This window comes from Ilyonectria robusta (genome assembly GCF_021365365.1).
Source record: "Ilyonectria robusta strain PMI_751 chromosome Unknown BGZ61scaffold_52, whole genome shotgun sequence".
NCBI classification, from domain to species: Eukaryota; Fungi; Ascomycota; class Sordariomycetes; order Hypocreales; family Nectriaceae; genus Ilyonectria; species Ilyonectria robusta.
In genome coordinates, this window is record NW_025764486.1 from 1 (window position 1) to 116,973 (window position 116,973).

At 49.7% G+C, this 116,973-nt stretch overlaps 38 protein-coding genes across 38 annotated transcripts; 13 read left to right on the forward strand and 25 right to left on the reverse strand.

Moving 5' to 3' along the window:
- Nucleotides 1-1,080: 1,080 nt before the first annotated feature.
- On the reverse strand, nt 1,081-1,730 carry BGZ61DRAFT_190605 (uncharacterized protein). Its single transcript, XM_046237796.1, has one exon. The coding sequence runs from the start codon at nt 1,711-1,713 to the stop codon at nt 1,204-1,206; it is 510 nt and encodes a 169-aa protein (XP_046094767.1). The 5' UTR covers nt 1,714-1,730; the 3' UTR covers nt 1,081-1,203.
- Nucleotides 1,731-4,575: 2,845 nt separating this feature from the next.
- BGZ61DRAFT_466808 (uncharacterized protein) lies at nt 4,576-6,149 on the forward strand. The gene is made up of 4 exons (XM_046247708.1): nt 4,576-5,063; nt 5,116-5,138; nt 5,212-5,617; nt 5,677-6,149. The coding sequence occupies exons 1-4, from the start codon at nt 4,798-4,800 to the stop codon at nt 6,116-6,118; spliced, it is 1,137 nt and encodes a 378-aa protein (XP_046094768.1). The 5' UTR covers nt 4,576-4,797; the 3' UTR covers nt 6,119-6,149.
- Nucleotides 6,150-12,382: 6,233 nt separating this feature from the next.
- BGZ61DRAFT_372533 (kievitone hydratase) lies at nt 12,383-13,312 on the reverse strand (the record flags this gene model as incomplete). Its single annotated transcript, XM_046242180.1, has 1 exon — nt 12,383-13,312. A coding segment is annotated over one exon (930 nt), but the record flags the coding sequence as incomplete, so codon positions are not given.
- A 1,662-nt stretch (nt 13,313-14,974) lies between these two features.
- BGZ61DRAFT_466811 (uncharacterized protein) lies at nt 14,975-15,630 on the forward strand. Its single transcript, XM_046247709.1, has one exon. The coding sequence runs from the start codon at nt 15,038-15,040 to the stop codon at nt 15,359-15,361; it is 324 nt and encodes a 107-aa protein (XP_046094770.1). The 5' UTR covers nt 14,975-15,037; the 3' UTR covers nt 15,362-15,630.
- Nucleotides 15,631-21,041: 5,411 nt separating this feature from the next.
- BGZ61DRAFT_282297 (uncharacterized protein) lies at nt 21,042-21,305 on the reverse strand (the record flags this gene model as incomplete). The annotated part of the gene is made up of 1 exon (XM_046238474.1): nt 21,042-21,305. A coding segment is annotated over one exon (264 nt), but the record flags the coding sequence as incomplete, so codon positions are not given.
- Nucleotides 21,306-24,313: 3,008 nt separating this feature from the next.
- BGZ61DRAFT_372444 (uncharacterized protein) lies at nt 24,314-24,727 on the reverse strand (the record flags this gene model as incomplete). Its single annotated transcript, XM_046242174.1, has 1 exon — nt 24,314-24,727. A coding segment is annotated over one exon (414 nt), but the record flags the coding sequence as incomplete, so codon positions are not given.
- Nucleotides 24,728-25,382: 655 nt separating this feature from the next.
- Nucleotides 25,383-26,658, reverse strand: BGZ61DRAFT_466816 (uncharacterized protein). The gene is made up of 4 exons (XM_046247710.1): nt 26,603-26,658; nt 26,410-26,546; nt 25,914-26,361; nt 25,383-25,817 (listed from the first exon to the last, which is right to left on the reverse strand). Exons 2-4 carry the CDS (start codon nt 26,431-26,433, stop codon nt 25,606-25,608), a joined length of 684 nt encoding a protein of 227 aa, XP_046094773.1. The 5' UTR covers nt 26,434-26,546; nt 26,603-26,658; the 3' UTR covers nt 25,383-25,605.
- A 188-nt stretch (nt 26,659-26,846) lies between these two features.
- BGZ61DRAFT_315451 (uncharacterized protein) lies at nt 26,847-27,819 on the reverse strand (the record flags this gene model as incomplete). The annotated part of the gene is made up of 3 exons (XM_046238863.1): nt 26,847-27,185; nt 27,315-27,599; nt 27,694-27,819. Coding segments are annotated over 3 exons (750 nt in total), but the record flags the coding sequence as incomplete, so codon positions are not given.
- Nucleotides 27,820-28,897: 1,078 nt separating this feature from the next.
- Nucleotides 28,898-29,095, reverse strand: BGZ61DRAFT_306564 (uncharacterized protein; the record flags this gene model as incomplete). Its single annotated transcript, XM_046238742.1, has 1 exon — nt 28,898-29,095. A coding segment is annotated over one exon (198 nt), but the record flags the coding sequence as incomplete, so codon positions are not given.
- A 1,038-nt stretch (nt 29,096-30,133) lies between these two features.
- On the reverse strand, nt 30,134-30,915 carry BGZ61DRAFT_486647 (glutathione S-transferase; the record flags this gene model as incomplete). The annotated part of the gene is made up of 2 exons (XM_046249881.1): nt 30,134-30,649; nt 30,706-30,915. The coding sequence occupies 2 exons, from the start codon at nt 30,913-30,915 to the stop codon at nt 30,134-30,136; spliced, it is 726 nt and encodes a 241-aa protein (XP_046094776.1).
- Nucleotides 30,916-31,892: 977 nt separating this feature from the next.
- On the forward strand, nt 31,893-33,903 carry BGZ61DRAFT_372511 (putative phenol 2-monooxygenase; the record flags this gene model as incomplete). The annotated part of the gene is made up of 5 exons (XM_046242179.1): nt 31,893-32,075; nt 32,128-32,221; nt 32,271-32,684; nt 32,735-33,055; nt 33,104-33,903. 5 exons carry the CDS (start codon nt 31,893-31,895, stop codon nt 33,901-33,903), a joined length of 1,812 nt encoding a protein of 603 aa, XP_046094777.1.
- Nucleotides 33,904-34,688: 785 nt separating this feature from the next.
- On the reverse strand, nt 34,689-36,942 carry BGZ61DRAFT_500281 (uncharacterized protein; the record flags this gene model as incomplete). Its single annotated transcript, XM_046251532.1, has 5 exons — nt 34,689-34,968; nt 35,069-35,856; nt 35,916-36,618; nt 36,686-36,795; nt 36,901-36,942. The coding sequence occupies 5 exons, from the start codon at nt 36,940-36,942 to the stop codon at nt 34,689-34,691; spliced, it is 1,923 nt and encodes a 640-aa protein (XP_046094778.1).
- Nucleotides 36,943-38,735: 1,793 nt separating this feature from the next.
- On the reverse strand, nt 38,736-39,875 carry BGZ61DRAFT_486650 (uncharacterized protein; the record flags this gene model as incomplete). Its single annotated transcript, XM_046249882.1, has 1 exon — nt 38,736-39,875. The coding sequence occupies one exon, from the start codon at nt 39,873-39,875 to the stop codon at nt 38,736-38,738; it is 1,140 nt and encodes a 379-aa protein (XP_046094779.1).
- A 2,694-nt stretch (nt 39,876-42,569) lies between these two features.
- On the forward strand, nt 42,570-43,102 carry BGZ61DRAFT_190698 (uncharacterized protein). The gene has a single exon (XM_046237797.1). It carries the CDS (start codon nt 42,715-42,717, stop codon nt 43,066-43,068), a length of 354 nt encoding a protein of 117 aa, XP_046094780.1. The 5' UTR covers nt 42,570-42,714; the 3' UTR covers nt 43,069-43,102.
- Nucleotides 43,103-43,483: 381 nt separating this feature from the next.
- Nucleotides 43,484-43,843, reverse strand: BGZ61DRAFT_466827 (uncharacterized protein). The gene has a single exon (XM_046247711.1). The coding sequence runs from the start codon at nt 43,777-43,779 to the stop codon at nt 43,591-43,593; it is 189 nt and encodes a 62-aa protein (XP_046094781.1). The 5' UTR covers nt 43,780-43,843; the 3' UTR covers nt 43,484-43,590.
- Nucleotides 43,844-47,706: 3,863 nt separating this feature from the next.
- Nucleotides 47,707-48,733, reverse strand: BGZ61DRAFT_524002 (uncharacterized protein; the record flags this gene model as incomplete). The annotated part of the gene is made up of 3 exons (XM_046252617.1): nt 47,707-47,868; nt 47,932-48,338; nt 48,714-48,733. The coding sequence occupies 3 exons, from the start codon at nt 48,731-48,733 to the stop codon at nt 47,735-47,737; spliced, it is 561 nt and encodes a 186-aa protein (XP_046094782.1). The 3' UTR covers nt 47,707-47,734.
- Nucleotides 48,734-52,383: 3,650 nt separating this feature from the next.
- BGZ61DRAFT_541003 (carotenoid oxygenase) lies at nt 52,384-53,991 on the reverse strand (the record flags this gene model as incomplete). The annotated part of the gene is made up of 1 exon (XM_046254985.1): nt 52,384-53,991. The coding sequence occupies one exon, from the start codon at nt 53,989-53,991 to the stop codon at nt 52,384-52,386; it is 1,608 nt and encodes a 535-aa protein (XP_046094783.1).
- Nucleotides 53,992-56,836: 2,845 nt separating this feature from the next.
- On the reverse strand, nt 56,837-57,873 carry BGZ61DRAFT_594488 (uncharacterized protein; the record flags this gene model as incomplete). The annotated part of the gene is made up of 1 exon (XM_046256855.1): nt 56,837-57,873. The coding sequence occupies exon 1, from the start codon at nt 57,842-57,844 to the stop codon at nt 56,837-56,839; it is 1,008 nt and encodes a 335-aa protein (XP_046094784.1). The 5' UTR covers nt 57,845-57,873.
- Nucleotides 57,874-65,226: 7,353 nt separating this feature from the next.
- BGZ61DRAFT_313097 (uncharacterized protein) lies at nt 65,227-65,457 on the forward strand (the record flags this gene model as incomplete). Its single annotated transcript, XM_046238837.1, has 1 exon — nt 65,227-65,457. A coding segment is annotated over one exon (231 nt), but the record flags the coding sequence as incomplete, so codon positions are not given.
- Nucleotides 65,458-67,817: 2,360 nt separating this feature from the next.
- BGZ61DRAFT_466845 (uncharacterized protein) lies at nt 67,818-69,760 on the reverse strand. Its single transcript, XM_046247713.1, has one exon. It carries the CDS (start codon nt 69,520-69,522, stop codon nt 68,038-68,040), a length of 1,485 nt encoding a protein of 494 aa, XP_046094786.1. The 5' UTR covers nt 69,523-69,760; the 3' UTR covers nt 67,818-68,037.
- Nucleotides 69,761-70,854: 1,094 nt separating this feature from the next.
- On the reverse strand, nt 70,855-72,849 carry BGZ61DRAFT_500287 (uncharacterized protein; the record flags this gene model as incomplete). The annotated part of the gene is made up of 7 exons (XM_046251533.1): nt 70,855-71,037; nt 71,071-71,412; nt 71,449-71,519; nt 71,601-72,072; nt 72,115-72,155; nt 72,192-72,644; nt 72,684-72,849. 7 exons carry the CDS (start codon nt 72,847-72,849, stop codon nt 70,855-70,857), a joined length of 1,728 nt encoding a protein of 575 aa, XP_046094787.1.
- Nucleotides 72,850-74,824: 1,975 nt separating this feature from the next.
- Nucleotides 74,825-75,636, forward strand: BGZ61DRAFT_541009 (SGNH hydrolase-type esterase domain-containing protein; the record flags this gene model as incomplete). Its single annotated transcript, XM_046254986.1, has 3 exons — nt 74,825-74,942; nt 74,994-75,118; nt 75,169-75,636. The coding sequence occupies 3 exons, from the start codon at nt 74,825-74,827 to the stop codon at nt 75,634-75,636; spliced, it is 711 nt and encodes a 236-aa protein (XP_046094788.1).
- Nucleotides 75,637-76,386: 750 nt separating this feature from the next.
- BGZ61DRAFT_500289 (uncharacterized protein) lies at nt 76,387-77,313 on the reverse strand (the record flags this gene model as incomplete). The annotated part of the gene is made up of 2 exons (XM_046251534.1): nt 76,387-76,812; nt 76,942-77,313. The coding sequence occupies 2 exons, from the start codon at nt 77,311-77,313 to the stop codon at nt 76,387-76,389; spliced, it is 798 nt and encodes a 265-aa protein (XP_046094789.1).
- A 594-nt stretch (nt 77,314-77,907) lies between these two features.
- On the forward strand, nt 77,908-79,000 carry BGZ61DRAFT_541011 (uncharacterized protein; the record flags this gene model as incomplete). The annotated part of the gene is made up of 2 exons (XM_046254987.1): nt 77,908-77,949; nt 78,014-79,000. 2 exons carry the CDS (start codon nt 77,908-77,910, stop codon nt 78,998-79,000), a joined length of 1,029 nt encoding a protein of 342 aa, XP_046094790.1.
- A 3,748-nt stretch (nt 79,001-82,748) lies between these two features.
- BGZ61DRAFT_510826 (uncharacterized protein) lies at nt 82,749-84,292 on the forward strand. Its single transcript, XM_046252083.1, has 2 exons — nt 82,749-83,049; nt 83,195-84,292. The coding sequence occupies exons 1-2, from the start codon at nt 82,942-82,944 to the stop codon at nt 84,092-84,094; spliced, it is 1,008 nt and encodes a 335-aa protein (XP_046094791.1). The 5' UTR covers nt 82,749-82,941; the 3' UTR covers nt 84,095-84,292.
- Nucleotides 84,293-84,792: 500 nt separating this feature from the next.
- On the reverse strand, nt 84,793-86,427 carry BGZ61DRAFT_317155 (FAD binding domain-containing protein; the record flags this gene model as incomplete). Its single annotated transcript, XM_046238886.1, has 1 exon — nt 84,793-86,427. A coding segment is annotated over one exon (1,635 nt), but the record flags the coding sequence as incomplete, so codon positions are not given.
- An 899-nt stretch (nt 86,428-87,326) lies between these two features.
- BGZ61DRAFT_372580 (uncharacterized protein) lies at nt 87,327-88,302 on the reverse strand (the record flags this gene model as incomplete). The annotated part of the gene is made up of 4 exons (XM_046242184.1): nt 87,327-87,622; nt 87,682-87,784; nt 87,844-88,083; nt 88,150-88,302. 4 exons carry the CDS (start codon nt 88,300-88,302, stop codon nt 87,327-87,329), a joined length of 792 nt encoding a protein of 263 aa, XP_046094793.1.
- A 444-nt stretch (nt 88,303-88,746) lies between these two features.
- On the forward strand, nt 88,747-90,448 carry BGZ61DRAFT_541016 (uncharacterized protein; the record flags this gene model as incomplete). The annotated part of the gene is made up of 7 exons (XM_046254988.1): nt 88,747-88,804; nt 88,887-89,086; nt 89,160-89,242; nt 89,300-89,509; nt 89,595-89,730; nt 89,812-89,979; nt 90,044-90,448. The coding sequence occupies 7 exons, from the start codon at nt 88,747-88,749 to the stop codon at nt 90,446-90,448; spliced, it is 1,260 nt and encodes a 419-aa protein (XP_046094794.1).
- Nucleotides 90,449-91,091: 643 nt separating this feature from the next.
- On the forward strand, nt 91,092-93,903 carry BGZ61DRAFT_541017 (uncharacterized protein; the record flags this gene model as incomplete). Its single annotated transcript, XM_046254989.1, has 9 exons — nt 91,092-91,181; nt 91,268-92,099; nt 92,172-92,369; nt 92,435-92,718; nt 92,779-92,842; nt 92,904-92,977; nt 93,038-93,510; nt 93,589-93,630; nt 93,690-93,903. The coding sequence occupies 9 exons, from the start codon at nt 91,092-91,094 to the stop codon at nt 93,901-93,903; spliced, it is 2,271 nt and encodes a 756-aa protein (XP_046094795.1).
- Nucleotides 93,904-94,105: 202 nt separating this feature from the next.
- On the reverse strand, nt 94,106-95,237 carry BGZ61DRAFT_500293 (fumarylacetoacetate hydrolase family protein; the record flags this gene model as incomplete). The annotated part of the gene is made up of 5 exons (XM_046251535.1): nt 94,106-94,260; nt 94,347-94,671; nt 94,748-94,879; nt 94,926-95,006; nt 95,067-95,237. The coding sequence occupies 5 exons, from the start codon at nt 95,235-95,237 to the stop codon at nt 94,106-94,108; spliced, it is 864 nt and encodes a 287-aa protein (XP_046094796.1).
- Nucleotides 95,238-95,570: 333 nt separating this feature from the next.
- BGZ61DRAFT_372482 (oxidoreductase) lies at nt 95,571-96,678 on the reverse strand (the record flags this gene model as incomplete). The annotated part of the gene is made up of 3 exons (XM_046242177.1): nt 95,571-95,689; nt 95,785-96,555; nt 96,624-96,678. The coding sequence occupies 3 exons, from the start codon at nt 96,676-96,678 to the stop codon at nt 95,571-95,573; spliced, it is 945 nt and encodes a 314-aa protein (XP_046094797.1).
- A 418-nt stretch (nt 96,679-97,096) lies between these two features.
- On the forward strand, nt 97,097-98,125 carry BGZ61DRAFT_372510 (enoyl-CoA hydratase/isomerase family protein; the record flags this gene model as incomplete). The annotated part of the gene is made up of 2 exons (XM_046242178.1): nt 97,097-97,419; nt 97,504-98,125. 2 exons carry the CDS (start codon nt 97,097-97,099, stop codon nt 98,123-98,125), a joined length of 945 nt encoding a protein of 314 aa, XP_046094798.1.
- A 2,456-nt stretch (nt 98,126-100,581) lies between these two features.
- BGZ61DRAFT_541021 (major facilitator superfamily domain-containing protein) lies at nt 100,582-102,283 on the forward strand (the record flags this gene model as incomplete). Its single annotated transcript, XM_046254990.1, has 2 exons — nt 100,582-102,070; nt 102,129-102,283. 2 exons carry the CDS (start codon nt 100,582-100,584, stop codon nt 102,281-102,283), a joined length of 1,644 nt encoding a protein of 547 aa, XP_046094799.1.
- A 682-nt stretch (nt 102,284-102,965) lies between these two features.
- BGZ61DRAFT_372558 (thiamine pyrophosphate enzyme, N-terminal TPP binding domain-containing protein) lies at nt 102,966-105,055 on the reverse strand (the record flags this gene model as incomplete). The annotated part of the gene is made up of 5 exons (XM_046242183.1): nt 102,966-103,406; nt 103,504-104,054; nt 104,115-104,436; nt 104,506-104,799; nt 104,855-105,055. The coding sequence occupies 5 exons, from the start codon at nt 105,053-105,055 to the stop codon at nt 102,966-102,968; spliced, it is 1,809 nt and encodes a 602-aa protein (XP_046094800.1).
- An 880-nt stretch (nt 105,056-105,935) lies between these two features.
- Nucleotides 105,936-106,824, reverse strand: BGZ61DRAFT_372538 (Alpha/Beta hydrolase protein; the record flags this gene model as incomplete). Its single annotated transcript, XM_046242181.1, has 2 exons — nt 105,936-106,463; nt 106,525-106,824. Coding segments are annotated over 2 exons (828 nt in total), but the record flags the coding sequence as incomplete, so codon positions are not given.
- Nucleotides 106,825-107,726: 902 nt separating this feature from the next.
- Nucleotides 107,727-109,903, reverse strand: BGZ61DRAFT_510827 (carotenoid oxygenase; the record flags this gene model as incomplete). The annotated part of the gene is made up of 7 exons (XM_046252084.1): nt 107,727-107,818; nt 108,073-108,432; nt 108,497-108,857; nt 108,916-109,050; nt 109,102-109,478; nt 109,547-109,670; nt 109,775-109,903. The coding sequence occupies 7 exons, from the start codon at nt 109,901-109,903 to the stop codon at nt 107,727-107,729; spliced, it is 1,578 nt and encodes a 525-aa protein (XP_046094802.1).
- A 1,512-nt stretch (nt 109,904-111,415) lies between these two features.
- On the forward strand, nt 111,416-113,489 carry BGZ61DRAFT_541025 (Alpha/Beta hydrolase protein; the record flags this gene model as incomplete). Its single annotated transcript, XM_046254991.1, has 5 exons — nt 111,416-111,628; nt 111,703-111,866; nt 111,951-112,656; nt 112,719-113,090; nt 113,157-113,489. 5 exons carry the CDS (start codon nt 111,416-111,418, stop codon nt 113,487-113,489), a joined length of 1,788 nt encoding a protein of 595 aa, XP_046094803.1.
- Nucleotides 113,490-114,009: 520 nt separating this feature from the next.
- On the reverse strand, nt 114,010-115,644 carry BGZ61DRAFT_372471 (carotenoid oxygenase; the record flags this gene model as incomplete). Its single annotated transcript, XM_046242175.1, has 1 exon — nt 114,010-115,644. The coding sequence occupies one exon, from the start codon at nt 115,642-115,644 to the stop codon at nt 114,010-114,012; it is 1,635 nt and encodes a 544-aa protein (XP_046094804.1).
- Between the last annotated feature and the right edge of the window lie 1,329 nt (nt 115,645-116,973).

Below are 116,973 nucleotides of genomic sequence, written 5' to 3' on the forward strand. Positions count from 1 at the left end.
CCGAGCAAGTTGGATTTCATCAATTAGCCAATCCAACGATTGAAAATGATCCGCAAGAGTCCACTGCCTCCCTTCGTTCATGATTGTGGCTTCGTAGAATGTCTCGAGTTGGTCATGGAGGTGTCCGAGTTCATCCCATTGCCGCGGTGTAAGCCGGTTATCCAGGACGCCCATGTCACCCAGTGGAGGCTCATATTGATCGCAGAAGAGCTGGATGCGTTCTTTGACGTTAAGGGCGCGTCCAATCTATAGAAAATAAGAATTCCAGCGCGTCGACTGGCTTTGAACAAGCTGCATGACACTCGAACATCAGTCTCTGAAGTGGGAATATACGGTGCTGTTGCATTAAAATGCGGCGCGGAATAAGGGCCTTACCTCTAATCCATCGAATGCAGCCAGTTCACCGCCTAGTTCTATTGATCTGAAGAATTGGCGGCGTTGAGGACTCGCTCTAATATACCGTACGATATTGTGGAGCCTTCCAATTGCACCACGTCGCTTCCACAGCTCGCCAATCCGTGTTAAGTCTCCTTCTCGATACGCCGATTCCAGATCCTTGCAGGTCTTCTCAGCATCCTTTCCCATAATAAAGGCCTGGGCGCAAAGGTTGACGATATGGCCGAAACACCGGAGGCGTCGTCGTAGGCGATGTTTCTTGCTCATGTTCGGATAAAGCGCTTGGAGGACCAGGTCAATACAGGCATCATTCGAAGTCGCGTTGTCAGCCATGAAATAACCGATTCTGCCGCTGATCCCGTAGTCGCCAAATATGTGTAGGAGGACATCTGCCATGTTTTCTCCCGAATGTTCGCCAACCAGTTCGCGAAGAGCCAGCACCGCCGTTCGTCTCTTACCATTTCTGCTGACAAAGTGCGCGACACATCCCAGAGTGGCCTGGTAGTTCGGCGATGTCCATAAATCGAACGATATCGATATATTGCTGTGTGCCGTTTGCATTTCTTGACGCAGCCTCTCCTTGCGCGCCTCAAATGCCTCTATGATCCATTTGCGAATCACAAGGCTCGCTTTTGGAAGGAGCGTTGTTAGGCCTGGAAATACATAGAAGAGGAGGTCGCGGAAGTAGAGGTTCTCGATTTGGAAGAAGGCGATGTGACAGTAGACGATCCATCGAATAAGAAGCTCCTTGAAGTCGTCAAATCGGCGTTTGAATACAATGGTTGATATACTGTTGAAGTCGACAATTTACGGCTGTGACGGGTCGTTCTTTGCAGGTCTATGCTCACCAGTCTCCCTGTCAATTTGGTGTTTCGATTCGAGGTGGTCTAAGGCAGTGCAGTTGTCCTTGCCGGAAATTGGAAGCCCCTGCTGGCGCTGCTGCTGCTCACATAGATAACAGTACCAGAACTTCTTCGTTGCGTCCTGCTTCAGTTGTATATCTTCACCATACTGCCAGACAACTGATGTCCTCTTCTTAGTGTGCTTTTGGGACTTTGCTACGACACAGTAGCGAACATACTGCTTCCCATTCAGCTTGAATTCGTCAGGTTCGATCAGGATTCCGGCGGGGTCATTTGGACGAGGACTAATATATGCGGGAGAAAGAATAACTCTGTCAGAATCCGGACGCCGAGCGCTGGTAGCGCCGAAATAGCTGGAGATAGTGGCCATGGTGTAGCTGGTGAGTGGACTGTTTAGACACGTCTGCCATAGTAAAAGGACTGTTGTAGACGCGAGCGACGCGGTTTCCTGCATGTTTTTGCTCGACCTATCTGTTGCGCGTTGGGTGTTACAGAAGGTGCGCGTGTCGTGGTGGTGTGCGACGGGAGACTACGTCACAACCACCAAATTAGGCTTAGATCTGGCCATATCGGGTTAGACCATTGGAGCTCCAGGATCCTGTTGCCAATCAATCCAATCCAATCCAAATTTTGGGAAACATGAAATCCAATCCAGCCATTTTCTGTCCACTCCAGTCCAATCCAAATTGCCTCCAATCCAATAAGATCACTGGGCTGCCTCAGCACTATGGTGGGCCATTGTGGTCACTTTCCTTGCCACCTTGATACTGATTTTCACTAAAAGTCGGCCAATAAACTTGTATATATTGATACTCTCCTCCTTTCCCCGAGGACATCCGCTAAGTACCATGCAGTACCCACCTACCGGTAATACCCACCTACCGGTAAGCAAAAAGACTTTTTCCCCATACAAAATTCACATTTTCAACCTCATGGGAAAAACTTAACAAAAACTGTACAAATAAATTTATTTCCAGAATTCGGGTTAGAACTGAATGAATTTTAATATTTTCTCGGTCTTTTTACTTCGCGGCCGCTGCGGGTGCGTACGACGGGTAACTCTTCCGCCTCCGAATTTGAACTTCCATCCTCTTGCATCCCTCCCACCTCAATCACATTCTCAACAGCCCCTGTCTCTTCAATTGCCTGGATTGGCTCGGAAGTAGTTTCACCAGCCACTAGAGCCTCGGCTAATGTCATAAATTTCTTGTTGGGATTGGGTATCGCCTTCCTCTTCTTGCCTCTACTCAACCGGCTGACTTCCTCCTCCAGACTGGTGACTCTTGCGCTCAGCGAGGCTATCTGTGACTCCTGGGCTTCAAACCCTTTCGATATCACAGAATACCGTCTTCTGGTAGAAGGGCTCTTGTTTTTTCCCAGATCTCTGATATGACGGCTGGTCTTTGGCGTATTATCAGAGTCGCGTTGTCTGTCACTGAGGCCCTCTGATGCAGGCGTAGTTTCCTTCTTGTCTGGCTGAATCTCTGGATGTATGAGCGCTTTCCGTCGTGAAATTGGCCAATTCCCAGTCACTCTCCAGCCTGAGAGTATGTTTTTCTTAGTCATACCCGCTTCCCTGGCTTTGGCATAGGCCTTAATGAAGTTGACCTTATCCACCGGCGCAGAATCTGTCAGGCTTGCCAATTTTTGGAGTTCTTTGCGATATGCAGCTTTGGAGGCATTAAAAACGCCATTATCTAGCGGTTGTAGGCCATGAGAGCAATGAGCCGGCAGGTAACAGCAATATACGTTGTTCAAGAAGCAGGTAGCCATCCACTCATCCTGAGTTTTAGGTCAGCGGCATTTATGATTCAGACCAGGTAGATACTCGCAGATACATGACTTCCATGGCCATCTAATATAATAAGTCTGGCATCAGAATCATCTGCCGGCTGGGTTTGAGGTAGATAGACCTCTTTGAGCCACTCAACTGCGATGTGGTTGTCTGTCCAGCCATTTTCAGAAGTGATATAATACCAGTCGGCTATCTTCTTGAACTCGTTGATAAACCACTGCTGCTGAAGTTCCTTGCCTTTGAAAATAATCCCTGGTTTCAGAAGACGGCCATCTGCAGTGACGGCTTCGATAAAGCTAGTCCAAGCGCGGGACTGAGAGCCTTTAAGGAAGGCCTTCCTCTTGGGATTGCTACTGCCAATAACCAAGGAATCCAAGCCTGTATTGGGAACGTATTAGTGAGTTTTATGATAAAAACAATAAATACTCACCAAATCCAGCCATGATACCGCCCTCATCAACATTAACTGTGTTCTCAGGCTTGATCCAGCCATACTCGCTTTCCCGGATATCAAAGTACCAATTGACGGCCATTGGAGTAAAAGAATTGAATCTCGAGGCCTCCTGACGTTTCCCTATCTTCGTCTTTATGGTCGAATGTCGTTTCATGAACCTGGCTACCCAGTGTACACCGATAGGCCTTTCCCAGCCTTGTTGTCTCAAGAGGGCCGCGACGGTGGCGCGAACATGACTGTGGGAAGGAGCATAGCCCAAGGCCTCTTGTCGAAGTATCCAGGTAACTAATCTGGACTCCTGAGACTTGGATAACAGCTGGGCAGGCTGGGTGACCTCAGACTTTGACGGCAGGCCTCTTAATCGGTCTGAGAGAGTCGTCTGGGGGATGTCATGCTTCTGGGCGGCTTGGTTCTGGGAGAGGCCGTTATCTGTGACATCCAGTAAGGCTTCAACAACGCCATTCTCTGTATAAGACATTCGGGGCATTTTCGAGGTGATTACGGAAGGTTAGTACAGATAAAAATTCGATGAAACTTGGCGGAAGCCGATTCTTGAACGAGGCGTTTTTAGAAATTATACATTAGGCCCGTGCGGCCAAACCGCTTCTGTAACGTAAAAAGTAATATCATAATATGAAACAGCATAAAACTCTTAATAAGACACAGCTTGTTTCATGTAAATAACTTCAATTTTGGCCAAGCACTGTGCAAGTGAAGTTGGGCATTTTGTATGAGGAAATTTTATTTTGCTTACCGGTAAGTGGGTATTACCGGTAGGTGGGTACTGCATGGTAGTAATTAGTAGTGGCAGTACTATGTAACACTTAGCAGTAGTAATAGAGAACTAGGAGTCCAAATGGCAGTCATACCAAAGCGCTCGGCTCTCTAACACATCTGCGGGGACGGTCCGCCGCCGTCTAGTAACTGGTCTTAGAGTTTACCTGTGCTCACGCTACAGATTTGGACAAGGGGAGACAAATGAGAGATCAACCATTTGGTTTGGTAGTTTCTGTCTTCGCATGCAGAGTACCTGCGGAGCACGTCTTCGCGAGGCTCGGGCCAAGAGGGTCCGACCGTTCTGCTAGTGCGTCAGTTGTGTACATGATACGTGCGAGACGAAAAAGCAGGCTTCTCATCACCCCTGACTCCTCGAGATCTGGTTCTTACCTATTATAACACTGCTTGTTCTTTACTTTTTTCGTTTCTTGCGCCAGGTTCCATGTCCGTCCGCAGCGCCAACTTGCCCTCATTCCTTTCATTGTTCGTGATACCCCGCTGGCCATTCCAGCATGCTCACCTTGCTCCCTGACAACTTTGTGCTGGAGGAAGTGACAACAAATGACTTGATCATTGCGTCTCTTGCCTGGGGCTTCACCCTGGGCATCGGCTGGCTGACGGCATGGTCGGCCATCCAGCAGACCGCCAGCGCCTATCGTCGACGCGGTTTTGCTCTGCTGCGCAACCCATACATCTGGATGATCTGGGGCGAGATTTCCGTTTGTCTTGGGTTTGGCATTATTTGCTTCATGTACATTTTGGGCGTCGTTATGCCTAGGTAAGTGTCTCGAGAATACATCCATCTGTTGTGTCTCTAACATCGCATGCAGCTTCGCCTTCTACTTTTGCATCCGTACGTCTATTAACCCACACATCTTGGTTGTATCCAGGTCTGTTCTTAAACTAACATCGCTTTTCCACTCAAGTTACTTTATGGGCCCTTCAGGTTCAGTTCCTCCTGCAAATTATTGTCAACCGATGTGCAATCCTTTTGCACGACCAGACTTTCGTCTGGCGAGTCAAATATGGCGTCGCAGCTTTCATCACCGCTATCAACATTTCCGTCTACTGTATCTGGATTCCCGCCCGGCTACAAATTTCCGAGTCGTATATACACATCAACGAGATATGGGATCGCTGTGAAAAGATCATCTACCTCCTTGTCGATGCTTGTCTCAACTTTCTCTTCATCCGCATCGTCCGATCGAATCTGGTGGAATTGGGACTAAGCAAATACGACAACCTGGTCAAGTTCAACATGTTCATCATCGTTTTCTCCCTGAGCATGGATGTTCTCATTGTCTCCATGATGAGCTTGAAAAACACGTTTGTGTATGTCCCCGTCAATCCTGCCGCTTGGGAGATTTTAACCGTGGCGTCTGCCGTCTCAGGTACATGCAGTTTCACCCGCTCGCTTACATTGTCAAACTCAACATCGAAATGTCCATGGCCAGCCTCATCGCCAAGATCGCTCGGCAATCAGGACATTCTCACGGATCTGACTACAATACCAATACCGGCACGAGATCTCGAGCAACCCGAGCTGGCGATAATACATTGGCGAATAAAACACAAGATGGAGGAGAACGCCCCAAATCGAAGGCTTGGCCAACGGTCACTACCACTGTGGAAATGCATGTCATGGACGCAAAAGGGGCTCCGGCAACAAAGGCAACACGTGGGTTTAGCCATGCAGACACCGACATGTTACTCGACGAAGCACCCTATTCCGTGCAGATTCAAGGCGCCTATGCCGAATCTTCCCAGGTGTCTAGGCTAGGTGCAGAGGGTTCTGTGAGCAGTCGTGGCTCTGGTCTGGATCCTGTGCCGTAAATTTATAAATATAGAAATAATAAATTATAACATAGAAATAATACAGTTCTCTTGTCGTAACCCAGATCGCTGTAAACTATGCGCTTCGAAATTCAACGCGTGTGTTATCATACTGGAGATAACGCATCCTCGAACAATACCTGCCTAGAAGCTTTATCCGAGAAGCTATTTCACGAGCGAGGAGTAAGTAAAGATGAATTTTCTATGGCTGTGCCAGCCAAGTTTCGTCAGATCATCTTCGATCCTGTCCGCCGCCGTATCCGCTGTTTCGGCTAGGGATGCCTTTTTGACGTCATAAACCCCAAGTTACCAATTGACGTCATAAACCCCAACTGACGGGTAATTTACCGTCATAAACCTCCTTCCTAACTGGGTTTAGTGAGTATCCCAAAAGGGGTTGGAGCAGGGGACGACCATGAGTTGTTGTGACCCCTGAGGAAACTTCGGCTGACGTGAAAAAGCTCTTAGAGCTCGAGGACGACTTCCAGGACTGCATTTTTGTAGCTGCAGGTCTGTTATTCATGTCGAAATGTAAATAGGTTGACTTTCGAGATATATGATACTATCATATTGAAGTAGCAAATCTGGGAGTTTTGGCGAAGAAACGAACACGGGGCTGTTGCAGTGGGTATGGACCAGGCTTTCTAACCATACGCGTATGGTTTAGTTAAACCATATATTGCCCATATATTGCCCATATACCTATACCATACAGCCTAAGGCGTATTATCATATATGATCATACGCGGGATAAAATTGCTCCGAAGTCAAATATAGTAAGGAATTCGGCGGCGGCATGACAGTAGACCAACTCCGAGTCCAGAATACAAGAACCTGCCAACCGTTCATACTACCCGTCGTTACCCTTCCATTGTTCCGACACTGGAACTAGTTAAGTATGGCTTGCTTGTGCAGGAGCTTGATGTCATCTCTACAGCGGCCAATATTGACGAATACGAGTCCTACACCTCCCACTCGCCCATTCAAATCGACTGTTCACCGGTTGCCTGTTGGCTCCGCGATGAGAAGTACGGGTTCTTTCCTCGATTATTCAACATGGCAATAGACATTCTCTCAATGCCTACCATGTCTGCTGGACCAGAGCGAACATTATCTCGAGCACGCCGCACAATTTCCTGGGACCAAATGCTCCTTGGAGAATCGACAATTGAAAAGGAGGAGTGCTTAAAGAGCTGGATTCGCAGCAGTATACGGCGGGACTACAGGTAGAGGAGGTTGAACAATACGAGATGGCATAAAGGGGGCCAACAGCGGCGCCCGTTCGTGAAGATATGGGCCAATGACGTCATTTGCTGTATGGGCAATATATGGTTTAGTTCACCATACGAAAATAAATCATACACCATAAACCATATAGGTCCGTATGGCGTATGGCGTATGGTTAGAAAGCCTGTTGCTGGGAACACCAAGAACTGCCTCGGCTGTCGTAGTCAGTGCAATTCTCATGTCAGCTCTGTCTCCCCACTCCGTAAGGCCATAAGAGCATTCAACACTAACTGAATGAAGAATTCCAGATCCAGAAGCGCGATCCAAACATTGAGGAATCTCGCCGTCCGTTCTTCCTCAGCTGAGAGACCTGCCCGGAAGCGAACTGACGGAGAAGCTGGCTTACCCCCTGCTAAGGACAGGTCTGGAACCCAGCCCACGTCGCCAGAGAAGCTACAACAACTTCATGCAGCTAGGAGGTTATTCAGAGTGTCAATCAGCCAGCCTCATGTAGTGCTACGGACGCCAATTCCACCAACCCAACAAAGGTCGCAGCTCTTCCGAAAACTGGCTCCCTCACCTCCCGCGCAGCCACGACCCATCCAACCGCCTCACATTCTGATCCATCTACTGTCCGAAGCAGCACAACTAGTGTAGATTACTCTTACTTGGCTGCTAGGTTCCACAGGGCCGGGAAGGACTCGCAAGATGAACCTTCCAAGGCCGGGGCGTGGTAGTGCTGGTACTTATTTTGTTCTATTTGTTTGGTGCTCTCCGAATGAATCCCCCTTGCTCTCAGTCTTTTTTCCCCTGCCTTAATTTAAATCAACCTCTGCTCCATCTTCATCCATCAAAATAAGTAGGCTGCTTTCCCGTTGGAGTGGGACTCGATCGTTCTATGCGGCAAAGAGCTTGATGTAGAACCGAACTTAGACAGCGTCTGTAATAATATATGGGAGGGCATTATGCATCTCATCTTAGGAGGATTGAGTCTCAAAATAGTATTATCCGTAGGAACCGGGTGGCCATATCCAAGTTGGTATCGGCCATAGAAAAGGACTGCCGTGAGAACGAGGTCAACCGGGCTTTTGCCCAGCACTTTCCCCACGCCGATCGTCAGGCCCATGATCTCTCCCAACGATGGCCGACCCCTAGATTCCCTGTTCCCCCGCCGAGTCAGAGTGATCGGCTCCAAACCCCGCCGGATGCGACATTCGAGTCAAACTTCCAGCCAATCACTATGGACAAGGCCTGGTCCTAGACGGCGCCACTCGCTCCCGAAGACATCGCCATCCAAGCTAGGCGCAGTGTATTGTCACAATATAAGGCTCATAGAATGGTCATATCCTCTCAGGAGTAGCCTCATTCGAACGAGCGGCTTCAATAGATACAAATGCTTTCTTCTTGACTTCTGGATTGCGTTGGATGAAGCGATGGACCCAGTGACGCCCGATGGTGTTGTCGTCACCGCCCGGGTCGATAATCTCGTGTGCTACGTCGCGTATCTCTGCCAGCGACAGCGCGCGTCCGAGGGATTCTTCTTCCATTATGTAGTCGGCTGAGAGCTTCTCTTGAAGTGGTGATAATTTCTGGGCTCCAACTTGAGCGGATAGTGCATTTTCCGCACCCTCTCTTCGACCACGGATTGTTGCGCGCTTGTTGTAGGTACTGGGTTGCGAGAGCGCGAATTCGGACACCGTCTTGAACCTTTTTGAGGAGATGATGTGATAATTATACTAAAATTTCTATATATCTAGAGGGAAGTTGCAGTATATAGAGCCCGGTAGGATCCCCTCGATAGAAGCCTTCCTCAGTAGCTCCATTTGTTAGATTGGATTATGTACATAGTGTCAAATACGTCAGAACTACATGTCATATCTATCAACAGTCCAGACTTGCGTATTGTGATATCACGCGCTAAAGTGATATTCATATTCAGATTCACATAATCGCACAGTGTGCTAGAATATCAACCTAGCACTTTAGCACAATTAATATCACTATAGCACTTTAGCACGATTGATATCACTATAATACTTTAGCACCTATAAGTTTGGCCTTCTCTGGATGAGCGTTGTGGAAAATGCCGTCGAAGCTAGATAATTCAAAAGGCAGATCATCGGGCGATACTCTAGCCTGTGGTCGAGTAAGGGAATCAGTGATAGTTTTTGAAGATGAGGTCATAAATAAATATTAAAAGTCGAGGCAGCCGACAGCGGAATTCGAAGATGTCGAGCAGGACGAAGGTTTGGTGCCAGCAACAAGTGCATTTGGTGTGGTGGATGCTAGCAACAGGCTTTCTAACCATACGCCATACGCCATACGGACCTATATGGTTTATGGTGTATGATTTATTTTCGTATGGTGAACTAAACCATATATTGCCCATACAGCAAATGACGTCATTGGCCCATATCTTCACGAACGGGCGCCGCTGTTGGCCCCCTTTATGCCATCTCGTATTGTTCAACCTCCTCTACCTGTAGTCCCGCCGTATACTGCTGCGAATCCAGCTCTTTAAGCACTCCTCCTTTTCAATTGTCGATTCTCCAAGGAGCATTTGGTCCCAGGAAATTGTGCGGCGTGCTCGAGATAATGTTCGCTCTGGTCCAGCAGACATGGTAGGCATTGAGAGAATGTCTATTGCCATGTTGAATAATCGAGGAAAGAACCCGTACTTCTCATCGCGGAGCCAACAGGCAACCGGTGAACAGTCGATTTGAATGGGCGAGTGGGAGGTGTAGGACTCGTATTCGTCAATATTGGCCGCTGTAGAGATGACATCAAGCTCCTGCACAAGCAAGCCATACTTAACTAGTTCCAGTGTCGGAACAATGGAAGGGTAACGACGGGTAGTATGAACGGTTGGCAGGTTCTTGTATTCTGGACTCGGAGTTGGTCTACTGTCATGCCGCCGCCGAATTCCTTACTATATTTGACTTCGGAGCAATTTTATCCCGCGTATGATCATATATGATAATACGCCTTAGGCTGTATGGTATAGGTATATGGGCAATATATGGGCAATATATGGTTTAACTAAACCATACGCGTATGGTTAGAAAGCCTGGCTAGCAACTTACATACCAAAGGTTGCACCATGACCTGCTGCCCATGCCGAGGTCTACAGCCTACATTTAGGGTTGTAGCATAAACTATAGAGCTGCAGCTTAAGCTATAGAAGTCAGATGTGGTTGACATCCTCTCGCCTCTCACAGAAAGGGCGTGTGCGTGAGTAGCAAGAAAGATTGAATCTAACAACTGTCACGGGCCAGGGCCCATATCCTTGCGGCTATGCCGCAAGACGTACTAAGCTCGTGCGCGCCAGGGATGAGAAATCGTTCCACAGCTCAGGGGCACTTGGAACTTCTTTCTTTTTCATCTTTGATGTAAATAGCATCCTGGACTAGATAGCTGGAATCCAGCTACTAGAATCCAGCTACTAGAGGCCGTTCACAACAACTTGTATTTAGATTATGGGGAATTCTGCGAATCTAAATACACTATGAAATCCTATACTGTGTTAAAGATGTGACGAGAACAAGGGGTGTTGAAAAAGTTCATTGAAGTAGGTCCAACCAAAGTACTGTAAATAAGATTATCTAACCTTATCAGATAAGGGAGTGTCACAACTATCATCAGACTCTAGGATCATGTTTGCTTTTTTGTGCCCTCACAACAGGCCACAGGCTCGAGCCCCTGAAGGCTCGGATCCCTGACTTAGGTCACGAGACCGTCTTTTCCTTTATGTATATAAGGGCTGATTTGGGCCCTTCAAATAGCTAGAAATCAAGAGCTTCTATTCACATCACAATGCACCCTTCCTATCCGATGCAACAGGGAGCTACATAGCCGATAGCATTTTAGCTATCGTGATATCTGTAACGGGCCAGGCCCTGCTGGACAAGGCAGTGCCTTGTCCTCTTGCTGGTCTGAGCACTGTTGCTCTAGTGACGACTTGGTCTATTTGTTGAAGGACTTTCGGTCCTTTTATCTTTCTTTCTTTCTTCCTTCCTCAGTTCGTATGTAAAACGCATGAGGACTATATAGCTGTAATTTACACTATTAGAACCCTTCACAATATCACATTTAGCTGAAAAAAAGTGTGATATATATTCACGGTGATATATATCACTTTAGCACTTTAGCACAGTGTGATATCTCTTTAGCATATCACAATACGCATGTCTGTATCAACTGATGAGACTATGGGCCGGTGTTAACTGCTGAGACTGCGGCCCGGTCTCAAAGGCCCGGACCCCTCAGATCCGGTTTTAAGAAAACCTTATTGTTGCTTCTATGATGATAAGGGCATCTCTGTATATAAAGGCCCTTGCGAGCCCTCTGTCAGACGGGGAGAGAGAAGAATAGAACACAGTTCACTCTCATATCTAATACATAGCATCGCCCGGGTAGTCGCATGGTCAGAGCCGAGGCTCTGCTAGGCATAGCCTAAATAGAAAGGCGTCAGGGAAGCCTATTACCCCTAAGAAACACAGCAATAGCCTAGTTGAGAACTCATACAATACACACACATCAACAGCTAAATTAAGTCATCCAGGTGCTACGCAAGCTCTCCGACACAATTAACCCAATCTCTTTTGACCACATCTTCTATTGCACCCGTAGGTCCCCTCTTTTAAGAAGGTTAATAAATAATTTTAAAAGATATTATTACTCAGCATAGGCGGAAATCGACCCATATACTTAATATAATACGATAGCGGGATCCTTTAACTACTTCTTTATACATATAACCAATGTGGTTCTTTTTAGCTTAGTTACTTCTTACAGGGGTCTTACCCCTATTCCAAATGTAATTAACAATAACATTAAGCCGCAGAACAGGGCGGCTGACAGGCATCTATAATATGCGGCAAGTGAAGTGCCCTTGTATCTTAGTTCCCCCCCGTGGCAGAAGATCCTCTGGTTATTGCAGTTACCCGGATAACTCTGGTACTTTCGACCGGCATATTCCATGCTGAAAGTCACCGCCGCAGCTACCTGCCTGCTACGTTGTTCCAGCTCTTGTAGCAACTATCCAAAAAATACCACTTCCGTAAGGCCGTATCCTTGGGAACGGACCCCAAAGAGGTTAAAGTCAAACTCGGAGAAGCCCTCATATGCAGGTGTAGCATTGCTACTAGTGTTGTATGTTTCCTGATCATCTCTCAGACTGGTCACACTGATTCGACCCTGTCCAGGAAATTCCAAGTCCCATTTGGTCGCATAGGTATTCACGGTAGCCTTGGAATGATACTGGCTTTCTGTGGACTCGCTGAATTCAAAGGGAAGTACTCGGTGGCTGCCATCCTCAAATCTGAAGGTCGCGATTCTGATATTCTTCTGGTTGGTGTTATCATCGATAGCCCAAATACTGGCTTTAATATCGGTGCCTGGCACGTGTAGCTGGAACCAGGTGTAGTTTCCTAGGAAAGCAGATCCTCCCCATTGACGATCATACCAAGTGAACGAGCGTTCAGGATCAACAGTCAGTTCCTTGCCACGGGCAACAAAGGTCCCCTCAGTTCTTCCCGCGGGGAAACTCCATTCCCCACAAGTTTTGTTGCCGAATGTGAATTCTCCGAGTCCGCCATTGAAGAGCACCGGAGAGGCTGTTAGGATCAGGCTGTACTCAATTTCGAAAGTGCTGTAGCTGTGAATTCGGGTGACATTATCGGCAGATAACGCTCGAATTCCAAGAGTTCCTATTGAAGCGTCTATATGTCCATTGTAGCTTGAGACAGTCGCATCTTCGTTCGTGTAGAGCAGAGTCTTGTAATAGCTTGGGTCTGTAACATCCAAGATGGATGCGCGGGCCTGAGCAATACCTCCCATCCACATGGTGTGACCGAGAACCACGTATTGGTGGTCGTCCGACGCGGTCAGAAATGAACAAGTCCAGTAAGAGGTTGTTCCGTCATTGGTGATCAGTTGGGAATCAGAAATATTATAAAGCCATGGCAATTTCTCCTGTTAGGTGTTAGGGTGGGATCGGTTTCCCTCGGGAAAGTCTTCAGCATACATTGACTGGCTCAGTGGTATTTTCAGGAGCAAAATGGTACGCATGAGAATACTTTTTGGCGTAGGCGATACCCGCTAGGGAGAAAAGCAGGGAAAGGTACTTCATGATCAAAAGAGTATGCAAAAGTATGTATTCAAGGGCTTCCTGGGATGTTTTCTCCATCTTGATGAAGACCTGTGGCAGGTATTTATATCCCTTAGCGGCTCTACTACATACATATTATCCACGCGTTCTGTTGACAGACGGAATTTCGATAGCCCTGTTTCCTCTAGTTTAAAGATCGATGTGTAAGCGGACGTATGGCTAATTTCAAACCCGATCGGGTAACCGCTCTACCGCTGGTTGAAGTTCTCGCCGATGCGTAAGCGGGTTCACGGATCTTTGCGAAGACCGACTGTAAAGCGGTTGCACGGGTCATGGCGCGACTGATACATGGGCAACTTAAGAGTGAAATTGTGGGGCTTTGGGTGATTGTAGGAGGACTAGCTGAATGGACAAGAGCTGCGCGCTCTAACTCTCAGTGACGACCGTGAGGTGCTCGGCGTTCCAGAGCTCAGGGATTGTGTCCCTTTCGTAGATTCTCAGTCAGAATATAAGAAATGCTGGATGCAGTGACTTTTGCATCAAGTTGTTAAAGCTAAATATGGCTTACACAAGGTCGGCAAATAGCGAGGACAATACAACCCCAGACTTCGCTGCTCTGCACTCTAGCTCTTGTGTCTTCTCCCAATACTTACCGTTGCTGTCTCGGTCTCGAGAAATCAACGCTCTTGTCAAAATGCTCTGCGACCCTGGTTATGGCGTCCAACCGGAGTCAATGAAAGCATCGTCAAGGTCCGAGCGCAATATGCTGGCATGTCACTCACACACGAAATTACCGGTACTAAGGGGGCCTCAAAAGCGGCGCCCCCGTGTGACTCGTTTTTTTGATTGGGAAAATCAAGATACATTACTCGCTTAGTAGATTGTATGGGAGAATAGGTCACTCGTTTATAATGATTTATGTCAGTACCCCGCGTAGAGGCCCTGTAATATTTATCTACACAGGCTGATGGATCCAATACGCCTTGGTCAATCAAGAGATAAGTAATTGATCAAATGATCTGATTTCAATTGATGATTGTATTGATGATCTTCTCTCTCCGACCCCCTCTTTTCTGAGAGGGGCTTTTTCTATCAACCTCGCCACCTATGATGTCAATCTCGCCACCTATGACTAAGATCAGGATATTGACATATCAGAGGATTGCGTCAGACGAGGGTCAATCCAACACAGGCCTATTGACCTAATAGAATTACCGGTACATTGGGGCGCATACTAATTAACGTGTAGGCTCATGTACCCTGGATTATTTTCCGAATCACACACTTTTCCTACTAGGGGGGTCTCGTCATTTCTTTTCAGCTCAACCCCCCATGAGGGACGAACGGGGGGTACGTTGACTAGCCAAAAGTTCGGCGACTCACCGAGCTAAGAAAGATACCTAGAAAATAGGTGTAGGCCCTAGTAAAGTTATGTACCAATGTTTAATCAAATAACTCCTTTACGTACAAGGCGTATGCACAGCCCCGCGCTGTGACACATCTGCAACACCAACCCCACATCACTACATCCTCAAATTGGTAGCATCCACCAAAACACTACAACTTCAAACCACTACAACATTATGAGTTCTTCGTCAATTCGTAATCAGAATAGCTCGTCTTGCAGCCCGGAGCCAGATTTATCTGCAGTGCAAAAATGGATCAACCCTCGCACCGGAAAGCCCGATTTCTCGCGATATAATAACGGTAACCTCGAGCTGCGTACTGTTGCTGCGGCAGAGCTCTTCCACGAGGGTTTTTATCGCTCCGTTGCTGCGGCATCGCGAGACCTGAGAGTCCCGTATGATAGACTCCTGAGCCGTACCAAAGGAGCAAAGCCTGCCACTCAAAATGGCGGTAATAACACTCTCTTGACCGACATGCAGGAGCAGGCAATACTGTGTTAGGCACATCGCCGGGTCACACAGGGCCACCACATTCAACTTCGAACTCTTCAACACAATGCAAATGCTATTCTAAGAGCCTCGGGCCATTCTCGCAAGGCTTCACATATCTGGGCTAAGCGCTTCATGAAGCGCTGGAAAAGCACGTTTTATGTGAAGAAGTCAATGACCCAAGATGTAAGGCGTAAGGCAATGCAAGACCGCGCCCACATCGAGGCTTTTTTCTGCGCCTTTGAGGACTTTGTGCGTGAGAATAGCATCAAGGTTGAGAATATATGGAACTTCGATGAGACAGGTTTTATGATCGGATATCTCCAGAAAGGCACTTTCGTGTGGACTTTTCGAGAAGTTGAACAGCCCATTCTAACTGATGCACACACTACTATCTCTGTGACCGCGGTTGAGTCAATTTCGGCTGCTGGTGACTCTATTCCCCCGTTTATCATCATGCCCGGTGTCAACATTCCCGTCAAATGGGTCCAAAATCGGCTTAGTGACGATACTATAATTACCACTAGCAGCAAGGGGTATATCAATGACATCCTAGCCCTCGAGTGGGCTAAGCACTTTGAGCGACTTACACGGCCTTCTAACCCGGAAGAGAAGCGGCTGCTTCTTATGGATGGGTGTGAGAGCCACTTTACGCATGAAATCTTCTATTTTTGCAGTCAACACAACATCGAGCTGTTCCCTATGCCTCCACATCTTACACATTATCTTCAGCCTCTAGATGTTGGTGTTTTCAACGCATATAAGAAGTGGCATCAGCATATCCTTTACAGAGAAATTGCTGACGGCGCCAATGACTTCAATAAGACCGACTTCCTGTACCACCTCCAAGAGATACGAGAACGCACCTTCCGGAAGAATACGATTATCTCTGCTTGGGGGAAATGCGGCCTGTTTCCTCATAACCCAGCTAAGGTCCTAGATAACCTCGCTGATCCGCTGTCATCGTTAACTGCAGATATCTCTGCTGAGAGTCTCCCAGGTCATGTGGAAGTTGGCTCTTCATCAGTAATCATAACACCACACCAGCATAGCCGTGATAGCTTCACAACACCTGTGACGCCTCAGAGGGTGCTGTTGACAGCGTATGACTGGGGAGAGGCAGCTACACCACCACTACTAATGAAGGTTATTGAGAAATATCAGGACTATGTGATGCTTCGTATGCACACATCAATTACATCAGGGGTGCCGTTGACCCCGTCAGTCATGCGTGTATTTGAATATGCAGTCAGTGCTAGTAACACACTGGCGCTGAATGGTATTACCGCAACTCAGGAGCTGCACCGTCTCAAAGATAAGGCTATGAGACGGTCAGCCCTCCAAACACAGACGTCAGTCATAGCAAAATACGGCCCAATCACTGTCGGTGATGCGAGGCTTCGAGTCTCGAAGGATGAATACAATCGACAAGCTGCACAGGCTGATGAGAAGAAGCGAATTTTACGAAGAGATAGCCAAGATGAAGGTCTCTTCTTACGCCGTTGGATGCGTGATGTCAGGTCACATGTGAGGCCTAGCATCACAGCTGTAAGGCTCGAAGTCATATATACTAACCCTAGAAGAGCCTGGAAGCCGCTATACCAGTTGCAGCTAAAACGCAGCAACTGGTGGTCCAAAACAGACCGGCGTTCTCACCTTGCTTCGAGTCAGTGGCTTGCGCAGAAATATGCTCTTCACCGCCAGCTTCAACAGCTAGGAATAGGTGACAATAGATGGCAAGGAACAGGATCTTGGCCGAGAGACTACGACTCCGAAGTGGTTCAAGAAGCGGTCAACTTTGCTATTTTCAACGCACAGGAACGGGCTCTTGGAAAGAAACAGTTGACTTTTGAGGTTGATGGAATTGAGGTTATCGCGGAAGATGTGATTGATAATAGTCAGGGCGAATTCCTGGTCCCAAAAGACGAAGAAGATGACTAGAAATGATAAAAATGGCACTTTGGTCAGTCACTTACACCAGACTGACTTTTCGTTTGGAACATACTGATGCAACTGACCCCATGTAATCGCTATAATGAAGGTACCTCATCTACACCAAGAATTTAGTGAGAATTGATGTACCTAAATTTGGCTAGTCGCCGAACTTTTGGCTAGTCAACGTACCCCCCGTGAGGGACGAACGGGGGGTTGAGCTGAAAAGAAATGACGAGACCCCCCTAGTACTCAAGAGCCCCCCCGTGTAGGAGGAACGAGTCACACGGGGGCGCCGCTTTTAAGGCCCCCCTAGTACTTCCCATCAAGGATGCAACCCACTCAACCAGAGACCTCCGTGGAGTAGATTTAGAGTTCAAAAGGGGACGTGCACGCTTGCACGGCTCACGAAGTAATCCTAAATCCGTTGGGGTGCGTGGCGTTGAATGGATTGCACCCTTGCTTCCCATCATATCGGTACTGTCATTGCGAGGCTTTGTGTCGGCTTCGCTTGGTAAGTTGTCCTGGCGTGAAAATTAAAGTTGCAAGTCTAGTCAGTGCATCTTGGGACAAAGGGCGGATGAGCCGGAACGAGTGGGATGGATGACGCGTTGGGGTGCTAAGTTGTGACCCATCATACAGGGTGTCTTGTGAGGTAACTCCTCGGAGTTCTAAGGTACCGAGTCTGCCACAGGTTCAGGTTCAGGTTCAATTCCTACTCGGTTTTAGCCGCCATTCCACAGCAGCCATGACAGCCGAAGCGCCCCGAATATTTGTCCGTGGCGCCCCACTTCGCCAACACCATCTGGCGTTTGGCCAGCTGCCCCAAACTTCCCGCTTTTTACTCCCAAACCTCTTCTCTGCATTGGCCAGCCGGCCTCTATAGATAGCGGTTCGAAATGCTAATATACACATCGTTTTGGCCTCCAATTAGGCGAACTATATGCCTCGTGTATGGGTCCTCCTACCTACAGTCTCCCCCCAGTGCTCGGCTTGGTCTGATTACCATGCGATACCCCTCCACCGATAAGACCCCTCTACCGATAAGCAAAAAAAAAGTTTCCCCATACAAAATGCCCAATTTCACTTGTACGGTGCTTGGCCAAAATTGAAGTTATTTACATGAAACAAGCTGTGTCTTATTGAGAGTTTTATGCTGTTTCGTATTATGCTATTCCTTTTTATATTATATCAGCGGTTTGGTTGCATAGCACTAATGTAAAATTTCTATTAATGCTTCCTCCACGAATAGTCCTCCCCAAAGCTTATAGGAGATTTATCTATACCAGCCTTCTATAATTGCCTTAAAAATGCCTCGAGCCTCTTATACAGAGGATGACATTATTGAAGCAATATTGGATGTTACAGATAACGGCCTCTTCCAGAACTAAGCCGCCCAGAAGTATGGCATCCCTCAGCCGACTCTTTGGGGCCGATTAAGAGGCGTACCGTCAAAGTCTGAGGTCACCCATCCTTCCCAGCTGTTATCCAAGTCTCAGGAGTCCAGATTAGTCACATGGATACTTCGACAAGAGGCTTTGGGCTATGCTCCTTCTCACAGTCAAGTTCGCGCCACCGTCGCTGCCCTCTTGAGATAATAAGGCCGGGAAAGGGTAATCGGTGCACACTGGATAGCCAGGTTTATGAAACGACATTCGACCATAAAGACGAAGATAGGGAAACGTCAGGAGGCCTCGAGATTCAATTCTTTTACTCCAATGGCCGTCAATTGGTACTTTGATATCCGGGAGAGAGAGTATGGTTGGATTAAGGCTGAGAATACAGTTAATGTTGACGAGGGCGGTATTATGGCTGGATTTGGTGAGTATTTATCGTTTTTGCCACAAAACTCACTAATCTATTGCGAATCTAGGCTTGGATTCCTTGGTTATCGGCAGTAGTGATTCTAAGAGGAAGGCTTTTCTTAAAGGCTCTCAGTCCCGCGTTTGGACTAGCTTTATCGAAGCCGTGACTGCAGATGGCCGTCTTCTGAAACCTGGGATTATTTTCAAAGGCAAAGAGCTTCAGCAGCAATAGTTTATTAATGAGTTTAAGAAGATAGCCGACTGGTATTTTATTACTTCTGAGAACGGCTGGACAGACAACCATATCGCAGTTGAGTGGCTTAGAGAGGTCTATCTGCCTCAAACCCGGCTAGAAGATGAGTCCGATGCCAGACTTATTATATTAGATGGCCATGGAAGCTATGTATCTGCAAGTACCTAACTGGTCTGGGTTATAAATGTCGCTGACTCAAAATCCAGGATGAGTGGATGGCTACGTGCTTTTTGAATAACGTATATTGTTGTTACCTGCCGGCACATTGCTCTCATGGTCTCCAGCCGCTGGACAATGGCGTTTTTAATGCCTCCAAAGCTGCATATTGCAAAGAACTCTAAAAACTGGCAAGCCTGACTGATTCTGCGCCGGTGGATAAGGCCAACTTCATCAAGGCTTATGCCAAAGCCAGGGAAGTGGGTATGACCCAGAAAAATATCCTCTCAGGCTGGAGAGTGACTGGAAATTGGCCAATTTCACGACGGAAAGCCCTTATATATCCAGAGATTCAGCCAGACAAGAAGGAAACTACGCCTGAATTAGAGGGTCTCAGGGACGGGCAACTCGACTCTGATAATACGCTAAAAACCAGCCGTTATATTAGAGATCTGGGGAAAAATAAGAGCCCTTCAACTAGAAGACGGTATTCTGTGATATCGAAAGGGTTTGAAGCCTAAGAATCAAAGATTGCCTCCCTAAGCTTAAGAATCGCCAGTCTGGAGGAGGAAGTCGGCCGGTTGAGTAGAGGCAAGAGGAGAAAAGCCATACCCAATCCCAACAAGAAGTTTATGATATTAGCCGAGGCTCTAGTGGCTGGTGAGACTATTCCCGAGCCAATCCAAGCAAATGAGGAGACGGGGGCTGTTGAGGATGTGATCGAGGTGGGAGGGATGCAGGAGGATGAAAGTTCAAACTCGGAGGCGGAAGAGTTACTTATTGTACGCACTCGCTCAGGCCGCGAGGTTAAAAGGCCAAGAAAATATTAAAATATATTGAATTCTAACCTGAATACTGGAAATGAGTTTATTTTTACTAATTTTGTTAAGTTTTTCTCATGAGGTTGAAAAAATGCATTTTGTATGGGGAAACTTTTTTTTTGCTTATCGGTAGAGGGGTCTTATTGGTGGAGGGGTATCGCATGGTATGGACTGATCCTGAACTGCCCAAGGATCTGGGTTTGCTCCATGAACTTGACGACCTTTGCTGCTACTCTGCGCTCGCTCATTAATGCCCGGAGGCTTCGATGCCCTGGGAATTGGCCCAACTCCTTGTTTCGAAGTGCGGTGTGCTTCCTGCATTGAAGCAGGATGTGGGCTACTGTTTGCCGTCCTTCGCCGCAGTCGCATCTAGGGTCTGTGATCCCTGGCACTCTTCGTTTGAAGAGAAAGTCGTTCATCCCAATCTTCTCCGTCCGGAGCTGGATGTAGATTGCGCTATTCCTCTTGCTGAAGTGCTTGTGTGGCTGTAGTACTTTTGGTGTTGGCTCCGGTGTGTGCCTGAAGGTTGACCGGCCCCTGGTTTCCTGTCGCCATTGCGTTTTCCATCTGTCGTTGACAACTCTGCGCGACCACATTTTCAATGTGGACTTCAATGAATACAGTACCGGGGGTTGCTGCGCCCTTGGCCCTGGTGGTCCTCTCTGTCTCCATCCCGTGGCTACTTTGGCCGCACGGTCGGCCGCTTCGTTACCGTATATCCCCTTGTGGGCTGGGAACCATCGGATCTCGACGGCCAAGCCTTGCGTTCGTAGTTCCTGTATTCGCTGCGTTATGTCTTGGAGAAGGTATGACCCCGATTTGCCCCTGGGCCTCGCCACCGACCTGATTGCTGCTTGGTTGTCTGTGTAGATCAAGATTTTCTTTCTGATATTGCCTTGGCCTCTGTCTCCCTGGGCGATCTGGAGAGCCAGGGAGATCCCTTGGAGTTCGCCGGCGTACACTGTCGATACAGTGTCGTCGCCCATGTAAGCGCTCCTGCTTTGGCTGGTCGTCGTGCACACAGCCGCAGCGCCCACGTGTCCGTTGATGCCACTTCCATCTGTATATATGTGTATGGCGCTTGGCTCATTGCTGATGCCGTACTGGTGTCTCGCTTGTGCCTTCTCGACGCTCTCTTCGATGAACGTTTTTGGGCCTATCCACCATGGTGGGACGACGTGCGGGGTGATTACTTCCATTTTCTCCATCTCGAACCCTTGTTCGTCCTGTATGGCTTTCTGTACTGCTCTGCGTGGGCTTATTTTTGTCTTTCCTCTTCCCAGACCATCTGCGCTGTGCTGGGATTCTTGTCCGCCAAAGCCGATTCTTCCCAGACAGTCAGCGTTGTGCTTTCAGATTTGATGTTCGATGGGCAGAAGATGTGTTTCGATATCCAGGGCGGGGGCTGACGTGGCTTTGTAGGCACCAGAAATCGCCCTGGCTGCCCGTGCCTGCAGACGTTGCAGTTGTACCAGTGTCTTGCTTGTGTATGGCATGTTTCGCGTTCTCCAGTTTGAGTTTGACCACGCAGAGCATGCATATATGATCTGTGGCACCACCACCCCTCGGTAGATCTTCCTCATGTCTTGAAGGGTAAGGCCCCAGGTTGAGCTACCCAGGCTGCTTAGGGCTGAGATTGTTTTCGTCGCCTTCCTCCGTATTTCGTCTACGTGGGGCTTCCACTGCAGCGCAGAGTCCATGATGAGTCCTAGATATTTGCAGGTCGGCTTTGCCGGGATCTCGCCCCATGCCGTTTGCAGTGGGTGTTGAGTGTCTATTCTCGTGCGTGCCCTGGTGAAGTGTATGAGTTGGAATTTGTTGGGTGAGAAGACTGACGCATGGGTTTTCGCCCACTGCTCGGCTGTTTGGAGTGCTCCTTGAAGCTTGTTGCAAGTTTCCGTCGTCGTATCTCCCCATGTGAGGATCGCCACGTCGTCAATGAACCCAGTAGAGGTGGTGTCCTCTGCTAGGTTGCAGCTCTCGATGAGATCTGCGTTGTAAAAAATGTAGAGGATTTGTGAGAGCGGCGAGCCTTGTACTGTCCCGGTCGAGATTCTGTGTCGCTCGGTTTTGAATCCATCGATCGAGATCCTGGTGTGTCGGACTTCAAGAAGACTCGATATCCACCGAACCGTCTTCTCATCAATTTTCCTCTTCCGTAGGTTGTGCAGGAGTCGCTTGTGTGATAAGTTATTGAAGGCGCCAGAGGCGTTAAGTAATAGCAGGCTGGCTATCTGCCCTCGGCCTCTGTTCCACGCTTCATAGATCTTGTCGATGATGTGATGCACGGCGTGCTCGGTGGATCTCATCTTCCTACCTCCCATGTGGGTTGAGGGGAGCAGGTTATGTGTCTCCGCCACGTAGCTCAGGCGGTGTGCTATTATAGCCTCCATGATCTTGCCTACGGTGTTCAACAACCCTATCGGCCGGTAAGACCCAGGAATGGTGTAGTTGTCCTTTCCCTGCTTCCTCAGTACAACTGTTGTCGATTCCCTGAAGTGTTGGGGACAGTAACCGAGATTGAGGCTCTGATTGAAAATCGCCGACAAGTGAGGCTTAATCCATGTCGCTGCTAGTTGCAATGCTTTGTTCGGGATGCCATCAGGGCCGGGGGCCTTGAGCGGCGAGGCTTCTTGTATGGCTCTCTCCACTTCTTGTTCTGTAATGGGCGGCATCGTTATCCGGTCCGGGTAAGTCGCGTCTTCGATGTCGCCAATCTCTGCTTCCGGTGGGGAGGGAAAGAATGTCTTCCTGAAGACCTCTGCCTTTTCCGCTGGGTCTGAGACCATTTGAGAGGTGTCTGGGTGCTCTAGTGTAGGTGTTACCTCTGGTGCCTGAGTGGTTCTGTTTCTAGCCCATTTTGCCATTCTCCAGAGAGCCTCTGGTGACTCTGAAGCTCTCTCAACATTCTCTCGATGCGCTCTTCTCAGTACCTTCTTGATTACCCTGCCTTTGTGATTTCTGGCCGCTCGGTATACCTCCCATGTTTCTTCCGTGTGGTAGAGATCGTGGAGTCGTCTGAGGCGCTTGGTCTCTGCCAGCACTCGCGTGCACTCATCATCCCAGCCGCGTCTGGATTTAGGTGACCATGTCCTTTGGGGCACTGCTGTCTCTATCGCACTCTTCAGCGCTTCAACTATTTCCCCCACGTACCGATCAAGCGCGCTTCGGGTTCTCGGTCTTCGCTGCGGCGGCAGCTTACCCAGGACCGCAGACCTGAATCTCTTCTCATCTATCGATTTCCAGTTTCTGTTGGGCTCTCTGCTGAGCTGCTTGACTGACACGTCGAGGGAAGTGACGATCGGCAAGTGGTCTGAGTCGTGATCGAGACTACGGTCTGCTTCGCATCTGATGACCCGATCAACCAGGCCGAGGGTGACCAGGCAGAGATCGATTGTTGTCTGCCTCCTGCCTTCTTCGTACGTGATAGTGCCCGGCGCCAGAGTGTTTGTGAGGTTATAGTCTTCCATAATCTCGACGAGATCCTCTGCCTCTGCCTCTGTTCTAGAGATATGGGAGCCCCCCCACAACTCATGGTGTAGATTGAAGTCTCCAATTAGTATTTGCTCTGCTTGCCGAGCCGAGTCGAGCACCCTTCGCAGTTGGGGTAGTACGCTTCGCCTGTTTTCTGCCGTTTGGTCGGGGTTGTAAATGTTGTGTACCTTGACCTCTCTCGTCTCGTCTCCTTGTCCTAGGGTTATCGTTACCGTGCAAAGATCCCGATTGTGCGCCTCGTATTGCCACTTTGAGTGATCGAGGCGTTTGTTTATATACAGGCACACCCTTGCTGGGCGTTCGCCTTCGTCTTGGGGGTAGCATAGATGAAACCGGTCTTTTGCCGGATGGTGTGTGGTGTGCATGAAAGAATTCGCCCATGGTTCTTGGATGGCTAGGATGTCGAACTCCATCACCTTTGGGTCCCGTAATAGGGTAGCCATAACGGTGTCTCTCGATTTTCTTACGTTGTACTGTAATATTGAGAATGATTTCATGTGTCTCATTCACGGTTGTCGACGTCCATGTTGTCCGCTTGGTAGGTGCTGTGTAGTCGTGCCGAGTTTGCATCAAGGGCTTCCAGTGCCCTTCTAGATGGCATTATAATTCTTTGGGGCCGTTGACTACCCGTGTTGACTGTGATCTCATTCTCCACGTCGTTCAGGGGAGTTACGTTGCTTCCAGGATTGGCTCTTTTTTGCCCTCTCTTTGTCGGTGACTTGCTTCTTCCTTGCCGATTCTGCTGACTGCGACTAGGTACGAGGGATGGTGCTCTCTCCCGGATGGTTCGTCCGATCGGTTCCTCCTGAGTTCTCGCAGTTGGGTTCGCCTGGCTGATTGCCATACTGCTCTGTGGCACTAGGTGGTACCTAGGGCGTGCGGCGTAGGCGGATTTAACCTTGGCCATTTCATCTTTCCTGGTTGCACATTGGTTGCTCCATGCCTCATGTTCGCCTTTGCAGTTGGCGCACTTTCTAGGCACGCTCTTGTTAGACTTGACAGGGCAGACTTGCGTATTGTGATATCAGGCGGATATCGCAGGGGCTTTTGGGTGCGTGATCGGCGGATGACCCCGCAGATGACAGCGCAGCCCGTAATATCCCGGATTTCCTGGTGATATCAGCAACGCGACGCCGGCGCCCGACGGCTGCGCGTCGCGGTGCGATAAAAGTTGTACCTACGTGAAGCCCTGCTTCTGGCGATTCATTTGATCTATGTTGCGTATCGGTAGCCTGCGTGGCTGTGAAGTTGTGTCCGGAAACGTAAATTGGGTCGGATTTTTAGGCGGTCTCCAGCGTATCGTTCAGCGTACTGCCGCTATATATCCACTGAAACTCCACTAAAACAGTCGACTATTTCTAATTCTTCTAGTTACTATAACTGCCTCTAGGAACGCTATTAATACAGACTCATCGTGGGCTTAATATTTTTATATTATGGATATAACGATACTATTATTTTTTACTCGTCAGAATGAGGCGAATAAGATAGTATCAGTTTGGTCACGATTAGATAGCTAAATCTAACTTAGATTGCTCAGGGGTAACCTAGGCCATAGAGACTCGGGGTGATCTGATCTAGGAGCTATTTATTTTAGCCTGTACGCTCTTTAAGCTGCTGTTGGATACGCAATTTGCTATATGCAATAGCATGAGTAATTGATCAAATGATCTTAATTGAGAAGGTTGTTCCCTTTTTTCTTAAGGGTTCAGAGCAAGCTTTTTATGCCTTTTCTGAGCTATGTGGAATCAACTAGAAGCTGCTTGCTAAGCCAGTGGCAATAGGTGGCAACTTTCATCTTTGATGGCGATATTTATGCCGCCACCCGAGGTCACAATCCAACAGCTGCTTAAAAAGCCAATCTAATGAGCGTTGCCCTCTCTCCTCGTCCAGCTGTCTCGCCGACTCATCTTCTGACCAGCCGTTTGCCTGTGACCGAGAGACCACCTCATCGACGATCCGTTTGCGAGTAGAAAAGAGTTGCCTCTCATTACGTAGCCGCCACTGTGAGCCCCATCGCTTCTCTAACCCGTCAACCGAGTCCATATAGCCTGCCAGACCATGTCTCCAGAGCCTCACGAGATCTCTGACTGTACGAATAGTTCGTGGGAATCCGATCTGTGGAGGTAACTCTGTTGTTGTCGTGATGGCCGTTGGAGCTCTAGTAGCTGCCGGGGCTCTGGTCTCTGGGGATGAAGACTGCCTTCGTTGTGAGGACGTTGGAATACCTTCTTGTTGTTCGCATCGAACAGTCTGACGATGTGTTCTGCCGAAAGGGCTGATAGTTGTGACTATAGTGATCTCAGCCTTGTTGCGTTCTTGGATCTCGTCTTTCAGCCTCGTGACTTCTGCTTTAAGAGATAAAACCTCCGTCTCTACAGTCTTCTTTAGACTATAGATTCCAGCCTCAACTCCACGGACTTTCTCTGCAATTGCAGGTATTGCCTTCTGGATTAACTCGGCAGAGGCTCTCATGAACGCGTAGGGTAGCGATGTGAGATAACAGCCTATCATTGAGTCTCCCATATTCCATCTGCCAGCACGTCTAATCTAATAATAAGTTAATAGTGTTACCAGAGTCAGAGGGAGGTTACCCACTTGTGCTTCAGGAACGCCAGCCATATCGGCATTTTGCGTAGCAGCAACACGAGGTGCATGACTAGCCTTAGAGGTCTTAATGCCGACATGGCTATATAGACGACGAGTCCACGCGTGGCTTGTTTGATATGAGAGTTCTGCTATATAATTATAAGCTACAAAGACTCGTAAATAAGAAGACAATCCAACTTACCTGTTGGTCTGTCTTTCCGTTGTCGTAATATCTTAATATTATACCATTTCTCGGGACGCGAGAAGTCTGGAAATGGCTCTCTTTCAACCTGCCAGCGAAAAAACAGCCAGAAAGCGAGTTGGCCAACCAAACAAGCATAAGGGTCACGATGTCTCAAGCAAGCCCCATACTCGATTCGGCCGTTCTGGTTAGTTTTGCCTTGATTCATAACCACAACAAAGGCGTAGGTTGGGTTGTTGTGAATCTGGACGCCCTCGTTAGGACACTCAAGACAGAAGCAGTCGGCTAACTCAATAGGCCTCCGGTTGCTTGATCGTAACAACATGTGGTTGCCGAAGAGAAAATCCACGGAAGTACGCAGTCCACACGCCTTCTCTTTCAATCCCCAGGCACAACGAGTATGCTCTGGTATTTTGGCAGGCGAGTAGGCATCTTTAATGGTGCCTACCATACGGTCTGCCCACTCTTCACGTCCTTTCTCGTGAGTCTGTCGCAGAAGATAGCGATAAATAGCCTTGTTTGCAAAGCCACGTGGATGTGACGATGGATTTAACATCTGGCCATTTATTCTCCTCGTTCGTTGCTCTGCCCAGAGTCTCGTAATGGCGTTGCCGTAGGTCCTCACGGTGTTGAATTTGAGCGTAAGTGCGGATTTGAATGGCTCCTCTTCATCTTCTGATGTCAGATCGATCTTATCCACGGCCGTTTTGACGGCAACAGTGATACAGCTGTCATCTGGAGCTGAAGGGCGAGCAGGGTCGTCAACAGAGGTCGTCTTGGCCTTCTTGGCATTGCGTTCAGCCACGCCTTCGGCCCAGCGTTTTCTCTCATTTTTCGCTCGAGATCCAGTCTTAGGTGCCCTGCTGACGACTTTCTCGTCGAGAAACCATACCAATTTGCCCTCATCCACCAGGTGAGCTGGCAGAACGCCTCCCTGGTTGTACGGCTTAGGCCAGTCTGGAGGGATAGACGGGAATGCTTTCTCTGCACACCATTCCTGGATATAAGTTAGCAATATGATTCGTCTTGCAGTTAAATTATAATAAATAAGCAGCTGTATATGTGGTGGTGTATGTAAGTTGCCTCCATACCTTCCACTCCTTCTGGGGACGCGTATACGTACAACGCGTATTCTGTGGCTGCGTCTTATCTTCATCAATTAAATAATAGTTGGTCGCGTTCTCAACTGCCTTAAGAAGCTCAAAATCTTCGCGTTGGGCCATTGTAAATGGGTTGGTCAACGAAAATGGTGATATTTTTGCTCAGTGTTGTATGACGTGGTTGGTGTTGGTGTTGGTGTTGGTTGCACGTAGAACACTCGAAAAAAATCGCGACCTGAAGGGCACCACCGGAGTCGGACCTTCAAAAACGCGTCGAAAAGTCGATTCACTATGGTCATCCCTGTCATCCAAAGCCGGAAACGAAGGTCCAGACCTTCTGTTTGCATGGATTTTTTGGTGCAGCCGTGTGGGGCCGGATGACAGACCCCCCTGCAGATGACAGTCATGCCCCGATTTGGCCTGCGATACCACTTTAGCATATCACAATACGCAAGTCTGTCCTGGGCCTCTTCATTTGGTATTTGCTGTCTTGCTTTGACGTAGATTTGCTCAGGTGTTAAGAGGGCGCCGTGACCGTCAGGCGCGCTAGCAGGACTAAAGGTTTCCCGAGACTCTTGAAGTGATGAGTAGGCTAAGATTGACCAGAACGTAGCGAAGCTCCCTGCTTCAGCAAGAGCGGCTCGTGAAGGTGAATAGAGGATCTCGTACATCTTGTGCTTTTGCACCATGGGCAACCAGCAATGAGTGTGAGCGAAGTAGAGATCAAGCAGGTGCCGAGCGTGTTGGGGAAAGGAGATCGATCCCACATCGTCTGCGGATGGGGCCTGCATCGTGAACAGTCGTTGATGAGATAATGCCTCACTGTTGTTGGTGTCTCCGGGCCACGTCATGGGATTTGAAAGAGGTCGGCCTCCGTCAGCCAACTCACCCCGGATAGCCTCGAATGACCTTACGGTGAATTGAGGGAGGTCAAGGGTAGATGCTTCTTTCTTTTCAAGGCTTGTGGGAGTTGCTGTATTGATATTGTCGTTGGCGTTTGATAAGAGGTGGTCCAATTCCGTCTGGAGCCACTATTTTCCCAAGCCTGCCTTAGAGTATCTGGGTCGCTAACCAGTCTGCTGGCCATCACAAGCTTCGCATGAGAATCGAGGGCGAATTGGATCTCCGGTATAAGCTCCCTCACGATACTCAGACTATTAGGAACGACGGTAAATATAAGCGCCCGTAGTAATTCTAGAGACCGTACATATCCAGTAGGTAGCCCGCGCTTCTTCATACCAGAATCGTAACTGCATGGGTGCTGGGTCATAGAGCACGCCGAGCAGCTCGGCCGTCGACCATCACACCGATGTTTCCGAGCACGGCACGGATCGCATGCTCTTGAGATTCGCTTTCTTTTGGTTACTCGTGGTCGACCAACATCTTTATCCATAGTTGATCGTGTTGTATGCCCGGGGGGTTCCTGGTTCTCATGCAAATGGATGTGGAGGGAATGCTTTAGACAATGACCTTAAAAGATGTTAGCAGGCTGCTTAGTTGATTGTCCTACTTGTAGGGATAATTCGGAGCGTAGCGTCAAGCTAGGCCTGTGGAAAAGCAACCGGGGCTGACAGCTGCGTGATGAGGGCCCCGTCTGTCGGGAAGCCACGGTGGGTATGAGTAATGCTGGAGCTTTCGGTTGTGGGGACCTCGGCACCGGTGATGCTTTGTCAGCGGCAATGAATGGAGACCATAGGAGTCCGACAGACACACAGTCGGGCCCACATGATTTTCGCCATCTGGTTTTATTTCATATCCGAATTGCCCATGATATGTAGACGGACTGCGGGAACGTCGCCGAGCACCCCCGAACGGCGGCGGACGGAAGCGAAGCATTACACCGCCTATGCTGGATGCCTTACGTGAATGCTTACAGGCAAAACCCGGATCGTACCAATACGAGATGGAGCACTTTCAGCATAGGAAGAGCACTGGCTTCCATGGGTTAGACCAAAAAAACATCCGCAGGGTTGCAAAGGGCCGGAATGCTGATCTGGGAGACTTATACTCCGTACCTGCATAATATTTTGGACTTCTCCCCGCAACACTTTATTTTTGTGGCTGAGTCCGGCTGCGACAGACGCGTTCGGTTCAGGCGGACTACCGACTCACCGCGCCTTACCGCCCAGCCGATCCAGCGCCTGACTTCCGGGTTTGTGCCCGGGTGGACTCGTGTAGATGGTGGATTGCGCCGGGGGTACATCGCATGTCAAGCGTTATTAATTCGTATCAAGGAATAGATTTCTTATTGTTAATATACTAGATCAAGCGGTAGTTACAGTTGTCATCCTTGTAGCATAGCCTCCACACAACCCATCACCATCTAGCATCATTTGCTGTCAGAATCTCCGCACTTGGCAATAATTATCTGCCCCTCTCACCACACCGCTATATGCCATAGTTATGACACATCAAGTTATATCAATTGATATTACCACTTGTGGTTTGGATCATTTCTCCAAACGTGGTCGTCGATGTGTTTCTGATCGACTACACCAAGTGGCTGACCAAGAGCTGCTCTATCGGCAGCTATCTTTTTAAATGAGGGCCTGTCAACCAAAGCAGAATTCCATTTTGCGTAATGGGGAAATTCCTTCGACGGGTCGTATCCAGGAAGCAATTGGGGAACCACCTCGTTGGTAACCACAAAGACAAGGTCGGCAAAAGTGACCTTGTCGCCGGCGAGATAGCTCTTGCCGGTCTTTTTGAGATACTCGTCGATCATCCCAATGGTGCGCTTGATCGTCCATTCATAGCGGTCGAGGACAGACTGGACATGCTCTGGGTGTTTGTACAAGAACCAGCCATGTTGACTATAGTACATGTGTTGTTCGGACGCCTGAAATTGCATCCACGCCAGTTCCAAGTACTTGTCTGGACCTGAGAGGGAGTGCAAGGTGCCAGATGTATCGTAAGTATCAAGAAGGTAGAAGATAATAGCGCCTGCCTATTTTTCGAGTTAGCCGTTTAGAGCCACATACACAGCGAAGACACACAGCCTACCTCGAACAGTTTTATCCCCGTGTTAGGATCCTCAATGGCAGGAGCCTTAGCGTTCGGATTGATAGACTTGTAGGATTCTGTATTCATTTCAGGGCTTTCAAGGTACTTGCTCTCATAAGGAACGTTTAATTCCTCGAGTATGATGGTGACTCTCCACGGCACAGGACCTCTGGCATGGGAGTAAAAAATAATGGGTTTAATGGCAGACATGATGGTGATGATGATTCTGACGACGATAGTTTCGATGGTAACCAACAGGGCAGAGATAATGTGGACGAGTCGTGGACGAGTAGTGGACAGACGCTTGAATATATATGCACTACTAGCACTTGAATTTATCGCTCACGTAGTGAGGGGTAGGTTACCTCCGTACGTGCCGATAGCTCCTTAAGGCCATTCTCGGCTATCCTTCTCGAAATCCGGGCACATAAATCATTCCGACGCCGACTGGCCCTGGGCGAGAATACTTGGATGGACAATATCACCCGGCAAATTTTAGGAGTTAGGTAATCATATCTAAGCAACGGGACAAGGCGTAGTTCCCGCTCAGACCGGTATTTCGGTAATTCATTATTGTATTAAAACCTCACACAAGCAGAACGTAGTTCTACCCTGCGCGTCATCGCTCTCATTCCCGATGACTAAGCGCAGAATCAACCTTGCCAGCTTCCACTAGGACTGGATTCGGATTCACACCACAGTCCGAAGCCGCCACGTCGAGATGGAGCTAGGTCGTCTCTCAGGGAAGCCCTTAGTGACTAAACTGTGACAAAGGATGACAAAGGGTGATTGGAGTTTCACACCTGGATCCTTGAACCCTTAGCTGCATTTCCGCTTCACAGGAGAGGCATGCTGCGCCTCGCGGCCAACTGTCATACAAGTGGGGCACCGGTGCGGAATATAGAGAATTTCGTATTAAAAAGTGTTATATAAGCCAAAGTAATTCCCTCCCAAAGAACACAACACCACATCACATTACATTCCACTTACTGCACTCACTACGTTGATATACTTCTAACTCTTTTACCAATTTCTCAGATCTATATTCTTTAGCGACATCATGATTGCACCATCTGAATCGACCACTGATGTGGTAATCATTGGTGCCGGGCCATCAGGGTAAATTCACTTCGAGCGAAACACCTTTATCTATTGGCTTATATTCTAATTAATTTGAACGCAGTCTTATGGCAGCCTTGTGGATGGCTCGGTGCGGTGTGAAAGCACGCATCATCGATGCCCGCGCCACAAAGGTTTTCAGAGGCCATGCTGATGGAATGCAGACTGGAACGCTGGATATCTTTGACTCGTTTGGCATTGTAGATGACCTCTACAAGAATGCTGCTCCTGCAATGGAGATGACATTCTGGGTTCGTGAGAGTTGCCTTCTGTCTAGTACCTCATCTAACTTCGCGCATATAGGCCGGTGGCAAGGACATCCCCATGAAACGCGTCGCTCGCTTTCCAAAATGGTATCCTGAACTCGGCCAGTACCATCTAATTCACACTAGCCAAGGTTTGATCCCTTCTCTTTAAATGCTAGGAAGATATCTAAATATGTGTAGGCAACACAGAGCGTGCTTTGCTGGATGGCATGAAAGCCTTTAACGGACTCGAAGTTGAACGGGGAGTCGTGGCGGCAGCTATTGACATTGACGAGTCGCTAATACATAATCCTCAAGCTCACGCGGTCAAATTGACGGTTCAACATCTCACGGACGAAGAATTGGCTGCGTCTTCGAAAAAAGATACTGTGCCACAGCCCGGGGATTTCAACTATAACCCGGCAGACGAGCCGTATTTGAAGCGCAAAGTTACCGGGAAAGAAGGGAGCACTGAAGTTATCAGGGCAAAGTTTGTGATCGGGACCGATGGAAGCCGAAGCTGGACTCGCAAAGCTTTGGGTTTCGACTTTCTCGGAGATGATGGGGATGAGAGTATTGGGGGGATTTTAGACTGCGTTGCGACTTCAAACTTTCGTACGTAATTCTTTTTCTAATCCCTTGGCTTATGCTGACAAATTTCAAAGCGGATATCCTTATTCAATCGGTTATTGTCAAGGACGGGCGTGGAGCGGGGTTCGTACCAAGGGAGAATGGGTTGTTACGCATTGCAGCCCCCGTGGCTAATAGGTCAGAAGCGACTCCAGAAGCCATCATCAAGTCATTGAAGGAGATTCTTTCTCCGTATGAGCTCAATGTCACTCACGTTGATTGGTGCGGAGTATTTGGTACCCGCCGTCGAGTCTCAAGCTCTGCTTCGAAGCACTCCCGTGTTTTTCTCGCTGGCGACGCACTGCACGTCCATTCACCTAGAGCGGGGATTGGTATGAACTTCAGTATACAAGATGGTAAATACTATACTCTTATACGATATAAAGCTTTGCTAACATTTCTAGCATATAACCTCGGGTGGAAAATTGCACATGTTGTAAAGGGAATTTCTCCACTTGCTCTTCTAAAGACATATGACGAAGAGCGCGGATTGACGACCAAACAGCTTATCGCTTTCGATAAAGCTCTGTCGGAGGAGTCGCCCTTGGGAGCAAACTTTTCGGTTAATGGGACCCGTCAAGGACTCCAGGACAATCTACCATTTTCAACCACTACGGCAATCGAATACGAGGCTGGATTGCTTGTCGCTAAGGAAGGTGGCTCGGTTGTTTCCAAACAACATTTGGCGCCTGGCATTCTTGTGGGCAGGCGCCTACCCTCACAGACCGTGGAAAAACACGCGAACGGAGAACCGGTTGACTTTGGAAAATGTTTTCCTAGTGATGGTCGGTACCGGATTGTTGTCTTCGCAGGCAATATATCGCAACCAGAGCAGCTACGCCGTGTGGAACATCTTAGCCAGGTGCTAGAGCTCCCTGAAGCTTTTCTCCAACGTCTCGACGGGCGTGCTGTCATGCCTCGAGATGTATTTGAAATCTTCATCTTGCACAGCGCGAGCAGGGATGATGTCGAGGTCGCTGACTTACCTCCGTTCCTCTTCAAGAATGGTGATCCCTTTAGTCAAGTGTTTGTCGATAACAATCAATCAAGGACCTGGGCTCTAAGCGAAGCATATAGCAACTATGGGATAAGTCAAAACAGAGGATGCCTGGTACTAGTCCGGCCTGATAGGCATGTTATGTATATTGGCGAGTTGGAAGATGTTACGGAGATGATCAAACTTATGTCCTCGGTTTTAGTTTAATGTGGAAGCTTATACATTATAGAGGAAATTTCAATATAGAAGCTATTATAGTTCCGTCGCTTCTCTGTCTTTACCTTTTGGTTCTCCTCAAGTTCTCCGTGTCTGTTGGTTGGAAGAAGAGCAAAAACATATGGAGCCTGTGTTTTCATTTCTTGGCCTACTGTACCAATTAGCACTGGTATTGGCACCCAATACCATTTTTTCTGGCCCGTGGACGCTCCTTAGATCTGGCTTGGGCTGGCCGGACGTCAACTCCGATTCCCGTAGCTTAGAAGCAATCTATGGCTTTGGCTTGCTCTCCTTCCATGCTCTGACCAGACTTGCCTATCCTGATATGCTACCCTGATATCCTCTCCGCTATCCTGCTATATCTGATTTCATATATATCGGATATCGAACTACATTCACTAGTTTGTATGCCGAATTGTGACAGAACCTCTAGTAAATATTACCTACTACTAGGGGCCGTAGCTGGCGTTAGTTCCGGTGAGACGAAAGATCTGGACATTCCGAAGTGGTTCCCCTCAACTATGCAAACTGTGGTGTAGCACTTGGACCTTCCGGAGTCAGTGGTGCCATCTAATAGCTCCATTCTGGTTGATAGATCATGTACATTGACAGCAGATCCTACCAATTGGAAGCTGACATTCTTCTTGACTTAACACAGGGACGTCATCAGGCAATCCCAGATGCTCGTTAACTTGGGTTAAGGTTCTTGTTTGGTATTGCTTTTGGTTATCAACAATGCTGACATGTGACTGTATAGGTGTGTCATATGTCGTACATTACGTACACTCCTCGATGCCAAATGCGTCTGTTCCCATTTCCATCTCAGCCTTAAAGATCGCGCAGTTACCAAGGCGGGTCAGCTCTGTGATAAAGTCGTTTACTAACCGAATGTGGCCAATCTCATGCGGCGTTAGTCTTTGTATTGGCATACTGCGAATGAGGTCTGCTGCTGAGCTCAATAGCTCTAGATCGGCCTTTGCTTGTGGAGCCAATGGTTCAGCTAGAACGTGAAGGAATAGCATCATCGTCGCTGCCGTGGGATAGAAGACAGTAACCCTAGTGCATGTGGTATTAGAAGATTCCTCGCCTATTCTACGCTACAAACAGGGCTCTGGGACTGAAGTGTAGTCATTCGAGTTATCAGAAGTAAACTTACCAGAATATTTCTCCTGCTAGATCATCGATGACCTCTCGAAGATAGAATAAAGTTGACCGACTGGCTTCAAGGCACAATGCTATGCTGGACTTGATTGCTGCGTGACTTTCGTTTGCATGAAGACTGGTGTCCGGATTGTTTGCAATACACCTAGCGCCTGCCCGGTGGATTGTCACTATAAGATGGTGGTATTCAAGGTGTAGAGCAACATGTTGCATTCGGTGTTGCATTTTGAGATCTGACACTGGTTGCTGGAGATCGGATATCGAGAGAGCAGGGCGAACAACCTTTGGGAGAGATAATCGCCAACTTTCAAGTTCATCATCCAGCTCCAGGATCGCACGGATGACTTCGGAATCTGACTTGGCAAGAGCTTGAACGGAGTATAATAGCTCGTATGTTTTATGCTTTAGCATACTCAGTCGTAACTCTCCAGGAAGGAAAGGAACTAGCGACTCATTCGCGAAGAAAGACGAGGAGATATCGTGACCTGGTAGAGGTAGTACGAAATGGGTTTCGATGTAGCCTTCAGGAAGGGTGAGGTCACAATACTTATCAGATATGAATGGTGGCTGTCCTGTCCGGAGTGCAATGTCCTTGTCGAAAATATAACAATGCCAGAAGAGTAGTCGGATGTGGCGGGTTTGTCGCTCCTGACGAGTGACCTCGTCGCTGAAGGATTTAGTGTTCCTGTTTGTATGTCCACCAAGCATGAATGCCATTCGGCATGCGATAGAGTGGTAAATAGCGCCCGACGCTGAGCGACCAAGATATCGTTGACGGAGGTACTGGTTGCCTTGAGTTCGTAACGTCCCGCTAAGCAAGATTAAGACCGGTAGAAGCTTACCAGCATCAAGATCGTTTGGAGATTTTCCATGGTGGCTTCATCAAGGATGTGTGGTAGGAAGGAGTGGGTCGCATTATAACATGCATCCCAGTCCATTGGGGGCAGGAATGATAGTTTGCCGTGGAACAAACCCACCATGGAAAGAAATGCTAATACGCATACTTTCGCGGTGGTGTGTTTCAGGGATGACAGCGTGTCGCTGGCTTCATAGGCCGCAGCAATAGTCTCCTGAAACAGAGTGTAGTCGATGACTGGGAATGCCAATCTAAAAGTGGATTGGTGAAAGGCATCTAAGAACGCCTTAACAATAGCTCGTGATGGAAGTACACAAAGAAGATCGGTTGCTCCCTGAATGGGCACGTGAGGCGGGGCTGGTCGCTGGATTCGTTGCCCCATGCGAAGGGTACTGAGGTTTCGAAAGTCGGCTTTTTCACCGGTTCGCGAATATATCCATTCCTCGTCTTCTTCGGTGAAGAGAGGAATGCCACTGTGGCAGCGATTCTGGCCTAGAAGAAGTCCGGCATAGAGACTGGTTGAGCCTTCTGGGGATGCCGAGTGGGCCCCATTCGAACGACATGTAATTGAAGTGTCTGACGTGGTAGAGACCGGTTGGACTTTTGACTTTTCAGTAAGGCCGTCGGATAAAGCTTTCTCGACACGTTCGAATTGACTTGTTAGGTCATCGTTAAACCCTGGATTTAGTCTTGGTATTGTTAGAAACGGGCGGATCTTGGAATCCTATCTGATCCCGAGGAACAGATTTGACCTACTTGCTCCTCACCTCTCTTGCCTTCACTCCATGGAATGTGCACGCCTTTCCGTGGCTACTGCACCAGTTGCACTGTCGTGTAGGGCTAGAAGCGTCGCCATCACATTGAATCTAGTATAGTCCAAGAGATCAGTTATGTTATCGAGGAAAGTAAGTACCCGCTCCTCATCCCACTGCAGAGATGTCGTTGTAAATCGCGCTTGGTGAGCAACCCACCTTTCTCTGGCGGCAAGCGTCGCACGCGCGTCGATTCCTCATGACGCGTTCGCTTGAACTGGGATTCCTTTTCTTCAGAGAGAGTATGCTAGAAGCGCTCAGAAAACTCATACGCGGCGGAAAACGAGAGAAGCTGGAGACGGACTTCTTGAGGAGTTTATGGGAGCCCATAGGCTCGCGGTACCCGCGAATGAATGAATGAATGATGTTCCATTACGCCCGTGATTAGAGAGGGGCAGCTACGTAAGATTCGCTAAGCCTATTCTAGAAGCGTCCAATACTCGGTTCCGAGCCCTAGTATTCTGTCTCGATCCAAATGCCTGAATTTCTCTTATACCCTTCAATCCGTCTCTTACTATTTGACCTGTCCTTTTCCAATTCTGGAGCCTGTCTGATGACATACAGATCACTCTCCTCCGCCGCCATTGGCGAAGAGTCCACCTGCCTTAAGACGTTCGGTGTAGCTAACCTACCAGCTGCGAGCAACCACAGGTATAGGTAGAGGGTTGGTGCTGAAAAGAAAAGGCGAAGACGAAGGATAATTTGCTCTCCGTTGTTTGGAGGGCCTTTGTGCGCCTTCCAATACCTCCGTTTGCCTTGGTTCTGAGGCAGTCGCGAGTCCGGCTGAGCGTCGTGACCAGCTTTGCAGAGGAAGATGAACTCTCCTAAGGTCTTCTCTGTGCCTGTTAAGGCCCCGATGGGGCGTTGAAGGCAAAAGCGTGGTCGGGTGGCCTGGAAAATGCCCCTCCACTAGCAAACCACTAACAGCTGCAGGAAGGGGAAAAAAATTTTCAGGGGAGACTTCACAGTTTGGGGATGTGAGCAGTGTGATGTAGCAATTTGTAACTCGAGAGATCGCTGGTACTTCTACCATAGGCTAAAATAGGTGGGGGCCTAGGTACCTTTGATCCGATGCATTTTTTTGGCTGGCCCCCCGGTCGTGACCCGACCGGAGCTCCTCGACATTTGAAGGGATATCCAGTTATTTTCACGGGACCCCGCGAGTTCTAAAGTCATGGGGCCCCGCGAACCTAGGCGCTCCTAGAGATTATTATGCGCTTATTAAGCGGATATATCTAAGTGATACTCGGGATTACCTGAAATTACGGTGATTATCTTGGTATGTTAAAACGCAGTTATGGTGACTGCCGCTGAGTCAGCGGGTTAAAAGTTCAGACAGGGCTTAGCGCGGCCGGATGAAGCAATGCCTTTCGGATAGATTCGACTCTGAAACTAAAATTACGCGCTAAAAGTCTAGATTAACACCCTATCCTCGATAGGGCATAAACATGACGTACTGTCAGCCGGGAAGGTGGCTATATCGGAGGATCGGGAAAGGCAAGATAGTAAGGGCGATATCGGTTACCATATTAAAGACCCCCATGGTAATAAGGTGTGCTAGCGCCTGGTGACAAGTATCTTCAGCATAGGTCGGTCTCAGGACGGTGGGATTCGGGTGCTTTGTCGCGTACGTTGACTGTCGGGATCTGGGTCCTGATACCGGGCAAGACAATACTTAGCGGATGTCCTCGGGGAAAGGAGGAGAGTATCAATATATACAAGTTTATTGGCCGACATTTAGTGAAAATCAGTATCAAGGTGGCAAGGAAAGTGACCACAATGGCCCACCATAGTGCTGAGGCAGCCCGTCCTCCACAAGGGGAAGGCCTAGATAAAGCGGCAGTAGAACTTCAGGAGGCAAAGCTTAAGGCACATAGACTATAGGGAACGATAGCGAGGTCAGCTACAAGCTCTGAATAGATACGAGACGGCGAGGCGCGGCCCACAAGTCTTAAAAGATATAACTTCTGCTCATTTATACCATCAGGAATTCCTCAATTCAGATTCGGGGTTATGACAGTATAATTCCTCCAACCTCCATGTTTAGCGGCATGTTCCACCGCTTCGTGGTGCTGGTCCAGAGTGAAGACTGCCAGTTCCGCACCGCTCTCCATCCCGACCTTCAGTTGCCCCTGCTCTATCATCCTAATTAACTGCTCCACCGTCTTGCGTTCGCACATCCATTGCCCCAAGACCTTGAGATTTTTGAGCACAACAAAGCTATAAGGGATGTTGACGTTACCAGAGGAGCCACCGCTTAGCACGACTCGACCATTTCTCCTCAGTGTTTTGACCGCAGGGAGAAGGTATGGGGACTTTTCCATTCCACCGGGCGTCCAATCATTGTAAACGTCGGCTCCGGCGCCGTTGGGCGTCGACTTAAGAATGGCTGCCGTATCTGCAACGTCGTCATCCGTCATGACCACATAGCTCAGTCGAGAGTTACTGCCCAGCTTCTGCTTCATGGCCGCGAGCTTTGCTTCGCTTCGACCAAGAGCAATAACATTTGCGCCGACACTAAGGGCCACCTCGACTGCCAGGCCACCGAAAGATCCGCCTGAAGGTCCGATGACGACGGTCTCGGCAACCTTGACACCGCCTACCTCCAGAAGGGCACCGGCAGCTACAGAGTAATGCGCGATGCAATGGAGTACGGCTGGAGAGTAACCCTGTTCTTTGAACAACCGTTGCTCGTCCAGTGCGTAGACGTTCTCTAGCGGCACCTTCTGAAACTGCTGAAGCGAGCCGTCGCGCCACTCGCCTTGCATGAGCTTACGCCCTTCTGGCCCCACACCGCCGAGATGACCTGCCATGATCACGACTTCAGAGTTGTCGCGCCCCCGAATGGTTGCGTCCACATACACGAGGTCTCCTGGCTTGACACGTACAGCATCGGAGCCGACAGCATGTACCCGGCCGATGGCATTGGGGTTGGGAACAAGAGGCAACGTCATGTTCAGGCCTGGCAACCCGCCAGAGTGCACCATTTTGGTGAAGGGTACGATGGGAGTCGCGAGGACGCGGACCACAACTGTACCAGTCGACGCTTGGGGTACAGGTAGGTCGACAAGTGAAGGAGGTGATGAGAAGCTGTCGAGCCATAAGGCCCTGTTGATGTTCTTTGACTGGCTCATGTTGGTAGCAATCGGGTCTTTGGTCTTGATAATCCTTTTGGTTTTGCTGTAATGCTTGGGGATGTGTTGCATCTTGGGTGCTAGGCTAGAGTTCCTAGCTTTTATATCACCACTAGTTTTGATACATCGTTGCATTTGACTAGTTAAAAGTTTTGGAAACTAACGATCTAAGCATCGGGAACCCGGGATGAATCAAGCTCCGGTGTTGAGCCGGTTGCGGTTGCATGACCCTAGACACCAAAGTGGACTCCAGGACTGTGGATCACACGACGTCACGATGGAGACCATCTTCCGACCAATGAGGGCTACGTGTATTGGGCCGTTCCGACGGACGTGCCTTTTGTTAGAGTCGAACCGCTCCCTGTAATTACCGAAGTGCTTAGGCACAAGACAAAGTTTGGCGGACCAGTGTAGATGCGCCCGCAAGCATTAGTGGCTGTATTTTATTTGATTGTGGGGTCTGCAGTTACTAAGCGGCGTTGCCGGAGCATAGATTCTATCCGGCCGGATCGTTGAGCTGTCCGCACGGCGACAGTCATTACTGGCTATATTATCTTGATTGTGGAAGAGTCTGCAGTTGCTAAGCGGCGTTGCCGGAGAATAGATACTATCCGGCCGGATCGTTGAGCTGTCCGCACGGCGACAGTGTGCAGCTGGCCTTATTAGGCTAGATCCTCCCGGGCGTAATAAATTTCATTCATTCATTCATTCATTCACAGTGTGCAGTGAAGCTGCAGGGTTTCAGTGTGACTATTAACCTAATAATACACTATATGCAATGTCTTCCAAACCATAGGTCTAGTCTGCTTCTTTCAGAAAGGGATATATATCCAATTCACCTTTAGTCTGCCATGCTAAATGATATATTCTTTTCAGTTCCATAATATCCCTTGACCTTTAAGCACAGTAATTTCACATTCACATCTTACCATTGACCAAGTCATTGTACATTTCCTATGGGGGCAAGGATGGAAACCAGTCAATTCAATCCACCGAATGCCCCAGTTGCGTTGAGTTGACCTGATCAACCATAATCTCCAGTGGAGTTGACCAATTGCGGCTCAAATTGAGTTGAATGTCCACTGGTTGAAGTCGTTGGCATCCAAGCCAAGCTATTTCCACCCTTGCTATTCCATCTCCTTATCCTCACATCCCATCGCTACCCACGATGTTTCATCCGCCTCATCACCACGACTCTCTTCAACAGGAAGAAGCAATACGCCCAGGTCGTCGATTACCCCAAATCGTAACCACGACCGCAACACCTGGCACATCCCTATAATATCAGCATCAAGCCGACTTCGTAGAGGCGTCACCATACGCCCTGCCGCTGCAAATAACCTCTCACACTCTGCTGGCATTGGCTGAATCGTAAGGAAGTCCAGCGCCATTCGTGAAAGACAAGGATACCGTCGTCTACGCTCATGCCAATACGATATTGGGTCTCTAACATCGTTGTCCTCATCCTCCCACAACGACTGCCATAATTCGAGCTCGTCCATGTCCTCATAGCTGCCGTCAGGCGAAGAAGTCTCCTCTTTCACCATACTACACCCGGAGACCGGTCGAGTGCGCTCACAATACGCCTGAAACGGGTTGTAGCCCGAGGGTCTGTGACCTGACCAACAAGACCTATGAATTGGCTGGTTCTGAAGCGCGGGGAGGTTTAGTAGATCAACACTTGGAAGAACCTGCCTGCGCCAATGGCTGGAACAAAGGTTAACTCCTTCGCTATGCTGGCGTCTTTACGCGCGACTTGCTTCGGATTGGACTCGCACACTAGTGCAGCGACGGATGGATATTACTTGACCCTCCGCACGCAGCTTCAGTGGCTTCTAATAACATCGTTCAGCTCGCTCGATCCGTATAGCCGATCTCCCACTGTGTCACGATGTGTTGAGATCCGTTGTTTGACGGATCAATGGCTATTCCGATCCATTGGTGGCTGGGATGTGAATGTCTTCTTGTCAATAGCTTCCGCTGGTTAGCGCTAGTTTTCTTCTCCTTCAATCAACACAACATGCTCATTTCAACAGGTTATGAGCCCGGAAACGCCACCATACAGCCGAGTATCCTCCTAATCATGATTTCCAATGTAACTCGAGGTCTAATCGCCTCCTTCCACTGCGACAAAGATACTCATCACACCTTACCCGAAAATTTAACCGAATACCGCTAGCCGCGTGATTTAGGAATCAAGCACTGGATTTTGCACACTTCTCGACCTCACGATGGCCTCACACAACTATAATTTGAGAGCTCGACCCCTCTAAAAACCGACCTTCCTTTGTTTCCTCCACAAGCAACATTTTCCTCATCGTGTCGCTGACCTTGACGGATGTTCTGTCGCTGAATCCTGCTGTTGAATTCTTGTTGAATATGTGGCAAAAGGAAGCTATTGGAAGCTGCTGGAAAGGAAGGAATTTGCCACAGGAATATCGCCACCTATCGCTACAGGCTGATAAAGCAGCTATTCTAGTTGATTCCACATCGCATAGAAAAGGACCTCTAAGGCCTTGTATCTTCGAGTGGTTCCTTCTAAGTTTTTGAGTCCTGGGCAACCCACTTCGACACCAACGACTCGCTTTCAGACGCAAGTTCAACCAACATTGCGGCCTTGAAGTTGCCTCAATTGCCTCATCAGGACCAGGAGAAACCCACGTTACATCCAGTGGGAGCTCCGACTCATCCGTTACTGATACCATCTACAACAACGAGGATTCCAGCCTCGCGCTCGCAAGAGACATCGCTAGGCTGAAGAGGGAAGATTCACCTGAACCTCCCCTACACTCGTCCCACGCCTTCTCTCGTCCAGCCATCAAGGAATCCATCCTCAAGCATGTCGGCCTCGAAGGAATCGACTGGAACACTTGGCAACCTAGCCAACATCCCGAAGCTAGAATCAACAGCCGGATGGATCAACTGGAGCCGAGAAATGAAGGACCATCTCACGATGTCGGGATACGGAGACTGCCGCGATGGAATGATTATACTCTCTCGACTGGGCACGAGAGTCTTTCAGACTTGGGTGAGGGCACGAGCAAAGTCCCGGAGACGAAGGCGGAGGGGAAGTATACGTCCATACATTTTGGGAGCGAAGCGACATCTCATCAACCGACCTGGAAGGGAGGTACAAGCAGTTCCCTTAGAAATCAGACCGAGGAACGAGGTCGCCTTTAAGTTTGGTTTCTAAGGGGACGTTGGGACTCGGGACCAGACCAGAGCACAACAAGGACTGCCGTACGAAGTGGCTGGACGCACCTACGCAGGTAAACGGTCGAGGATCTGACCGGGATAGTAAGCCGAGAAGGAAGGATGACTGAAGGCGCGGTGGTTTAATTGGTGCGAGGAACGAGGCACCCCACCCAATCGGACATTGTTGTCGGTCTGGATTACGACGGAGGAGTACAAGAAGAATTTCTTGGGGCAGCGCCGTGAAAGTGAGAACTTGAACCTACAAATATTTTTATTTGCTCGTATACACTCGACCGGAGGGAGCCAGGCGGGAGCATAATCCTTTAGGTCGCGCGGAGCGCTCCAGTACATTACCGCGTTCGCGGTAATAGGTGATCGAACGAGAGTGAGTCTTCGGCTTTTTCTTTGGTCATATTTGACCATACCGACCGGATGGGAGGCTACCAAGGCGCCGAAATTGAACTCGATTGATTGTTAGCCACACTGCTTCTCAGGAGGTGCCAGAAACGTCCATTTCTCTTCACTCTTGCCCCATTTGAAGTAGGTCATCTAGCTGACAAAGCCCTAATGTCCCCCAGTCGAACGCGCCTAGCCTGGCCCAGTTCTTCAGGCATTGACAACACCTGATTGTTGTGTGGTGTTGGCGGTGCCTTTGCGAAGAAACTTGAAGCTTTGCAAGGCTGAAGCACCTCTCACATTCTGAGGACATGGCTGGAATTGACTGTGAAAGGCCTCTAGCGAGTTGATTCAACTAACTAGTCCCTATGCTGTTTACTTTCAAGATGAAGAAGGGAAAGAATCTAAATACAAACTGGGTGCGTGAAGACGCGTTATATCTTCTTTAATATAGAAGATTCGAGAATCAACTCGATGGCGCTGTGGAGAAGAATTCGGGCTTGGCGGCAGAGCCGCCAGCCAAGTGGGCCTGACCCGTTACATTGACAAGAAGTCCATTGCCATTCGATAGAGCCTCGGAAACCTTGTCTTCCTCTCAATCCACCAGCTAAACAGACGGCTAGACTCTCCTTCGCTGTCTTCGTCGAAGGGCTGCGGGGGATCAGAAAGGTAGTCCTCGATTTCGTTTGTTGGTCGAGGTTGAAGCTGTTGATAATAATTAGGCTTATATAACCAAGGAGCTTTAGCCTTCTTGACTTGGCTCCTTTCCGGAGGATCGTGAATCCCTGCCACTGCTTTCTCAGGATAAAGCTCATTAAATAGAGCCCTGAAGTCTGCCAGAATTCCCTCTTTGCGGTCTGGGCAGTTCATCTCGATCCAACGAGCTTTGTGCTCCGGGTGCAATATCATGGCAGCCCAATAGACCCCAGTCTCTTCCATCAACCGCCTATACTTTTCGAGTTTCTTAGAGGCGTATTCAAGGGAGTATTGGATATACTTCAGGCTTGGATCGGTTAGCTCAAGCTTCTGAGGGGATCTTGTTGCCTCGGGAGTGCTTTGACGCGAATTGGCCTGTCGTTGAGGCAAGTCCACTTCATAATCTTGAAGATAGGTAGGCGGCCCAACATTGCGTTGGGAGCGTCTGGGCATTTCGGACTCGTCTCCTTCAACCACAATACAAGACTGAGCTGAATCTGTGGGTTCAAAGGAAGGCTCTTCCAGAGAGACCTCAGGGATAGGGAAAGGGACGCCAACAAGCCGTTCGCTATAGCGCAATTGCATTTCCTTGAGGTGGTCTTGCAAGCAGTGGGTCGTGGAAATAACCTCTGCGAACCTTGCCTCCCTACCTTCGAAGTGTTTGGTGTAGTCCAGATAGGGCTTCAGAATTTCGAGGATTTCAGAGAGGACAGCCCAGTCCTCACTAGTGAGGATATCTTCTTCAGGGATTCGTTTATCAGCCTTCTCATCGCCTCTGCTGATCATACAGAAGGTGGAAATGATGTCGCGAAGCTTGACAGCGCGAAGGATCATGAGGAATATCGAATTCCACCGGGTATCGTTATCCGCCATCACCATCAAGCCCACTACGTCCTTCTCGATTAGCCAAAGCCCCAGCTCTCTCAATATTTCGGAACTGATACGGCCACTGGTAATCCTTAGGAAGGTGTCCCTCCGTTGAGAAGACCTGCGGATGAAGTGGACAGTGTTATGGAGCTTGCCAACTGGCCCATACTTCCTCCACTCCTTGATGAGCCTGATCTCAGTTTCCACGTCAAGATTGTCCTTGTTGTAGGCTGCGTCGAACATGTCGGAAGATTCCCCCTCAAGAAACGCCTTCGCAGAGAGGTTGAGGATGTGGCCGAAGCAGCGGATTCGAACTTGCTTTTTGAAGCGGTCTTGTTGTTGATCTGTTAACTGGGGCTTCAGGGACTTGACAATGGCCCTGACGGCAGTATCGCAGGAGTCTGCGTTATCAGAAGTCAAGAAACCCAGACTTTGGGTGATGTCATAGTCCTCGAAGATTTGGAGCATGACCCGGGCCAGATTCTCACCACCGTGGCTGCCCTCAACTCGCTCCAACGATAATAGACGTACCTGGAGCTTCCCAAACGCGTCAACAAAGTGCGCCATAATGGAAAGCAAAGCCTGGATGTTTGGGGACGTCCAGAGGTCGAAGGTGACGTGGATCTTGCTTCTGGCAGCCTGGATCTCCTTTTTCAGAATTGTCTTGCGAATCTCGTACTCCGTGATGATCCAAGTCTTAATGGTATTAGAGCTCTGAGGGAGACATTGAGTAACAAAGTCCTTGTTGAGAAGCAGAAGCAGTTGGCGGAAAAGGGGGTGCTCAATGCCATAGAAAGGGATGTCTGCGTCAACTATCCAACCTAGTAGAAGATGCTTGAAGGTATCGGCTGCCGTACGAAGGATAGGAGGTTTAGAAGGCTTCGCGCGGCTCTTTGAGAAGTCCAGAGTTGCCTGTGTCTTTGCCGGGGAGGGAGATTCCTCAGAGTCCTCCCCATCTGGAAATATACGGTGGTGAGCCTTCAGATGCCTTCCCGCAGCACTGGTGGCATCTCCTTCGAAGAGGCGGGTTATTCCAGCTGAATCGCAGTGCCCGCAGACGAAGACATCAATTTGTTGGCCATCTGGAAGGACTCTGATGAGCTGGGTGCCATGCCCTTGGATCCAAGAGCTTCTGCATCGCTTCCTGTGTAGCCATTCCTCCAGAACATAGTCATGGGTCTTTTGCCGGAAGGTCAATCGTAGCTTAGGGAGGTCTTCGATCGATTTGGCTGCCTTGATATCATCCGAGTTGAGGCGCGCCCTCTGGTCTGCTAGGGAGCCTGCAATGGAACCAGCACGTCTCAGGATCGAAAAGGCATCGTGGCTCGAACCGCATTCGTTCGAAATTTCGGGGGTAGGTGAGGATAGGGCTGAAGAAAGTGTAGACATGGTTTCTTCAGAAAAGCTGAGCAATTGGTGGTGTTGTTGCTGAGTGACGAAGTAGCCAGGTTGTTCAGTTTGGAATCTGGTACCATGGAGTGGAATTTATTTCGTCCGGGGGAGGGCCAAGGGCCAATACGCTAAGCTATTTCCAGGTTCGGACGATTGGTCTTGATCACCCTAGAGCCCCGAAAGTTTCTGACTAAATGGTCCAACCTCATTTTAACATTGACTGGCCTGCTTGAAGGCTAAAATTCAGTTTGGTGGGTTGGAAGGCAGATGAGAAAAACTTGGAAGAATTGCAGGAAATTTGTGGCTGACAAAGGACCAAGGTCAGTAGGAACACCAGAAAACCACTATAATAGGGGTATCACGAGACTTCAACCCCTGCAAAGAACCCTATATGCGGGGAAAACCAGGCCTCAGAAAAAGCTCATGAGCCTCGCAAGCCGGGGTCGAGGAAGGCTTGCTTGGCTGGGCAACTATTTTGTTAGGCTTGGCTTGCAAGCTTGAGCTTGGTTGGCTTGGCTCATTGCGAACCTTGCCTCAGCCAGTCACAATGTCCAAGATCATTGGTTTGGCCGCCCGATTTGGCTCGATGACCTCACGGCTGATGCCCCGTGACCCCGCGAAGGGAATGACTACCGGCGTACCTGTGTCTCACACATGTCTGACCGCTTCTTATTCACATATTTGTTGAAAAAGATGGTCGTTCCGTCAGCCCCCTTGCAGCTTTCGTGTGGAGTTCTCTTCGTTCCACTCGTCACATGGCCCGCTCCGGGCAACAAGGGCTTCCAGTAGCCCCAAGCCACTGCGGGGGAAAACACGCAACTTCAGACTTAGTTATGTCGTTTTTCCTTTTGCTGCGCCTGAAGTGGCGAAAGATCTGCTATGCATCGGTGACCTGGAAAGAACGCCTTAGTATCAGATGCCCAAAGGAAGAGGTTTCCTGCCCTCAAAGTACATGATTAACAAATGAAGACTCCTGTTCCTGGCGTACGTTTCTGGGGAGTGACCTGGGCCGACGAAGGTACAACAAGAAAAAAGGAGCGAGTGATACTCTGGCTATATCAGGCACCAAACATCTAACCATCCCGACTGCCGGTGGGGTGACCGGTGGTAGAGGACGGAACAGGCCGGACGATGTCCTAGTGCAATGAATCGAGGGTTGATGCATTGAACCTCGCGGTGTCCCCCTGGTCCTAGTTCTCTCCCCAATCGACTACCTCGAGGCATCTCGTGAATATCGAACAAAGACCTTGAGACCATAGTAATACGAATGGACTATAGTTGATGGGTCAAATTCTTTTTTATTCCGCAATACATCACGCAAAGTCCAAATTGGACGACTCCTCAACTCTGATGCAGATGGACCTGGGTAACCCTAGCTTCTCCGGCAACTCCTCAACCCGCCTCCTCCAAGTTTTCAGACATGGCTCCTCGGCATTCATGTAACCCGCTCAAAATTCATTGCCCATGACACTCTAAGATATTAACCACTCCACGTCTTCCAGCGGCGTACCTAATGCAGCAGCGGTAATCTGCTCCTCAGACGCATCGTTAACAAATTCATGGATGACGACTGGGATGCTGTACGAGACAACGGGACTTCCACTGTCTGGGAGCTCCACTAGAAATGCTTCCACCACCGACTTCTCGCTCAGCGATTCCCACTCGCGAAGAATTGTGCGTATTGGTGATTGGAACGCTGGTAACCCTGGTACCGGGATGTCTTGTGCTAGTTGCTGCTCTAGGATGATGAGGAGGCGAGACGACGAAGCAGTGATGCCACCGGCTGAGGCTTCGAGGAGCAGGTTGACTGTGTACACGCGCTTCGTGCCTGAGATGTGGACTAGAAGGGCACCGGCGACGAGATGCCCAGGTCCATCCTCGTCATCGCCATCAAGCTCAACGAGCCAAAGGGGCCAGCTATATTACCCGGCCTCACGGGCGTCAAGAAGCTACTGGGTGGAAACTGGACCATCAACCCGGGGAGCGTCACTCTGACCCCTTGCTCCGTCACTTCAGCGTTCTGACCCAGGCGCTCGATGTGCTGCTTCGACAAGCAAAGTCAATCTCTCGGGAGAGCGGAGGTATGAGGATACGAGTCAAGGCGAACTTGCCATCCGTTCATCGCTGCTGATACTCCGTACTTCGGTTCCCATTGGTAGCTTCCTTCTCCAAGACGGGCAAACTACGCTTGGCATTTCGAATTTGCCGAGGTATGTCGCGGCTGCATCGCTTGTGAGCTCCGTGTTTCGATGCTAACAGCTCCTCTTAGCACCTTTTCAGGTTCTGGCACACGTCGTACGTAGTGTCGCCATTGCTTCTGCTGGACAGCTTCCTCTTGGGATATATGTGGTCGGCGCGGTCTCCAAGGCGCTTCAGGACGTTTTTGATGCCCGCGACACTCAGTATTTGTGTCAGTCGACATGTGAAAGGTATAGAAAGAACGACTGTGTGTCAGTTGATTGAAGCCATCCTGCGTAGGGCTGACAAATGCGTGTGTGAGAACATCACCTGATACAAACATCTGACATACTGAGACAAATGCCTGACACACCGCGTAACACGAAAAAACAAGTAACTACGTAGTTACCTTTTTTAAAATTGCGATTTAAGGTGTAAATCTGAGTGCGGCGCATACTTGGATGCGCCGCATGCTTATCGAGTACGTTACCGGTAAACCTCAGTACCGAATTCACCACAACAGGTCCCCTTAAAGTACGTTTTATGGATGGAGTCGATGAGAACGGGAAGCAGGAATATCAAAAAGTGTATTCATGGCTGATGCTAGGGAGTCCACGACAGCGAATGTTTATTGTGTATACTACCCGAGCAAAACGACCTACGGGTCTTGACAAAGCATATCCCCATCCAAGGCTCGAACCAACTACACTGCATATCCACGTGGACCACATATAAGTGGCCCATCTCTATTACATCCACTTTGCCGCGCTCAGCTTACGTAATGATCCACTACATTCGGACCTGAAAGTGGATGTAATGGAGTGGATTTAGGTGGATTTAGGTATAGTGGGATATTCCCTGAGCTTGCACGGCCCATAGTACTTATTTTTGTATATAATTGCCTAGTAAATCGAGGTACCGAGACCCAAGTTAGCCAAGGTCGATCACCCCCCCCCCCAGCTAATCTTATAAACGTCATACGAGAAACTGCCCCTATTGAGGCGTTTTCAACAGATTTCCTGCTGTTGTTTTTGCAAGAGATAATTTTTTGACGATGTCAGCCAACCAGCCTGGCCAACAGCACCACCTCGAAGACCGGCTTTTTCGCCATTTCAGAGGCTGGACTTGGTCAGAACGCGCTCGTGATACTAGCTCTTGGCTGTGGGACTTTGGCTATGATATTCAACGTCATGGCTTACGCAAATGGGCTTGCAAGGACTGTGTCCTCAGAAATCGTCCCATTATCGCGAGTTTTACCTCTTCAGGTCTCCAGAACGCGGCAAATCATCTATGGCGTGAGCACAAAACACCAGCACCAGAGGGAGAGAAAAAGAGCACAGCACAGCTGAAATCCCAAGGCGCACTGAAATCGAACCAGCCGACTATTGCCTCTGTTTTGAAACTGGACGTCAACAAGCCTACGGAACAGAATATCGCGAATAGCTTCATCTCACGCTTTGATAAGCAACACTTTCAGCGTATGCTAGTCGAATTAATCGTGAGTAGCAACCAGTCCTTTTCCTTCGCCGAGAACCCCATCCTCCGAGAAATCTTCGACTATTTGAATCCCTCCGTTTCGATCCAACGCGCCAACTTGAGTGCCACGGCTGTCCGATATAAGATCATTCAAGAGTATAACCGCCACAAGCAGACGGTTATCGAGGTGCTGAGGAACTCCCCTGGAGCGCTTCACATCTCATTTGATGGCTGGACGTCTCGAAATAAGCTTGCCCTCTACGGCATTGCTTGTTTTTTCAGAGATGAGAAGAATCGGCCATGCAAAATCATGATTGGGGTTCCAGAGCCTCATCGTCACTTCGGCTCAACGATCGGTGGGGAGGTTCTCGACGTCCTACACACTCTTGGCGTGAGTCCAGAGAAGATTGGCTATTTCACGCTCGACAATGCTGAAAACAACGATACTGCAATGGAGGTCATTGGTGCTGAACTTGGGTTCGATGGCCGACTACGCCGAGGACGCTGTATTGGCCACACAATTAACTTGTCAGCCAAGGCGCTCTTATTTGGCAAAAAAGCCGGCGCGTTCGAGCAGCAATTATCAGGCGCAGAAGCGTTATCTGATACCGAATACGCTCAATGGCGCAAAAAAGGACCAGTTGGCAAGTTAAATAACATCGTAGTTGATGTGCGTATTAGCCATCGGCTAATTTACTTATTCAAGGAGGTCCAGAGGGTAAGCGGTTTTCACTAAATCTTGTTCGTCTCATACTAATTTGGTATATCTAACAGGACGAAATTGATCGCGCCACCACCCTCAAACTCCGATCGAAGAAACCACTCAAGCTAATTGTCGATAACGACACGCGTTGGCTGTCACAACTCTACATGATCCGCAGGGCTCTACGGCTAAAAACCTCTATCGAACTCCTACTGATCAAGTACAAGGCGCAATGGGAGGACGAAAATCGGTCTAAAAAGACTGGCCGAGTGACACAAGCCAAATTGGCGAAAAAACCACGCATCCTCCGAGACGAGAATCAGCTAACGGATAAAGACTGGGAGGTTCTTTACCATTTAGAGGCTATTCTGACTGTTTTTGAGACCGTGGTAAAGACGCTTGAGGGTGATGGACACATCCGCAGGCGTAAGCAAGGCTGGACCGGCTCCTATGGCAATATCTGGGACGTGGTGCTTGGCTATGAGTTGCTGCTTAACACACTGGAAGAATATAAGCAGCTTGCTGCTAACTTTCCTGATCCCGAGCACTTCCGCATCGGAATCAACCTTGCTTGGGATAAGCTGGATGAATATTATCGGCGGCTAGACGAGACGCCCATCTACTATACGGCAATAGCGCTCCATCCAGCTTATCGTTGGGACTGGTTTGATGAAACCTGGGCTCATAAGCCTAGTTGGGTTGAAAAGGCAAAAGAGATGGTTGCCGACGTCTGGCTGTCTGATTACGCTCATTTCGAGGTTAGATCCAGCAGCAGCAGAGGCGATGACGAGCCACCAGCAAAAAGACCTCGGTTTTTCAACCCCTTCGGGAAGAACAGCCGTCTGCCAAGCTCAACACCAACCTCCGCAGCAGCTATTGTTGGTGATGAGTACCAAGCGTGGCAGACGGATCGTGAGGCCAGCGATGGCGACGTTCGTGATCCAATTGGTTACTGGATCACTAAGCAAAGTAGATATCCTCGGTTATCCAGGATGGCCTTGGACTTCCTGACAATCCAACCGATGTCAGCCGAGTGTGAGAGGTTATTTTCAGCTGCTGGCAAGATGATCTCGGGGTTGCGAACTGACCTAGATGCTGAGATTATCGCCATTTATCAGGTTTTATGCTCTTGGTACCGTGCTGGCCTTATCAAGGACCTGGATCCATTGCTTAAGTCACACGTTGAAAGTAAGCTGGATGCCGGTTGTGCGACTCTAAGCGACGACGAGCTGGCGCTTGCTGAGTCAAAATGTCTATTGGAGGGCGAGGACAGCGCCAGCGAGGTTGACGATTTATCACAGCAGCAACAGGCTGAAGAGTTAGTGTCAGCCTCTGAAAGTGAGGCTGAATAGGCACCGACGAGGTTGTGAATAGCCTCAAAAATCCACTTATAAATCCACTTATAAATCCACGTGTGTACGTCCATTCCACTCCGGCCGAATATGTATTACATCCACTAGGTAATTGCCTAAAAAATCGTACATCCACTCTACTTGGTCCAAATGTGAGTGGGTGTAGTGGTTCCGAGCCTTGTCCCCATCCCTTCCTGTCGACGAACACAATAATGAATGGTTAGCGATTCAGTCCTCCCAACTAACTAAGTAATCAACCCGAGCCCCACGTGCCGTGGAATCCGTAACCCATAACGATAGGCATCCGAGCTCGCCCAATCTCCTGCATGGTTGTCGCGTCAATAACCACCAGAGAACTAGCTCGCTGCGCAGAGTCCATGGCCACAGTCAGGATGACGCCGTCGTCCTCACGTTCGGCTCCTGGGGTCGGCACAAAAATCGGCTCAGACGCTACATGTTTTATAGATGGGGACCATGTCTTGACTTCCTTGGTTTCGGTGTCAATTTTGATAATCGAGTCGCTGAAATGACCAGGCGTTTGGACGTGGATTCCATAGGTGTATCTGTAAGGCCGTCCGTGGAACTTGCAGTTGATTCGCGGGAGTTCAATGTTTGCTTGGGCATAGGGCAGTGCGAAGTCTACCTCAGCAGTATGCTTGACGAGGGATCCATCAGCAGCACGTGCGCCTTCTCCCTTGAATGGAAGACGGAACCGAGTAAAAGTGGCAGGAATATCGTTCTTTGACGAGCCGTCGTGAGCCCCGATATTGGCTCTTAGATTGGCGACCTTGGCTGCGCTCAAGAAGGTTGTATCCTCCATGACTGGTATGTCGACGTAGATATCTCCAGCATCATTCTCAAAGGCGTTGATTTGATGAAATGCGAAAAAGGCTTCTTCTGACTCGTACTTTGACACCACTCCGCCCTTGACGCGGTCAACGACATAGAACAACGTTTTTCGCTCCGGCCGCCACGGACCAATGCTATCCAATACCGTCTTTCCAGGTTTGACATAGTCAGCCTGCGAGACAACGTGGATGAGATGATCCTCCGTCCCAAATAGTGCATGAATGTAGGCAGCTGGGGCGTCGGTGATGGTGGCAAGGATCTTGCATTCTCCACTTGGCGGCTGGATACCGAAGATGCTATAGACAGGAGGCTGGGCTGTCAAGTCGAGGTGATAATTGTAGAGGGCCCCGTCATGTGCGATGTAGGGGTGAGCCGCGCTTCGCCCACCATTGGTCAGTAGCGGATTGGAAGCTTGGTAGGTGAAGACTTCGATGGGCTCTAGCGTGACGGGATCGATCTGTTGAAGCTTGGTGGCATCCGTTGCAACGACCAATGTATCGAAAGGTGCCCCGGTATTAGTGGTCTTGCGATCGAGGCCAGCGAAGTTCGGCACGAAGACCACACCGATGTTGCAAGTGTCTGGGTCGCCGCGTGTATTGTTCCCATCCCTGAACGTGGTCTCCATCGCCCCATAGATGATTTTGCAAGGATCCGATCCAAACGAGCCATCAGGAATACGCCCCGTCTCCCGGGCAAAATTAATCATTTCGTCCGTGGAGTTACGGCTTCGATATTTCACGGTGCCGTTGGCAATTTCAAACCTGTGGTTGCGACTGAACCCGTCGAACCAGTGCTCGGCTGTATAGTTGCCGACATCCCAAGTACCTGCACCACCACGGTAGAGAGAACCAGTCAGCCAGGTCGGTATGTTTCCCTCCACTTGCAACGCTGTAGGCTCCTGAATCTCGCGTGTTGCGTAGAAACCCCATGATAAAGGGTTGGAGCCAGGCGGTGGCTCAAGAACACCGGGAATCTCGGACTGACGGTTCTCGGATTGATGGTTGACACCCATGATGCAACTATGTTGTATGTGAAGTAAGGGGGGAAGAAGACGTGAAAAGTATGGCTTTTGTGTGCTTGTTGTTCGATGTCTTACAATTAGAAACCCACTGCCATCGAATATGTAGTTCTCAAGGGACAAGATGAGGTCTTTATAATTTACAAATCAGCGCAATTAACATTGAGAGAGAGTGCGAGTGTGAGAGGATGCGACTATGCGAGTGCGAGTGCGACCAGCGCTCAACACACGCTGCGAGTCTGTCTCAGCCAAACCCTGCAAGAGAGTCCACTAAATGATCGACCCCTGCGATCTAATCCCGCAACTCCGACGGAGTTTAACAGTCCATGACCTTACCGAGGTCAATGAGGTCACTTGTTATGCGTGCTGACAGCGCGCTACCGTCGTTTCATCAATGCTTTCTTTGGCGTACCTGATTAAGGCGCCGGCAATGGTCGAATGCAAGTGAAGGGTTCGGCGATCAGCACATGCCCTTGAAAGTCGGTCTGGGGCGTGGGGTATCGCGGGGTAAAATCTGGGGATCAAAGAAGTACTTGTGGGGGCCTGTAGTTCGGCTACCCCCATGGTCGCGTCCGCTCCCACGGGGGGGCCACTGAGTGGGAAAAAGTACCCTTGACTTGGGAAATTCGGTACTTATTTATACTAACTGTTAGAATATAACTCAGATAGTCAAGCCCAATATGCAATAAGGCCTAAACTTTTGCAAAATGGCGTAATGGTTAATCTGACACTAACCTTAACTATTTTATTAAGAAGAGAAGTATCTTAACCCCAACCCTAACCCTGACCAATAACCCTAGAAGATAAAAAAGCTATTATTAACATAATAATAAAGAGTTTTTATATTTAAATTAATTTTTTATATAATAAAAGATGGTTTTTAGATTATAACCTGAATGGATTTTTTTTAACTTGCTATTTATATAGAAAATCTTATTTTTTTTTTCCGAATCAAGGGCCCCTTTTCCCAATCAGTGTCCCCCCCGTGGGAGCGGACGCGACCACGAGGGGAGCCGAACTACAGGCCCCAACAAGTAGTATGACGCTCACAACGACATGGGCATTGACAACCGCATCGTCACGATAGAATACTGCGTATGTAGTACGTCCCCCACACCCGCACCGGCTTTGCGCCTGGTTCGCTTTACCGTCGGCCTCGGCAGAATAAAGCAAGGCGAGCCGCCACTGCCGATGGCGCCGCGGGCCCTCGGATGAATGACGACGGCAGGCGACCGTGAAGAAGAAAAAGTAAAAAAGAGACAGAAAGCTTGTGCGATTACGCACTAGTTCAGCTCGGATGCGAGGCGAGGCTAAAGCTGAGGGTCAAAGCGAATCAGGGCCGGGCGCCCGCCCCACCGGCTGATAAATCAAGTTGTGTCATATTCTCCGTCGGGGATGCTGAGACGGGAGCGGTTGAGGAGCGCATTTCCCAACACAGGACGAAGGCCCGACGGACTTTTCTATCGAAAGGGAGGGCCCTCCTTTTTTCCTCTTCCCGTTCGTGGGGTTTCGAAGGCTACTGCGCAATGATCCCAGCAGAGCTGCAAAGCAACCACAACAGCGAGATGAAGAGCCGGACATCGTACACGGGCCCGCGTCTCCTAGCTGCATCCAGGGACATAAGTATCAGTCGTGGTGCCACCGTCTGTGAGGAGACGTCAGTGTGCCGTCACCTCCTTCGCCTGTTTGCTGCTTTCGCATCAACTGCTGTCCTGCCCGTCATTAGCCCCCAAGACGTCGTCGTCAACTCTGAGGGTCCTCGCGCCACTGTAGCTTGACCTCGAAATGAAACGTCCTACCAGGTACATGTGAATATACTCTCGGACCTCCAACCTCCATCATCGCCTTGGATGTCGTGAAGTCCGGTCTGTGTCGCCATGACGGAGGAACCATGTTCTTGCGAATCTCTGTCGAGATCCGAATGCTGATATACGAATTCCTACTAGACAATGGCGGCAGCAGGAATAAGTCAGACCACCCACTTACGGATCAGGGGTCTAATACGGCAGCCTATCTGCAAAATGGTAAACGACCTACTGACGTACTACTACTACTACTACTACTACTGTACTACTACTACTGTACTACTACTGTACAAAGGACAACTCGTTTTCTGTCGACAATCTGCTTTTCTCCACAGGAAACCACATTTTCGTTCGTGCAACCTCTATAAAAAGTAAGTTCATTCAACAACAACCGAACTTCTACCGACTACAATAACCATCAGTTGACACAGTTGTTATGAAGGACAGGCCGGGTCGTTATGTAGTAGTAGTAGTAGTAGTAGTAGTAAAAGAAGGTGATGGCACACAGCCAACCGCCAGCTCATCTCCCTCCCTCTTCAGCTGTCTCACTTTGATCGTACTTTCATCTACAACACCATCTACAATGCCAACTACGCCAGAAGCCCTCACCCGCCTCAGCTTGTGTATCGACCCTACAACCAACCTTCTCATCTGTACCCAGCCAAAGTGTAAATATGCACTCAGCACTGGGACGCGTTCGAAGAAGCCGTCGAGGCAGCCGTGAAAGACACGGAGGGGACGGGGAAGATCGAACGACTATGCTTGGATATGCTGGTGGGGTTCTTGGACCATCAGCTCAAGCGAGGCGACTATGACAACGTCGTACTCAGCGCATTGGCTGTGCTAGGGATCCGGGAAGACAACGGGTGGATCGATGCGATCGACTACACGCCCATCTACTCGGCCGTCGTCAAGTGTGCGCGGATGCTCGTGGTATATCAGTCATATCTGGAGTCCGAAGAGGAGATTGCCGGGCTGATGGCACGGCTACGGGCACAGCCCGTTACACTTAGCTGCAATAGAAGAATTAAATTCTATATCGCGACAGCAACCACCTTACCACCTTCTACATACGTTCCATTAACTGGAGCAGCCTGACCTCCTGCTGTTGTGACATAGAGGATGTTGCGGTCTTTCCGTGTACGTCCAAAGGCAGCCGAAGTGGCTCCAGGGATTACAGTTGAATTCAGTCCTCCTATAACCAACTCCTTCTTCCCATCCAGGTAAACTCTTTCCAACGAGTTTTGTCCATTCTCCGTAACATATGCAACACCCTTTTCAGAGATAACAAAATCGTCCCCGGGAACTTCGGTAGCAATGATTTCGTACTGACCAATCGCCTTCCCTGTGGATAAATCAATCTCGACTCTGCAGAACAGCCCTCTAGGAGCATTGACATAGTAGAGATAGTTCCCTAGGATTCGGATTCCATTGATGCCCAGAATGAGAGGTACCCCTTGGAGCGGTTTCATTGTCTCATCCTCCAGCACAATCTCATAGTCCGTAGTCGCTATATCCACGCGCCAAACCACACCCCTGGCTGAATCCGAGACCAAGACGCTATCAGTCCGGTGATTCAACGTGGTCATGCCATTCAAAAAATTTGCTTCTGGAATCCGTTCGATCTCTGAGATTTTCTCGCATTTCCCCCCTCGATTGAAGTCGATCCTCCATATGGAGTATGACTTTGGGTCCGACATTCTTCGACTAACCGAGAAGTTTCCGGCAATGACGATGAAGACGTCAGGCGCCATCTCTGTTATCCCTAACAAACTCAGAGCGTTTGCTTGCTGGAAATTCTCGACTAGTTTAACCCTGCTGTGGAGAGGATCGATCTGGTACAACTCCGGCCGGTCGATTAAGGTCACAAGCAGATCTCCATTGCGTCGAACCGCTATGTTCTCAACCCAGGTTCCGTTGGAAAATTGAAACACCGTACGGGCTTGATTTTGGGAAGGGATTTTTGTAACTGTCCTTGCCGAAACAATTGCTTGACAGAGACATAGAATGAGACCAATGAGGAGGGTTTTGGTAGGTGACATACCAGTATTGTATTGGCCTCAAGGAATTTAATAATGGCTTGATGAAATATTATTAACCTACCCACTTGGATGGATGGATGGATTTTATTTCGCCCGGGGGGACACACCCCAGAGGGCCTTTGCGCTAAGCTATTTTCGTTTCGTACGGTTCTTCCATAATCACCCGAAGCCCCACAATTTCACTTTACTGATTGGTCCAATCTGATGTATATGCAGTGACAGGCCTGCTTGAAGGCCAATTTCTCCAAGTGTTCAGCATCCTATCCTCAGCAGCTGAAGCACGGTCCGTCAAAATGAGACTGTATGATGTTAGTAGGATTTGATCTGAATAGTTAGCGTGCCTGAGGCTTCTGGTCCATGTCAAGCCTCCCTGTTGCAATGGCGAATTTGATTGTTGCCCGTACTGCCTGCATGTTTGGCGCCCATTTGTCCCCATCAGATGCTGCCTTTCCTCCCAAGAAGAACGAGAGGTTTCCCATCTTTGTCTGTGAGCATCGCAGCATGCCTTCTCGTTGCGCGGTCCATTTTGTGCAGCGGAATAGGAAGTGTTCCACTGTCTCTGATGCTTGCCCGCATTCGCAAGTGTCCGATTCCATTGCTCCTATCTTGCACAGAAAGCTGTTAAGTCTCGCCATTCCGGTGCGGAGCTGCGACAGTACGTCTGCTTCCTTCCTCTTCAGCGGGTCATATAGAGTACGAGTATGCTTGCCTGGCAGTGCCGTGTCTATCTGCTTCGAGAATTTCCCCACTCTTTCTGGTAGTGTTCCTGTTCGCCGCTGCTTGGTTATCGCTAGTCTTATCCTTGTGGATCTTGCTAGATGTGGTGGCACATCTGGTCTGCATTCTCTTTCTGTGGCCTTCCGGGCTGCTGCTTTGGCTTTTGGTCCCAGCGCGAAATCCTCTTCTCCTGCTGGAACCCACAACATCCGGAGAGAGTGGCCCTCGTCTTCGAGACGCTTGATATGGTCGTATATTCGCCGTATGATCTGTTGGCCGGATTGTTGTCGTGGCCGCCGTATGGCTTCTAGTGCGGAGCGGCTGCTCGTCATGGCAGTCATATCCCGCCGGGAGAGTCCAGACGGCATACATCTCAATACCATCTCTATAGCTCCCAGCTCGGCGATGTATAGGTTCAGCTCCTCCGTCAACCCGAGAGTGATGGAGTAGCTGGCCACTACCTCGTCATCGTTGTTGATCGCCGTATCTCGTACGACACCTCCCATGCCTACCATGCCCCTTCTCTGCGAGGAGCAGGTGGCAATGACTATGCCATCCACCCTCTTTGCTTCTTCCACCGCTCTCTCCCGGTCAGGGTCGCACCACACCGGGATACGGTCTCTCCATGGCGGTAACGCGTACTCCCGAATGATCTCCATTCGTTCAATGGCTGTTTCCCCTTGTACTTGAGCAATCCTCTGCATCGGCGATACGAATCGGCGACACACTTTCACTTTCAGTGTCGCCAACGGGTGTGTCCTGGGAAGGGTCCGGAGGTTGATCCAAAACCTTGTTGCCGCTTGCGCATGCCGTTCTTGCACCGGTTGAATGCTAGCTTCGGCCTCTGCCACCGCCGTTGCGACGGTCCGGAAAGCTCCCGTGATCGCCTGTGCTCCGACCATCTGTGCCTTGTCCAGCCAAGCAGCTTCTCTGATGCCACATGAGTGCGCCCACACGCTGGACGCATAATCCATGGTGGGAGCTACTGTTGCTACGAACAGTTGTCTCGCCGTCCGCGGTGACAGCATTTTCAGTCTTCTCAAACACATAGCAGCCGAGAGCCCCTTTGCGGCAGCTCTAGCTATGTGTTCCTTGTACCGCAGTTTCGCGTCCATGACCACTCCCAGGATCTTGGCGCTCGCTTTGGGTTTGACTACTTTTCCTTTGATCATGAACGGTTTGTCGCTGGTACGCGCGGCGTTTCGCGTGAAATGCACGATGGCCGTTTTGTCTCCGTTGAACGTCGCACCGCTCCGTCTTTCCCAGCCCAGTGCTTCGTCTATAATTGATTGGATGCCGGCTCGATTCTCCTCCGCTGTTGGTCCCACCACCCAGGCTGAGTAGTCGTCCACGAATGCCATCGAACCACCTCTTGCGTTGATTCTTCTCTGCACCAAATCTGCATTGAAGAAAAGGAACAACACCGGCGACAGCGGTGATCCTTGCGGGAGACCTGCCTGTGGCAACTCCCGTAGCTGTGACGTGTGCCCATTTACCACCACGGTGGCCATTCGTCCAGAGCAGAAGGCGTCAATCCATCTCACCAGTCCACCAGATATGCCTCTCGCCTTCAGCCTCTCCAGTAGTCGTTCTTTGAACACTCCGTTGTAAGCGCCTTTGACGTCGAAACTGATCAGACTGAGCACCCTGCCGGCCCTCCATGCCTTATAGATCTGCTCCTGCAGCAGTATCAGTGCTTGTTCGGCTGACCTTCGCTTCCTTGCCCCGAAGTGGTTTGCGGGCAGCAGTCCATAGCTCTCCACAACAAGCTCTGTCACGACCAACACCTGCAATGCAGCACCATGATTTTTCCTTTGAGGGCGAATAGATAATGCAGATCATCCTGTCGGCTCTATGCGATCTGCGCGGGGCGAGCCGGTCTGCCCTACTACGACCTGATCCTGACAGGGTGTGCGGGGCAAGCGACACACTTTCAGCCATCAAACTGAGGCAAGATACCACGGCCCATATTCTCAATCCGGTCGCCCTTGCTGCTGAGTCGACAGTTCCTCTCCTCACTGCCCCACCACAATTTCTCTTGCATCTTTTTTCAAGGCAACTCCGTCTTGCCCCTCTCGCACTGGTAAGTGACCCGCCAAGCTGAATAAACGCTTTCTTGGCTTTCGCGTTGCTCACGTCTACATTTGTCTGTTGATCAAGCGCCACCGAAGGTCTGATACCCATCTGTCCCCGCCACGACATGATCAGATGCCTGTAATTAGGCACCTGCCTGGCTTGTGCCCATATTCGCCCCGTCCGTAAGACTCGGGCCCTACGACGGCCTCTTGTGGCTGCAGCCGGTCAATCAAGCCGTTTAGAGGGTCTTCGACAGGGGTTTCCATCAAAACCAAAAACGGCAATAGATCGACGCAGTTTTCTCTTTCCCCGGCAAGGAGATAACGTACATCATTCCTAAAGGGACTTGAGCGATGGTACGAATGTGAGGCAATGACCTCCAAACCAAGGCCGTTTCTGACTTTTGGCTTTGGGTCGAAACAAGATGCGTGCGTGGATCCGTAGGCCGGGTTTAATTTGATCATCTCTCTGTAGGGTCATCATCCGGTAATTTCTCTTCCCATTTTAGAAATCGAGCCGATCAAGCTGCTTCCTATTTGAGGCGACAGGGAATCAGTACCGGGGGCATGGAAGCTGGGGAAGGTGCATGGGCCAAGTTTTCTTGTATTCAGACCCAATACCAGATCCGAGAAGCGTGCACGGACCAGAAAAATGGTATTGGGTGCCAATACCAGTGGTAATTGGTACAGTAAGCACGGGCCGTTTGGATGCTACACGGACGGGAAAAACATACTAATCAATCAGACAATACAACCAGTGCTCGCAATAGTCCAATCAGTCCGTCTAAACTCCCCAGACTGTCCATTTAGTCCATCCGACTTGGTCAGACTAGACCAGCAGTCTAGCCGAGAAGCCCAGACTGGACTATTAGTCCGTCTGTCGCCTTTAGACCAGACTACAATACAGACTACAGTCTAGACTAATAGGCTAGACCTCATAAACGACGTCTAGCTCTCCCTTCTACCTCTGGCCCCAAGCTACCCACCACATAACTAATACACTATTACCTGATCATGTCTCTTCCGCTAGCCTACCCACAAAGTTCCTAAACATCAGGCATAGCATCCGTAGCTGCCGGAGCAACGTAGCCATGCTAGAATTCATTACTTAGAAAATGGTATGTACACCTCACAGAATGCAAAACTTACTTCCGACTGGGCTATCAGAGCGCTCCTGTCCCAGGATCGTAGGCATTCCAAAAGATTCAAAGTTTCAATGTTCATAGATCCTCGCTGGTCGGTGACTGTCAGTCTAGCTTTGGAGAAGAGTCGCTCTGTCTCAGCAGACATAGGCGGAATCGATAGAATGTCGATGGCCATCAAGGACAGGTTAGGGAATCTTCTTCGCTGAGCCAGTTCGAGCCACCATTTCAAAGGATCCGATATCATCATCACAGGTTCGCGACAGTATACTTCGTACTCGTCATCATCCATGTTCAAAATCGTGGCCTTTTGCTCTTTCATCCAGATCTTGTATCCATTCAGCCGTCTCGTAGTGGGTTCTTGTGCACCGCTTTGACGGAGAATGGGACTGGGTGTGGTTGGCTTGTATGTCTTGCTCCACAGCTGCTCTACACGGGCTTTAGCCTTCTCGATCCATTCATTCTTATCTTCCCAAGTCTTCTCCATGTATGCCCACTTGAGCGAGGGATTTAAGACCGTTGCTGCTGAATACACTGGAGAATCCTCTGTCGCTTCATAATAGTCGGCTAGTTTGGCCCAGGCAGTCTCCATCATGGTCGCCAAGTGGGGGACCGCGGTGATCTCCCTGGACGTCTCAATGTGATGAAGAAGATAATCCATAGTTGGCAGAACGTCACATATGGAATTTCGATTGCCTTCGTTGGCCATTGTGGCATCTTGAAACGGCTCGAGAAATTTGCAAGTCTCGGTCAAAGTTGCCCAGTCGGAAGGAGTCAGGATATCCTGTTGCAGAGCCGGCTCTTGCGCACAAAAGATGGTGATAGATTGCCTGACCTTAGACCTCAGAGCCCATTCGACCATTTTGTACCACGAATTCCAACGAGTGTCATTATCACGCCGTAACCTAAGACCGTCGCTAAGGATAGTGAACGCTTGAAGCCGCTGGGGGCTCCAAGTAATGTAGACGACGCTATTATGAAGTTTGCCTATCGCCCCTCGCTTTCTCCATTGCTCAATTTCCTCGTCGGACGGTCCATGGTAGGAATCTGTTGTGGGTGGTCGCTTTCCTATGAGAAATTCCATTACGGCCAGATTAATGATATGGCCCAAACAGCGAAGTCGGTGAGGAAGAGGGTCGTAGAAAACATCGAACTCATGTTCCAAGTCATCGGAGACTTTGTCCATCATGGTGTTCATGTTGCTAGCATTATCCATCATGAAGTATCCAACTTTGGACGCTATTCCATATTCTCGTATGAACTCCATGATGGCTTCTGCCATGTTCTCGCCGCTGTGTTGTCCTTCCAGCTCCTTTATTCTCACCACGAGGGACTGCAGACCGTGATCTTCAGAAACGAACTGAACTGTAAAACCGATGACCCCTAAGCAGTTTGGAGATGTCCAATTATCGGGAACAATGTGGACAGAGGAAAGGGCATTTTGTAAGGCTCGCTTTACGAACTCCTTTTTGTTGTCATAGCCCCATTGTAAGTCGGCTTTGACCGTATTAGCAGACCTCGGGAGGAGGTCATCCGCAACCGGGCGAAGGTAGCGGATGAAGTCACGAAAGGCAGGCTGTTCAACATGAGCAAAGGGGAGGCTGCAAGCTACTGTATAGCGGCAGTATAACTCGCGCAAGGTGGCTTGATCCAACATATCTCCCTCTGCTGTCGCCTTGCGCTTCTTAGAGGGGACAAGGGTATCATTGGTCATGAAGGTAGTGATGTCTCCAAGGCGGCTTTGAGTCGTCGCTCGGCGGTCGTCTTGCCTCCCGAAGACCATGATTCTATGCTCCTTGCGCAAATGATCGATGATTGTGGATGATCCGCCAGAGTAATTGTATCTCTTCTCTCTCTTCTTGTTGAAGCAGGGCTGGCAATGCCACCATTTCCGTCCGTTGGAATCGACCCAGGCTGCAGGCAATGTCTTGCCCTCTTCTATTCGACAATACTTCCAGATGGGAGATGTCGTCTGGCGGGGAAAGCTATCAGTCGACGGCGACGAGGAAGGTGCTATAGAGGAAGTGGCCGCATTAAGGTCGGAATCATCCAGATGGTTGATAGCGTTATCAAGAGTGCTGACAGGATCACCAATAGAAGACATGATTCAGTTAGGCCGCAAGTAGACAAGAGATTTGCGTTCGTAATGGCAGTATTATAGTTGGAGGGAAATTGCTGGAGCAGAAGACTTGTAGTTGACGATTTTCTCCTTCGACATGTGGGAGTGGCAGACTTGAAGTGCGCGAACCCAACACTCCGATTAATCATACCAAATACAGAATGGATGGATGGATGGATTTTATTTCGCCCGGGGGGACACACCCCAGAGGGCCGTTGCGCTAAGCTATTTTCGTTTCGTACGGTTCTTCCATAATCACCCGAAGCCCCACAATTTCACTTTACTGACTGTTCCAATCTGATGTATATGCAAATACAGAATGAACGCGTTGATAAAAACATCAATTTTGGGGGACGCGTTCCTTAGTCATAATACATCTACAGGGCTTACGAGGTGCCAAGGTGGGGTAGGGTGAGGTGGCGTTACCAAATTAGTGAGAAGAATTAGGTTGATAGTGGCTGGTGATTGCACCTTCAGCCACGAAACTACCCTACAGTCAGACTAATAGTCTGACTATTAGTCTGGAATTCTCAGACAAGGACCACTGGTCAGTCTGGAATTCTCAGACTGGGACCACTGCTCAGTCTGGACGAGTCAGACTGGACTATCGGTCTGGCCCGAGACATACAGACTAGACTAATAGTCCGCGGACTATTGGTCTGGACTATGGTCTGGACTAATAGTCCGCTTAATGGTCTGGACTATTGCGAGCGCTGGTGGTGGTGCATGGTAAGTGGTGTGATTCTTTGAGTGGTGGGGGATGGTAACATCATCTCTGGGTTCACCAAGAGTGGTATTTGGCCCGTAGACCGCACTCCCGTTATCACGTACATGCAGCAGAAGAAAATGAAGGCTCGCCAAGCCATCAACCCGGCCTTTGCTTCACTTCTTCCCGACGATGCTCGATTTCAGCGTGCTTCCGATGTCACGAAGCATATGTCAGAGAAGTATTCTCACCTCCTTAGCTCACCGACCCGCGGCGAGCTTCGCCAAGTGAGAAAAGTCGTCACCGAAGCTCTGCTCTTGCACGAGACTGTTCAAGCATATATCGATGACCGCATCAGTCGCCTAGAGAAGGCATACCATCAGAAACGTAAGGGGAAGCGTGTCAAACCCCAAGGAGACTTTTCTCAGTCTGTCAGCCTTGCTGAAATTCGTCAACAACAGGACGACTACATCGCCGAGTGCGAGGAGAAAGAGATGAAGTCTCAGATACGCAATACTCGCAAATTCGTGATCCAGGAGATGGATAAGATCAAGGCCCAGTGGCGGTCGGATAAGCAGGGACTTCAGTTCAAGCAGTGGCTTCGGCATACCGGCAAAGATGTTGAGTATTGGTCTATGGACGAGAACCGAGCTCGGATGACGAAGTCTCTTAGCCAGAAGGATGATTTCTTCATGATTGATACTGAACTTACACCGGAAGTTAGGGAATCTATTCGCAAAGCCAACTACGCGCCAAACCCTCTTAACGCCGTCGACTGGGGCGCTCGCAGCGATAATGACGTCGAGATCACTGTTAACGCCGCTCACGCGAGCGATAGCGATGATGATGATGATGATGAAGAGGAGCCTCAGTTACTTCCGATGCCGCAAATCGATGAGAATGGAATGCTGCCACCGTGGGCACGTTCCTCGCCGCGCAGGGAGTCATCCTTGAGGGCACACACGCCGTGCCCACCCCAGTGGCCACCACAACACCTTCAACGCCTTGTTGGAAAAGTCGCGACCTTTCGAGATCCTCAAGATCAGATATCATTACACGAGGGACCCCCTCAGGAATCTCGGGAAGACGCTGGTCCGGCAGAATTGGGTGGCAGACCGTCTCGAAGGAAGGCGACTTTGGAGGAGCCCGTAGCCGATACTATAGTCATAAGCTAGCTACGATCAATCTCATATTCTAAAAGACCTCATGACTCGTCAAATTGACTAATTTTAATAGATGTGGACGGCTTGTGAACAGCCGAAGATGGGAAAAGCGTTATTTCAGGGCAAAAAACCAGCCCTTCCGATGTCTCAGGGTTTTGTGGCTCGCAATTTTGTGGCCAACTAAGCTTGCTTAGTTGGATCGCCTTGGGGCTTGCCCCACACATGATCCAACGGGTAAGCCACCATGACGAGTATATTTATGGATGGACCTCCTCTACTCTCTTTCTCTTCTTCTTCTTTCCTTAAGTTTGGTATACTCTGTAGAGTGGCCTAGCTAGTTGCAATACACTACCTTGAGACCGTTACAGCATGCAAATTGGAATAATGTTTCTGCCCTTACAGAACTGCTCAAACTCAGCGGATTGGTGACTCTCATGGCCGTCAACCACTAACATTCGATATTTGCCCTTTGTACGAGAGGCAGTATGTTTATCGAAATGCCGTATCCAGTCAAGGCCAGTCGTATTATTGGTCCATCCATTGTCGGTAGGCTTAAGAACCCAAGAGGGCGGGAGGTCGCATTCTGTATACCAATTGGCAAGGTGGTAGGTCCCTTTAACGACAATGAATGGCGGGATCGCCCAACCCTCCGCATTAACTCCTTGGATTACGGTAACCCATTCCCGGTTGCCAGGCTGCACTGATTTTGCTCGTCAGCGTCGTTCGGCACCTGTAACAACCATTGAGGATGAGATAATGCCCATCATAAAGCCGGTTTCATCAAAGTTATAGAAATCCGCATCAAGGATGCCATACTTGGCCCTCATGTTCCGCACAAGAGTAAACCACGCGTTAATTATAGCCGAATCTTCGCATAAGGCTCTTTGGTAATCGTATGCACGATTAAAACGCGTCCGAAGCTCTGGTTGTCGCTTGACGAAGTTGGAGGCCCTGTGCTTGCCGACGCGTCCTGCGTCGCCTTCCAAGAGCAGGAGATTGGCCATTTCTTCCACACCACTCAGCCGGGGAGGAAACCCTCGCGACCCTAGGTCCAAGATGAACTTAACTAGAGTCTCCTCTTCGAGGAGCGTCAATTTCGTAGAATTAGCGCGAGTATCGCGTCGAGCGCGCCGTCCGTTCATTCTGCTGCGCAGGGTTGTGTGTTGCATCTAGCAGATGGAAATGATCATATGTGCAAGAAGCTCTTGATATTCTTCCTATCTAATGAGGGTCTTTGGGTCAGTCTTATAGACGAAGAGACTGATGATGACCTCGGATGACCTCGGACAGCCGAGAGGCTCCGGATCCTTCGGAGTCTTTGGCTTCAACTAGCTATAGATGAAATCAAGGAAAAGCTAGGGCTAGGGCTTATCTGATGATGAGGCCGGTGACGAGGCAAGTGGCGATGGACGCCTATGATGACAGAAGGAAAGCTTCACTTCCGTTACAACCGCAGAAATCCGATATCCCGATACATGTGACATTGTGCGATCAACGTCGTAGAGTTTAGCAGCTTGTCGGATACTGAGTTTTTCATCTTGCCTCATAGCCTGAAGGGCTAGGAGTAACCTGGCCTCTTTTGATCCAGATTCCATTTGTTGTGGTGGAAGAAATAAGAATTAAAGACGAAGTGTAGGATAAGCTAAGGAAAGTGGTTCGCTCGCTTGGATGGTTCGCTCGCTTGTGAACCACGTTAATAGATTTCACCTAACTCAAGCAGAAGCAGGAATCTCACAAAATGCAAACGACAAGAGCAACGACATTATTATAAATTAAAAGCTCACGTGAATCCCACATGATTCTTAACAGAAAAATCCCAGCCAATGAAGACTTCTTTACACTTGATCTCGGGGGGGAGTGAATTCGAAGTTCATCCACATGTGCCAAATGAGAGTGGGAGGATTAGGACCATTAGAGGGACCCGGGTGTGGTATTAATCCGGGCCAACAAGAGGTGCAGTTGCGCTTCCGAATCGGGAAATGAGGGGGTGTGTGGGATTTTGGGGGTGAAAAATCCCAGAGCTTAAGAAGACCTTCGTACCGAAAGGCATGGATTAATGTAGAGACAGCCTTCGGCTGAATAATGATTTATTATTATCATTAGGTTGGAATGATTAATGATGCATCTTTGGGTTCTCCTCACGTACCAGTCCAAAATCGAGGTGATACCATGTCTTGTCTATAACCTCAAGTCTAAACCAGTGCCTTTGAAATACGGCAAACGCCAGATTAGTTGTCTCCATTACTCTTCTCTCTCCAGTCTCGAACGTTCTCATTGCCTCTGCTCCTTTGCAGCATCAACATCCTGTGATGGCGCTGGCGCGTCGACGACAGTCCGACTATCGCTGCCCTCGGGCTGACTTACACCAAGACGGTTCGCCTCGACGTCGTAGTTATCGGAAGTCCGATCGTTGTTTCCCTGGTTCGAGGCCCGCGATGAGACCGTCTCAAGCACATACTGCTGGCTCTGCTCGGTGTTGTATTGAGTGAACTTCTCGTCTTTGTTGGCTTGCTCGCTCTCAGCCTCGGCCATCAAGCACCTCTTGCGGACCGACCAAGCGCTGGTGAAGTGGCCGACGAACCACCAGGCAAACAGAATAGGGAGCGTCACGTCTAGTTGCACCCGGCAGCCGTTGGACCAGATGCTGACCAGCAGGAGCCAGACGCTGTGCGCGGGCAAGGCCCATCCCCAGTGGTAGAAGCCTGGTGTGAGATCAAAGGGGTAAACAACGGTGGCGATGTTTAAGATGACCCAGGTCAGGAAGAAGTAGGCAAAAAATGACATAGGAATAATGGTTCCGATCATTGTATCGACGACCATGTAGTTGATGTCCATGTAGAACCAGAGGCACATCCACGTCTCAAAGAACTGTCCGGCCGTGACGCCCCAGCTCTCGCGGAAGGCCCAGATGTAACCAGCCATGCATAAAGAAGAAATGCAGCCGTAGATCTTGCTGGCGCAGAGTCGGAAGATGTAAACATCACGTTTGGATTGCGTGTCGAGCACCTTGGCATTGGCGGTGATAGCGTTCACGCCCATGATGAAGAAGAATTGCATAAGGATCGGCATGACTAGGGAGACGGTATTGAGGAGGACTCGGACTCCCTGCGAGGTTGGCATGATATCCGAGACGGTCGCGTCGATGGGGCTAAGAAAGGTAGCAGCTGATGCCGGGTTGGTTATGTTGACTGCCGCCATGGCGTCCGACGATATAAGGGGGAAGACCTTGGATGTGACGGTGACAAGAGACTGCAGGCTTCCTCGAACTGATGCGACAATAGCCGGATAGTAAATACCGTTGTATATGTAGGTCATAGCGCCGCTGGCATCATAAGTTGTTGTGTTGTCGCCTTCGATAGCAGCCAGAACCTTGTCGGTCGCGCCGGAGTTCGTATAGACGGCGCCCCAGTAGCCATGCTTACAGACGGCCTCGCGCAGTGTATCGGAAGTCGGGTACTCTGATGAGGATGCAAACTCAACGGTAGGAAACTCATCAGACTTCAGGTTGCTGTAAGCTCCCGACAGCGCTCGGCCAACATCACCACCGTCATAGTCGACGGCTAGGATCTTGAGATTGTGCATCCGTGAGCCGGATTTGAACAGGGCGCCGTAGAGGTATGACATATTGCCGAGGAAGAGAATCTGCAGCAGGAAGCCGCTCATGATGATTGGGATGATGTAGAGCTTCCATTTTCCAGCCCAGACGGTGGACTGGGCGGGATATCGGTTGAGTGATCGTGGTGGTAGGGATGACATTTTCGTTTTTATTGATGGTTTTGTCTGGCTCGTATCGAGAGTCAAGGTCAGGGCGGTTGAGAGTTGGGATCGAGACACAGCTACAAGAGGTGGAATGAGATCATTATGTACTTGATGATATCGGAGTCCGGTCCTTCACCGTCGGACTGTGATGGGATCCGCCAAGCCGTCATCGTACAAGATGCAAATCTCGGTAGAGTCATGACGCCGTCGCCTTTCGCGCGCGGGAGAAGGCCCGGCTTCCGGATGAAGATCCTGGCTTCATGTTTAGGGCTTAGCTTCTCGGGCTTCTCCGTATCGACGAATGGAATGGATGGAGTACGTGACTAAGCGGCTCTTCGTCGGGACGGGGGCGATGGTCCGTACGCCGCATGAGGTTTTTCACGAAACATTGTGTCTTGCAATACCAAATGCCGTTAACGCGAGCTCGGATCTGGCCAATGGGCTGTATTTCTTTGGTTCGTTAGCGGAACGGATGCCGATGCCGACAACTCTAGGGTAATGTCATCTTCTGTTTCCTCGGTGACGCTTGATCGCATGAATCATTGGCCATGTGTAAGCCTAGGCCCTGTTAATCAGCAGAATAGACTAGCGTAGTATCCGTAAGCGGCATTCGCCATATCGGCGGGACTCGAGCATTTTTCCCCGATGTGGTTGTGCGTTTCTTCTAGCTGGCTTTTCTGACGTGGAAGGCTTGAATTGTTGAGATCCGTTGTTTGACGGATCAATGGTTATTCCGATCCATTGGTGGCTGGGATGTGGATGTCCTTTTATCAATAGCTTCCTGCTCATTTCAACATCCTCAATCAAATGCAAATGCCGGTGCCTCCAAGCAGGGTAGTGCGGCTAAACTTCGCTAGTTCAAATGGACTAACCATATTAGTAGATGTAACGCTCAACCCGTGAGTTGGACTATTCCACAATAGAACATGTAACGCCGCAACGGACTCTGTTGATGGTCGTCGAGATCGCCGACTTGCATAGTAAACTACTGTCGGAAAGCTCGCGTGGCACTTCAGATGACTTGATCGTGTGTATTCTCTGTCCTCTCCCCGTTGCCCCTATTGTCATCGCTTGAGTGTATGTCTGTCGACTAAAAGTGGGGTCCTGAGGTATCTGTCCCAATAGGCGGTCTCGACCCTGGAGGTCACCACGTGACCACCCGATCGGATGGACCGTCCATAATCGTCCCCGGGAAAAATTCGAGCACGTGAACTTTTGGCGGGTAAATATTTTTCCAGGCAACCCAAGTTCATTTTCGCGCCAAGTTCGTTTTTGCACCAAGTCAATCTTTGCGCCAAGTCAATCTATGCCTCTAACCCGCGTCTGTTGTCAATTATGATACATTGTTAAAGGGTGTTTCCAAGTATCCCAAGTCCGACGCATTGTGCGTCGGTTTTCAAGCGCCTTGACTTCCTCGACGAGAGTCTCAATCGATCCATACATCGCCATGAATTTTTGCACGAACTTCTCGTTCCCTTTCGCTTGTTGTTCTCGAAATACATCTAGAGCGAACTGCATATTTGAAGCAAACTTATTGCCATCTACTTCGACGTCCTCCCCTTCCTCTTCGAGCTCAACCAGTTGATCCTGCTCAACTATTGCAGGATCAAAATCTTCATCTGAGTCAATGCTAACAGCGCCGTCCATGTCAACATCGTTTGTTTCATCAGCCTTAGTATCAGCTTGCAATGGCTGATATTGAGGCTGTAAAACTAACTGTGCATGAGTCCAAAACGGGGGTTCTCGGCGTCTTTGAATAGATCGAAAGAAGTCAACGCGATCGGAAACCGGCTCATAACAAGAGAGAATATGTTTGCAGAGTAAAAAACGCGAGTCTAAGAAAGAAGGGCATGCACACGTCCATCGTGCAGGGTCGGTGTGATAGTGCTGAATGCGAGTTCGGTCGGTTAGGCGTCCATTTACCTTTTTCCATTCTCTTTTGAAGTCCTTCCTCCACGATGCTGTTGCTTGTCGATGATCGTGTTGAAGGAGAGCTCGCATCCGTATCATGGCACTGGGGATCAATCATGAAAGAAGTACCCAGACGACAAGGTCGATTCGAGGCCGATTAAAACGATGGAGGTAATCGTGTTTAATTTTTCGCCAATGCGATTCAACAATCATTGTCGTTTTGAGGACCGGAATTTCCTTCTCATTGACTGATCTCGCCCACAAAACCCATTGGCTTGAGTGATACCAATTGACCCAAAGATAGGCCCATAAACGAAAGTAATTCCGCTTCCTACACCAATAATACATTTCCGAAGCACTGAGACGATGAATTTCCTCTGCAGATCGGAAAGTACCATTTTGATCGGGGATGAATGGGTGGGAATTATAGTGGCGAGTAAAGATCTCGAGGACGGTATCCTGTTCGTCGCTGGTTGATGTTTCTACTCGACCAGAGGAAACAATATCCGTTGATTTCGAGGGGCAAGTACATCGACCATATCGATGAGGTCCATTTGGACGACGTGTTGGCATTGAACCCCAGCAGATTTCTAAGTCCGGAATCACTGCTTGGGCTTCTTCGGGTTTGTAGTCCCCCTGGGAATCGGTTTGACGAGTAGAAGTGAGTTTCGTACGGACGGCCCGCCGCGCGTGCCAACAACAAAGCTGGATTGTCGTCCCTGGCCATACCTGGCGTATTGCCGAGATCTCAGAACTGTCCTTATCAGTCCCAAAGAAGGTCGGATCAAATCCAGAAGTTTGAAGTGGTCGTAAAAATTGTTCCAGAATACCCGTCGATGCCCCTGGCTTTGCACGGCGAACGCCTCGATCGTTGTCCTTGAAGAGCTCCGTAAAGCAATAAGCTAATGGCACCCCTGTGCCATCAACCTCCGCCAAGACCGCAAATAAGTCCATGCCCATGTTGTTCGTCCCAAAAGTTGCATCTATAGCCAATTCTTTCGCACGAGAAGCCAGAATACGGATAGCATCCGAAACGTAGAATGCTATTGCACGTAAATTCTCTGAAAAATACAAAGATGAAGTACATTCTTGGTGCTCCGATAGCAAAATTTGGGCTGAAGCCAAAGGATCTTGGTCGCGACGCCATATGCTTGAGTTCGATTGTTGCCATAGGTAATAGACCTGAGATGGAGTTGCGGATTGCCACCCTAACGGCTGTGACGTTTGCAAATTTCGATATATCTCACCAGGAGTAGCAATAGCGTTTCGTGCCTGGATGAACTCGACCACTGCCGGAGAAAGCTGGCGATCTGTATATGGCGTATGGTATATATGTTGCAGATTGACGGCCAATGTACGATCCCCAAGCGCCGGCTTAAACGTTAGGCGGCTTTTGCATGGGAACCGTGCCATTCGTGGCGTATCGCGTTTCCCTTGGGCTACAGATTCCCGAACACGCTCTTCATCTTGGGAACAGAAATAAATCCACGCACGATCGGCCCAGTATGTCTTTCGGTGCCAAAATCGAAAACCACCTTTCTCCCAAATTATCTCGGCAAGTTTACTGATTATGTTGTTTATTTTAGTCCGATCAAACGTGCCGTCGTCTTCGAGGGAACCAAATGCAATAGGTAGACTATCAATGTCGAAGGTACATTCGAGGTTCAGAGGGAGTTTTTGGTTCTGCAAAATGTTAATAGGAGAACAGGCAATTGAATGAATAGCTTACTGGGCAATTCCAATCGCGTAATTGCTTCTCGAAAATGTCCCAGTCATCAAACGGGATTCTCTTTTTCCCGTGCCGGTTGCACAGCTTCTTTATTTTGCCGGATTTGTTCCTCTCGAAGCTCCCGGAATCACGAAATGCATTACATTTCGAGCACCAAGACTGACTTGTCGAATTGGCGTCCATCTTGATTCACCAGGACAATAGGCAGAGTTTGAACGAGAGGTCTGGAAAGAGAGGCGCGAAGATAAGAGGACGAAGTCGGGTGCCACTGGCCAAAACGCGAGCATGTAAACAAATCTTCGGAGGTGGAGTAACCATACACCGAAACACGTGCTTCGAATTTTTCCCGGGGTCGATTATGGTTCCTCCTCACAACCCTCAGGGTAACCACATCCGAGGACTTGACTAAGCAGATATTGCTAACGTGGCTGCCCCTCCCATGCTAATGAGAGAAGTTGAGGAGATCGGAACGTTGAATAATGACTCAATCCACGGGTAGGTCTAGGTAAACCTTGTCTTAAAGATGAACCGATGGCTGGCATTAGAACTGAGAAAGGGGACATATACGAATAGAGACCAAAGAACAGAGCTCACCCCGCTTTTCTCTTAGCTGGCTGCAGCGATTGAAAGCGAAAATCGCAAGTACATAACCTGTGGATGTTGGAGCTCGTTAATTAGGACAAAGGCTGAAAGATGACAATGGAATCTGTTGACTGTTTGACGAATAGTCGTAAATTGTCATCGACTTATCCCGAGTCTTCAGCTCTGACCTCTTTCCCCAGGTGTCAGGGTGGAAATCTTTCGTGTCCCAAATAGAAACCTGATTTCTTCCCCTGCCCCCTGGTCAATTGTATATTGTACGCTTCATAAAACTTGATGACACTTTGGAGGCAGCGGAACGGTAGTGTAAGGTCTTCTGTTTCTAGGGGCCTGGATACTCTAGCTTGTTGAGGCATATTATGTCACTCTGGACATCCTCCGTCACAAGCTAGTGGCCGTCTGAAGAGAATGAGCGTGGCCTGCTTAAATCAACGTACGTCTGGGAACGCAAGAAGTGTTATTCATGGCTAGTATAGTGCTGTTTAGCGGAACACGACCGCGGTGTTGACTTGGCTGCTCTGCGGACCACTATTTATTCTCCGATGGGATGAAGGTGTCTTTCAGGGCGCAGCATCAAACGATGAGAGTAAGCATTGGGTTGGAAATCACCCTCATCGCCCTATCCAAGGCCTCACGTAGGCTTCTATGGCATCGAAGGGAACCCTGGCTTCTGTATAAACTCGAGAGACTTTCATGTAGTGCGCGCCACCGGAACCGCCAGGGTAAGCCCATCCAAAAAAGACAGGATGTAACGTCCGATGTATCGAGGGGTGAACAACGTCATCAGAGGAATTTACTCCAGAGGTTTAGAACGAAATCATGATGTGGGAATACTTAAGAAACGTAAGATAATTCGTTATATCACTACCGTAGGCAATAACGCACTCGATGCTAAAATGGCGCCATCTGTTATGACTCACATAAAGTGTCCAATGACTGGTATAAGAAAAGCGCTGAAATAAAACTTAGAAGGAATGTTTTGACTGCTAGCTTACCCAAACATCTAGCAATTTGATGGAATAATGGCTGTAAGCTACCCATAACCGTTCTGGTATCGCAATGCTAATCAACGCCAGGCGCCTTACCATCAGCTTGTGCTATTTGGCGACGCTTTGTTGCAAGGGTCAATTGACGTCCGTCCAAAGTGGATTTTCCTTCCAAGCCGCGCTCCAAGCTCGTACGTTGTTTACAATCCACTGCTGTCTACTTCGCCCTAATCACTTCGCAGGCTTGATTCGACACCTTGATGTGGTAAACCGCGGGCTTGCGGGTTGGAACACTCAGAATGCTCTCGAGTATCTGCCCAAGATAATACCCGAGCCCAATGCTCTGTTGCCGAAACTGGATTATCTGGTAGGTGAAGTTGGAGCGACTTGCTAGGACAGTTGAACTGATTAGCATAGATCGTTTTGCTTGGTGCCAACGACGCTATTATCACCCATCCTGCGTCAACGAGGGATGTACCCGTTACCCAATACAAAGACAATTTGACACGCATCATCAACCACGCACACATCAGATCTCACGCACCTACAATTCTCCTAGTCACACCGCCTCCTGTTGATGAAACAACCGTCAACGAGCTTGGCCATGAGCCCCGGTCTGTAAATCACACGACCTTGTACGCTGAAGCAGTTCGGGAAATTGCAAAGGAAAACCCTGGGGTGGTTCTTATTGATCTATGGAAAGCTGTGCTCGACGAAGTGGATCTATCTGGAAGGCAACTGAATCAGTTCTTTACCGATGGATTACACTTGAACGGCGACGGCTATAGGATTTTCTACGATCTGGTCAATCCACATGTTCCTGAGGCGGACACTTCCCAGTATGTGTACCCAGACTGGCAAGATTTCAATAGAGCATGCAGATAGCCAGCGCTGTGCTTCAAAAAGTTTAGTTTGACTACAAATACTCGCATAACTAGCCTTGTCTATCGTATTATTAGGCAATATTTACCAGACTTCTTCTGCTCCAGTCTTGCCAAGTCCGCACTGGTATCGTAGTGCTCTAACTCTTTCGCCTAGTCATAGCAAAAGTCATGCTGAATATCTGATTGAAAGGTGCTTCCGGTGCATCAGCTGTATTTCTATCATATCTCATCTTGAAGCTCCCCCCCGCCACGCTCTTCTGGTCCTTGTATGTCACTTTCTCCCTCTACACAATCGCCCCTCTCAGCCTCGATGATACGAGGGTATCCCACAGGTCAACGATTTGGAGCCATTGAAGTAGCGCTATAGCACGTTAAGTATGGTTTTTTTTAACTGGCCAAAAACAAGCGACAAGGAGCAGCAGCGTTGAAGCTGGAGAATTTGGTACTAATAGTTGGTCAAGTGACTTTGTCATCGCTGAGGCTCTCCTCCTAGCTCGTAAAACATGAAGATAATGTGGGGTTGCCATGAGTAGACAAGAAAGGGATATATTGGTTTGAGCTATCTCTGAAGTACACATTCAAGGTCCAATTTATCTCTAGCACCCCTCTCTTGAGGTTGGAGTTTCTGCGCGGCTTTCTTCGCCCAAAGCCCCAAAGGTGGCAAGGCGGCTGGAAGCAAAGTGAGCCCGCCCACTTTGCCTCATAGCTTTGCCTACTGGGATTCCGGCCCTCTAGCATCTCTTGTATTTGTCTATCTTTTCATAAGTTTGTCTTTATGTTCTACAATCCAATCCCTCACGCTCGTAGGCTTTCGCCCGAGTGTTCTCTCAACAAAATTGTTCAAAGCCCAGTTGACTTCATTTGCTTCCTCAAACTTGAAGAAGTTCCATAGGAGGTCCGAGAGCGGTCCCATCTTTGGACCGTAGAACTCAGAAAAGGCTTCGTAGCTTCCATCGTACCTGATTTCTTCTCCCAATACCTCGCTGAGGATGCCAGTAACCTCTTGGAATGTCAACCAGTCCTGACCGTTGTTCATTGTATGGAATGCGCCAATGTGTTTTGCATTATCTGACAGGAACAGTCTCCCAGCAACTTCACCAATATCCCGAGGGTCAATAAAAGGCACCCGATGTTCTGGCCAAATGAAGGTCTTTGACGACAAGACGGGCGCCATTTGCTGCCATAAGTTGTCAATGAAAGAAGCTCCAGAGTTGATGTAAGTAACTGGAAGGCCACTTTCATCAAGAATGCGTTTCGCGATGGGGTGCTCGTAGGGCAGACTCCCTGGGCCCAATTTACTCGGAACTCGGCTCGGGGCCAGCTCTGGGAAAACTCCAACCAGGCGGATCACTTGGATGAGGCTGGTTTGCCCCTTGAGAGCGGATACAAGATTGGTCATTGCTGGTGCTTCAGACATGCCGCCTGGTGTGATAACGAAGACGCCTTCGATATCTTTGAGCGCGCGCGAGAGGGATGCAGTGTCACTGTAGTCTGCATCGACGACATGTGCGTTAGGAAATGCACGCTGAAGTAGCTCTCGCTTCCCGGGACTGCTTGTCGCAAGGTGTAGTGTAGTCGCAGGCGACTCGCGAGTCAAGAACTCAGCGAGAGGACGGCCGACATGGCCGGCTGCCCCGAAGATCAAGATGCTCTTCGGGATCTTCTTGAAGGCTGACATTTTGCTATAGGAGTAAGATAGAGAAATGAGGATGGGGATGGGGTGAAGTGAAGGACTTGATGGAGCGACGAGAGACGGCAGACTTCCAGTGTCTATCCAGCGAATTTATAGCTCATGCTAGGCAAGGTAAAGTTTGTCCACATCGCATTGACGCGCGTTCGCTCGGTCTCTCATGACACTAGCCGAGACTTGCATAGACTTTCTAGGTCCGAGCAATGGCGTTCCAGGGCTACATAGCCGCTCCGTTCCGGGGATCCATGGAACAAGCCATCATCCACGGAGCCAAGGATGGAGGCCCATTGTCATTTGTCGGCATGACCAAAGACAATTGAACTGGCTTCATGTTTGAGACGTCACTTGGACCGTTCGTTGGACGTCACGTCACGCCTCTTCCGGCCATGGAGGATTGTGTCTGTTTTGGTCCGTGGAGCCTTTCAAGGGCCTTGCTACTGCATGAAAAGTACTAATACTAAATCGCATCTCGGCCACATCTCCTAGATTTGTTGCAGAACCCATCGTTGCTCATTTAGTTTCCCTCTCAACCAGTTCAATACAGCTTCCACCCCACCCACACCTTTTCATTCACTATCCACAATGGTACAATTTCGCCCTGAGACTGGCGGTTTGGGCTCCGAGGTAACTTAGTACTGTCCTGCCCGTGCTGTTGGATGCAACAGGCTGATATGAAGATGTGAAACAGACCCTTCCAGCCACGGTTGACTTCGCCAAATCTCATGAATCCCCTGTCGAGGGCTCTTTCTGGGCATCTGCCTTCCTCCACGGGTCTGACAACCACGACTACCTTGTTCTTTCCCACGTCATGGCGCCGCTGCCCTTCTGGCCCAAAGAAAAAACAGTGTATCGTGCGTCGATTCTCGACATCACGGATCCATCGCGATACAAAATGTTCGAATTTTTTGCTCATGACCCAAAGGCCTTTGCTAGCAGCGGCAGTCTCGACGCGCAGTACGCGGATTACGGATTTAGAGCTACGAACCCCAAGGACCCCTTGTCAGACATTCGCACATGGAGCTCGGTTCCAGGTGCCGAGTTCGATTTGACATTTTCGCTATCTTCGCCCGCCATTCTCAACGGCGGCCTTGGCCACTTCCAAGGATTCACTGGACCTTTGCCGAATGCCCCGCCTGGGCCTGTGCCAGCCGTCAACCAGTGGAGTATGCCGGCAGGAAAGGTGGTTTCGGGTCACATTGTCATTGACGGAGCCAAGGTCACTGTCGATGCTGACAAGTCCTTGACGTGGTACGATCGACAGTGGGGAGTAGCGCCTTTCGATTGGACATGGTTCCAACTGCACCTCAACTCCGGCACTACCGACATCCCCATGTCTGTCTGGTGGTGGAAAGCGAAGGACGGAGTGAAAGGATTCGCGACCATCAGAGAAGATGGAGGCATACAGAAGGTGGTTCCTATTGTCTCTCTGGAGCCATCGAACCGGACATACACTTCCAAGCTGTCAGGCAATGTGTATCCACTTGACTGGACTTTGGTCATGGTGGATGGCACAAAGCTCGAGCTGTCGAGCGTCAGGGAAGACCAAGAGCTTGTTTCCCCGGAAGGCGAATTTCCAGCTTACGGTGGATATATCGAGGTAAAGGGCATTTATGGAGGCCGCCAGCCAGTGACTGGCTATGGAGTAGTCGAGGTAGTCCCACCAGGATCCTTCTAAGTATTAAGTAGTAACTACGAGTTAAGTGGCGGTCGCCCCTACCCCAGCCAGGAGCGAGGCGTGAAGTGTATGGTGGAGTAGATCTTGATTTTTATAGCTGTTAAATTGGATCAGGTTGAAATACCCAACTTAGGCATCAGGCAGTTGGCGAGGGCTTGCGGAGAGGTCGGCAGCTTAGCTTGAATTAGATAGACTAGAGAATATCGACTTCCCTCATACAGAAGCGCAAGAAGGAGATGGAGAATACTTGTATGTCTGTTCGGGTTCCCAGAGGAAGAGACGTCAATCCGGCCAGAGGGACTTAGAGAGATGCTGCCAACAAACAGCCAGAAAAGATACAACATGTATTAAGGGATTTCCCGGTGATCTGCCGGATCTGGTGATTCGCCGGACTTACACCTACTTGCATTCCAGACATCAATCTATAATAGCTCCACAGCCGCAGTCCCAAATCTTCCAAAATTAAACACATAATGAAAATGCAACTATAAGATATGTCTCAGTCTATTTCGCAGTCATCAAGCCATCGTGGTCGCTTGCTATTCCGCTGCGGCCGCCCGGTACCCCGAAATGCGACTACCATCTCCCGATCACTCTCAACAGCTAGACAGGGTCTTTTCGGACGAGCGGTACGGATTGGAGTGGTCGCTGCCTTCCCTTTTCGGTTGTCTTTTGGTAGATCTAGGGCCTGTGATGCTACCGGCGGCTCTGGTATGAGTGGAAGAGCGACGATTATCTCGTCTCGAACGTCCGGACTCTTCTCGCGGCCTTCAGAAGCCACCCGTCGTTCATGTTGCATTTCATGTGCCATTTCCAGATTGCGACGCTTAAGTTCTTGTCGAATCTGTCGATTGGTCTCCTTCTCTTGCTGCCTGGCCTCCCTTACCTGCCGTTTTCTCTCTATTTCCGCCTCTCGTTGCCTCCTCTTCTCCAGAGCGAGAGCTTTTTGCTCCGCCGCCTTCTGCTGTCGCTGAGCCTTTTGCGATTCCTTCTGCAGAACCTCCTCTTTCTTTTGGGCGTCCATCGCCGCTTTCTTTAGGCGGGCTTGAGCGACTTTTGCTGGGCTAAACACCTGAGCTGAATTTGGATCTGTACGATCAAAGAGCAGATCTTTCAGAGCTTTACCGCGCTGTCTGCGCTTCTTTTCTTGGCTAATTGTCTCGCGGAGTCCTTGATTCTCATATCGAAGCAGTTCAACCTCAGATTGCAGGCTTTCGAGGGTGTTCTTCAGCTTTCGGCTGTTGCGGTCAGCATCGATAGAGGATTTGTCGACTACTTTGTCAATAAGTCGGCGTAAATCTCGGGCCGTAGGTTGCTGAAGGGCTAGTGATTCTGCCGAGTCGCTACCCGTATTCGAATCATCATCTTTTTTCTCAGTGATCTGCGATAGGACCACTTCTGGGTCAAAAGGCAGGAGACCAGTCCGTTTCCACCCACTCGCAATGTTCTCGGAAGAGAAGGAAGTCTCAAATGCGTTCCAAAATAAAGTCCAGAACTCACGTTTCGATAGGCCAATAAGGCCTTGTGTTTTTGCTGTCCACTGGATAAGCTGATTTGAGTATGCGGTCGAAAGGGGGCTGAATAGCGACACGTCCAAGGGTTGCAGCCGATGCGTGGAATGGGGGGGAAACACCGCAACGATAATCCGGTGCTGGTCACACCACTCCAGAAAGTCCATATTAACATGGCTAGAGTGGCCGTCGGTAATGAGAAGGCGATAATCACGACCGTTTCGAGCTTTTGCCTTAGTAAAGCGATCGAAAACACCGACGAGCCACTCTTTTCCAAGCTCGTGATTTGTCCACCCCGTTTCTGAGGTGGTAAAGAAGGCTGATTGATGTTCTGGGTCAAATTCATTGAGCCAAGAGTCCTGGACTTGTCCTGGTTTGCCTTGATAGATGAGGAATGGGGGCAGCGATGTCATGTCCTGGCTGATGCACGCCAGGAACGTAATCCAAGATCGATTACCATCTTGCGACGCACCGAGCAATTTGCCTTGCTTTTTGACGTTAATGGAAAATACTCTCTTCGTTCGATTGATCACACCCAAGAGAAATCCTTTCTCATCCGCGTTATACGTGTTGCAGGGTAGGATGTTGTATTTCTCGATTTTTGTGCGGATCTTCCACTGTCAGTTGTGAAAGGGAAGCTTCGTGCATTGGCTTACAAGCTCAAAATAAGCCCTATACCTAGAGGCATTATCGGCTCTCTTTCGCGCGATGTCCAACCCGTCGAACCATGTACAACCTAACTCATCACGATTGCGTCGAACGAAGCTGTACGGCCAGTCCTTTCCGACCTCGATTTTGGCGATATCCTGGGCGAAGTTCTTTATCATAGGTAAGGTAGGGGGAATGCCACGCGATGAAAGCTTATGAATATAAGCGATAAGATCCCGTTCTTGTTGTTTTGACAGACGTGACTTATACAAACTGTCGGCATCTCGTCTTGACCGCTGTTTGCCTTGATGTCGGCGTCGCAAGGTCGTCTCGTCGCAATTGAAACGCCGTGCAGTCTCAGCATAATTAACTGATTCCGACGATTTCAGGAAATCAAGGGCCTCATCAATCGGCGCCATGGTTGTTGAGTAATTGTCGATTGATGTTGAGTGTGCGAAGTGGCGGTGATCCGGCGGATCACCAGATCCGGCAGATCACCGGGAAATCCCTTATTTGGTAGAATCAATTATCAACCTGATGAGGAAATCGGTATTGCTTGAGAGTGTCTGATCGGCACAGTGACTGCTTGAGGTATCGGAAGACCCATGAATGCATGGATTCTTGGACAACTGGCGCGGAATCATCCTAGAGGGTCGCTACTTGACGTCACAGCGCGGGTGGGCCCCAGGGGGGGTCAGTGGCCCATCTTTGACCTAAAAGAGAAGAGAGAGACCAGGGGGATGTCATTAGCTAGCTGAGTAAGCGGATGAGATGATACCGTAGAATCTCGAAAAATTCGTCCCTGGCTGTGGAGCCTCTGGTGGGCCCGTCCCCTTGTCGATTCTCTCACACGAGGAGCGTGGAGGGAGGAGGTTGGATGGCATCCCTGTTCTTATTGCTGATTAAAAACAGTGGTGGTGGATCTGGCCCACCAGAGGCTCCACAGCCAGGGACGAATTTTTCGAGATTCTACGGTATTGTTGTGTCCGCGTGCAAAACAGCGCACGGGTTTCCTCATCACTGCCAGGAAACAAGACTCTCTACGGATACCGGGTTATTATTCTCACCATATGGGCTCATCGGACCGTATCTATCAGCTGGTGGTAACAGGTCTTTGTCATCAAAATAGCCCGGACCCGGACAAATTGCCCAATAGCCCCTAATCACCGGGCTGCAGCTGATGGCATGAGATATATGTGTTACGCACTCCTTACTACCAGCTAAGCATAGTAGTTGGAGATTAAAGTTCAATAGTTCATAGCTAGGACAATGCGGAAGTAATGCTGGTTCGGCGAGGCCTCAAAGGCGGGAGCAGACAACCCAGGCAAGCGGGCCTGTCAAACCCCTCAGCCGCTTACTTAGACTACGAAGGCCCTTTTGCTGGGTCGGAATATTCCGAGCGGATGACGAACCAGACGGTGTTCTCTAGACGAAACCCTAGCCCAGTTGAACTGGAATGACTCGGTTAACAAACAAGTTTCGCGTCACCGACAACCCGGGACCATGCCACATGGCGCCAGACCATGATGAGTCAGCGGAGACTGTCCTTACCTTACCTTAATGCGGATCTCTGAGAGTCGGAGCATCACTGCGGATACAGGCTTCGAAATACCCTGGTTTCCACGGAACATCAGGTTGCTTGCATGCCCGATGAACCAGCCCGGCTAGAATTGTGTAGTATAAGTAGCAATACGATTGCTTCAACTCACAACTGTCCTACACCAGTATCCTCTTCAATACCTACATCTCTCTTCGATACTGCCTCTCACACTTCCAGCCATCATGGTCAGACTTGCGCCCCATATTCTTTTCTCTGCCACCCTGGTGTCGTCGGTGTTGGCTCGCGCCAAATACACCTTCAAGCCGGAAAAGTCGACTGTGTATCAAGATGTACGTGAACCTTTGGCACGATCCACGGCGTCGTCTTTTTTTTTCGGTCTTCTTTTGACCTCCTTGTAATTTGTCGTTTTGGTATTACGTTGCTAACTGATAAAAGCCTCGCGTTCCATCACTCGTCGATCTTACTCACAGCCAGTACGATGACCCCACCGGCACTTCTTGGTGGGTAAGCTCCTACATCACCAGCGAAGAAGGCAAACAGTATCTGGCGCTTTCTCATGTCATGACTCCTTGGCATGACCTCTGCCGATCATCTGTTCTCGACTTGGATGCCCTCAAGTATTGGGTTCACCTCGAGTACTGTGAGAGGGTCGGCAACAAGCTGAGTGACAGCTCTGTTCCTCTGGACGCAGACTTTGACACTTATGGTTTCCGGGCCCTCGCCGACGATAATGTGTCCAAGATGAACGCTTGGGTCACCACCAATGCCTCTTTCTCTTTCGACTTGACCTGGGAAGCTACGAGCAAGATTGTATTCAACGGTGGTTCTGGTATCATTCCGTTCGGACCCAAGCCGCGTAACGCAACCGAATGGGGAGTCCCCGCGGCCAAGACGACCGGCACCCTCACCCTTGACGGCAAGACAGTTGCTGTGGATACAAAGAACTCTTTCAGCTGGTACGACCGCCAGCTTTCCTACGGTTCCCCTCAGAATTGGACTTGGTTCCAGCTCAACTTCCCCGGAACCGATATCAAGGCGAGCGTCTGGGCGTATGACTCTACCGAGCCTTCCAAAGACACGGCCAATTTCGTTACTATTCGTCGCGATACCGGCAACACGGTGATGGGATACACCTTGACCCCTGACGCGTCCAATGTGTGGACTTCGCCAAAGTCCGGCATTGTCTACCCTCTGGCCTGGAAGCTCAACTTTGAGAACGGCGACCATCTGGTGGTCAAGTCTATCCGTGATGACCAAGAGATGTACGGACCCATGACCAACTCTGATTCTGCGTACGAGGGCTTCATCACTGTGACTGGCAGTTTTCTTGGCCAGAAGCGCGGATTCGGTCTGGTCGAGATGGTCAGGATCTAATTCCACCAGACACCGAGACATTGCCTCGTGTCAGTGTCCCTTCTTTTCTTGTCTGTCGTCCAAAAAGGGAGCAGTGAGCAGCGAGTAGCATGTGAATGGCGATGCATACGGATACTTGTGGTACTGTATGCCATGGGCCAATGCTAGAGTCCTACTCCGCAACTTAAGCTAAATTATAGAAACACCCATAGACTAGACCATCTTAATTTCTCTCAATAGACTTTTGCCCCATGGGCCTGCAACAGACTTTAACTCAGCTATGAACTCCTGTATGCTTCGACCTGTGGTTAGACTGAATCTCGAGGACGACAATAGCTAATGTCAACTGTTTCAACCTGACACACAGATGTAATATGGCACAATCCACTGCTCGGAAATATTTTAGTAATTGAGATATTTGGCATTGCCTCGTCATTGCTGTTGAAATCTATTTCCATACACGTGAGGTATAGGGTAGCAGACTGGGAAGGACGAAATGAGTAGAATGGACGCAGTAGTAACATGTCCAGTAGCACAATGTGCTCAACCATGGTAACTACGTTACAGTGTTAAGAGCATGGCGGAAACAGTTATTGGATCTAGCACACTTAATATTTCTATTTGAGTAACACTGCGAGGTCTGGTCAGCTAAAGTGAAGAAAGGACGACAGCTTTATGCACCTTCACACAACCCCAAACAAAGTCTAGCAGATACCCTTGAGATATTGATCAATAGCCGCCAATGCTCCATTCACGCCCCTGACATGAGCGAGTATGTGCTGGTCAGGTCGCACAACAACAGCACCATCGCTTTCTAGCCTCATGATATCTAACCATGACTTGGGCGCCCCAGCTTTGACCACGTCTACAGATCTTACAGTAATCTGACTGGCACCGAACTGGTAGGTAGTTTCTGCGTAGCTCGACGCTGCGTGGAAAACGACAAACTCGTTTTCAGGAACCAAGTCCAGTGTTGACCTTCCGTCAGCTAACCATGCGTGTGGTAGACGTGCGCCAACAACTGACGAAGGATCGTACGACCCACAGTCGGTACGGATTTTGGTAGGGTCTAGGGCATTGTCGTATATGTACCCAATCTGGAGGGCGAGTGAATCAAAGTGCTGCTTGTTTAAAGCCAAATCCTGGTCAAAATGTTGCTTCAGTTTGGCATCATCAAATGAACCGCCGTGCTTGGAGATGAGGTCTACCGCTTTGTGCACTCGCATATTGAACTCGGCCCAAATGTCTTCGTTGTGTGCGGATTGTACAGAGTTGGCAATGGCGACTGGCCGACGTTCTTGAGTATAGGTACCAAGCAAAGGTGGCATCGTGGCCGACTTGGAGCGCAAAAGAAGTCCCGCCTTCCAAACCAGGTTGTGCACGTCAGCAATGCCCGTGTTGATCCCGAGGCCACCCTGGGGAGGGAAGGAATGAGCGGCATCGCCAACTAGATGGACCCGGTGAGTTGGGTCGCTGTAGGTGGTTGCTACTCGTGCCCAAGTGTACCATTGGTTCACCGACTGGATCGTGATATCCACGTCGGGTCCGACACAGGGCCGGATCACTTCTTCACATCTGGCATCAGTAAAACTATCAAGAGGCTCTTGAACAGGGTTAATAACCCGGGCGTGCACCCAGGACTCGGTTGGATGATATATGACGAGCCCTGCCTTGTGCTCCGGGTGGAAGCAGAAGGATAACTGACCGCGCCTATCTCTGTGGTGGTAGGCCTTGGTCAGGTCACCAGATGCGTGGATTGAACAGTAGAAGCGCTTTGGCCGCTCGACCGTGTCTGGGGAGTGCCATTGAACGTTGACCATGGCCGAACGAACAGTTGACTCGCTGCCGTCTGCCCCTATGATATAGTCCGATGTGATCTGAAGGACTTTGGAAGAATCCAAGCGACTTCGGATGACAGATACAGGTTTGCCAGCGTCAATTTCGAGAGCTTGCCAGTCCCAAGGGGCATAGATCGTGACATGGCCAGTCGAAATAGCTGCCTGCTCGAGAAACTCTTCCAGGATAGGCTGGGAAATGTTGAAAAGCGGCTCCGGAGTAACATCCTTTACCGCATCGTCCTGTCGCTCATACGGCAGTTTACCCAGCTCGTGGTCTGCCAGACCTAGATTGAAGCGGACCCAAAACCCATCCTTTTGTGATGTGCCGATGCTTCGCAGCCTGTTGACGTCAAGGCCCACCTGCCTGAAGATTTCAAGAGTTCGAGGATTGATAGCATGGGCTTTAGGTTGACCGAGCCTCGTTGGATATCGAGTGATGATGGCGGATGAGATGCCCTGCCTTGCAAGGAGATAGGCTGAAAAGAGGCCAGCAGGACCGCCTCCGACAACAACCACGGGGACAGTAGCTGGCGGATTTGTTTGACTGGCTGAAGTCGCGCGACCTGACTGACGGACCTTTGAAGTTGTCATTGCTGAGTGAGCTGTGAACTGGAGAAGAGATTGAGGTTGGATGGATATTGCGCCCCCTGACAGGACATTGGCAGCGGCGTTCCATGCCATCCTAACTGCTTTTCATATCTCGCCTAAGACACAGAGACTGAAGTTTGATCAAGCTACCCCAAGCCAGCACGCAACAGATCCGGGGGTGCAGATCGTCCTCGGGGCGTTTCCTCGGATGTAGTAACGTCCGCCAGCTGGTGGATCCTACTCTACTGAGCTCGGCTTTTCCGGGGAACCTACGCGGAACGGGAGTTCTGGACAGAGAAAGGCCCGCTGAACATAGGCATGGTATGTGCCGACCGAGCACGTGCGAACGGGCTTCAAGACGTGTTTAACACGATCTTGAGCCCATGTTTGCTAGTTTCGTCCTTGTACAGACACTCCATCCTCCTGCGTAGGAACACACGGGGGTATCTAGCTGCCTAGTAAAAGACAACATGCGGCATTACATAAGTGGTATGCCATGCATTTGGGCGAATAGTAAGACATCCGACAATTAAAGGTCCTGGAGATGTTGAAACTAGTCGCTTGCAATCGAAGAAATGGGTGAGACGAGCGGTTAAAATACAAGGCGTATACTTTATACAATATACTCAATGATGATACTTCAAACAGCAGAAACAGCCAAAACTCTCTGCACAGGTAGTATAATAGTCTAACCGTTCTTTCATCGGCGCAAAGCAACTGTTCCTGAAGCTAGCTAGCTAGGCTCTCATCGCGTTTCTTAGGCCTTCTATCTTTATAATACTGACAGGCATTACGTCTCAGTCAAGCCAATCTAAAAAAGTGTTTGCCTATTTAGCAGACTGCAAGTTTGCTTTTACTTCCTCTACCAATTCTAAAACATCAACCTTTCCTAGCGGAGCAGATTTATTCCAAGCAGCAACTTCTTTGACCACACTCCAGACCGCCTGCAGCGCCTCTGGTGAGATCCCGAGTCCTAGTGAACCCTTGAAATGACTTTTAGTCTGTCGTGTTGCCCCTGTTCCTGCGATGGCGCTTGCGACAATCAGTTCACTCAATGGCAACGTCTGGATATTCTCAGAACCACCAATCAAGAAGCCAAACACCGCTGCGTTGGCTATATATGCTATTGGCAGGTCAGTATTGCCTGAATGACCATTGTTATGGAGCTGAGGACAGGCGTACAGATTTCTGGAAAATATTCAGCAATCATATTTCCGACCTCTGCGTTTCCCACGGCGTGGTAGATGGCTCGGTTAGTTTCGTATCCCTTGGCAAGCCAATCTGCCTCCCCGAGAAGAGGCCTGGATTTCCAACCGTATTAGCAGAGGATGCTTGGGCAAGTACTATCTCAACTGACCTATCAATTTGACTAGGGACAGTGATGTGATCTTGGCGGAGTTCATTGACTAATCCCAGACAAGCAGGCATAGAGTTGGGTAGTCCAAAGAATGGCCAGGTAAGACTAATGCCATGCCTGAGTGACATAAAGCATTCTTTCTTCCGCTGATCTGACTGGATCCTGGTAATATCTCTGAAGAGCCCAGCCACGGCGTCACCGCGCTTTTGCGCGCAGAGGACCACTGCCTGCAGAGATAACTCTCAATCATTGTCCCAGAGGATCTCACTGGATGAATGTGGGGGGGTTCTCACTACAATTGCCGAGGCTACTTTGCTAATGCTCCCACCGTCCGTATCCTCAAGCTGCTTGACAAGATTGGCGAACAGATCCGAATCGTAGGGTGCGGCGTTCGCGGAGAGGTTTGCGTTGGTGTACTTGGAGCTAAAGTCTTGTTGGGCGGCCATGATTCGTAATTTAAAGCGGCTGTATTGAATGCAAATACATAATTACAGCACGCGAGGAAGACGGTCAACTTCATCTGTAACATTTTATAACTCTGGATACACCTGGCTGGCCGTCAAGTCATCGACGACGGTACCAGCATGATGCTGGTTGGAATCGTTCCGGGGAACCACATGCGCCCCGCCCAAGCACTTAGCTAACACTTGACCAGTTTAGTTCATGTGGTCCTTTGCTCCGTGGAAAAGATGCTCCGGCGTCTCTACCGGAAATGATCCCGGAGGGACTTCATTCCGGATCTCAATGGCTATTACTGGTGCTCTAGAGCATCTTGGCAGAATTCGCCGTCCAGGGTGCTTACTCACGCCCCGCGAAAACGATTCTTGACTTCCTTCTAATTACCCAGGTCGTTCATCGCATAGACTTGATTAAGTTCCATTCCAAGCAAGATGGATTCTGTCACGAACGATTCCCAGAATGAATATCACAGATTTGTACCAGCAAGAGGTTTGTTCTAATTGCGCTTTGGACTGTCACCCATCCCCTTTGAACTGCGAGGGGGATTTGATCCTGATTTATTTGCTTGCAGACTGGGCTCAATCCAACGGCCTCGACGTCAGCGACCCCTACACGTACTCCCAGAAGATCGTCACCAGCGATCTTTTCCAGCCGATATGGAAGACATGGAAGGCGAATCTAGACGCTCCTTTCTACGGCGTCACGAACAACGGTGTGAAAAGAAAAGACCTCTATGCCTTGCAAGACGAGGGCGCACCGACGGAGAACATGGTAGGTAGTGAGACACGGAGGATCGGGCTATAATGGTTCCGTTGGTTACATCTCACCTCTGACACCATAAAAGGTCGCAGCTGCGCGTAATATAGTGGACGCACTCAGCCCGGAGGAGAAAACGTTAGCCCTTCGCCCCGTGGACTCTGATGACTGGTTAGTTCCCACTGTCTTGACAGCACAATCAGAGAGAACTCATCAAGCCTGCTTTAGCAGAAAATGGAGTAATCCAGAACTCGTCATATTCCAGTGTGGTGTCCGCCTGGAGAAATTGTCGTCAGCAAAAGTTGAGCTTATCATGGAGCTCTTGAGGCAATCCCTAAGCGAAGCTGGCTTTTCCAAACTGCGTGGAGCAATGAAGATCAATAAGTTCTTGGGTGAAATCTGTGGCTGCCAAGCCATCCTGAACGAATACAGTTACTGGTGAGAAGCCCAATACTGCCCGGCCCTCGACCTAAAAGCATGTTCGATCTAATCTGACCGTCGTTTCCGTCGTCCTTGCCCGCAGGTTCACTTTGTTTGGGGAACCGTCAGTGACACAGCCTTGGGGATACATGTTCTTTGGCCATCACGTATGCATTAACGTATCCGTTTTGAGAGGCCAGATGGTTATTGGACCAGTCTTTATCGGCGCTGAGCCTTTTGTAAGTGAATAACCACCCATGCGAAATACTGCAGATATTGTTTCTCCCGCAGTGGGCTCATCGGTTCACACTGGCATCTAGATCATCGACGATGGCCCGGACAAGGGTGTCCAGATCTGTGCAAGGGAAGGGGAATTGGGCTTGAGTTTGATGCGGTCACTGGCACCTGAGCTTCAGCAGAAGGCGCAAACATATGCGCGAATGCACGACCAGGCTATGCCAGAGGATCGTTGGAATCCCGCCGACCAGGTATGGTGTTGCGCCTCCGTTAACTGGCTGTGCCAAAATGTGCGACTAATGACCTGCCACCCAGAGGCATCTCGCTGGTGCTTTCCAAGATAACCGCGTGATAGCATACGAGGGAGTGCTTATGTCGGATACGACTCCCGAGCAGCAGGAGCTTCTCATGTCCATGGTTGCGGAATTCCTCATCCTCCTGCCTCCTCAGCCCTTGGAAGCGCGTCTGAATCATATCCGATCGTGGGCATCCGAAACATACTTTTCGTGGATTGGGGGCTACGGCTTAGACGACCCCTTTTATTATCGCATCCAGAGCCCGGTTCTCATCTTGGAGTTTGACCACCACTCCGGCGTGTTCCTTACTAACAAGGAGCCTGCCAAATACCACATCCACACAACGCAGAGACTACCAAATGGGAATGACTACGGGAGGGAGTTGAAGCGACTGGCGAGATCGATGGGTGTGCTCAAGGAGTAGAGGGGTGGAGATGGTTCAATTCGTCAGGGTATCATAGCTGCCACAACGCAGTTTGGGGCGAGGCGGTCCCACCTGGCAGAGCTATAGCGCACCTCTTTTAGTAGCATGTCTTCTATTCAACGACGTATTTCAATACTCATGCTATGCAGTGCTGTCTACAGCTAAGTTGACTGGGTGCCACGCAAGGTTTCCCAGAATTTATGGCTGATGCTGGCACCCATGTATTCGTAAAGTACCCGAGTACCCCGTAACTAGACCTAACAACCCAGTGAATCCTACTAACTCAGCAGTAAAACAGCGGCCAGTGCACTAAGTTAACTCGTCAATAGACGAAAGATGCTTGCCACATTCGGTACAGCGCGTCCCGCCCCCGCATCTGAGGGGGACCCATGTACTTACCCATGTCTCCCTAGTCTGACTCGGGGGTTTCGGGGTTCCCAACTCCCGTCCGTCTTCCTGGTCCCCTGTCCCCCCTCCCCGTACAGTTTCATCCAGATGAGCTCTGTCCTCCTCATCTTCTCCTCGTTTCATCGTTGCGTATCCTGACAGCGGCACCCATTTGCCCCTAATTACGGCCTGCTAACATAGCCCCGACCACCACGACGGATCATCGTTGGCAAACGTAGGAAATTGCCCAGCTACAATGGCTGGAATATCACCCCCTTCAACTGGTGGCCGAGTACAGCGTGCGACGCGAGTAGCCAGGGCGTGTGACTACTGTCGCAAGAAAAGGGTAGCTAACCCTCTCCCCCCTTCACGCTGCAATGCTTTAAAGATGTGTTTCCTCAGCCGTGACAGCTTCTAACGACTTGACTACAGCTCAAATGCACATCGAATCGATATCCCTGTCTCAATTGCCAGCTCTACAACGCCGAATGTACCACAAAAGACCGCGTTGGAAGACGGTCCATCATCGTCAGGAACAACGACCAAGACGCAACGAGTGCCGCCGTCTCAGGGGGGGTCTCCGCCACAACACCACCGGAGGAGCCGAGCATAGATGTTGCAGTCAACTCCAGCGCTGATGCCTTTTTTGCCTTGGCCGACAATGACGAAGAAGACGAAAATGACAACGACGCGAGCAACAATAATGTCAACAGCAGCCACAGCAATGCCCATGGCCATCACGATGGCAGCAACAATATGGACAACAATATGGACAACAGCAGTATCACCCGTGCTATAGACAACAATGACTTGAACGGACATCATCCCGACAATCAAAACAGCCTGTCAGCGCTACCGTGGGCAGAGAATCAAGGATTCGATGTCGTGAATGAAGCGTCACAAGACTTCGGACACGTGCTACGCCAGCTCGGCATCGGGGTATCGTCCAATTTCTGGGAACTGGACAGAACAATGCTTACCAACATGGCCAACACGGATGCCCATCTGATGGGTGGTGTGGACGGTAGCGACAGGCTCGAGATGGGTCAGATGCCACCGGATGCGATCCCTATTCCCATCATGGAGGGGCCTTCAGCGGCAGCCTCGTTTGCTTCTCCCCCAAAGTCGATAGCAAACTCAACCAACGGGAGAGTATCCGCCATCGAGTCGTTAACTACGAGAGACAATGAAGTTTTCCCTTCAAAACAGTCGCTGCCTCCTGGTGTCTTTATTCGGAAAGACCAGACCTTGACAAACTACATTGGTAAGTACCCTCTCGCTGTATCGCGTCTGCTGCTCCGCCCACCTTCACACGTTATTGATTGAAACCCGCTAGGCTTGTGCTCGGTAGGGGCAACGTTAGCCTTGTGTTTGAAAGACGCGCTTGACAGCCAGCGTGTTCCCTTGGACGCTAGTTCATTAAGCTTCTTGATCGAAGCAGGGCCTCATGTCGACGAAGTGGGATTCTTATCTCTGTGTGACCTGTCGTCACGGAAGTTGCCCCCTCGTGCGGAAGCCTTGCAACAGATCAATGGTTAGCATATCAACTACGTCCCTATGGGTCTCCCAGCCAATCACTAACAGTCCCGAATCACTTAGCCTATTTTCGAAACCTGAACACCTTTTACCCGATTCTTGATGAGGAGTCCTTTATGGCTCGGGCTGACATGTTTTATACGGCACAAAGGCCACTGTTGAGGGTCCTCGACTACTCTCTGTTCTACCTGGTGCAATCCCTAGGAGCGCTCTGCATGCAGCATGATTCAGACAACCCCAGGGCATATGAGAAGTATGCTGCCGCTGCATACGAACAGGCTTGGTCTTTGATACACGAAAGTATAGGGATGCCATGCGAGACATCCTTGCAGATTCTACTGCTTCACGTTAGCCTAGCTCGTTCCCCGAACATGCATGGAATTTGCTAACACGTGTCCTGGCTTAAGGTTGTACGCCAGATATACTTTGGCAAATGCGGCATTGCATGGGTCTTCTGCGGAATTGCTATCCGTATAGCCCAATCTCTTGGCCTGCATCGGAAAATCCCTGAAGAAATTGACCTTTCGGATAGCCAACTACGTCTTCGGTCACGGCTCTGGTGGATACTGCTTAACTTTGACTCGTATGCTTGATCCCCCTCGCGTGGTATGCCTCGTGTCCCGAACCTGACATGTGTATTGTTTCAGAAATCTTTCACTATCCCAGGGACGGCCTCCGGGAGTCGAGGATACAGCGCATGATGGAGAGGTGGTTGTCGAAGGAAAGAGTGATGTTCACTCGGATCCGTCGTATCCCACCTTGTCACTGGTGTATATCTGGACTTGCCAGCTCGGCCAGGTCCAGAATCGCTTCTGTAACGCCATGCACTCCAGGAACGATGGGTCTTCAAGGATTGAGGCCCTTGTTCAGCTAGACCGAGAGCTTACCGCATGGATGGATAGTCTTCCCACATCCTGCCGACCTGGCTATCCAAACTTGTCATCTTCTGACATTCGGCTGCATATATTGTTGATACATCTTGAGTGCTTCAATCTGCTACGGGCCATTCACTGGGCAGTCATCACGTTGCGGCCAGCCTTGACTCCAGGAGTTGATGCTGAGAAACTGGCGGCGCGACTTCAAGCGAGCGATACACTCTGTGTTGAAGCGGCACGATCATTCATCAAAAGTCTGAATGGGTATGTTAGAGCAATCTAAATATGGAGAAATGAGAGGTTATAAATCATCTCTCGTGCCTAATGCTGATGCATCCATAGAGCTATGAATGATTTGGGGTGCAGGAAAATATTCGTCATCTGGTATTTATTTCACTTCCACAATCCTTTCCGGTTATTTGGTACCAACTACTCTGTTGCAGCTTTCACACGAACAATTACATGGCCGCTATAGCAACTTTGTATCGCAGCATCGCCAGAAACCCATCCTCCTTCTCGGCACGATCCGATCTGGAACACCTGCGAGCAGGCAAGATGCACCTGGACAGGGATAGCACCGACAGCGCGATAGGGCCTGCATTGACGCATGTCATCAACAGTATGCTCTTGTCGGCAGAAAGTGTTGTATGGAAATAAAGGGTATGCTGTCAAAGATCTTTCAACTGGTAGACTCTGTTCGAGTTACTGCGAGTGGTTCATGACAGTAGTAGTCGAGCAGGATTCTTTTGCCAATCGCAGGAACGAGTAATTGGCATGGAATTTTGTATTGATTAAAACGAAACGTTGAAAGTCGATGCAGGTTCTCTCGTTCTCTATGAGCAGCGGCCTTAGCCCCTCTTTATCTAAAGACAATCTTGTTGGTTAGCTTCCCAATACCCGAAATCTCAATATCTATGACATCTCCATCTTTCAGAAACTTTGGTGGCTTCTTCAGCAAACCAATCCCAGCCGGTGTTCCAGTCATCACAGCCGTCCCAGCTGGAATGGTTGTGCCTGTTAAGAGAATATCATTGTTAGTCGAATACAGTGAACCCTTTATCACTATCACTAGCCTCGTCGTACCGCAAAGCCAAACTTACCATTGCTCATGAAGCTCAAGATCTCAGCGCAAGACCAAATTGCATCGGTTTTGTGGTGTGCGTCTTGCAGCAGTTCACCGTTGACACTGGTCGTGATCCTTCCATTCTCTGGTCCCCGAAATAAATCTGGACTGACGAGAACTGGCCCCATGGGAGCGAACTTGTCAAACGCCTTTGCAAAGAAGAATTGTCCACCCCCCTCCCCAGGCATCTGAAACTTGCGGCATGATAGATCGTTACCTATGGTAAAGCCAGCGATAGCGTTTGACGCCTCTTCAACTGTCACGTCTTTGACCTCTCGTGAGGAGACAAACACCAGCTCACCCTAAGGCCACGGGTTAGGGACCTACTCACAAGAGGAAGTAGACTCGACAACGAGTTGTCGGCCCTGGATGACTTGCCTCATAATCAGGCCAGCTGGATGCTTGGAATGCATTCAACGCTATTGTCTCACCAGGACCAGCCAATGCTGCCGCTGGCTTGCCCCACAAAGGTGGAGATTTGGATATTGAGAGCCGGTAGGTGTTAGAACTCTAGCCAGCCACTGCAATCGTATGCTTGGGGAGGATATGGCAATACCTTGCACTCCTCCGCATGAGATTTGTAATTTAATCCAACACAGTAGATGGGCAATTGCGGCTGCGGCAGTGGTGCCATGAGCTGTCATTGTACCATGAGTTTCGATGGTGCAACTGGAGAGGAGATTGGTTTCTATGATACCTTGCCCACAGAAACGACTGAACCGTTATTTCTAGCAACGAGATCTCCAAAAGACTTGAAAGCCATAAGTTGCCTGTTGTCTTCTGGGGCGGAACCGTCAGCACCGAGGTCGGCGAAGAAAACTTCCTCACCCCCGGCGATTTGAAAACGGATAAGACGAGAGAAGGCCATTGCTGGTTTGGTGAGCGGCCTTTAGTTGATCTTTTTTCGTATCTGTGCTGATTTTTCTTTGTGCGAGGGCTGCTGACAGTTATAAATTGGTCAAGTGTTGTTCATGTTGTCCCTCCTGGCTACTTGAGCATCAAATCTGTCCATGGTGTCTTCCACGGAAGGTTTCGAATGAGGCCTTGTATTCCGCGGATCAAATCCCGTCGCTGGGCGACCATCATTGGCAAGCGCCCAAGGTACTACAGAACTAGTTACTAGAATGGGAATCACCGCTGAAAAGCTGGAGGATAGGCTAACTGATTTTACAAGGGACGCCTCGCGCTGGTGACAGATGCATTATAATTTCTCCTTCAGTCCTTTCACTCCAGTGACGGCCTCCCTGCCAAGCAAGAAATCGGGGTACACAAATGAGCCAACACTAGGTTGGAAATTGGTATGCCATCCACCGCCATCGACTATGAGACGAGCACGTCTGTCAGCTTACGTTACATGACTAATAATCCCGAGGAAGATGCAGGAATAGGCGTTGGAGCCTATAGAACAAACTTACCGACCAGCACCTCGCCATTGACATAGTTCCCGGCGTTGCTGAAAAGATAGATGGTTGCATCAGCGACGTCTCTGATGGATCCCAATCTTCCGGCTGGTATCTGCTTGACGAGAGCTTGTTTCTCTCCGGTAAACAAGCGACTTGTGCCTTCTGTATCTGCAATTGGGCCGGGGCTAATGACGTTGCTCGTGACTCCCAGAGGCCCCTGCTCGATGCAAATTGCGTGTGCGAGGGCATCCACAGCAGCCTTGGCCGCGCAGACATGTGCTTGCAGTGGTGTGCCAGTATAGTGCATTGTTGCTGAGATGAAAATGATTTTCCCACCAGCACTTTGAGACCTGCTCATGTCATTGACGAGGTTGACACTGTTCTTGGAGGCGCTTCTGATCAGGTGCGGGAGCGTAGCTTTGACCGTATTATACGACCCGAGGACATCAATGTCGATGACGCTCTTGAAGGCATTGGGACTCAACTCGCGTACTGGCGCAAGGAAATTCCCCGCAGCACCAGCTATGACATAGTCAATACTTCCCAGTTCCTCTACACAACGATCTGCTGCGTCCTGTAGCCCCTTGACGTCTCGCACATCCACTCCCCCCAAGCCTATGACTCTGGCTCCAGACCTCACCGCCGCGATCTCTTGCGCCATTGCTTTTGACTTGTTCGTGTTACGGCCAACAATGCAAGCGTTGGCGCCTAGGTACACAAGTGCCTTGACCTGAGCAGAGCATATGGTGCCGTTTCCGCCGGTGCAGTAGACAACCTTGTTCTCTTCACGCTCGCATCAGTCAATGTTTGCTACTTTTAAATGCATGATTAATAAAGGAAACATGTCATACCGAAAAGGCCATCGCGCCAAACATCGCTCACGAAGTTGTCCTTGCCTTGAGCCATGAGAAGCTTGTCGAATGTGAGGTGGATGTACGTGAACCTGTCGTTGCACTGTAGACTGACTACCAATAGATCAATTCATCGTAGGCTGGGCCTTCGTTATATGAACTTTGTCCCCCCTGCTATATCAAGATGAGGACTGTGAATGCTTCCGATCTCAATGATCCAGGGATCGGATCTAATTTCTGGGGCCGGCACAGCCACGATCCGCAGCTAAGAGTAGGTCCCGAGGCCCGGAACCTATACGACAGATATTTAAATACATACTCACCATTGCATTCGGGCGATCGGCTGAATATAGAGCAGCATAAGTCGTCTCAGGCGAGTAACAGAAAGCGTCTTGTCCCTACATCGGCAGGACGTTGAGTCGACTCCGCGCAACGACGTTTAGGCGCCAAGCTGTCCACAACTACTTGCTCCAATGAGCTCTCCGGATGTAAGAAATACTGTGGTTGAGGATTCATACTCGACTCTCAATTTCAAAGAGATTAGAGTTGAAAACCATCCTCAGGACTCCCCAGTTGTTACACCGATACAAGTGGTGAAGCTCTATCGTCCAGACCGACGAAATGCCTTCACAGAACGGATGACAGACGAGCTAGAACATGTTTTTAAACTTTTGGATATGGATCAAAGAGTCAAATGTGTGGTTGTCACGGGTCATGGCGATGTCTTTTGCGCTGGAGCGGACCTAGAGACCATGTTTCGGAAATCAGATGAGAAGGTCAACGAGCATCGAGATTCGTAAGCCTTCGCACCCTTCCTACGCTAGATGTCCCAGATTTGTGGGATGATAAATGACTTGCTGACACAAATCAATTGCCGCAGAGGTGGACGTGCAGCCTTGGCCATTCATCGATGTCGCAAGCCTGTCATCGGTGCCCTCAATGGCGCGGCAGTCGGCATTGGCATCACCCTGGCTCTGCCGATGGCCATTCGCCTGGCACCCTGCGATGCCAAGATAGGCTTCGTTTTCGGAAGAAGAGGCCTCGTGATGGAAGCTGCGTCTTCCTACTTCCTCCCACGACTCATCGGCATGTCGAGAGCGATGCACCTCATCACGACGGGGTCAACATATCCTGCATCCCACCAGCTCCTCTCGGGTCTCTTTAGTGAGACGCTACAGAACGCCAGCGATGTGCTTCCCAGAGCTCTTTCCATTGCTCAGGACTTCGTGGACAACTGCAGCAACGTGTCCTGGCTGTTGAATAGGGAGTTGATGTGGCGGAACCCTGGGACAGCCGAGGGAACTCACCTGCTTGACTCGAGGATCATATACGAGCTGTTTGGGTCGGTGGACAATACTGAAGGAGTCAAGAGTTTCCTAGAAAAGAGAAAGGCCATGTTCAAGGGGACAGTTGAGAGCGATGTTCCACAGACGTATCCTTGGTGGCAGCCTATTGATCTAGCAAGGCGGTACAAAGGCCCAATAGTTGACGCTAAGCTGTGATCAAGTTATTCAAATTCCAAGGTGGTTTACAATGCTATCGGTGGATCGGATTCTTCAGCTTGAGCTAATCATTGACGATAATCATCTTGTAGGCTGGAAAAGGTGATATTTCGCTCTAGTAAAATGGGATATGTACGCCTGTCTGTATCGAACGTGCCCTGTAATTACCCCATGCCGCACTTCCTCATTGGTTTCACTGGATACGAATCTGGTAGTGCTGTTATTGTTGATAGTTGCGCCGGAGGTTAATTCTCGCACCTCTGAGGGTTGTTTGACAACTGATTACTAATCCCGCAGGGATGAATTCAAGACTGTGACAATGACACTACAGCGACTTGCTTGGGGGGGAAATACACCGGACTTCTCACAGAGCAAATGTCACTGCATAATTCGGTGTTTTTCTTCCCTCACTCACTGTCCGTAGTAATAGCGACGGTTGCCGAGACCGAAGACATCTTCCGAGGAGATTCAGTTTGTACCGTGGAGTTCCCCACACTCGGTACACTTGCTACGCCTTCCATTATGTCGTGGGAGGGCTGGTGATGGTTCCGGGGCTGATTGCCAGGCAGTCCACATCCCAGGGTTGTTCCAATGAACCACTAGGATGCGCAGTTTTCGTTGTCTGTTCCCGCAGGACTCAAGTCGGTACGTCCAAGACAAGGATGTGTAAACCGGGGTTGCAGGATTCCCCGGAAGTCAAGATGGCTTCCGGGGGACCGAGCCTAGACCACACTAGCGCTTTCACCTTCTCCACCTGATGACTATGGCAGACACGCGATGGGTATTATCTATGTTGAGCACATTTATTGTGGGGGTTAGTTCAGTGGAATGTGGAGCAGAACCTGATGATGTTATGGGTAGAAGTCTTGACAATACCTTCATGCTGTCTTCGTTATTCATCTCTCACAAGAAAGTGGTAGGATGGTGAAGTGGCTGCCAGCTGCAACTGCCCTTCAGCAAATTGTATCGTTCTAGGTGTATAGACCACATGGACCCAGCCATTATTTTATCGTCCTTACGCTTCATAATACAAGGGGTAGATGGAATATGCACAGAGCACCAGATAGGCGGTCGCGTGGTCTCCCCAGAGTTTCGGCTAAGGGCTCGCTCAGCTTTTGCTAGGTACTGCCAGAATGGTGATGTGAAGCGGTGTGCGAGTGGTGGCGTATAGTGGTGGCTGGGATCGTATTGTTCCGTGGGCTAGCTACAGGAGATAATGTTATGTAGTATACTATACTAGTATTGGTACTGTGAGTGAGTGTATATTTTAACATTTCATCTATGAAGCTGTACTTATTCTGTTTTGAGTACGCTTTATAACTCAGTATTTGTGCAAAGCAATCACTTGTAGCTACTTGGCTTCTACTGTAAGATTAAGTACCTAATAGAGATTAGGGAGTATGATATCTGGGGCGTAAGCCTAGACTCTTTGAATGCTCATATTAACAAGTCAGCTCCCACCACCTATACGCTACTGAACTACTAAGTTTTGATTCTGAGGTCAGACAAGTAGAAAGCCACATGATCCACAGATTCTTCCCGACTGTGGTCATACCGCCCAATCTACCAAATTCCTCTCCCCCATGAATCCTTTGGCTATCAGTATGAGGCCAGTTGTAATCAGCAGGCACAGCGTATGCAATCGATTCTTACATCTGACAACCTCCCTGTGGTTGAGAAGGCAGTCGACATGTGATGTAAAGTGAAACTAGACAGCCTAATCTCTTTGTGGTGTCAGCCAGGGTGTCGCTCGTGAGAGATGACGAGTTCCCTTCAGGGGGGCCTTGACCTACGATCCCTAAGCAGCTCCATACGCCTCACCCAACAAGTCCGTGACATGGAGCTTCCCCAGATCTTGGGCGCGCTATGGTTCCCCACCAAACCCTGGCCTCGCTGCATCTTGAGTGCGGGGAAGCGATACGCCACCTCCACAAAGCGCAGTCTGTTACATCGAGACCGACGGCTAGTCTAGGCCCTGATGCCGCATACCTCTTCCGGGGATGGGTTCTAGTCAACGATTGGTTGTTTAGAGACTACTATCAATCACAGGGGCCAAGGTTGAGTCCCTTGAGTAGTGCTTTGCAGTCAAGCAGACGAGAAACGGTTAGACAGAACCCCCTCCTTTAGCTGTTATTAAAAGAGAGGAATGAGATCCACCCCCTTCCAGGACGGACTTTCGAGTTTCGTATGCCAGATTGTTCCACGCCAGCGAGATCATCACAACTTTCACCTTCAACACAGCAACTCCTCAAATTGACGTCCACTTGGAACGTTACAGAATTGTTCCACTACACTACTCGCAAGATGCACCCAGACACAGAAGAAGTTATGGAGCCGCGTCCACGCTTGGGATGGAAAACATGGATGGTGGTGGTGGTGCGTATCTTCCCATTCTCGCATCGACCGCGGGTCAGAATGCGCGATCGGAGCTAATCATGTAACTGTTTTCCTAGGCCATGGACTTTATCAGTATTGCGCAGCTGTTTGGCTTGATTGGCTCTGGCTTCCTTGCCGTGCAAACAACCCTCTTCTTCGGACACATAGGCCTCGCAGGCTGGCTTCCACAGATCCTCGCCATCTTTACTCTGGCCTTGAACATCCCGTTGAGTCACGCGGCTGATTACTGGGGACGAAAATGGATCATTGTCATATGCTCTCTTGGCGGCACGGTTGGGCCGCTGGTTATTGCCCGGGCGAACAACGTGGCCACTCTGATTGCGGGACAATGCATCTTCGGCATCGCCTTTGGGTGTCAGTCCTCGTTCTATGCCATTATATCAGAAGTTCTGCCTCGAAAATACCGTTCGGCCGGCCAGGCCTCCATCAACTTTGCTACCGCCGTCGGCTCCATCTTGGCTATGCTGACGGCCGGCCTCCTCATGCGTGGCGGCAAGCTGGAAAACTACCGCATCTTCTGGTACATTGCATGCGGCATATACACTGCTGGTAACCTGGGTATCTTCTTTGGCTACCGCCCACCCCCTCGAGAACTTCAAACTACCATGAATGACTGGGAGAAGCTCAAAAGTCTCGACTGGATTGGGCTTGTCTTTGTGGCCGTGGGACTCACACTCTTTTGCATAGGTTTAACCTGGTCCTCGAACCCCTATGGATGGGACGATGCACATGTCACAGCTCCATTTGTTGTAGGCATTGTACTTCTGATCTGCTTCGGAATCTATGAATGGCGTGGCACAGGCGGGCGATTGATAAATCGCACCCTTTTCAAAGATCGCAACTTTGCCATCGCGCTCTTCGCCATGTTCATGGAAGGCCTCTCCTTTTTCACCACCAACAGCTACCTGGTCCGCGAGATCACACTTCTCTACGACAGCGACACGCTCATAGCGAGTACCCCGTTCATGATCGTCTTTATTGTTACCATCTTCATGTCACCAGTCGTAGGCATCTACACCACCGTCGCAAAGTCACTTCGAAACTCTCTTGTCATTGGATTTGTCTTCATCACTCTTTACAACGCCCTCATGGCTACTTTGACACCCTCAAGCCCCAAAGGCTGCGCTTGGGGCTATCCGGTGTTTGCTGGTATTGGTCTAAGCACCGTCATCATCAACTCCATGGTCGCTGCTCAGATGAGCTCTCCACCAGAACTCCTTTCTATCACCAGTGGGTTTGTCGTCTCAGCCAGAGGAATCGGCGGCGCTGTTGGCATGGCAATTAACAATGCCATCTTCAGCAGTGCCCTCGAGAAAAACTTGGGGAACAAGGTGGCTGCCGCTTTGGCACCGTTCGACTTTCCGCTTGACAAAATCGGGGCCGTGATAGAGGCTTTTGAGTCACAGAGCCAGCAATTGGTTGCCCAGGTGCTTGAAGGGAACACAGAGATGATCGGCGCAGCCTTCACGGCCTACAAGAACGCCTACTCGATTGCTTTTCGAAATACTTGGATAACGGCCGCATCATTCAGCTGTATTGGAATCTTCAGTGAGTTTTGAAGCCGTAAGCCCCATCGCGCCAAAACGCGAAGTATTGACTCTTTCAGTTTCTGCCTTCTTCCGGGATGATAAGTCTCGCTTTGACGATCACATCGATGCAGCAGTGCAAGAGGACATCGTGAGACACCAAGCGGAGAAGGAAGACATCCAGCCTACGATGGTTCACAGGGAGAATTTACAGGATCTCGAGAAGACGGCTTAGACAGGTCCAGATTAGCATGCCGCATGCAACCTTGAGGACAGGGTTAACGACATCTGTTGCCTTGCCTTTTTCTCAGTCTTTACTACTGTATCTTCTCTTGATTCATTGGAGGTTTTCATGCTGCCTGTTACCCTTAATGGTGTGTAGGTAGTGGGATAATTCTAAGCCAAGTTCGCGATTATGCGCATGATCGAATTGCCAGTACCTTCGGATTGCCGTTTTAATGTTAAAGCCATCCTATCTCAATTGCTAAATACAATTCTCTGAATACTATTGAACCTAGGACTTCGTTGTTTTCCTATTTCTAGGAGATACGTCTTCGGACCGTCTGGCAACCAAAGTAACTGATAACTTACCTAGAGCTCACACCTCTATTCTAGGTAATCAACCTATCTTGAGAAGAGATATAATGCCTAACCATACGGCGTAGACTTTATCATCAATTTATAGACTGAAAGATGGCCGTGGGTAGATTAGGAAGCATTTATTAGAGAGTATGAAGTACAAGCACCCCAATTCGAGAAACGCGCCTGGAATCTTGATACACGACTATCATTTGACCTCTAAGAAGGGGTCATCGTAGAACTATTCATGATCAGGCGATACTACTTCACGCTCTATCTTTTGAGAATTTAAGAAATAGTATTCGGCCATGATTTGACGTGATGTTCTTGGATGACCGTCATGGATCAGCTGAATATTTCCCGTCTGGCCCATCCAGCTGCGCGTCAAATACAGCAGACGTACCTCCCTGAACAAACTTGACAGCCTCAGCTAGTTTGTGGGGGACATCATCTTCGCGTGCTGTCCTAAACACGCCAATATCCCCATGACCAGCCGCCTTGGCGATTCCAGCATAATCGGGGGCTGGCGAGAAGCTAATGTTGAGCTCGCTCCTGTCTACTTTCGAAGCCGGCCCATCCGGACGGACCAACAGGAGTGAATTCCTTGGCGCGTTCCATCCATTATTATTCAGAACAATGGTCAGAATGGGGATGTTGTAACGCCTGGCTATCCAGTACACGGAGCCAGGAAACGAGAAGAGATAGCTGCCGTCGCCAACAATCTGACAAACGAACCGCTTCTCTCCCACATAGTCGGTCGCGAGCTTGACACCTAAAGCCTGCATGGTTGTACAAACGGTTAGTCTCGTCCAAGTTCAACTGCCGGTGGGGGTCAAAGGGTTATAGCCTTATAGGGATGGAAAAGAAAATACGCACGGCGCCTCCGCTCCATCCCAGACCTCCTCCGCCACAATTCAGCCAAGAGCCTGGCAGTGTCGCCTGGATCTGTTCTGAAACAACCCCAGTGTTTGTGATGGCCTCAACCACAAAAATGGTGTTCTCGGGCAACGCCTTTCGTAACTGATTGAGTAGATAGTGGGCTGAAAGGTGTCCTGTTTCAGTCGGCATCGCAGCCTCTGTAATCTTCTTCAAGTGCTGAGCATGCGAGCCCAAGAGTCTCTCCCATCGCAGAGCATAGTTGTTGGACTCTATGATGGACCTGTAGCTAGTATTTGACGCCACATATTCATTGATCTGTTTCAACGCTGTGTATGAATCGGCGCGGTAGCGGTGCTGGGCGTTGATGTAGAAGACTGGCATGCTTTGTTTGAGCGGGTCTATATCAACATGCAAGACAAGAGCTTCATCATGGGGCTTGCATCGCGTCGGGATCCAGGGAACGTCGCAGTCGAGAACCAGAATGACGTCGGCTGACCGGATGCTCTCATGTCCACCGTATCCACAACCAAGCCAGCCCGGGTGGTCGGCTAGTTGCATAGAGAGGGTTAGTAATGATCTGGTTCGTTCATTTGATAGAGAATGCATACCAGGGAAACACATGTCACTTCCTCCGGCGTCAAAGACTCGCAACCCCTTGACGGTGTTGGCCAAGTTTACCAGCTCAGCCGGTGCCCTTGCGTCTCTGCCGCTATATCCTGTCACGACAAGCGGCTCCCGAGCATTGACGAGAGCATCAGCGATGGTTTGTACCGCAGTAGACGAGAGTGCCACTTGATCCACGGGACTCCAAAAGTTCTGATTGATTTGGTAAGGAGCTAAGTCTGCTTCCAACACTTCCCTAGCTGCGCACAAGTACACCGGTCCTTTGGGGTCACTTGAAGCAAAGCTCAGCGCTCGATTGACGATTTGCTACTCTCAGTAGTTAGATTAATTATTCCAAATGTTCCGACCTTCGGAGATTTAGGGAGGCGCTCAGACCTTGATGTTTGTACCGGTGCGAATCTCGGTGGAGTACCGACAATATTGTCCCACAATGTCTTTTTGATTGTGAACGTCTTGAAGCCACTGTATATACTCTGTACGAGATCCTTTCAGCTCCCCTTCAATGGTGAAGGGCGACAGCCCTGCAAAGATGAGCAGCGGCGTCCGCCCGACAGAAGCATTGTGAACAGCACATCCCAGGGCTTGAGTGCCCACGTCGACGTGAACAATGACTGCTTGAGGTTTCCCTGTCACGCGAGCGAAGCCATCGGCCATGGACATGGCCACCATCTTTCTAAGTATTCATCATCTGCTTCGAAGATACCAGGGACAGCTTGAGGCTTACCTCACTCGGACATGTTATGATGGTCGGAAACCTATCCGGCCTTGTTTGTTTCCCATGGACGATCGCTTCAAGAATACTGGGGTGGTCTGATCCGAGATTGCAGAAGCAATGGGTGACTCCTGCATCCCATAAGGCTTCAAAGAAGGCAGAGGAGCCCGTGTAGGGGCTGCTACTAGCACGATCCTGCGCAACCGTGGCCATTGTCTGCGCTTCAAGTTGTGTTGACGACGGGACAACAGAGCGATTGGTCAATTGGACTGCTTGGAGTTATGTACAGGTCTTTTGCGGCGCCAAAAAATCCGATTCTGAGGATGCCACTCGGTCCAGGCAAGTCGCAAAGCCGGGGTAAGCCACTTCGGCATAGCATCTCTCTCGGTCGCCATTCGGCACTCCGAAATTTGGCAGGTGATCTACTTTTATCCGGAATGTGTAGACTGGCTCTCCGCTTTCCGCGGATATGAAGTACCCCGGAAGACACACGCCGTGGCTAATACCATGGCTAATCGAGAATTGCGTTTTCTTTTTTTGCTGTTTGGCCGGTCTCTGAGAGGGAGAGACCTCATGTAGACAAAAAAAGCGAGGTTAAGGCGAAAAAGAAACCTTTGTGTCGCCAGAGACTGAGTCCGAATTAGTATCCAATGTCTGATAAGTCCACAAAAACGGCGTCATGCCTCGGTCAACGCGTACAGCGCCGAAAACTGTCTAAAGCGGAATGCATACGAATTATCTAAGTGGTTTCCCCGACTGAGCTCTTGGCTTAAGTGTGATTGCATCACTAAGTGAAACAGCCAATAGTACTAAGAGGACATCACCATTTCATTATATTTCGATCCCCGTTCGTCCCTCACATTGGTGAAGCCCCTCAGTACAATATCCTGATTGTTAAAGCCCGCATGCTGTGTGCCAGGAAAATCCGAATTTTAGCGCTTGGGTTTACATATCTAGCAAGTAGCTCTTTCTGACTGTCACTTTCGCACAGCACGGATGAGCATTCATTTTCATGGCAAGAAAAGCGTTCAACTGCAATATTGGGATTGAAATCAAGGGTCTGGAAAAACCATTGTCTCTAAAACTGATCTAGTTAGACGTGATCTCGCAGAAACTGCAGCCCTTCAATTACAGTATCATACGCCTTGTCTCCAGGCTTCTTGCCCATATCGAAGCCGTGGCCGGCTCCTTCAACAATTTCAAGCTTGGAGTCAACACCCAGCTCCTGTAGGGCTTGGTGTGCTTTCTCAGTCAGCTTAACATTGACAGCCATATCAGCCGAGCCATGTCCGAAGAAGGTAGGCGGAAAAGAAGACACGAACAAGCTAGCAGGGTCTATCTTGTTGTAATCCCCGTCTGGCTGAACATTCTTTAGAAAAGTCCCGTCAGCCATGTGGCTGAAAAGCCAGGCACCGCGAGCCGTGGACATGTCAGGCCCCTTGGGTCCAAAAGGTGGCGGCGCCGAGGTGGGCGGAGGCACGTCCTTGTAGACCTGGTCTCTGAATTCCGCGTCTGGGATCTTCACTGGGGGCATCTTCAACGGGCTGTGGTAGGACTCATCCTGGAAATACAGCATGCCGAACAAGTTGAGGATTGCGCGGGGAGGCTTTGGCGCAGATGCCTGTCCATTGCTTAGATGAGTTGAACAGTTCCCCTCGCACTGGGCCGAATTTTTTACTCACAACAAGCATAGCAAGTGTTCCTCCAGCAGAGTGTCCCCATGTGGCGATGCGATCAGCATCCAGTTTCACACCGACATCCTGGGCGAGCTTCGCAGGAAGTTCCGCCTGGGACCAAGCATAAGCATCCCTGGCATCAGTGACTGGACCTTCAAACGCTGAGATTGTAGGGGACAGCCTGTAATCAGGAGAAACCACAGCTCCAAATCCTAGCTCCAGGAGCTTGTTGACATACGCCGGCTGAATGAGGTCTTTGTGGCCAACCACGAAATTGCCACCGTGGTAATACACGGCTGCGGACAGATGTTAGAACTTGGTCTCCCTTGATGATTTCGAGACAATGGTACTGACCGATGGGCTTCGGCTTGTCAGCGTCTGGGTCTCGCGGGTTGTAGAAGACGGCGGCCTCAATGGGGTTGCCTTCCGTCGGCTGCTTGTAGACATAAACCTTTCGCTCAGTCATTTTAGAGGCCGAGTAAGACGAAGAAAGAGCAGTGGTGTGATGGATGGATGCGGAAAGGGCGGGTGGAGATTCAATCTTGCGTTGAATAACTTGGAGTTTCAGTGCTGCAGGGATATTCACAGACTTGAGGCGGCACGGATACGTTAGAGGCGAAAACTACTCCTTCCGGGTACAAGGACTCTTAAGAATGTGTACACTCTGCCACCTCACACCAACACCCCTGGACAGGCTAGTCTTGGTGTTCAGGCATGGATGGGCGCCATGGTCTGGCTTGGCAATCGCAGTTCCGTGGATGCATCAGCCCCGCTCTTTGCCACGGGAGAGAGTGTGGTGATATTGTGGCTAGTCACACCCGGGAGAAAAGAACTGTCTTCTTTGGGCCTTGTACCTCCATCGCCACTGGCAGGGGTGCTTGCCATCATCTCTCTTATTCTCATGTCAAGAGGTAGTAATCATGAATTGGCAATGCACTTCCTAGTACACAGTCCCCAGCGCTCACCTGTTCAGACGGCCTACGATGTTTGTAAAGAACATCATAACCGCGCCATCCAACCTATCGATGTCCACAAGCCTGGAATATGGTGTTTATTCTCAGAGAAAGGCCTCTACGAGTGCTGACAAAAGCTCTTGGGAGTGAATTACTGGCTAGATGCGTCGGTCTTGGTTCATATGGGCTTGGTAGAATGGCCGCCTCGACGTGTGTGTATGCTAGTAAGATTTCAATGCTTGTAATCCTCATCACTTACTCGCCGGGCATAATTGACAGCCTTTGAGATCGAGATGGATAGAGGACTTCTGTGGTAGCTATTCGGTCTATGCTTGACACTTTTCCGCCTGGCCAAACAAATTACTTATTGATATCAATTCAGAAAACAGACTTCAGCAAATGAAGCAGCTTGAGTACAGACAGCTAGACTCAGCAATGCTATCACAACGAGACAACTACTTTATAGCATGGGCCCAATTTCCTGCCCTCTCGCGAATGTCCACGACATGATGTGCAGACAAAGACCGATCCCGACCGCTCCCGTAGGCTCAGTGCCCATTGAGGCTATTAGTACCATTGCCACATTTTTTGCCGTTTGTACCTTGGGTTTCTTTCGCCAGAGGCCGGCGAGCCAGTGTGAAGCCAGCAGCAGGCTCGGGTCGGCCTTCGATATCGACATCGTCCACCCAACTGCCGTGGAACCCTGGTCTAAGCCTGACGGGAAGTTTGGCGAGGGCAACATGGTTTTCAAAATCGTCACAATCGATGACGACCAGCTCGCTGGCCATGGCGTCGAAGTCGCTCACCAGCGCAACCAGGTACCCATCGCCTTCCGGTGCTTCGGGGTAGCGAGGGATAAACTGTGGTTCCTGAAAGAAGTGGCGGGGGCCACGGTGGTATTTCTTGACCTCCCCTGTCTGTCTGTCGTGCATGTAGAGCGTGTTCATGTGCCCAATGGCTTCTACATGCATGTTAGTGATGATTGCACGAAGGCCCAGGCCGAGAACGCGGAGATAGAAACGTACTGCCCATGAGCGGCTTAGAGTACTCCCAGTCGGTTACTCCGGGGGTGAAATCCATGAGATTCCCGTAAGTGAAGCGTTGCTTCTTTCCCATGACCCTATCATCGATGCGGGGGAACTCGGCAGCGTTGGGAATAACCTGGGTTGGCGGGTCCAGCTTGAGTTTGTCTGAATGAGGATCGATTACCCATTCATGCAGATACGGTGCCACTCCTGGTGATTCCTGCGGGGGGCATTTGCCGTCTTTGTCGGGGAAGAAACCGAACCCATTCTCCTTGGACACGCCAATCTGGACATGGACCTTGCCGTCTTGTTCCCAGGCGTTGGCGACGTGCCCAGTGATCCAGTTTGGGCCCTCAAACCACTATAGGCTGTCGTCAGTGCTCGTAGAGCAAGCAAGCCATGCCGCCGCGAAAACATACCTTGATGTCGGATGACTTGGCCCCGCGTCGAGGGAGGATTCCAATCGCATGGCCGCGATCGGTCCACAGCCAGTGGTTACCGCCCTTCTTGAGGTTGTCGACGATGCATTCAAGCGGACCAAGTGGGAATATGACCTAGTCGGCAGTTAGCTCGGGCTTGCCAGCATCGGGAAGTTATGAGCGAACCCAGTTATCCGTAAAGGCCATGTCGTGTTGAAAGGCACAGAATGGAGCTTTAAACCAAACCTTTTCGGTAAAACGGCCATGCTCGTCGATAGACATGTAAAAGTTATCAGGAGTCCCAATTCCCTTGCCTTCGTAACCAAACGCAAGTAGCTCTCGCGTGGTAGCGTCATATTTGGGATGTGCGGTGAAGGTTTCGCTCTCCAACTGGCCGTCAAAGTCAAAGACGCCGATGGTTTCAAGGGTCCGGGGATCGAGGGCATATGGCCTGCTGTCTTCTTTGAGGGCGAGAATGACGTTTTTGAACGGAATGACGGTTGTGTTGGCCGTGGTGCGGTCCAAGAACTCAACAAGATCGGTGTATGGATTCCGGTACTTGCCTATGCATCAGACACACAGAGGTTAGAAATAGGCGTTCCAATCTACAAGGGCGTGGCCTGTTGCTCACCGACCAGAGCCCTGTTTGCTAAACCCTCAATTCGGAACTTTTCCGTTCTGACGAAGCGCTGCTTGAAGTCGATGTTGCCGTCCTTGATGCGGAACGAAGACACGGCGCCATCGCCATTGAGCCACTAAAGGTTTCGGTCAGCGATGAATTGAATTAGGCCATCAGCGGGTGTGCGATCAGGTAAGCCAAGGGAAGAGGGTTGGAGTGACTTGCGATATCGTTTTTGACAAACGGCACATGGTAAGGCTCGGGCATTACTCGAAAATACGTGCCTGCAATGGACTTGGGGATGGTTCCGACAACTTCGAGGTTGCGCATCTCGCCTTCAAACCTAGTGGGTCTGTTGAAGCCAGCCATTGTTGGCCCAGCGTTGTCGAAGTTGGTTTCCGGGATGGGCCATTCGGCCTTGTCCATGCCAGGGTGGACCGGCTGGTCCAGGTATTGATAGGCGTCCATGACGAGGTGTAGGTAGAGGCGTGATGGAAGAAGGGGAAGAGAGACGAGACGAGACGAGACGAGCACAAAGTAAGACCGGTCAAGACGAGCCACGAGTGAGGGAGGCTTGGGGGAGCCAGGAGGCTTTGAATAGATGAAATGGGATGGTCGGATCAGAGGAATGAGTAACGTGAGAACCAGAGTGAAAGCGGAATAGTTTACAATGCGGGGGATGATTCCAGAGTCCGGGGTTGAAGCTGGGGAAAGGGCGGGGGAGGAGGCAGGCTATGGCGGCTGCTAACACAGTAGACTAGTCTAGTTGGTAGGCCTACCTGAAGTTATCTAGTCTACGGAGGAGCATTTCAAAAGTCTTTGCCCACACTAAGAACGCCATATCCTTTGATCCCTGTCAGGTACTTGACAGTACATGAGATGACAGGTAGCCGTAGGTGATCGCCCGCTGAAGACACTATCACTTTAGTGGCTTCAGGGGCAAGGCAAGTGCAGCTTAGCGGACTTGAGTCGCTAGAATGTAGGGCTTCTTAGCGCACTGGTTATTGCTCAATGTACTTAATGTACAACATGCAGCAAAAAGCAATGTGTGGCTTGGGCGCGAGCAAAGACTTTTGAAATGCTCCTCCGTACGCATTGCCGAGTAATTATGTGGTGTCTCGGAAGCCCCGTCATCTAACCTGGTCTACTCGGTATGGACGGAATAAGCAACTAGCCATTGGTTGGATCCGTCTCGTCTCTTACACACGGAGCACGGAGCACGGATGCAGTACCGAGTACCGTAACAACTCAGTCATCTCGGGCAAGAGGCGTGCTCCACTGTGCCCCCACTGAACTGCAGAAAGCAGAAGAGAGCCAATCCGATGTGCTGTTGTCAAGCTCAGTTAGGTTAGCCCCTCCACCTTTCCACTATTACCCGTTGAAATCTCTCATAGCATTGGTTCTTTTCTGCTCTGCTGCAGCCAGTGGGTTTCCAGTGGAGACCCTGTGGAGTACGCCTCTTGCCCGAGATGACTGAGTTGTTACGGTAGTTTTGAGGTACACAGTACAGAGTAGCTTAGGCCTTTTCCCTGCTCCCTTGCCCCTTGTCAATTCTCTGTTCCCGGGGACCATGGCTCAACCGCGTCAATGCCCCTCTGCATATGATCCATTCCGTTCCAGTCCACGGCACGGAAGAGACCCCAGCCACGAAGCTAGCCTCAACTTTGCAAACCACAGGCCGCCATCTCACGCGGCGGCATCTCGGGCCTCTCCATACTCCGACACGAGACCATCAAGAGCCTTGGGATTCGTCCTGTTGCCGGCTCTTTTTTATGCGACCAAGTCTGCTTCATTCCGGACAACACTCAGGTCTATCTCTGCTTCTACCGAGCCGAACTAACTTAGTATTACCAGAAAAAGAAGCCGCATATTCGCATCACCATGTCGTCTAAAATGATTATCCACGGTTTGAACGTGCCACTGTGCGACACGGTCAATCCGGAAAACACCGACAATTGCTTCCCCTACTCTTTCAAAGGGAAAAAGAGTGAGATTCTACCCAGAGGCTGGCAGGCAACCACCAACAGCCGGCCATTGCCCGGTGAGATTGTCTATGAGCAGAACGAGGAGATGAGGCATTCCGACGGTGTCAAGGTACGTCGGCAAATCCGCCTATGGGCATCACAGTGCTCGGCGTGCTGGCACTGACAAGACGAAAAAAAAAAAAGATATATTACGATGTCTGCCGCCCCAACACGACGGACAAAGTCCCTGCTCTGCTTGCTCTGAGCCCCTACGGTAAGGGAGGTCACGGGTTCCTCAACTACGTTATACTTCCCTACAGGGTGGGGATGCCCGAGGAAAGTCTCTCTGGATTAGAGAAATTCGAGTCGTACGTTGAAGCCCTAGACTTGGCGGTTCTTATGAATCATATTCCACCACAACATGCCAACTGACCACTCCTCCTCCTCCTCAGAGTCGACCCCGCCGAGTGGGTTCCGAGGGGCTATGCCGTTGTCAACGTTGATATTCGCGGGTCCTGGGACTCGGAGGGCAACCTGTACATTGAAGGAATGCAGCCAGCTCGCGATGCTGCCGAGATCGTCGAGCACATTGCCGCCCAGCCTTGGTGCTCGGGCTCGGTAGGCATGCAAGGCAACTCGTGGCTGGCAGCCGTGCAATGGAGTACAGCGACACTGGCTCCCCCGTCTCTCAAGTGCATTGCGCCCTGGGAGGGGTTCACTGACAAGTACCGCGAGGTGATTACTCGCGGTGGCATCACCGATGGCACCTTTGTCAACTTGGTGTACAATGCCACCGTCCGGGGCCGGCAGAAGCGCGAGGATATTGTCGCGGCGGCCATCAAGTGGCCCCTCATCAACGAATACTGGGAAGACAAGATCATCAAGACGAAGAAGATCAAGATCCCCATCTACGCCGTTGCCAGCTACGGATCGGGCATCCACGGTTACGGCACGATCCAGGGATTCCGCAAGGCTCAGAGCGACAAGAAGTGGCTGCGCATTCACAGCACCCAGGAGTGGTTCGACCTCTATCGAAAGGACAACACGGACGATCTCCAAAAGTTCTTTGACCGCTATCTCAAGGGCGTCGAGAATGACTGGGAAAAGACAAACCCTGTCCGCGTCTCTATTCTCACCTTTGGAGACCGTTATGGGCCCGTGAGTCTCGTCATTCTTTCACTCTAATCCTTGAAAAAGACCTAGTTAGCTAAGAAACGCAGCAACCTATTGTGAACTTTCCCCAAGACACTTACCCCCCAAAGAAGACAGAGTACAAGCGCTTTTTCCTCTCGGAAAACACACTTTCTCCTTACTACTCGGACGCCATCGGAAAGGTATCCTACCAGTCTGACGATGCAAAGGCTCCGGCGGCCGAGTTCAAGTTCATCTTCTCCAAGACCACGACACTCGCTGGCTACTCAAAGGCCAAGCTCTGGGTTTCGGCCGACGAGGCCGACGACTTGGACATTTATCTGTCCCTGCGCAAGGTTGACAGGAACGGCAAGCTCTTGGAGCACATCAATCTTCCCTGGTCGGCCCTACCGCCTGATGTGAGCGCGCAGGAAGACGTGCCAAACTCGAACATTGTCAAGGTATGATGGGACAAGTTCAATCCGCAGCCAGTCCCACCACACACTTGCTAACTATGCAACTCGCAGTATCTGGGACCTCAGGGTATTCTTCGCGTCTCGCACCGCGCCCAGGATCCGTCCAAGCAGGACAGCATCATGCCGTACCATCCTCACAAGTCCATTGACAAGATCAAGCCGGGCGAAATCGTGCCGGTCGAGATTGGAATCTGGCCCATGGGAATCAAATTCTACGAGGACGAAGGTATCGTGTTGCGCGTTCAAGGTTTTAAGGATGCCTTTTGGGAAGTGCCGGAGTTTCAAAAGGGCAACGTCTCTGGCGTCAACAAGGGTAAAAACAACATTCATTTCGGCGGTCGATATGACACTGTCTTGACCCTTCCTTTCATACCCAATGTTTGACATGGGTGTGTGATGGTGTTAGCCTAAGAGCTTCTAAATACAAAGAGAGTTCATAATTCTTGACGCAATCATTCCCCGTGTTAATGCCACGCACGTAGACGACGCCCTAATATACATGTAGCAGGAATGATTCTAGACTTCTATCTAGTTTTCTTCACATATCTCAATCATGAGCGAGTGTCAAGACACCAATCCATCACTAAATAATAGATGAGAAAATCACAAGTGGCCAGATAGTCCCAGAGCATCCATCAGTCACATGCGCTTTGCTCCACGGATTCGGGGAGCTGGGAAATAGTTTGAAATCTAACCAAAGCAATACTCAAGCAAAGTTTCTGACGGGTCTTTCTTTTACATACGGAAGTCTGCTTATATGATGAACGACTGCGAAACCTAAGTTTTGAATTTTCAACTGCGTCTTATAGGAGGAGTGACAAGACAACTAAATCCATCATTGAGAGCCTAATTTGCTTCTTAATTTGAGAGTTACAAGTACAGCATGAATGAATTGAGTGCTCTCTCAATCCTTAATCCGATCCAGGACTCCGTTGTTGCTAGGAGTTACGTCGACATTCAGTGGCTTTGTCAAGCGAGGCATCGGGGTACCCGGGGTAGGATTCGGCACCCAGTTTCCATGGACCTGGGTGCGCATCGCAAACGGCAAGTGAATGACGGCTACAGGCTTGGAAAAGTCATTGGTATCCAGCACGACCAGCTCCCCCCGAGGACTCTTGGCGCTGTCAGCCCAGCCTATAACCCAGCCGTCGCCTTCGGGTGCGTCATCGGACCGCGGGACGAAGACAGGCTCTGCCACGCGGCCATTCTCACCAGGATCGAAGACCATCATCTCAAGGGTCTCGGTGTCGAGCTTGACAATCGTGTTGAAGGCGCTGAGAGTGCCTGGTTTGATCTCCTTGCCGGCATCGCAGGAAATCAGGTAAACGATGCGCTGCTTTCGCGTCAGGAACCGCTCGTCCGTTTTCGGAAAGTCTGATATCCAAGGCAGCAGGACGTCAGGATCCTGGAGCCTGCTGTTGTTGGGCTGGCTCAGGTTAATGGTCCAGCGAACCCAGTCGCCAAGAGGAACTGCAGGTGGCTGCATGCCGGGAGGGTTGAAGAAGTGGAAGAAGTTGAAGGTAACGAAGTGGCTCTCGAGCTTCAGGGTGCCGTCCTCGTCTTCCCATGCAGCACCAGTGTGGAAGATGACGCCGTTATCCCATGTGTATCGTCGAGCTTCCCCGACCTTCCAACCGGCCGGGAGAGGTGTAGTAGGCTTCCGCGGAGCAACCAGCAAGGCGGCAGGCCGGTCCGGCACCCATTCCCAGTGCTGCGAACCAGCCTTCATCTCCTCGTCGGAATTCACCTTGAATGGCATCGATGACATGACGATCCAGTTCTCGGTGATCCACGCATCGTGGGCCATGCCGCCCATTTCATCCTTGATCCAAGTCTCGCCTGTAATTGCCCCTTCGGGATCTACGGTATAGAAGCATATGTCTGGCGTTCCCAGACCTTTCGCCTCATACCCCCAGACCACCATCTCGTTTTGATAAGGGTCGACCTTTGGGTGCGCCGTGAATGTCTTTGCCTTCACTTGGCCCCCAAATGGATCGTAGCATCGCGTCTCAAGTGTCTCCGGGTCCACGGCCCATGGCAGACCGCGTTCACTCAGCGCCAGAAGATGGCCCGCCCAGGGCACGATGTTGGTGTTGCCCGTCGAGTCGTTGGCCATGCGCACGCATGGATGCCACGAATATGGGTTCCGGTAGATATGGAAGAGCCGCTGGTTCGCTTTGCGTTCGAGGAGGTATCGCTCCGTCTCAACGTACCTGAGCTTCATGTCGACCTGGCCATTGTGGAAGCGAAAGGCGCAGATGTTGGCGTCACCGTCAATGAACGGATTGTCCGGGTGTGGTGGATGCTGGGGGTCCAGGAGTAAACGATAAAAGGTGCCATCGATTTCCTTAGGCACCTCGCCGTATACCACGAGACTATCAAGTTCACCTTCCCAGCGACCTTGAGCAGAAGTACCGGCCGGGGTATAATAACTGGACCACGGAGAGCTGAGACCGTATTGAGGATTTGGAATCTTAGTCCAGTCAGTAGACCTGGCCTTGTCTAGCACTGGCCGGCGTTTGACACTAGCAGAGGTCATGATAGGATTGATAATCGAAGTGGCAGTCATAATGGATGAAGAATAAGAAAATGGTATGCTATGAAGCTATGGTGTCTACAGGAGAGATCGAGTACGAGGCGCTCTATTAAAGAATAACATACAAGTAATAATGCTTAAGTGAGATGTGAGTGCTGTCGTGTTTGCGTAGCTGAACAACCTTCCGTGGAAGTGCAAGAGAAATACTAGAGACAGTATAGGGTGGAAGACATCGTGTGTTTACTGTAAAGGATTAAGCTGCACATCTTTGACAACGGGTTTAGCTACAGGGTACCCAGTAAGTAGATGGAAACAGAAACTCGTTTATAAAAAGTTAGCTCTTATTTAATTACATGAAAAATGACTATAGTAATAGAAGCTACAGTTTATTATTTCAAAAACTAAAATTAAATAAAATATAAAAATTATAAAAATTATAAAAATTATAAAAATTATAAAAATTATAAAAATTATAAAAATTATAAAAATTATAAAAATTATAAAAATTATAAAAATTATAAAAATTATAAAAATTATAAAAATTATAAAAATTATAAAAATTATAAAAATTATAAAAATTATAAAAATTATAAAAATTATAAAAATTATAAAAATTATAAAAATTATAAAAATTATAAAACTAGTTATATATTAGAAGAGTAGTAATTTATTATAACTAGAACATTTATAATATATTTTAATTTAAAATCTTAATCTAATATTTTAAAGTATTTCACCTTATCTTTACTACTTAATAATCTTCGGGTTAAATCTGATTATAAAACAGGTATTTACTAGAACCTGAAACCCAGTTTTCAGCTCTCAATATTAGTTGTTAAAGTTCTCTGTACAAAGTTAAGAACTAGGGAAACTAGGTTAGGCGTGTTTAGAATCCCATGGAGCTCGGTCTTCACATCGGTGCTTCCGTGGTGACGCACCGTTACAGGCTGGAGCCTGGGGACACGGCTGCGGCTGTGCCGGAGCCGGGATCAAGACGCTAGCAACTACTAGTGTTAAACCGACAGGGTCTACGGAGGATACGGGAAGTTCCCTGGCAACCGGCTGGAAGATTTCCAAAGCTACGGGAAGTCCCCTGGCAACCGGCGGGAAGACTTCCCGAAGACTTCCCTGGAACTACTATAAGACGGTATGAAGATTCCGGCAGAAGGAAATCCCCTTCTCTTCCTTAGATTTAGATAGACAATTCACAGCACTCCTTGCACGGAAGATCCTCAAGGGGCCAGCCCATAACACGCACACGCTTTAGCTGGCATTGTCCATGTTCCCGGTGCACTAAGTAGTCCTGGGGAAAGCCAAGGCTCTCTTCTCCAC

Bases quoted from the DNA above. Each gene is read 5' to 3' on its own strand.
- BGZ61DRAFT_190605 (XM_046237796.1), bottom strand. From the start codon at position 1,713: ATGCAGGAAACCGCGTCGCTCGCGTCTACAACAGTCCTTTTACTATGG.
- BGZ61DRAFT_466808 (XM_046247708.1), top strand. From the start codon at position 4,798: ATGCTCACCTTGCTCCCTGACAACTTTGTGCTGGAGGAAGTGACAACA. The intron at 5,064-5,115 runs GTAAGTGTCTCG...CATCGCATGCAG, and splicing joins TTGGGCGTCGTTATGCCTAG to CTTCGCCTTCTACTTTTGCA. The intron at 5,618-5,676 runs GTATGTCCCCGT...CTGCCGTCTCAG, and splicing joins AGCTTGAAAAACACGTTTGT to GTACATGCAGTTTCACCCGC.
- BGZ61DRAFT_466811 (XM_046247709.1), top strand. From the start codon at position 15,038: ATGAGTTCTTCGTCAATTCGTAATCAGAATAGCTCGTCTTGCAGCCCG.
- BGZ61DRAFT_466816 (XM_046247710.1), bottom strand. From the start codon at position 26,433: ATGGCTGGCGTTCCTGAAGCACAA. The intron at 26,362-26,409 runs GTGGGTAACCTC...ACTTATTATTAG, and splicing joins CTGGCGTTCCTGAAGCACAA to ATTAGACGTGCTGGCAGATG. The intron at 25,818-25,913 runs CTATTCGTACAG...GATGGGGCTCAC, and splicing joins ACAGATCGGATTCCCACGAA to AGTGGCGGCTACGTAATGAG.
- BGZ61DRAFT_190698 (XM_046237797.1), top strand. From the start codon at position 42,715: ATGTCGGCCTCGAAGGAATCGACTGGAACACTTGGCAACCTAGCCAAC.
- BGZ61DRAFT_466827 (XM_046247711.1), bottom strand. From the start codon at position 43,779: ATGTCCTCAGAATGTGAGAGGTGCTTCAGCCTTGCAAAGCTTCAAGTT.
- BGZ61DRAFT_466845 (XM_046247713.1), bottom strand. From the start codon at position 69,522: ATGTCATCCCTACCACCACGATCACTCAACCGATATCCCGCCCAGTCC.
- BGZ61DRAFT_510826 (XM_046252083.1), top strand. From the start codon at position 82,942: ATGGTCAGACTTGCGCCCCATATTCTTTTCTCTGCCACCCTGGTGTCG. The intron at 83,050-83,194 runs GTACGTGAACCT...ACTCACAGCCAG, and splicing joins AGTCGACTGTGTATCAAGAT to TACGATGACCCCACCGGCAC.